The sequence below is a fragment of the Mesoplodon densirostris genome, chromosome 2 (assembly GCF_025265405.1).
Source record: "Mesoplodon densirostris isolate mMesDen1 chromosome 2, mMesDen1 primary haplotype, whole genome shotgun sequence".
Taxonomy (NCBI): domain Eukaryota; kingdom Metazoa; phylum Chordata; class Mammalia; order Artiodactyla; family Ziphiidae; genus Mesoplodon; species Mesoplodon densirostris.
Genome location: NC_082662.1, coordinates 153,003,111 through 153,145,736, shown reverse-complemented (window position 1 = coordinate 153,145,736; position 142,626 = coordinate 153,003,111). Strand labels below are relative to the sequence as shown.

The following is a 142,626-nucleotide window of genomic DNA, read 5'->3' as shown; positions in this document are numbered from 1 at the left end:
TGCAGGGGACACAGGTTCGTGCCCCGGTCCGGGAGGATCCCACATGTCACAGAGCAGCTGGGCCCGTGAGCCATGGCCGCTGAGCCTGTGCATCTGGAGCCTGTGCTCCGCAACGGGAGAGGCCACAACAGTGAGAGGCCCGCATACCACCAAAAAAAAAAAAAAAAAAATTGGATGAAATTTATAAGTCCTCTCTCCATTAAAAAAAATTATATATATAGTTGAATCGTCCCATGCAAAGACTCTAGTTTCCAAAGGATATCCCTGCATCACCCATAACACTTGATATCCCTCAAAAGCACATAAACAAAAGCTTTTTTGTCACTGCGTTCTCCAGAGGAGCAATTCTGAAGAGGACCAAGATTGGGACTAGGGTCTCCTGACTCCTGGCCTAAGATGTCTGAAAGTGGCCCTTGGATGGCCAAAGGATTCCGGGTCACCTTTGGACACAGACCAAGTAAAAAGAGACCCTCGGTGAAAGGGAACAAAATAATCCTAAGTTTGTGACTCAGAAAACTTGAGTTGAGACCCAGGTCTTGCCCCTTACTAGCTGTAGTATCGTAGCCGTAACAGATCTCTCTGGGCCTTGGTTTTCTCATGTGAATTAAGAGGTGTGGCCTAGACCCAACATCCCATAATATAATAACTTGTAAACCAGGCCAGTGAAGCAGCTGGCAGAGTTGCTATGTAGTTCAAACATCTGTCTCATGGCAGGGCTCCCTCACTCTGGGGGGAGCACCGTCTTTGCTGAAGCAGGAGAGATTCTATGTAAGACATTGGGAAGAACTCTAAACTACAGAAAGATTGTGAGACACTGAGTCAGGCATCTGGGTGGTGGTGGAATCTCCCTCTGAAGGTGCATCAGGATGATGGCTGACACTCAGCTCTCCGATGATCTACTCCCAGTACCGCCTGGAAAGGAGTCATCAGTCAGAATGTCTCCAAAATTTACCCAAACTTTTGATTCTTAGAAAAGCCCTAGGCTTACCTTTGCCACAAATAAGATCTTAAGTGCAAAGTTCCTAACAATTTATTCTAATTTTTTGAAACAGAATAGTAGTTCTCTTGGGGTGTTTTTCTTCTGGTCAGTTCTTAAAACAAAGAAGCCTGGTAGAAAGCAACATGGGTTGAGGCCCTACCTGACAGTCCTTTCCATTTCCTATCTTGTTTAATCCTAGAGCAACCCTGCAAGGCACGTTTTTCCATACCAATTTTATAGATAAGAAAACTGAGACTCAGAGAAAGAAAGTAACTTGCTGTTACATAGCGAGGAAGTAGAATTTAAATCCGCGTCTATCTGGCTTGGAAATAGTTTCTACAACACCTGGCTGCCAGTGGGCAGGAGCTAAGTGCTGGTTGGGCAACAGAGGGGTTTCCAGGCCTCAGGTAGTGTTGCATACAAAGCACAGTTTCCTCCTTCTTCCCACTGAGGACCAGTGTGCACTCTGTATCTGCAGTCTTCTCAGTTTAACCTTCTCCTGAGTTACTATCTCTGAGTCTTCTCCTGAAAACAATGGACTTTCAGATCCCAGCACATAGTTGGAATGCAAAAATCTGAGGAAAAAAAAAAGAAAAGGGCTTCCCTGGTGGCGCAGTGGTTGAGAGTATGCCTGCCGATGCAGGGTACACGGGTTCGTGACCCGGTCCGGGAGGATCCCACATGCCGCAGAGTGTCTGGGCCCGTGAGCCATGGCCGCTGAGCCTGCGCGTCCGGAGCCTGTGCTCCGCAACGGGAGAGGCCACAACAGTGAGAGGCCCGCGTACCACAAAAAAAAAAGAAAGAAAAAAGAAAAAAGAAGAAGAGACAGTGAATTTGTGAAAAGATGCTCAACCTCATTAGAAATCAGGGAAATAAATGCAAATTGAAATCACAGTGAGAGGGCACTTCTCACCCACTACAAAGGCAAAAGTTTAAAAGACTGATGATACCCCATGTGCAGTGAGGATACTGAACAAAGGGAACTAATGTATACCAATGGAAGAATAATATTTGTACCATCATGTTGGAAAACAATTAACCTTATTTTGCAATGCTAAACATGCCTATAACCTTTGACTCAGCAATTGTTAACTAGAACATGTTACATATATTCTTCTGTATGTATCAACCATTTAATAATAAAAATATTTTAAAATAAATAAATTAATCGATGATATACATAGACAATGAGGGACTATGGGACTGAGGGGGTTCACAGAAGCCTTGGATGAAGAGGTTCCCAGTAGAAAGGGGTCAGCCATGGAACAGAGCAACACAAAGTGTCCTACAGAGAGACTAAACTCACCAACCTGGTCTCATTCATTATGAATATGGATGCCAGATAAGACAGGATGCCCAGTAAATTTGAATTTCAGATAAACAAAGAATAGTTTTTTAGTGTGAAGCCTGTTCCATGTAATATTTGGGATGTACTTATACTAAAAATATTTAAACTACAAAATTAATGATCTATCAGAAATTCAGGGCTTCCCTGGTGGCCCAGTGGTTAAGAATCCGCCTGACAACACAGGGGAGTTGGGTTTGTGCCCTGGTCCGGGAAGATCCCACATGCTGCAGAGCAACTAAGCCCCTGTGCCACAACTACTGAGCCTGCGTGTTGCAACTACTGAAGCTTGCGTGCCTAGAGCCCGTGCTCCACAACAAGAGAAGCCACCACAATGAGAAGCCCGCATACTGCAGCAAAGAGTAGCCCCACTCACCGCAACTAGAGAAAGCCTGCATGCAGCAACGAAGACCCAACACAGCCATAAATAAATAAATAAATAAATAAAATAGAAAAAGAATTAAAAAAAAAAGAAAATGAAAAACACTTGGCATTCTATATTTTTATTTGCTAAATCTAGCAACCCTAATAATGAACCTCTTTTTACTTGAAGGGAAAGGTCTTTTGACCCATAAATCAAAACCAATTTTTCAGCATATAAAGAGAACCTTTTCATAATGGCAGGACTTCCTTGCCAGTGGGGAATAGAATAGGACTGTTAAGAGTTTGAAGTGTGAATCAGGCATAATTGGGTCTGAGCCCTAGCTCAGCCACTTGCTAACTGTGATCTAGAGTAAGTTATTTACTCTTTCTGTGTGTTGGTCTCTTGATCTGTATAATGAAGTGCCTGCCTCATTAGGGCTGGTGTGAGTATTAAATGAGGTAGGATGCATTGCATGTGCTCAACAGGGTGTCAGACACAACATTATGTGCCCTCGATAATAAGAATCACTCTTATCCATGCACTGTGTCCCTTTAAAACTAAACACTAGGGACTTCCCTGGTGGCACAGTGGTTAAGAATCCGCCTGCCAATGCAGAGGACATGGGTTTGAGCCCTGGTCCAGGAATATCCCACATGCCACGGAGCAGCAAAGCCCGTGCACCACAACTACTGAGCCCGCGTGCTGCAACTACTGAAGCCCGTGTGCCTAGAGCCCGTGCTCCGCAACAAGTGAAGCCACTGCAATGAGAGGCCCACACACCACAACAAAGAGTAGCCCCCGCTTGCTGCAACTAGAGAAAGCCCGCACGCAGCAACAAAGACCCAACACAACCAAAAAATAAATAAATATTTTAAAATATAATAATAAATAAATAAACACTAGAACAGATCGATAGCATCTTGGTGGCCAAGACATCATTCTCATTTCTGGGATATTTAGGACAAAATCAGAGGCAGGAGCTCCCCCCTACCCACCCCCGCTCCTTCCACCAACTGACTCATTGTCTGAGAGCTGGAAGGCAGAAGAAAGGACTAGATGACCTACAGAGTCCTCCCAGCCCTAGCATTTAGTGGTGTCTATGTCCTGAGCAATCTTAGGTTCCTGATGGCCACCTTTCTTTGCAGCTGTAACTGAGGAACATGTCAAGTTGTGTTCTGCCTGGTATGAGTCAGTCCCAACATGGGGATTCACTTTGAGGCTCTAAACCACATATTCATACCCCTACTCTGGAAAATGCACTTTCCCAGGCTTTTTAGTTCTTGTTTATATGTTGTTATTACTTTAGATCCAGAGAAAACAACATATATGATTAGATGAGGACATGGCTGAGAGTTTAGAGACACAAACTTCAACGCCCTCTATCATCTGCAAAACTCTCGTCTCTGTGTCTTTTCCCCTTTCCTTGCTCTTATCGTCCCTACCCCCTCCATCACTTGATCTCTATACTCTACCTTAAAAATGATTTTTACTACTGTAGTCACAGGTATAATTAAAAGTTCCCGTCACTGCATAATTTTTTAAGATTTTTTAAATTAATTAATTAATTAATTTGGCTGCATCGGGTCTTAGTTGCCAGCACATGGGATCTTCATTGTGACATGTGGGATCTTTCATCACGGCACGTGGGCCTCTCTTTAGTTGTGACGCACAGGCTCCAGAGTGCACAGGCTCAGTAGTTGTGGTCCACAGGCCTAGTTGCCCCACAGCATGTGGGATCTTAGTTCCCCAACCAGGGATTGAACCCGCATCCCCTGCATTGGAAGGCGGATTCTTAACCACTGGACCACCAGGGAAGTCCCAGTCTTTGCATGTTAACTTTAAGAATGTGGTTAACAAATAATTGATACTTGATGATATTGCCAATCATAAAAAAGTCTACATTTATCCCACTGTCACAAGAATAAGGAATAAACTATCTAGAACAAACACTGCCATGCTCTTCATCAGTGGTTCCATAGCATCGAATGACATGAAACTATGAGGCCCAGCATTTAAACTCAGCCATCACCTCATGAGAGATGGAGTTACACAGGGGCTTCAAATGATGTTGGAGTCCTGGTGGGTTTTCCTGTGCCTGGGGTATTCCACACCTTGCTCCGTGTCCCTCTTTCTCCATCGCAGATCCCTCAAACATTGTAATTTGGGCAAACTTATTTTGGCAGAGTGCTCAGAAATGCATCAAGCATGTTTTCAATACCTTTAGGTTTTAGGATAAGCAGCCTTTATTTGCAGGCTGGTCATCTCATCCCTATCTCAGCCCACCCTGTCCACCCATGAATATGAACAAGCTGACCAAGTCCTTAGCACGATCCAGAGGATGCTCCAGCTCAAAGTTTCCAAAAAGTGTCATGTCTTGCATGCCATGCTTCAGAGAGAGCTGCAGAACTTGTGACATTGCCTAACAAAGTCTATTCCCACTTCTAGCCTGGAGCAGTAGAAAGGGGCAGTGTTGTGATGAAGAGTCCTGTGCAAGAGCTCACCATTTGGCCTCCATCTTCTTTGATAGGATGGGTCAGGACAATGCCTGAGGTCCCTCCTTATTTTGACATTCTAGGCATCCACTGTGTCATGGAAGAGGAAGCCCTCCCCTTACTCCTACATGCAGATTCTGATGGCTTTCTATTGTTACCTTTCTCAAATGAGCAATATTTTGTTATCCTTTCCTCTTTGAGAGAAAGGGAAGAAGGAAGGAAGGAAAGAAAGGAGGGAGAGAGAGAAGGAGGGAGAGAGGGAAGAGAGAGAAAAGCTCTTGGAAACAAAATAAAAATCACAAAACAGAGCCATGCTTTTTAGTGTTGGTTGGTTGCTGGGGGTAGGGAGTGCAGTGCTCCCCTGCAATTCAGGGGCTGGGTAAGTGGCATTACATCCTATAAGCCATGACTCTTTGACCCCACTTGGTTATCACATCCCACTTGTTTATTCAAAGTGAAATGTGGAACCCAGACAATTTGCCAGGTGGTGTCAGAGGTCTCCAACAGGTTAGGAGACAAGGCACCCCACTCTTCCCCACTCCTGCCCCCAAAAGATTTGGGCCTATCAGCCTCTGCTTCCTAATCTAAAAACACCATCTCCTAGCAGAGTTTCGCTAGGATGACTAATGGAAACATCACCCATCAGCCCCAGATGGGTGCTTTGTTACAAGAATATAATAAGACACTGAGAAGTATTTGATTTAAGAAAAGGCAGAACAATCCTTCCAAACACAGGAACATTTTAGTGTCCTTCCTCTTCCCACCAACAGTCAGAAGTGGAAAGCAGATTTTGCTGAGGAGTTTGGGGAAGGGTTTTCTCCTCGTTTCCATCACCACAGTTAAATAAACTGTCCCCAAACTGCAGTGACTACAGCAATGTTAATCATTACTGGAAAATGAAGACAAAATCACTTAGCCACGGGATCTAGGCAACCAGGGATGCAACATTCAAATCCACTTAGTTCAAAAGGATTTCCAGAGGAAAATTCCACTTGCTGTTCCCTAGGCCAGCACTTTCCTGGCTGCCTATCACTTATGCCCAGAGCTTCCTCCTCCTCCACCCACCCAAACTGCCCCATTAAAAAGCAGCCCCTGTGCCCCACCCAGGCAGCAATTAATGTCATACCTTGGGGCAGCTTCACATCTGGAAGGAAAGAGAACTGAAATGGCCATTCTGGACACTTCCTCTCCTGCCTATCTAGGGATTGAGGCTGGAGGCAGCCTTGTGTGTGTGTGTGTGTGTGTGTGTGTATCAGATTGGTCTTGTATGCCTACATGAAGTTGCCATCACAAACAAAACAAAATTCCTCCCTTTGAAGAAAGAAGGCATTCAAAAGCAGTGCTTCTCTAAGTATGTGCCACAAAGCACGTGTTATAAGCAAAAATGCTCTTTGGTCCTATTTCCAAAGACTGAGTTTAACAATCTTAAGTTGATTTCTTGACCACAAGACTTCTCAGACATGTCCTGTGGATCTCTGAGAAGAGGATATGGCTTTCAGAATCCTCTCATTTCATCTGACTATGGAAGGCTTTTGTCATGGTGCGAGTCTATGGAACAAATATTCTTCAGAATACACTTTGGGAAAAGCTGACTTTGGATGAAGATGAGAATTCCCCCTTTTTCCACTCTTTAACCTTTGGGTTAGATCTTTTGGGATTGTTGGAGGCAGAACTCATTCAGAGCACAAATCACCACTGCAAGTCAAGAATATGACGGGAGTTCAGTTTGGGAGCCTACAAACCATTATTTAGCTCTGCTTGTTCTGGCAGCTGAGGAAGGAAAGATCTGTTTATCCACCATGGCTTCCTCATTGGAAAAGTAGCCTTTTATCTCTGAAGTCCAGGATCTCTGAGTAGAAAGAGACCCAACCATTGTCCTGGAGCCCCTTACCTCTTCCACGGTACCTTTGAGGTCAGCTTGTCTTGATTTCTCCTGTCCCTCAACATGAACTCTCCCCTCCCAGGCTCCTCCTGTGACTGGTCAACAGATACATTTTAATGGGGTACAGATGGGGGTGCGCAGTGTCTCTCAAACTATGGTCCCTGGACCAGCAACATCAGCAGCATTTGGAAACTTGTTGGAAACCCCTCAGCTCATTCAGATGTTCAGAATCAGAAACTTTGGGAGTGAAGGTCAAACAATCTGTGTTAAAAATCCTTTCCATGGACTCCCTTACATGCTGAAGTTTGAGAACCCCTGTCTTGAGGAATCCTCTTTTACATTTTCATTCACTCATTCCTCAAATATTTGCTGAAGGCCTTGGCTAGAGTAATGTTCAAGACAGACAAGGTCCTTAGCTAGAAGGAAAGGACATTAATGGGAGAACCAGCAATAAACAAATAAACCAGATAATTAAACACTGCTGTGAGCATGACAAAGGAAGTAAATAGGCTGGTAGGCAAATAAATGAAGGGGGGTGACTTAGGTCAGCAAGGGCTTCTCTAAGTTGGTAACATCTAAGTTGAGATCTGCAGCATGAGGATGAGCCATCCTTTTAAGGAACCAGAAGAAGAACTATTCAGACAGCAGGGGCAGCAATGTCAAACCACCGAGGAAAGAAAGAGCGCAGGGTTTCAGAGGACAAGAAAGAAGGCAAAGAGGTAGAAATACACTAGGGGCTTGGCAAGGTCAGCTGCAGTCAGATTGCAGTTAGATTTTACTCCGACAGCAGTGGGAGTTCATGAAGGGAGTCATGTAGGCTGGTTTCTGTTCTGGGTGCATTGCAAGAACCAAGGATATGTTCAGCTATTGGTTTTGCTCCTGGGTCTGACCCTTAAAATATACAAAAAGCCCAAAACATAGTATTTAATTTCAGATGGGTTTCTTCTAGGAACAAACTACTTTCCTTAGTTCTTGCTATGATGGGCCAAGGGTAAACAACCTCTTTTAAGAATCACTGAAGCCAAACAGGCAATTTGATCATGAGGACAGTAAATCAGTAGGGGGAAAGCCTTACATGCTGTGTTGCAAAGCCACAAGAGGAAATTTAGATGGCACCCCTTCCCCTTCACCTCTGCCTCTTAAACACACATTTTTTCAGCACATGGCACCCAGCCTGCCTTTGAACTTATATCTTACAAACTTTTCTTTCAGGTAGAGTCCTGGGCTCTTCCTGCACTCTTCTGGTTGCCAGTTACAAACCCTTCTCCCTGCCATATAAGTCAGGTGCACACCTGCACTGTTCTCTGGGTGTGAGCATATGAGAATGCTTCCTAGAGCTGGGAGACCTTTAACATAAAGGAGACTCAGAAGTCCTAGATGTTGTGTGATATCAGAACCAAGCCACTTACACTCCCAGAATTTTTGCAAAATGGCCTGCAGTGTATGAGTTCGTTCATTCATTTGTCCAATTTTTTTTTTTTTTCGGTACACGGGCCTCTCACTGTTGTGGCCTCTCCCATTGTGGAGCACAGGCTCCGGACGCGCAGGCTCAGCGGCCATGGTTCACGGGCCCAGCCGCTCCGCGGCATGTGGGATCTTTCCGGACTGGGGCACGAACCCGTGTCCCCTGCATCGGCAGGCGGACTCTCAACCACTGCGCCACCAAGGAAGCCCTGTTTGTCCAATTTTTATTAAATGACTTTTATGTTCCATGGACTATGATAATCACTGGGAGACAAAACTAATAAGGCACATCCACACCACAGAGGAGCTACATTTCGGTTGGGAGACACTCAGTGACACTTGCTGGAGCTGACTCATGTGGACAAATGCTATACAAATGCTGGTGGTTACATTTTCAGGAATTTTAAGAGCCAGTTGTTAAACACAGCCATTATTTTTAAAATTATATAAACTTACCATTAAGTAAATTATATTACAAACAAAAGTAGTACTCATCACTTCCTAATTACTTATTGCTTCATTTTGGTCTTTTACTATTTACTACATTTCACTGTTATCTATGCTCCTGTGATGACTTACCTGTACTGTGTCTATGTGGTACAAGTATGTATAGTGCTATGCTCCCATGCATCTCTTTCCAACTCTTCATTCAACATCACCCTAAAACCCTGAATTTTCCATGGTGGGAGAATTTACACCATGGAAATTGGCAAACACTACAAATCAGTGCTTGATTTCTTGTTTTGTTGGCTGTCAAACCTGAGTGATGGAGAAAATGTTAAGAATGAAGATAAAAACTCAAAGTGTCTCATGTCTATAGGTACTACATTGTAAATGGCACAGAAAATTGAGGAAATATTCTTCCAGTACTCAAAAGTTAGCATCCAGGGATTCCCTGGTGGTGCAGTGGTTGAGAGTCCGCCTGCCGATGCAGGGGATATGGGTTCGTGCCCCGGTCCGGGAAGATCCCACATGCTGCGGAGCGGCTGGGCCCGTGAGCCATGGCCTCTGGGCCTGCGCGTCCAGAGCCTGTGCTCCACAATGGGAGAGGCCACAACAGTGAGAGGCCCGTGTACCGCAAAAAAAAAAAAAAAAAAAAAAAAAAAAGTTATCATCCATTTCAGCAAAGTCATCAGCAAACGAACAAATGAAGTCCTAATGTCTTTATTATTTTACTTTTTCTTATTAATTAATGTAAGACTGTCTATGCATTCAAGATTCTGCAGACAATAAAAAACATTCTGTGAGAATCAATTTGGCTACATAGAATTCACACAAGGAGACTGAATATTTTATTATTTATAGATTATGTGCTATATATCCTTTATATCAGTAAAATCTGTAATAAATTTGTATGCAGGTAGATAGATGATAAATGGATAGATAGATAGATAGATAATAGATAGGTAGAAAGATAGGTAGCCATGGAAATCCAGTTAGTAACCAGCTACCAGCACACGACTGGCTCAGACATTGACAACATGATGTGACAAGAGCTGTGACAGTGTATGTGCAAGGGAAAGATATGTCTGGACATATAACTTTACTTGGAGCCTTTGGGGAAGGCATCATAGAGGAAGTGACTTAAGTTTTATCTTGAGGAAAGAATGAGAAGTTCTTAAATAAAATAAGGAAGGGAATTCCAGGGAAAGAAACCCCAAAGATTCTAGAACATAAAGTTTTGTCCAAATTTGATAACCTATTCTGTTTGTTCTGTTATTGATCTTTATTTATTTATTTATTTTAAAAGAATCTATTTTATTTATTTATTTATTTTTGGTTGCATTGTGTCTTCGTTGCTGTGTGCGGGCTTTCTTTAGCTGCGGAGAACAGGGGCCACTCTTCTCTGTGGTGCGCGGGCTTCTCATTGTGTTGGTTTCCCTTGTTGCGGAGCATGGGCTCTAGGCACACGAGCCTCAGTAGTTGTGGCATGCGGGCACAGCAGTTGTGGCTCGCGGGATCTAGAGTTCAGGCGCAGTCGTTGTGGTACACGGGCTTAGTTGCTCCGTGGCACATGGGATCTTCCCGGACCAGGGATCAAACCCATGTTCCCTGCATTGGCAGGCGGATTCTTAACCACTTCACCACCAGGGAAGTCCTGTTATTGATCTTTAAATCAGGGGAATCATAATGTAAATTCTTCTGTGACTTGGCTTTTTTCAATCAATACTATACTACTGAATTTAATTTATATTGGTGCACAACTGTAGTTCATTTATTTTCATGGCTATATAGTTTGCCATTGTATGTGCTTAATGGTTTCTTTATTCTACCATTGATGTACGTTTGGGCTGCTTGTTTCAGGTTTTTGCCATATAAAACAGTGCTGCTGTGAGCATTCTTATATGTTTCCTGTATACATGCAAGAATGGAGTAACTCCCTAGAAGTGGGAATGCTGAGTCATAAAACATGAAGACACATTTGCAACTTTGCTTGAGGATGTCTACTCTTCTTCCAAAGTGGTTGACCATCCTCAGTCAACTAGTTTTTATCATACTACACATCCTTGCTGACACTTGCTATTGTCAGACTTTTTACTTTTTGCCCATCTGGTGGTTCTAAAATGGTTTTCCATTTTCAGTTTAATTTGCTCTTTCTTTGCTTCTAATGAGGTTTGTTATTTAGTAAATTTTCCTAATGGCCCAGCTGTTCTGGCCCTGGTGTTTAAGGGGAAGAAAGGGAAATCAGTTACTCCATCCTTTCTCATTACAATAGAAATTGCATGACTCACTTTGTTATGCCCAGTTATTATCTTTGCCTGTCACTGGGTATCAAAAATCTCTTGAAGTCCTGGGGCTTCCCTGGTGGATCAGTGGTTAAGAATCCTCCTGCCAATGCAGGGGACATGGGTTCAAGCCCTGGTCTGGGAAGATCCCACATGCTGCAGAGCAACAAAGCCCATGCGCCACAACTACTGAGCCTGTGCTCTAGAGGCCGTGAGCTACAACTACTGAAGCCCGCGTGCCTGGAGCCCGTGCTCCACAACAAGTGAATCCACCGCAATGAGAAGCCCGTGCATTGCAACGAAGAGTAACCCCTGCTTGCTGCAACTAGAGAAAGCCCGTGCACAGCAACAAAGACCCACCGCAGCCAAAATAAATAAATAAATAAATAAAATAAATTTTAAAAACCTTGAAGTCCTAACCTGATTTTTAAAAATATTTATTTATTTATTATTGATTTATTTACCTGGTTGTGCCAGGTCTTAGTTGCAGCACGCAGGATCCTTAGTTGCGGCATGCAGGGTCTAGTTCCCTGACCAGCAATTGAACCTTGGACCCTTGCATTGGGAGTGCAGAGACTTAGTCACTGGACCACTGGGGAAGTTCCCTGAACTTGCTTTTTAATCACACAATGCTGATCCTATGGGAGTCTATTTAAATCAGGTATTTGGGGAATTAGGGAATTTTGTTAGATATGGTAGGTCTATTTCACTGGGCTTTTAGACATTCTCTCTTTCCCAAGGGAGAGAGAAGTGGGTGGTGTCATTAATTCATTTAGCATTTTCAGTATGGATCAGGCCCTGGGAATAATTAAGAATTATTATTCTTACTTCCCTACTTTTTTGGAACTTACATTCTGGCAGCACAAACGTAATTAACAGCCCACCCCCAAGTGCCCTTCCCATCTCTCTGAGTCTCTGGGCCCTTCATCCATTCAGCCAACATTCGCACACACTCTTGAGCCCCACACCCCGTGAAGCATCGGTGCCATCTGAGAGGAGGCATTGTCACCTCTGCTGCCTGCATAAACCCTGTCAGGCAGCCTGGCTTCAAGGCTCCCTGAGGAACCATTAGTCCTTTAAGGGAGGAGTGAACTGAATTACGTCTTTAAACAGCCATGTTTCCTCAGCTGCAGTTTACCTGCAGTCAGAATCGCTCTTCAGTGCCTGTTAAAAATGAACATTCCTGCACTGCTACTCAGTGAGCTACTGATTTAGCAGGTCCAAGGAGCTGTGCTTCTACAACCTCTTAGAGAATTCTGATGGCCGCTGAAGTTTGAAAACCACTGTCCCTCTAAAGTCACTCAGCTAGAGAATGTTAGCACCAAAGGAACATAAAACTGCAGAGCAGCTTCCACGCTTAGCAGGTGGAGACCCTGGCGTTGTGTGCCTAGAAAGGATGTGAAGCAGCGGCCCTGCTGTGCCACTGTGCTGAGGCTGGCTCACTCAGTCAGTTGGGGAACTTCTCTGCTGGGGTGCCCTGAGGGAGATGCACCGCATGACTCCTCCACATGCCCCTGGATATTTGTCCACAGAGAGAAGACACACGTGGAAACATTCCAGCCCCAAATGGCCCCTCTGGGTGGTAAATGGCATCAGTTCACAATCGCAGCATGCTTGGAGTCCCATGCTTGGGATCTAGCTGGACAGCAAAATAACAAACAAAATGGACAGCAGGCAACTTGGACCCAAACATGGACAGGCTGGGAGAAGGGGCCTCCCACAGGCCTGAGTTCCTGCTTAGAGGAGGGGAGAGTCCCTGTCTCTCAGAAGGTGCTCCATAAATGCCAGCTGAATGTTGCAAGCACGGTGACAGAGAACTGAAGCATTTGGGGACATGAGTCTCTGGGAGGAGAAGGGTCTGCCTACGTAGACTGGATCATCATGTCCTCAAAGAGAGCAGAACTCAGTCCACCCTTCTTTCCACCACACTCTGGGACTGAAATTGTCCTCACACTGCTTTCCAGACACTGGCCAGTGACGCCAACTCCAGGCTGTGATCGAGGAATGCGAGGCAAAGCCACAGAGGATGAAGGCGATTTAACTCCTATTAAACTTGACATCTGCATTGCACTCTACAGTTTGTAGAGCATGTTTACTTTTGTTAGCTCAGAGCTCTGCCTGAAATGCTCTTCCCTGGTGGCAGGGCTGGCCCCTTCTCAGTTTGCAGGTGGAGGAGTCTTTTAAATAAATGTCACATCCTCCCAGTGGCTCTCTATTTCATCATTCTATTTATCTCCCTCAGAGCATTTGTCACAGTCAGTAATTGTCTTATTTACCTATTTCCTTCGTGCCTCCTCACTCTGGAATGCAGGCTCCAGGAGGGCAGCAATCACAGCTATCTTGTTTAGCACCATATCCCAGCACTAGAAGAGCCGGCACACAATTTTTATTAATGAATGAGTAACAGTTCTAAGGTGGGTGTCGCTCAGATGAATCCCTGGGGCACAAAGAGAAAAGGTGTGCTGCCTATAACCCTGAACACCTGATTAGTGGCAAAACCTGTACTAGAATCTGGGGTCTCTGGCTCCTAGTCCAACAGTTAGCAGGATGCCAGCACCTGTCCCTGTCCTAGAAAGGAAAGAAAACTCAATTATATGCCTGCAGAAAAGGGAAATGAGGAAGAACCAGACCCAAGACCAAAATCAGCCAAAGTCTGTCCTCTCTATGATCAATGTTCCCAGTGGATTTCCTCCTTTGTGCTTGGGACCTGGGGCAGAGGAGAGATAGAGTCTGGGGTCCAGGCGAACCGCACCCAAGGGTGCATCCTCCTGCACCAACATTGCTGCCTGCCTGAGCCTTGATAGAACTCAGAGGTGAGGGCTCAAGTCAGTGGGACTGTCTTAGCTCAGGCTGCTGTACCAAAATACCACATACTCTGTGGCTGAAACAAATTAATTTTCTCACAGTTCTGGAGGCTAGAAGTTCAAGATCAGGGTGCCATCAGGGTGGGGTTCTGATGAGGACCCTCTTCCTGGCTCTCAGATGGCCACCTTCTTGCTGTGTCCTCACATGGCTGAGAAAGAGAGGGACTCTCAACCTTCATGACCGCATCTAAACTAATCACCTCCCAAAGGCCCACCTCTTAACACCTCTTAACATTGGGGGGGTTAGGGCTACACCATGCGAATTTTGGAGGGACACAAACATTCAGTTCTTAACAAGGACTCAGAAAGTGGCAGCCTCAGGGCAGAGGGGAACCAAATGTGCAGCTTCTGTGACCCCTCAGCCAAAGGTGAGAGGGGAGGAAACAGGAAGTGGGCAGGGAGCTGGAGAACTCCACCCATGGGTTAGTGTGCTACAGCCCTCAGGTGGTTCCCATAGGTTTCCTGGGCTCAGCAGACACACTGGGAAGGAAGGCTGCAGGGCTGGACCCCATCAGCAGGCCTGTTTTCCACTGCAGCTTGCTAGCGTGCTGCCCCAGGCTGGGAAACAGCAGTGCACCACCCCGTGTTGAGTCACCCAGTTCAGGGACCAGGAAACTTACATAACGAGTCGGATTCTGAGTGTTTGGACATCAGGCTCAAGCTCCAGGGGCAGGAAAGAAAGAGGCAAGGCGCAGGGCAGTGGAGGGCAAGGGAGGTGGACCCTGAGTCTATCTGTGCCAGGAAGTCGCTGGGGACCCAGGAGATCGTGAGAGGATACATGCCATGTCAGGATTGCTAGGGATTACAGACACAGATTAAAGAGAACGACAAGAACAAGGACCTCTAGCTTTAAATCAGTTCGCACGATTTCCTTGAAGCCTGTTCTCCAGGGCTGGGGAATGTTAAGCCAGGCCAAAAAGAACACAGGTGGCAAATGAGAAACTTCATAAAAATGTGAACTCCTGAACTGTCTAAGATATGTCTTCAGCGCCACAGACAGCAGTGCAGTGACACAGGACGATGTTTGTTGGGCAGGGAAACAGCCTGTGGGCTAGAAAAATGTGGGTGGGTGGCTGTTTGAACTTCACTGCAAAAGCAAAGCTCCTTTCAGTCAGGCCCCTTTATAGATGAAAATAGAAGACTGGCTAGGGTAGGAGACATTCCTGAGAACTGGTAGAAAGGACATATTTTCCTTTGTAAGAATATTTTTTCCACCCCAGCCCTTCAATCACTTTTGCTGATGCCATTCCTATTCTCTTCTTTCTTATTTGTTAATGGTTATATTAAATTTACGGTGTCAGAGCATATAGCTATTACATTCACTATGCCCTACGCCTTTTAACTCTCATTTAATCTAATTCTACAAGTAACTATATATTTAATACTCACCAACAGTCCTTATATTAATTATTCCTAAGTCACTGTGGTTGTCTGGAGCACATTTTTTAGAAAATTCTTTAGGAAGGGCTCATGGGAACAATATTCCTTGAGCTCTTGCATGTTGATAGATTTGTCAGGGCCCTTTCTATTTTAAGGTAAATTTTGCTGGATTTAAAATCCTCAATTCATATTTACTTTCCTTGAGTACCTTAAAAATGGTACTCCATTTGCTTCTGGCATAATGCATTGCTGTGAAAAAGTCTGATGATAAATGAATTTTCTTTCCCTTATAAGTAACATGCTCATTTCACTTTCTTCACAATCTAAAAATTTTACTAAGATATGTTTATTCTCCAGCACATTATATGCTCTTCCAATATGTAGTTTTAAATCTTTTTTCTTTTTCTTTTTTTTTTTGCAATTTAGGCAAATGTTCTTAGGTTATAGTGTTTAGGATTTAGTTTCCTTGCTTTGGTTTTCTTCTTCAGGACTCCCATTACCTTTATTTTGTATCTTTTTGCCAATCTGAAATATTTGTCACATTCTCTCAAATCCTTATCTTCTTCATTACTTCTTTTTTTTAATATATAAATTTATTTATTTATTTATTTTTGGCTGCTTTGGGTCTCCGTTGCCGTGCGCAGTCTTTCTCTAGTTGCAGCGAGTGGGGGCAACTCCTTGTTGCGGTGCGTGGGCTTCTCATTGCGGTGGCTTTTCTTGTTGCAGAGCACAGGCTCTAGGTGCGTGGGCTTCAGTAGTTGTGGCTCATGGGCTCAGCAGTTGTGGCTCATGGGCTCTAGAGTGCAGGCTCAGTAGTTGTGGCACACGGGCTTAGTTGCTCCGAGGCATGTGGGATCTTCCCAGACCAGGGCACGAACCCGTGTCCCCTGCATTGGCAGACGGATTCTTAACCACTGCGCCACAGGGAAGCCCCATTACTTTTTGATATTTAAAAATGTTCTGCCTTTTTACTTTCTATTTCTGTTAAGGTTTTTTTTTTTTAATTTGCTTTCATGGTCTTTCTATTATGATATTTATTTCATTTGTTTTTCTTTTTATTTCTGATTAGTTCTTGAGTTTTGTCACATCATTTCTCAGCTTATGTAATTTTGATTTCCATTTCTCTAATTCAAATATAAGACATTTTATTAGCATCTTTTATTTCATTTTGAAAAAAAATATACTACTGCTTTGATTTTTTGCTTTTTGTGCATGCCTTTCTGGCATGATTTCATGATCCATATTCTGTTTTTCTTATAACAGTTTTGTATGGACTTAAATTTGATACTTTTCTGTTGCTCATTTTTATGTGAATTAAATTTTCTAAAACTGTTAGAAGGAGCCTTGGTTCAGATAGCTTCTCTAATTTCAAAGAACCTCCTCCTCTGTTGTTTTGGGTAATATTGAAAACCAAACAAAACAAAATGAGCCATGGTGGCTTTTTTCCTGAGATTTCCTGGTTCTGTTTTCCTCTACCACTTTGCTTCTCTTTATGCATCTCTGTTGTGCTATTTTGTTGTATTTTGAATCCACTCCCAGCAGTTTCTCCTCAGATAGGACTGTGTCCAGGAAGGGAGCCTGGAATGGGCAGTTTCAAAAGTTCAAAAGGACTGGTGTGCTCCAGCCCTGACCTTAACCCAGGCCCTGAAGTCACCCACCAGCAGAATGCTCTTCTCAGACTGGCCTCCTGTGTCTTCCAGTGAATAACTGTTGGCTATTTTGTGATTCTCCTGTCCTCAGGTCCATCAAATCCCTTCCTTTCCTCTGCAGAGAAGCTGATACTATGCAGGTCTTGTGGCTTTTGGTGATTTGTTCTGTCCATTTCTTTTCTGGGGAGTTGTGAAAACACCTTGTCACCTAGTTTTTTTTGTTTTTTTTTAATTGGAGTATAGTTGCTTTACAATGTTGTGTTAGTTTCTGCTGTACAATGAAGTGAATCAGCTATATGCATACGTATATCCCTTCCCTCTTGGGCCTCCCTCCCACCCCACCTCCACCCCCCAATGCCACCCATCTAGGTCATCAGAGAGCACCAAACTGATTGTCACCTAGTTTTGAGCTAAATGATGTCTAAGGCTTTTAGTTTTCATTCTAGTTTCTCTGTCTGTTTCTATGTGGAGATTCAGAAACATCCAAAAAGTATGCCACCACTGCTGCAGCCGTCTTACCAGAATGATCCTTTTGAATCATGTCAGATCATGCCACTTCTCAAAAATCCTGAAATGACTTCCCATTTCACTTAAAGTGAAAGCCAAGGTCTTTACAATGGCTTACAAGACCCTGTAAGGTCAGTGCCTCCCCCCATACTCCTCACTTCTTTGAACCCTTCTTTGCTGTCTCCCCTCCAGCTACGCTGGTTTCCTTGCTGTTCATTGAACAGTCCAGACATCCTCCATCTCTGCACCTTTGCTCTAGAAGTTAACTCTACTTTGATCACTCTTCCCTCAGATATAACCTAAGTTAACCACTTCCTTCAAGTCTCTGAAGGAAGACTTTCCCAATGACATCTAATCTGACCACCCTGGCTAATAGTGCAACCTCCCCACTGGCACTCCTGATCTCCTTTGTTCTGCTCTTTCTTTTTTCCGTAGCATTTAACATCTTCTAACATTAAACATTTTACTTATTTATGATACTTATTCTTTCTTATCTATATTCCCCTTGCTAGAATATAAAAGCCATGAAAGCAGGAATGTTCCGTCTGATCTTTTCTCTTATGCCTGTCAAGTTCCCAAAACAATGTCTGACAAGTGTAGTTGCTTAATAAATGCACAAATGAATAAATAAATGAAGCAGCCAAGGGTGTGGCTTGCTCTGAGCCAGCCACGAGAGAGCAGCTTTGGTGTGTGCTGGGTCACCACCTCCATCACCCTTCTGCCCTGGCCCCTCTGGATGCCATGGTCCACAAGCTTATTGTCTGAATGAGTATCAGGAACAGCCAGGCAGAGCATCATGAATTCTCAGAAGGCAAGTAGTGTCAGAAACATTCTTTCTAGGACTTATGAGTTCAGCCCAAGCCAGAAATAGCATCGCGGCGCTCCATGTGCCTTCCAGCATTTCAGCACATCTGCTCCTCGTCCCACTGGAAGGGCAGAGGAGGCTGGAGGGCTGAAAACAGAGACACAGCCCCAGGCCTTGAGAAGGAGCTCGAGATGAGAATTCATGACAATCTCCCAGCCCCTGGCTGCCAGCCCAGGCCCGCTGTGTTTTGTTCGAAGCCCAGTAAGCGGAGTCAGTTGTGTCCTTGTCTCTTTGAATGGAATTCGTGGCCATTATTTACGTAGTGTTCTCAGCTTACACTCAGGGAACAGATGTCATGTGGCCCATCTTGTAGCTGTTCCAGCAAAACTGATGAAGTCAGGACCGACCAAGCAAGCATGGGACTCAACAGTCTTCCCTTCTAAGCAAAACTAGTAGGTCTCAGGCAAGCAAGGCCTCCCTCTCTCCTCCCCTCAGGACAAGGAAGCCTAAGGTGGAGGCCATTTTAACAGGAAAAGTCTCTCCGAAACTCTAATTAGTCTTGGAAAATGCTCCCTGAGCTTGGATGCCTGAGGGATCATTGTCCAGTCAGGAAACTGCAAGCCTATTTGTCAGGGCCAAGAAAACAGGTAAAAGGCCAAAACTGAGGTCGTTTCCAGCCTAAGCTTAGGATCTCAGCTCTTTCCTTCACTTCCTATTTATTCAGTTCCTATTTGTACAGAAACTGCAAACACAGCAACCAAGATGAACTCTCATACTCTCTCCACGTTGTCATGGGTGGGATCATGTCAGAGTCTCCTCGGACCCTTCTCTGCCCTATCTCCAGGGCAGTACAAAACGCACGTTTTTTTTTTTGTTTGTTTGTTTGTTTGTTTGTTAATAAATTTATTTATTTTATTATTTTATTTTATTTATTTATTGTTTCTGGCTGCGTTGGGTCTTTGTCGCTGCTTCGTTGCTTTTCTCTAGTTGCAGTGCGCGGGCTTCTCATTGTGGTGGCTCCTCTTGTTGTGGAGCATGGGCTCTAGGCGTGCGAGCTTCAGTAGTTGTGGCACGTGGGCTCAGTAGTTGTGGCGCACGGGCCTAGCTGCTCCGCAGCATGTGGGATCCTCCCAGACCAGGGCTCGAACCCGTGTCCCCTGCATTGGCAGGCAGACTCCCAACCACTGCGCCACCAGGGAAGCCCAAAACGCACATTTTTGAAGCTCTTTTTTCTTTTCTTTTTTTCCTTTCTTATTCCCAGCTGGTGGATGAATATTCTTTAACCAGTAAAAATGAGTGGGCCCCACTTTCATTAACTAAGGGTGGGCCAAGAATCCTCAGATCACAGGAACGTGAAACTCAGACCATCTCTCAAGATTTCCAGAGATCCCCTGACCTTGGACCAAATATTCAGGGGTCCCCACCATCACCCCACAGCCACAAGGGTTCCCAACTCAGCTGAGAAAGGGATTACTATGCAGATAGTATCTATGATATCTTACTTATTCCATGTAGGCCCCCCTGAGATAAATACCATTATGCCCTTATATACATGAGGAAACTGAGTTCAGTGAAGTTGAGTGGCTTATCCAAGGTCATGTAGTTTGGAAAAGGCCCCGTCAATTTTTACTGCCTTATGACATTTCCTATCTAGCCTATACAAATGTGTTCTCTGTGTTCAAGGGTGTCAGGGACATTCACCTCTGAAAGGTTTCTGAAATGTTATGGAAATAGGACTTCAGAAATAGAGAGACCAGGGAATTCTGTGGTGGTCCAGTGGTTAGGACTCAGCGCTTTCAATGCTGTGGCCTAGGTTCCATCCTTGGTCAGGAAACTAAGATCCCACATGCCACTCAGTGCAGCCAAAAAAATTTAAAAATTACAAACTAAATAGAGAGACCATGCATCCTGGTTTCCCTAGGAGGTTCTGAAATCCCAGCGTTATTATTTATATTGTCCTCTTCTCAAAATTGTCTTAGTTTGGACAATGTTACATAGTCACCCTATCCAAGATAGACTAGGAGCAAAGGAATAGAAAAAACTACAAAAAGAATTGCTCAAGAGGTCACTGAGCAGTAGGCATGGAAAAGGTCTCATTAGGACTTTGATGTTCTCAGGGTCTGCCCCACCCCTGCTACTCCCGCAGGCTTTGCCTCAGATGCTCTCTTCCAAAATGCTCATACCCCTCCTTGCACAGTGCCAGAGCTGTGACCTACAGGACAGGAGGAAATAAGGTTGGAACATGCCGGAGGATTCTTATGACCCCAGATGACCCTTCCAGTGGATCCCTGCCTTACTGTGAGCAAACTCATTCTCCAGGCAGAAGACCCACGTCCTTCTAACCCTAACAGATAAAGGACTCTCTCCTGTGGAGGAGAAATCTAAGAGACCACCAAGGTTTTGAATGTCCTGTTTGAACAAAGTTTTTACCCCACATGGGATCTCCCCCAGAGAGTCTCCTTGATCACATAGTGAAATGACATATGGAAAGAACAAATATTTAGAGATCAGACATTTGAGTTTGTATTCTAACTTGTCCACTTATGAGTTGGGTGACCTTGGGTATGTTTCTCAACTTTTCTGAGCTTCAGCTTTCTTTTTTTTTTTTTTTTTTTTTTTTTTTTGGCTGCATTGGGTCTTTGCTGAGTGTGGGCTTTCTTTAGTTGTGGTGAGCAGGGGCTACATTTCGTTGCGGTACACAGACGTCTCATTGTGGTGGTTTCTCTTGCTGTGGAACACTGGCTCTAGGCCAGTAGGCTTCAGTAGTTGCAGCACGTGAGACTTACAGCGCGTGGGCTTCAGTAGTTGTGGCACTTGGGCTTAGTTGCTCCGTGGCATGTGGGATCTTCCCAGCCCAGGGCTCAAACCCATGTCCCCGGCATTGGCAGGCAAATTCTTAACCACTGTGCTACCAGGGAAGTCCCAGCTTCTGCTTTCTAATACATCTGAAAAATGGGTATAAGAATGCCTACTTTGCAACGTAATTACAAAATATCAGATGAGATTATGTGTAAAATATCTGGCACATAAGAGACTCTTATTAATAGTAATGATGATGATGATAATGATAATGAATATCATCTTTCACTGATAGCAACACAGCAACGCTGGTCACTGGGCATAGAAGGAATATCCCAAAGACATAAACTCCAAAAGGAATAAGCAATAAATGCTCCTCAAGCAGTCAGAAGATTTGAGGGGAAAGGGTTCAATTACTTAACTAATTCAAACTAAACTGAGATTTACTTGGCAATCAGTGTGTGCCAAGTAAGATAACAGATACTGGGCATTTCAGGGATACATATAAATGAGTTCATGCCCTTAAGCTGCTCACAATCAAATGGAGGAGGTGACAGGTTAAGAGGGGACATGTGGAGAGTTCCCTGGTGGTCTAGTGGATAAGATTAGGTGCTTTCACTGCTGTGGCCCGGGTTCAATCCCTGGTCAGGGAACTGAGATCCTGCAAGCCGTGCAGCATGGCCAAAATATAAATAAGTAAATTAATAAAGTCGCACAGTTTCATTAAAAACAAAAACAAAACAAAACAAAAACGGGACATGTGTCCACACCTCACCATGATGTCAGGCAGAGTTTTAAAACACTGTCAGAGCAAAGAGGATGAGACTGGCCAGTGTGGCTTAGCAGGTGCAGGAACTCACAGAAAAGTAGGAAAGTGAACTGACCCTGGCTAGCTAGGCAGGATTTCTAGGCATCTGACAACATGTTTATAGTCTAGGCTGAGAAAATTTGGTTACATTCTTCCCTCTGCAAAGAAGACAAGTTGTTTTTCAAAAAGGAGAATAAAGGAGACTCCATACTCCTCTTCCATTTTCTCATCTGAAGTCAGTATCCAATTCTAAAACTGAATACACATCTTGAGAGCCACCTAGACCACAACACAGAACTTTTGATGCAGAAATTAATCAAGACTTATATATAAATTCACATATAAAAAATGTTTCAACTTCATAGAGTTCACTTTGAGGCATTCAATGGAAAACACAGCATTAACTCACAAAATAAATATACAAAATATGACTTATCAGAGGTAAAAAGATAAACAGTACTTGAGACATATCACTGCTAAGAAATATTAACCAAGGTCACTGGCTGGAAAGAGGAATTAGAAAATTCATTCATTAGCCTTCTGCTTCTAATAATATTCTCAAACCTTGTTTAAACTAGTTAAGTTAGAACTTTTTGATTAAATAAACAAAGAAGTAATTAGCTCGGAATGGAAAATGAAACAGAAGCATAATTCAGTTTACTTGTTTTTGTTTGGATATCAGCTAGTAGAGCATGAAGTGTTTCTATGTCGGCTACTGGCCATCTTATCCAATTTTCCTCCATTTGCTCTAAGTCTGAAGCAATAGTTCTCAAGGTCGGGAAATTGCTCCCCAGGGGACATTTGGCAGTGTCTGGGACATTTGATTGTTAAAATGGAGGGGGGTGGGAAGTGATATTGGCATGTAGTGGGTAGAGACCAGGGATGATGCTAATCATCCTGCAATTCACAGAACAATTGGATAAGCAAAAAAGTTATCCAATATGTCAGTAGTGCTGAGGTTGAGAAACTGGACAAAGTCTGGGTAAGCTAAGAAAGGCCTTGAAAAGAAAAGAAAATTCAGGAAATCCATAGCTTTCTTAATCATGAAATTGCAAGAAGAGTGTTAATATGATTTTAATACTTAAAACCAAAGATCCTACAGCATTTTGAGAAGAGCAGATTAGAAACTCCATAGTTGCTGTTCAGGTCTGCAGTGATTCTATTTTATGAACTCCAAATTGAAACCATGGTTTGATAAAAATTTTCCTTTTCTGAGTAGTGAATTTATGTGAACATTTTAAACAGTAAAAAATATACTACATGTGTATGTATGTGTTTATCTATATCTGTATTTTTATATATATATATATATATATATATATATATATATATATATATATATATATACACACACACACATATATACATATGTAGATATAATCCCATTTATTTAAAAAAATTATACTATGGAAACAAATATCCATCAGTGAAGGACTGCTAAAATAAATTATGGTACATATCTTTATATCAGAGTATTTATGTATCCATTAAAAATAATAAAGATGAAAATAGAAATATGATATACTTTAGGATCCTACAACAAAAATTTTAAAAGAAGAGTAGATTTTAAAATTGGCAAATTATCAATAATTGTTGAGGCTGCATGGAGGTTATATGAAAGGTTAAATTTTCTATATACTAAGTTTTAAATTTTCTATTAATAGAAAAAGTCAAAAGTAATCATTGGGAAGCACTCTGTTTTCATATGGAAATACCTTCAAGATATAATGTGAATAGAAAGAAGTGAGGAGCAGGATGGGGGGACACAGTGGGGAAACATACATCTGTAAGGACTTAAATAAGGAAATTATGGAATGCTATCCAAAAATGAATTAAAGTGGTTACGTGGGGGGCATGGAGACAGAAGTCAGGAACTAAAAGGATGGGGGGTAAAGATGGCAGCAAGACTTTTCAATGTATACCCTTTTGTACTTTTGAATTTCTGAGCCCTGTGAATGTATTACATATTCAAAATTTTAAACGTATGAAATAAGAGTTCATCAGATAGAAACGAATCTGTCCTCAAAAATTGGGGACATGTTGTTGCCATAGTTACATTCCAGCCTTGAAGAGAACTCAGACTACTTTCACAAAGATTATCTCATTTATCTTCACAAAAACCCTGAAAAATTAAAAATGGGCATGGGGGAGGGGGAAGCAGGAATCTTCAGTCTGATACAGGCTGGGCACGTCACATGAAACAGGAATAAGGTTTGTTCTCCCTGGATCTTAGGGATAGGAAAGAACCAAAGTATAATGGTAAAGAGAGAGAGGGGAATTCCCTGGCGGTCCAGCCGTTAGGACTCCATGCTTTCACTGCCAAGGACCCAGGTTCAATCCCTGGTTGGGGAAGTAAGATCCCACAAAAATAAATAAATAAATAAAAGAGAGAGAGAGAGAGAGAGAGAGAGAGAGAGTGAGAGAGAGAGAGAGAACATAAGACTCAACAGAATGTACTTTTAACAGAGAAAGCAGTCTAAGGGAGCCCTCAGAAGTAGCTAATTGCCTGCGTAATCCCCATATAAAATCTTGGTGGAGCATGCAATTTAACAGACATTTATTGAGCTTAGACCGTGCTAGACCCAAAGGTAGAACGGAGTTAAAGATGAACAAACCGAATTCTTAGATATGGCTATCTCTGCAGGAGAGGAGAGGGTTACTTGACAGTATCTGTAAAGACTTAAAATGCCTGGGACTTCCCTGGTGGTGCAGTGGATAAGACTCCACACTCCCAGTGCAGGGGGCCCGGGTTCAATCCCTGGTTCAATCCCTGGTTCGATCCCACATGCATGCTGTAACTAAGAGTTTGCATACCACAACTAACACCCAGTGCAACCAAATAAATATATTTTTTTAAATGCCTGCATCCTAAAACCCAGAAATTTCATTTTATGGTAACTACATGTACAAAAGAGGCATATGTATAAGGATAATCTTTGCATCATTGTTCTGCAGTATCCTAAGTTGGAAATGACCTATATATCAATTAATAGGGGATTGACTGACTAAAGAAACTAGAGTATTATATATTCATAGTAGGAAATACCAGGAAGCAGTTTGGAAAAAGAAAATAAAAGACAACTTGAGAAAGCTACATGTAATAAAAGAATAGATTGCCAAAATTTATGGTTGAGTTGGAAAGAAAAAAAAGTTGAAGGATTATCCATACAATATGATACAAGTAAAATTGTTTTAAAACTTTGTATTTTCCACGTGCACATATACGTGTATGCAATATGCAGGAAAAGGTCTGAAGGAAAACCAAAAAGTGATAACAATATTCACTCCCAGGGACTGGGAAAAGGAATGGTGAAGGGATGCCTTTAGCCTTCTCTGTAATTTTCTAAATTTTTACAAGGCCAGTGAATTTATGGATCACTCATTTAGTTAAAATAGTTGCTTTCATACTTAAAAGCAGAGAAAAGGAGAAGATAGCGTCCTTTCTCAATAATGCTGGGAGATGCAAAAGCCATCTTTAGACCACGAGTAGAGCCACTTACTAAGGATGGTGGAGCAAAAACATCTAAGGATGACAAGTGTTGTCTAACAAACACACAGGACTCTGGAGAGGTTCATTTTGGGGAAAGAATAGAGGTGCCTGAAAGGCATTAGCCTAGCATGGCTTTGAAAATGTAAAAGAATTGCTGCTCCACTCCAAGGTTCCCTGGGACCACCAGGCCCAGAGCATGTGCCAGACACACCGGGCATCAGATAGAGCCACAGCCCTCAAAGCCCCGGGGAAACATGGAATGAAGGGGGCGGGGGGTGCATGGGCTTCAGATCCCCCTAAGCAAAACCACAGGGCAGAAGGACAGGCTGCTAGAGAGCTGAGTACCTGCAATTTGACTCCAGCGTTTAGGGCCATAGATCCCACTCTACATATAGCAGCAAGTGTGGGGGAAGAGCTGGTGCTTAGGCAGCTGTTTGTTTTGAACCTGCCTGGGCAGCTCCCTGAACATTTATTTCAAAAGCAGGCAAGGAAAGGGGACATTTCAGGGGTGGAAAAAAAGAGCGTAGGAGAAGAGAAAAGAATGGCACACACCCTTGAAATGGATTATATTCCCCAAGGCAATCTTGGTCTTTTCAAATCTCCCCTGATGGGATTTCCCGGAACCTGACCACACCCTAGACCTGGGCTCAGCCAAGGGTCAGCCAGACTAGAGCTAGACTAGACTGGAGGCTGTTTGAATGTCAAAAGGAGACCAAAGTGTCAGTCACTGACATGAAAGGGGAGGAGCCTTTTGAGAAGGAGTCAACTGGGTGGAGCTACTCAGAAAGGCCTGGGAAGATGGTGGTGTGGCCAGTGGGCCCAGCCATGTAGGCAGGTGGGGTTGGCCATTGTTTCCTGAAGTCTGGCAGTGAGGAAGGAAACAAATACGGAAGCAGCTTTAACAACACGGTGGAGTTGAGGACGGAAGGGAGGGCCAGGCAAGAGAGGTAGGCGGCAGGACCAAAGGGGCACACAGAGTGGGCATTTTATTTATTTATTTGTTTGTTTGTTTCAGATTATTTATTTATTTATTTATTTATTTATTTATTTATTTATTTATGGCTGTGTTGGGTCTTCGTTTCTGTGCGAGGGCTTTCTCTAGTTGCGGCAAGCGGGGGCCACTCTTCATCGCAGTGCACTGGCCCCTCACTGTCGCGGCCTCTCCTGTTGCGGAGCACAGGCTCCAGACGCTCAGGCTCAGTAGTTGTGGCTCACGGGCCCACCTGCTCCGCGGCACGTGGGATCCTCCCAGACCAGGGCTCGAACCCGTGTCCCCTGCATTGGCAGGCAGATTCTCAACCACTGCGCCACCATGGAAGCCCCCAGAGTGGGAATTTTAGATCGTGGCAGGCTGCAGCCATGCCTGCACTGCCACCCCATCTCCTAGGGCGCCTCCTATCCTTTTGTTTGCTCTCAGGGTCCTTTAATCTTTTTTGCTTTTAGGATCTCCCAGAGAATTTGAACTTCAGCTAGACAATTTTAAAAATGAAACATTTTTTATGTCCAAAGACATGTTATAATGGTAAATGCCAAGTGACAAGGGTACTGTGATCATTTAAAGGATGAAACACAGAGCCAGCTCTCAATAGAAACTTGAGAATATTTCCTAATGACTAAAGAGAGGTCAGCAGCCTAAAACTTGAAAGTGAGAAAGGAATTTGGACCACGTAATCCAACCCCTTTACTTTATAAATGAGAAAACTGAAGGTCGGAGAGAGGAAGTGAGTAGCCCAAGTCACACAACTAGTTTGGGTATTATAAACGCAAACACAGAGCACATATACCAGGAACTTTACACTTTCTATCCACTAAGTCATTTAATTTTTACACCAGCCCTATCAAGTGGATATTCGGAGGCAAAGTAATTCATCTGACGTCACACAGAGACAGTAAGCTGCAGAGCTGGGATTTGAACCCACATAATCTGCCTCCAGAGAGTCTGTGCTCTCTTAACCGCTTTTTATTCCCTTGCTTCCTCAGTAGCTTTTTCTCCACTCTCCCAAGCTACCTCCACCACTCCCCATCCCTCTACTTCCTCGCCACTACTATCCCTACCACCCACCCCTCACCCCGGCCTGCCATCTCCTTTCAATGTCAATAGGATGTCCTTGCCTTTCTCCTGTGTTCGTGTTCGGATAGAGGCAGGAGAGAAGGCTGGTTTCCTGTGGTGTGAAGTAAATGGCAGAGGAAGAGTAAAGGGCAGATGGCCACCACGGAGGCCAGGCAGGGGCTGAGGCATGAGCCAACAAGGATCAGGGCCTAAGCCTCTGCTGAGCTCCCGGGGTGAACTGGCCTCGTCTCCCTCTCTTGTTTGGAACAGAAAGTTGGAATGTGGGGTTCCTAGAGACTTGGTGAGGTGGGGACGATGAGCCCCAGGAAATGGTATGCAAAACTTTGATCATATGCATTTTTTCACATTACACCTCCTCCAGTACAAAAGCTGCTGTAGAATGAACCAGACTCTACGTATTGCCCTCTCCCACATCTCCTGGGATCCCAGGAAAGACAGCCATGATAGAGGCAAGAGCACTGGGGCTGGAGTTAGGAAATTAGGGTTCAGATCCTGGCTCTGCCGCTTAACTAACTGTGTGGCCTTAAGGAAATCACATCATTTCTTGGAACCTCAGTTTCTTTTCTTTTTTTTCTTTTTGGCTGGGTTGAGTCCAGTTGCTGAGCAGACTCTCTAGTTGCGGCGAGCAGGGGCTACTCTTAGTTGCAGTTCGCGGGCTTCTCATTGCGGTGGCTTCTCTTGTGGTGGAGCACGGGCTCTAGGCTAGCAGGCTTCAGGAGTTGCAGCATGCGGGCTCAGTAGTTGTGGCTCATGGGCTTAGTTGTTCCACGGCATGTGGGATCTTCCTGGACCAGGGCTCAAACCCGTGTCTCCTGCATTGGCAGGTGGGTTCTTAACCACTGTGCAACCAGGGAAGTCCTGGAACCTCAGTTTCTTCATCTGTTGAGAATAACTTACCTCTCACCTAGAGGAGTTGTGAGAATCAGATGAACACTTGCAGTGAGCAAGTGCACCCAGATCAAGCTTGGCATGTAGTTGGCCTTCATAGACTGTTGGTCACATCTGAATCTTGGGAGACGAGCAGCCCCAGCTCTCAGGGAAAACCTGAGCAAGATTCCTAGCTACAGGGTCTTAGTGGCAGCATGGTTGAAAGAGAGCTCTGGGCTATTTGATTTGAAGCTCTATTTGCTTAGCAAGCATACCCTTTTTTGTTTTGTTTTACTTAAAAATTCTATCTTGTCATAACATAAACCTCCCTATTAAGAAATTAATTTTAAACATTTTCATTATAAAGTCCTACATTCTCCTTACTAAACATTTTAAAATGTAGGAAAATCAGCCATAGTTCTACCATTTAATTTTAACATTTAACATATTTTTTCCAGTTTTTTTCAATGTGTGCTTTTTTTTGGTTTTGACTTTGGTAAGATGCTGATAAAAACTAATTAGGTTTTATTTTCTTCTAGGACAAAATTGTAAATACAAATATATATATGTACACCTATAATAAATATAATATAAATATATAAAATATATATATGAGAGTGAGAGACAGAGACAGGGAGAGAGAGGGAGGGAGAGAGAGAGATTTGTTTTCAGGAACTGGCTCACAGGATCATGGAGGCTTGGCAAATCCAAAGGGAGTGGAGCTTGAGGGAAGAGTTGCAGTTTGAGTCACAGCAGAGTCCCTTCTTGCTCTGGGGAAGTTACTCTTTGTCCCACTTCAACAGATTAGAGGAGGCCCACCCACATTACTAAGGGTAAACTGCTTTACTCAAAGTCCACCAATTTAAATGTTAATCTCATCCAAAAACACCTTCACAGAAACCCCGGGCAGGCACCATGGCCCAGGCTAGTTGATATATAAAGCTAACACTTTGGTACTTCCATGGCCGTCCAGTGGTTTAAGACTCTGTGCCTCCACTGCAGGGGGCGTGGATTCGATCCCTGGTCGGGGAACTGAGATCCCACATGCCACATAATGTGGTCAAAAATTAAAAAAAAAAAAAAATTAACACTTTGTAAAAGTTTTTTATAAATAAAAGTTCTGAGGGTCGAATGGAGCTCTGTGTAAGCTGCTTCTTGTACCATAACAGTATTTGTGGAAATCATGCCAGGTGCTGAACCCTGGGCAAGTTTACTTAATTCTAGGAAGAGTTTTCTAGTAGGTGTGGTAGTATGCGTGGAGTGCTTTACTCTCTGGAATGAGCAAGCTCACTGCTTTTGTTTAGATTGTATGATGAGGATAGGAGTTCGCAGTAGAGTTGATGGAAATTGTGGGTGGAGGTGGTTAAATCACATGACTTTCCTTAGTGAGGTCACTTGGCTTGAAGGAACCAGGTGGGACAATGACATCCTGACAGCACCTCTTAAGGAGACAATGAAATGTTCTTGGGTGTTTCTCTAGATCGTGGCCTCTGGAAAGCATGCAAGCCCAACCTACTGCTTTGACAAAGCTCCATCACCCTCAGGAGAGGGCTTGGGGTGGCCAAGGCAATAAAGGGAATTAAAACTCTGGCAAAAGTGAAAAAAGACTTCAGGCCAAAGTCCCCTTCCCAAAGAATGGGAGGTGGAGCCATGAACCTTGCTATTTCTATCTTCCCAGAGATTACCAGTCTGGCTGGCAGGCATCTCTGTCAAGAGAAATTTGCAGAGCACGAGAGCCAGTAGGTCAGAAGCGTCTGAGGAAAGAATGGCCCCACCCCTGCCCCACCTCCTAACACACCCACCGTCAGCAGCCTCCATCATCAGCAACTTTAGTCATCCCCAGTCTAAGATAGAGGCTGTCCTGCAGCCTTAGCAGGAAAGGTCAGTTGATTTAAATAGCTGTGTCATCCGCAGCAACTTTCCTGGCCTAAGAAAGGAAACCCAAGCCACAAGAGATGATGTGCCCACGGCTCTACCTAGTGTGGCAAGGACAGAAGGGGAGGCTAACGAGCATTTGTTAGACATCGGCTGTGTTCCCTACTAGTGTGCTTTGGCGCATCCACAGAGTGACCTTACTTAATCCCAAGGGCTGTATATCATTATAAACATGTTGTAGGTGATGTAAAATCTCAGCAAGATTAAATGACTTGCCCAAAGGTAAGAGGATCAGACATCGCTCCTTCACTGACTCAGTGCTGTAGACTTATGGCCATGGGGCTGAAAAGTGTAGACTTTTTCTTCTGAAAAGATGATAAATGCATGATTTTTTTAAAACTCCAAACTGTAGAGAAAAGCAACCACAAACAATTCGCTCTTATCCCTGTCTCAAGGAAGTCACCATCAGTACTTGAAAACTTTACCAAGAATAGTTTATGAATATAAGCATATAATTGTGCCTGGGAGTGTGTGTGTCTGCTTTTGGTGTGCTCCCACCTTTGCTTTTTCACTTAACAATATAGGTCCAATTTCCCTATCAGTACACATAGACCTCCTTCATTCTTCTTAACAGCTGCATAATACCTATGAATGGGCCTTACTTATCTAACCACTTGGTTTCAATAGTTTGCTAATATAAACAATAGGGCAATGATCTTTCCTTACACGTAATTTATGCATATATGCAAGCATATATATTTCTAGAAGGATATTTGCTGTGTCAAAAGGATATGTGCATATTATTGGAAATAATAATTTTTTTTAGTTTTTTTTTAAAATATCTTTATTGGAGTATAATTGCTTTACAATGTTGTGCTAGTTTCTATTGTACAACAAAGTGAATCAGCTATATGTATACATATATCCCCATATCCCCTCCCTCTTGAGCCTCCCTCCCACCCTCCCTATCCCACCCCTCTAGGTGGTCACATGCACCGACCTGATCTCCCTGTGCTATGCAGCTGCTTCCCACTACCTATCTGTTTTACATTTGGTAGTGTGTATATGTCCATGCTACTCTCTCACTTCATCCCAGCTTCCCCTTCCCCCACCGTGTCCTCAAGTCCATTCTCTATGTCTGCGTCTTTATTCCTGCCCTGCCTCTGGGTTCATCAGTACTGTTTTTTTAGATTCCATATATGTGTGTTAGCATACGGTATTTGTTTTTCTCTTTCTGACTTACTTCACTCTGTATGACAGACTCTAGGTCCATCCACCTCATTACAGGTAACCCAATTTCATTCCTTTTAATGGCTGAGTAATATTCCATTGTATATATGTGCCACATCTTTATCCATTCATCTGTTGATGGACGTTTAGGTTGCTTCCATGTCCTGGATATTATAAATAGTGCTACAATGAATGTTGTGGTACATGTATGGGAAATAGTAATTTAAATTGCCAGATTGCCCTCCCAAAAGGATGTCCCAACTTCCACCTCCACTAAGAAGTCTGAGAGACTGCTGGTGACCCCAACCTGCCATAAGACCCAGAACCTTTCCACATTGTATCTGACAGAACCAGTGCCCAGGCCCAGGATTTCTGTTTTTAATTCTAGTATTTGTTTATTTTTCCTTTTATGCAAAATTACCTTCAACATAGACATAGTCTAAAGGAGGTGGGAGAAAGTCAGAATTTAAATGAAACAGAAGGGATAGTGTCTCTACCTTTGGAGCTTAGCTCCTAGGAGTAAAGAAATCAATACAAACTTTTGAACAAATCACTAAACAACTGAAGGTCCAATGGCCAGCCCTTTTCTGAGCCTCAGAAGTCCAGCGCTTGCATGGATCTACTTTATAGTACTACCTTGTCTCCACTGAATCTCTTTAAGGCCTTCCCTGGGCCTCACTGGGCTTGTCTGGCTCTGAAGTTTTTACTGTGTGGGTGCATAAAGCTTTGCCTTCTTTCCCTAGTGTCTGTTCTCCAAGAGTGAGGGCCCTTGTGTCCATTCTACTGGTTTGCAAGATACAGGTGCCCAGAGCATTCCCTGATTCATACCATAAAAATGGGAGGTGAACTACAGAAAAAAACTTTAAAGACTTCTTAAGTAATTCTTTTTTTGCGGTACGCAGGCCTCTCACTGTTGTGGCCTCTCCCGTTGCCAAGCACAGGCTCCGGACGTGCAGGCTCAGCGGCCATGGCTCACAGGCCCAGCCGCTCCACGGCATGTGGGATCTTCCCAGACCGGGGCACGAACCCGTGTCCCTTAGTATCGGCAGGCGGACTCTCAACCACTGTGCCACCAGGGAAGCCCTTAAGTAATTCTTAAAATGATCTTACTTAGGATGTAATTTTGTGAAAGTGAAGGTCTTTAAAAATGCCACGTCCAGTGCATAGTAGCAGGAAAAACTTTGCTTAGCACTTCATGGATGTTAGCTCATTAATTGTAATGACTTTATATTGCTATGTTAATCCCATTCTACTAATGAGAAAAATAAGACGGAGAGAAAGTAAAATGCCAAGATCATATAGTAGGTAAGTAATAAGACCTAAAATTAACCTAGGCCTTCCATTGAATTCCGTATCCCAAGCTCTTTCTATTATTTCATATTGAAAATAATAATTATCGGGCTTCCCTGGTGGCGCAGTGGTTGAGAGTCCACCTGCCGATGCAGAGGACACGGGTTCGTGCCCCGGTCCGGGAAGATCCCACATGCCGCAGAGCGGCTAGGCCCGTGAGCCATGGCCGCTGAGCCTGCGTGTCCGGAGCCTGTGCTCCTCAACGGGAGAGGCCACAACAGTGAGAGGCTGCGTACTGCAAAAAAAAAAAAAAAAAAAAAGAAGAAGAAGAAAATAATAATTATCATTATAAGGAATACAGATAATCAACACACAAATAAATAGATTAGCGTGATAATGTTATGCTAATTATGATACTTGTGATGAAAGAAATGTTAACATGAATGTACTAGAGTAAAGCAGAGGACAGAGTAGAGGGTTTAGAGAGTATGGTTAGGGAAGGCTTTTTTGAGAAGGTGGCAGTTGAGCTGAGACGAAAACAGACAGCTCTGCTTGGAATTTGAGGAAGAACCTCTTCTGACTGAAGAAACAGCACACCCAGAGGTCACCATCTTGGTGTGTTCACAGAACAGAAAGCAGAACAGAGAGACTGAGCAGAGGGAGTGAGGGTGGACTGGTCTAAGATGAAGCTGGAGAAGCAGGAAGGGTCCAGATCAAAGCAAAACCTAAGAGACAACAGAATGGAGCTTGAATTCCATAACAATAATGGGAAACCATTAAAAAGTGTTAGAAGAGATGAGACATAATCCAGGTTAGGTTTTTGAAAGATTTCCCTGGTTGCTGTTGGGAAATACATTCATCAGAGCTTAGAGTTGAAGGAGAAAGACCATTTGCAAGGCTTGAGTGGAAGGACAAGTGAGAGATGATGGTGACTTGGACTAGGAATGTAATGGTGGAGATAGATAAAAATGGGAGGATTCACAATACATTTGTAGATAAAACAGACAGGATTTGCTGATAGACAAGATGGGGAAAGAGCATGCCGTAAATGAAAAGGAAGAAGCAAGATCAATTGCTAGGTTTGGGGCAACAATGACTGGTACCAGAGAGGAGAGGAGGAAGAGTCTTAGAAATGGTGCTCTGAAATAAAGAGCTCTTTATTGGACATACTTGAGTTTTAGATTCTTATTGATAACCAAGTGAGGTTCTCAAGTATGTAGTTGCATATAGAAGTCAAGAGCTCAAGGGAGGGCTTCCCTGGTGGCACAGTGGTTGAGAGTCCGCCTGCCGATGCAGGGGACATGGGTTTGTGCCCCAGTCTGGGAAGATCCCACATGCCGTGGAGCAGCTGGGCCCGTGAGCCATGGCCATTGAGCCTGCGCGTCCGGAGCCTCCGGGAGAGGCCACAGCAGTGAGAGCCCCGCGCACTGCAAAAAAAAAAAAAAAAAAAAAAAAAAAAAAGAGCTCAAGGGAAAGATCTAGGAAAGATCTAGGCTGGAGGTAAAAGTTGGGACACATAGTCTGAGGGTTACCAGGGGAGGGACATACATAAAAAAAAAAGAGTCTAGGATAGAGCCCTAGAAACTCTCCAAAATGTAGAGATTGGAGCCAGTCAAGGGAGGAGGAGGAACAAGTAAAAGAGATTGAAAGGGAAAGGCCAGGTGAGATGTAGGGGATGAGAAAGGGCTAAGAACTCACAGAAACATCTGGGAATCCAAGAGCCCCAGACTCATATCCAACTGGTCCTGAAGGGGAGCCTTGGTCAAGGCAATGAGATGGAAGGAATAAGTTAGGACTATATGTATAGAAAGTCTGCTGATCACAAGCCAGGCATTCTAGCGAGCACAGTGGAGGGGTCAGATGTGGGGAAGGGAGGAATAAATTGGTCCACATTAGGGAATGTGTGGAACAGCATGGATATGAGAGACCCTGTGATAAAGGCTGAGGTTTGGAGCTCTGGCTGGAACGGGAAAAATAGGGATGGGGGCTTGATGGAATTCGTATTGGGTAATCAATTCAAAGTACTGTCCAGAATATTCCTAATGTCTGAGTGAGGAGATTAGGCTTTGTAGCAACAGGCTCCCTTGTGCAGCTTGGGGTATTATGAGTCCCACTTTACAAGTATAGAAAATTACACTTGATGAGTTTGAGAAAATTGATGCCAGATGGAGAGTGAACTAGGTCCTTTGAGTCCAAAATCTGGGCTTGGCCCGGCACTCCAAAGCTCAGCGGTATTTCCTAAACTTGACTGAGAAGAGTCATCTGGAATGGTTCTTAAAAATATGTACTCCCTCTCTCCCTCCTCTGGAGATTATTATGTAGTTAGGTCTACGGTGGGGTCCCTGATTCTGAAAGTTTATAATTTGCCCCATTACTGCAGTTGTGGATAGAAGATGCTGCTGGGAACACAGAACTCTTTGGTTAGTTTGGAATTTTACAGGACCATCTTTTATATGATTGTGATGTTTGAGGAAAAGGTAGAGGGGAAGTGAAAGGTTGGCTCTAGTTTAATCTAATGTATCCCCACCAATTAAAAACAAACAATACACGAATAAGTCCTTTGCCTTTTGAAAGCAAGAATTATATGGTCAAGGAATACACTAGCTGTATAGCAATTGTAGATCTATTAATCATTTTTCTGAGGGACCTCAGGGACATCACACTTAGTTTCCTTGCTCCTTTCTTTACTTGAACCTCCTGTCCACCTGCCTTTTAGGGATGTCCTGAAGGTTGCCCGTTAGCTCCTAGTATGTCCTTAGGTGTGAAGAGCTCAGGAAACTATGAGAATCATAGTGGAAAATTCAAGCTGTTTGTTTTTCTTCTTCATCCATCTGGTCATTTTAACCCTTGTTGCAGTTCTTTAAGAATACAATAGAGGGACTTCCCTGGCAGTCCAGTGGTTAAGACTCCCCTTCCAATGCAAGGGGCGCGGGTTCGATCCCTGGCCTGGGAGCTAAGATCCCGCATGCTGTGAGGCACAGCCAAAAAAAAAAAAAAAAAACTATAGAGCTATTATCATTACACTTAGTCTTTTCATATCACAAAGGAAAAGTTAAATGGATTTGACATACAGGTATCCCCCACTTTTCAAAAGTTCACTTTAGGGACTTCCCTGGTGGTGCAGTGGTTAAGAATCCGCCTGCTAATGCAGGGGACAAGAGTGCGATCCCTGGTCCGGGAAGATCTCACATGTCGCAGAGCAACTAAGCCCGTGTGCCACAAATACCAAGCCTGTGCTCTAGAGCCCGTGAGCCACAACTACTGAGCCTGTGTGCTGCAGCTACTGAAGCCCGTGCGCCTAGAGCCCCGTGCTCCGCAACAAGAGAAACCACAGCAATAAGAAGCCCACGGGGCTTTCCCTGGTGGCGCAGTGGTTGAGAGTCCTCCTGCCGATGCAGGGGACACGGGTTCGTGCCCCGGTCCGGGAGGATCCCACATGCCGTGGAGCGGCTGGGCCCGCGAGCCATGGCCGCTGAGCCTGCACGTCTGGAGCCTGTGCTCGGCAACGGGAGAGGCCACAACAGTGAGAGGCCCGCAAAAAAAAAAAAAAAAAAAAAAAAAGCCCACGAACCTCAACGAAGAGTAGCCCCCTCTCGCCGCAACCAGAGAAAGCCCACGCACAGCAACAAAGACCCAATGCAGCCAAAAATGAATCAATCAATAAAATTTCTAAAAAAGTTCACTTTATTCCAGGTTCCTTTACACCGCTCCGATTTTAGGAAAGACCTACGATAGTACCTGTTTTTGCTAACTGAAAGAAATCCGAAGAGGATTTTTGCTTTTACAAAAGAAGTCGAAAAGTGAAAGTAGGGTTCAGTGTTTGTTTTGCCGGAGCCTCCTTTGTAGAACAGCACACACCCTACCCAAGCAGTGAGAGTGGCCCCAGCAAGCTCCTTCCTGGGAACTACACTCAGCATCTCAGCATCAAACCGCCATGACTTTGAACTGTATCTGTAAGCGCCTGTGCTTGATCTCAATTTAGATGCATCCTAAGGTGACTGCTTCTGTGAGTTACACCATCTCGACTTCTTAGGAAAGGTTTCAGAGGAACACACTGAGGCAACCAAGAAGTCAAACTTAACCTGAGTTAGAAATGTTCCCTTTCGCGGTACGCGGGCCTCTCACTGTTGTGGCCTCTCCCGTTGCGGAGCACAGGCTCCGGACGCGCAGGCTCAACGGCCATGGCTCACGGCCCAGCCGCTCCGCAGCATGTGGGATCCTCCCGGACCGGGGCACGAACCCGTGTCTCCAGCATCGGCAGGCAGACTCTCAGCCACTGCGCCACCAGAGAAGCCCAAAAATGTTCCCTTTCTGAGACACGAAGGCAATGGAGCAGGAGCCAAGAAAACAGGCTCTAAAATACAACTGTGACCACATCACAAAAAGTTAAAACAAGAGAAAGGGCTCTGTTACTCTTGTAGCTAAAATTACTGTACGCCAGTGCCATATACTGCAAGTTACAAAGCACTTTCACATTCACTATGTCCGTGCAGCAGTAGTGGTGGGCACAGGACAGCTATCACTGCCATTTTAAGGATGACAGACCAGAGTCCCAGGAAGCTGTGGAACTAGACTGTCTGGGATCAGATCCTAACTATGCCTCTTACTTGTGTGTGGCCTGTAGCCAGTGACTTAATCTTTAGGTGCCTCAACTTTCTTATCTGCAAAATGGGAATAATAATAACAACAGCAGCTCATAGGATTGTTGTGCAGTTAAGTGAGACAACAGCACCTAGCATGCAGTAATTACCAATAGGGAAAGAAAAATCCTTTACTGATAGTCTTTTATTATAGAGATTTTTGTAAAGTTTATATTTTTTTAATTTATTTTTATTTATTTGTTTATTTATTTTTGGCTGTGTTGGGTCTTCGTTGCTGCGCATGGGCTTTCTCTAGTTGTGGCGAGCAGGGGCTACTCTTTGTTGTGGTGTGCAGGCTTCTCATTGCGGTGGCTTCTCTTGTGGCGGAGCACGGATTCTAGGTGCACGGGCTTCAGTAGTTGTGGCATGCAGGCTCAGTAGATGTGGCACACGGGCTTAGTTGCTCCGCAGCATATGGGATCTTCCCAGACCAGGGCTCGAACCCGTGTCCTCTGCATTGGCAGGCAGATTCTTAACCACTGCACCACCAGGGAAGTCCTGAGTTTATACATTTTTTAAAGCACATGCTCAAAAGATAAAGGAATATAAATGAGTAGCTCAGCTCCATTAAGAATTCATCCACATGGGAATTCCCTGGCTGTCCAATGGTTAAGACTCCGAGCTTCCACTGCAGGGGGCACGGCTCGATCCCTGGTCAGGGAACTAAGATCTCACAAGCTGAGCGGCAGGGCCAAAAAGAACAAACAAAAAAAACCCTGAATTTATCCATGCATTCAACAACACTTACTGAGTATCTACTAGGAACTTGGATAGATATCAGAAAGAATGCCAAAGATAAGGTAGAGGGTTCTGAATTTACACCCATAAAATGTTATTTTACTTCATCTGAAGCCAAGAGTAGTGGTATTGAGGTGGCTTCAGCAATCTCATAATCTCCATCAGAATCTCTACTCAGCCATTCCAAATAGATTTACAAGCTATGTAAAAAGTGTCCCTGTTCTCTAAACGCAGGGACAAGTCTCCAGGCTGCCCTGATGACCGAAGAGCTGCCCTGTGCCCCTCCTTTCAATGGAGCCCTCGCTGCACTCCGAGCCTGCATTGCTGGATACCTGGCCCTGCCCAGAGCTGGAAATAAATTCAGGAGACTTACCTGGTGCCCAGAACACAAGGAAAAGGTGGCAAGTGGCTGCTGCTGGCGATGTCACTGCCCACGGTACCCTGGAAGCAGGTGGCCTCCTCGCCACTCTGACCCAGCCTCTTCAGGTGAACCCTGCCCCCTTCCTGTCACCTTCTTGGACCCCCAAAACAATATCAATGTCCCTTGTGTCTTGGGGAGTATTTCCTTTAAGTCTTCTCAGAGGCTCCCTTTCTTGGGGAGCCCTCCGTGCCCTCCCCCAGTAAGATTTAAAGTATTTGAGCTTTCATTTAAGGACTACTGGGGAAGTAGTCTCCCCGGTAGCTTCAGATTTCCACCCAGGTTCGGTTTCCACCCAGCAACCCAATCTTCCCCTGAGGCAAAGAAACAAAAATCCCAGCTAACCGATGGCCAAGCTGTGGGGTCAGCTGGGGGTGGGGGAGGGGAGGACTACCTGATAAAGTGCTCTTGGAACCACCCTCAGTAACCTTAGCACAAGGGTAGACAGAATGCTATACACTGGGTGAATGCTGCCCTAATTTTTTAAAATACAAATTTTGGTAGTGAGACTGGCAAGCTTTTTATTTTTTTTTAATCTTTTTAATTTTTTAAATTTAAATTTATTTATTTATTTATTTTTGGCTGTGTTGGGTCCTTGTTGCTGTGTGCAGGCTTTCTCTAGTTGCGGTGAGCGGGGGCTACCCTTCATTGCGGTGCGCGGGCTTCTCATTGTTGCAGAGTATGGGCTCTAGGCATGGGCTTCAGTAGTTGTGGCATGTGGGCTCAGTAGTCGTGGCTTGTGGGCTCTAGAGCGCAGGCTCAGTAGTTGTGGTGCACGGGCTTAGTTGCTCCATGGCAGGTGGGATCTTCCCGACCAGGGCACAAACCTGTGTCCCCTGCATTGGCAGGTGGATTCTTAACCACTGTGCCCTAGGGAAGTCCAAGACACCTGTTTTAAAATCATATCCATTAGAATTGTCCTAGAGAATCAGCCTTTTAGAACTGGATCAATGATCCAGAGAATATCTGGAGGAGTGAGAACAGGCTGGGGAAGGATCTAGAAGTCATTGCAGGACAGAAGTAACTGTGAATGTTCAATGTGAAAAAGAAACGACTCAATGGAGACGTGAGTCCTGTCTTCAACTCTCTGAAGAATTTTCACCTGAGAAAGATTAGCCTCCTGGGTCTGTGTAATTTCAGAGGGCAGAATGAGGATAAAGATGAAAAGAAAAGAAAAAAGAAAGGAAAAAACAAACAACAACTACAGAGAAGCAACTTTCACCTCATCATAAAGAAAAGCATAAAGCGTTGCATAAATGGAAAGGGCTTACTTATGATATAGTGATCTCCCTGCCCTAGAGAGTTTGAGCATAAAGTGCATGACAGCCTATAATGAATGCTGCAAAAACAGTTTCTAAACCTGGAAGTCTGCACAAAATCAGCCGGTGGGCAGGAGTTTTTAACCTGAATCCCTGGATAGGCTTCAGGCAGACTCTGAACACACTGAAATTATAAATAAAGCTTATTTTAGGGGGGCATCTGTATCTATCCATAACTGCTTCTATTTGTATGTTTTAACCAGAGTGTCCAAGAAAGGAATAACCCAAAATAAAGTTTAGGGTGACTGCCCTAGGCTGACTTCCACTTCTGATTCTAGGATTCAAATTCCTGCACCAACATCTTTGTGTGCCAAAGGTCAGTGAAACTTCCAATGAGCATGCACTGACAAGAAAAGAGGATTCTTTGGATGCCTGGGACATAGATGTGGGCCATCCCTACCTCAGCATCACTACTTTGGCTTCAGACTTTTTTCTTTTTTCTTTTTTTCTTTTTTTTTTTTTTTTTTTGGCCATACCACACCATGGCTTGCAGGATCTTAGTTCCCTAACCAGGGATCGAACCCAGGCCCCCCGCATTGGAAACTTGGAGTCCTAACCACTGAACCACCAGGGAATTCCCTTGGCCTCAGATCTAATCTGTAGTAAGTGAAACAAAGTGACATTTTGTGGGTACAAATTCAAAACCCTTTAGCCTTCTTTGGCACCTGCTCCTGATGTCTACCCAAGCTCCTGTAAGTGGGTGAGAGTAGGCTCTAATCTTCTGAAATACGGCAGAAGAAAAAGGCCTCAGGTCTCCAGGACCCTCTGGGGCTTTCCTACTCACCAGCCCCTGACTCCCGCAGTCAACATGGAATTGTCTTGGAGGCTGCATGAATGGAGACAGTGTCATGCCTGTTTGTCTTCCACTTAGAAGACTGTGCTACACCATGCCAGGCAGCTGCAGCCTCCAATAGGACACCAGTGGGCCCCGGGGTGATGCCTGCAGACAGCTGGCACTCAGCAAGCTTTTCCACAGATTGGGACCTGAAGGAGACCTCCAGCCCAGCTCAAATGAGGGGAGGAGAACTTTTCAGGTAGCATATCCTGTCCGTGGAAACCAAAAACATATGAACAGGCAGGAGAAATAAATAGTCTCCTTATCCCCACTCTCCCTTCCAGTTTTCTCTCTTTTCTGCTCCTCCATTCTTACTCTCTCTCCGTATTCTCTCTCCACTTCTTTGATTGCTCTTCCCTTCCCCTTCTGTGTGACATCTCAGTTGGCTCAGTGTTACTATTCAAAACTTTAGTTACATAACATGGCTTATGAAAGCAAAATAACCCTGCCGCCTGCCATGCCAGGCTGGGTGAAACCCAGATGAAAAAAAAAAAACACCTGGTGCTCGGTGCTTCTGGGTTTTCTTGGATTCTTCACAAGGAGGATCAGCAGAAAAGGGCTTGCATGTTCTGAGGGCACCAGACATCTGAGTCTCTCTTGAGATGAACTCAGTCAGGTCTTGGAGCTTTCCAGCCTGTTAAAAGGCAGAGGAAGAACAGGTCAGAGACAAGGGAGGGTGGGGCTGGAGTGAGCAGTGGCAAAGACACACGCAATGATTAAATAAACGTGAGAACTAGGACAGGAACCTTCCATTCTTTCCATACTCTGTCACCACCTCTGGAATTCTAAGTTGGCATCTCTGCTGAAAACTTTGCACGATACACACTAGTTTAGTAGCCCCTAGACGTATTTCTTGGTTTCTCAATAGATATGAAGACAAAGGGCAGGTCCACATCAATAGTTTCAAGCTCCCAGAAGTGACTTAATTTAACCTCGTCCCCTGGGAGATGTCCTTGGCTCCCAGATCTTGATTATTCAGGCAGAAATATTAATGCAACCCCCCCTCCAGGGGTCTCTCCTGGGAATGCTGTGGTAAGAACCTAGTTTTTTTGCAGTTTCTGGGTTTGTATTCATTCTGCTGAGGACTCGCCTTTTTTTCCTAAGTATGGATCAGGAAAAGGGCTGATCCATAATGTCATTTTTTAGGCTTAGAGAAAGTTTAGCCCAGGCTAAAGGGGAATCCATCACACTGTGTATATATCTTCTCCAAACATTTTAATCCAGGTGAAATGTGGATTACAATGATTATCAAGGGCATCTTTGACAGAAAGGAGATATCTCACAGAGGAGTATGCAGGTTTGGGCTTATAGTGGAGCTAACATGAATGGAGAGGTTGCACCTGGCTTTGGAAGGCCTATAGGACTCCAGTCTGGGAATTTACTTTATATGCACACACCCTTGGGGGCATTTTTGGTCCCTGGAAACATTGCCTCTATTTTCTTGCCTGGTCCATGTTCCCTGTATGGCTCCCAGAGGACCTTCCTGCTGTTTGGGATGGAGAAAGGGAAAGACATATCCAAATTATTCCTCGCTCCCAATTAAGTGCAGGCATTGAACTGGAAATCCTTAATTCCACTCTCCGCCAGACAAGAGAGAATCATTAAAAACAGGAATCAAAGAAATGAAAACAGAAACTGTAAATAAAAGACTTTCTCCCCAGGATAATACTTCAATCTTTACTATTGTCTCAGGGCCAAAGCTGCTCATCGTGATACATTTAAACATTGGCCCAAGCTCAAGAGGTGGAGCTTTTCCTTCCTCTAAGCGTGGACTGAATTTCGTGACTCAGTTCCAGCCTATAGAGCATGGCAAAAGTGATGGGAGGGGCTTCCCTGGTGGCGCAGTGGTTGAGAGTCCACCTGCAGGGGACACGGGTTCGTGCCCCGGTCTGGGAAGATCCCACATGCCGCGGAGTGGCTGGGCCTGTGACCCATGGCTGCTGAGCCTGCGCGTCCGGAGCACCGCAACGGGAGAGGCCACAGGGGTAAGAGGCCCGCGTACCGCAAAAAAAAAAAAAAAGTGATGGGATGTCACTTCTAAGATTAGGTTATAAAAAGACTGTGCCTTCCATCTCTCTCTCTTGCTTTCATTTTCTTTCTTGCTTCACTCATTCTGAAGAAAGATGTGTCCTGAGTGGCACTGTGGAGAGGCCTGTGTGGGAAGGAACAGTAGCCTCCTGCCCAGTCATGTGACTGAGCTTGGGAACAGATCCTGTAGTGCGGTCACATCTTCATAAACTGCAGGTCTGACAGTTTGACTCAACCTCCAAAGAAACTCTGAGGCAGAACCACCCAGCTACGTCACTCCCAGATTCCTGACCCCAGGAAACTGTATCAGATAATAAATATTTGCTGTTTTCAGCTGCTATATTTTTGGAGTAATTTGTTATGCAATGATGGGTAACACACTTCAATGCTTTCAAATTATATATATCCCTCAGGGGTGGAGAGTACTGGGCTAATTTGCCTGGGAAAGATTGTCATCCAGCTTTAAGATTCCTGTACATGAAGGAGGAGTCTTCAAACAGAGAGAAACTGTTTTCTCTAACCTAGAAGAAATGAGTTTTAAATAGGTTAAATATTCCTATTATTACTCATACTAAAATGTTGCCTCATATTTTTCCCCCCAAAGAAACGCTGTGTCAAGGTGTGACTTGTTCATTTCTTTCAGACTTCTCCAACATCCCTGACTTTCTGAATTTAGCTGTGAACCTTGATCACAAATAAATAACTGTAAGTTGAAAGCAGTCATCCTCCAAGAAAGCAAATTTAACCATGAGCTTCTTCATTTCATGGTAGAACATGGTTCACTGCATGGAATTCTAAATCCAGAAGGAATTTCGGGGATGTCCATAGCTTATCTCAGGCTGATTCTATTAGGATGATGTCAATTTCTGTACAAATGAATCATTTAATGCCAGATAGTCTAGGTATCAATGTGTTCCCAACTGTTCCCTCCTTAGGGAAGGGAGGAACCTGCAAGACTCAGCTGTTTTCAGGATAGAGCAGTTGGGGTGATCATCCTTGAAGGCCCTGCATCTGGGACCAGGGAGAGGAGACTATTTCTGGACCAGGTAATTTGGGATGAACTGCAGGAGTAAGGAAGCTCATACACAAATCATAAACATCTAAGATTCATGCTTGTGATAAACTGCCCTCCCACACCCATCCTCCACCCTCTATTCACTTCTTTTAGCCACTGACACTGATAATGACCTTTCCAGTTAATTCGACAAACATTTACCAAAGGCTTACATGGCTACAGTGCCTTAAGTAGGTTAAGCCATAATGTATTTATGTAAAGATGTTAATAGGGTGGCAGTTTCTGGTTCCTAAGCCCACCTAGGAATGAGTCTGGAGGTAGGTTATTTGGGGAGGAGAAACCCAGTACGTTCATTTCATGATCCTCTCTTGTAAACAAAGCCCTGGGGAAGTGGATCCTCCTACTATACTGTCTCTCTTAATATGTCACAAATTCCTTGCCCGAGACCAGACAAGTCACTTCTCTGCCCCCCACCCAATCCTCTTTCCTCCCTTCTACCAGTATGATACTGTACTTCATTATATAGCATTATTTGAGTAGTTATCAAAACAGCTCAAAAAATCATTGGAGGATAAGCTAGTATACATAGCAATATGTCTTGAAGTCTCATACTGTTTCATGATGCCAGTGACACTCTTTTAGCTGTAAGAGGGAGGGGCATGAAGAAGAGGAAGAATTTCTATTCAGTTGACACCCTCATTCCTATGTTTGCACCAAAACACCAAAAAGTAGTGCCTATTTGGTCCACATTATATCTATTAAATTTTGCAGGTATCTTGAATGCCTCTTCCATTTAACGTCAGTAGAGCAGAATAATAGTCACAAAGGAGGAGTTATTCTGAATCCTTATTGAAAAGCAAGTGCAGAAATGCTGTCATGCAGTTTAGATTTGACGAGTGTGCACCCACTGGAGTTAAGCCTATAGATCTGCTGACTCTGCCATAATGTGGAGGAGGAGAGGAAGCTGAGACAGTCACAACCTCGAGACAATGCAAGTAACTTGATCTGAAATCCATGAGAAAGAGGACAACTTGCTGAGGTCCAAGGCCCTGCAAAAGCAAGTCATCAAATAACAATAGGAACTGCATAAACACTTCCTCTGTAACATGGGACTAGGACACCACCCCCTTTATATCAGAGGGGCTCCAGGCAGTGAATCATAGATAAACAATTAGTTGACAGTGCCCAAAAACTTCTTGTCCATTAAGCACAGGAGAGGGTAGAATTAGAAAGGGTTGGCAGTAGAACCATGCTTTGAGAATGATTATAGCATCTATGTCCTGCCTCCCCACTCCTAGTGACAGCTTTTCAGACCAGTGAATCCGCTTGAATATGTACTGCTTCTGGAAGAGATATTCTTAAGTTCCTGTCTCCTTTATAAGGTGCTATAGCTTTTGCAGAAGGTTCGTGTAGGGTACCTGGACTGTGTTCTAATGTGTACATATATGCATATGTCCCAATATGGTATGTGTCTTTATTTTATATATGTGCATATTTCTGCATATTATAAAATCAGGTTGACTTTTTTTTTTTAATGAGTAGCTGGTGATTGAGCTAAAGCCTATAAAATGATAGGGCTCTAATCAAGTCAAACTGGTTACAGTAGTAATCTACCTGAAGCCTTTGGAATGACATGGTAACTTGCCACTACTCATAAAGCAACATGAGGCTCTTGGCAGCCTGACTCCAGCCAGAACCAACCACGCCAGCAGTCATTAAAAATTCAGTAAAACCTAACTTCACCTTAGTGCCATGACCAGAGTTAAAACACAGCCAAACCACCAAGACCTTATGGGTTTAACACCACCCAATAGAGTTGTGGCCTTAAAGCTTGCAAAACTGGTACTTAAAAATAATTCATGAAACAAGCCCTGCAGGCACCATGACAGGTCGGGATACAGCCCTGAGAAAGAAAAACAGGATCCCTGCCTTCATGAAGTTTACAATCAAAAGGTCTAGTGAGTGAAGGGCTTTCTTTGCAATAGCAAGTTACTTTTCAAACTTTGTACTTTTATTGGTGTAAGGGCCAAGGAGTAGCTGGAATTACTTAAGTGCAGCCTTTGGTGAGATATTTGGAGCCCCGGCACCAAGTATTTGTTTAGGAAGTTCTTTTATCCACTAGGGTAACATTCTACCCAGCAGCTCAGATCTGGCTTGTTAAATGATCCCAGTAGTAACCATCCAAGGAACTCCTTGGAACCCTTTATCAGCTCCTCGACGTTCTTCTACTAGCTTGTGTTGTCATTTAGCTCTTGTCCAATAACTGGCAGGATGGAATTAAGGGAACTTGTGTTTAAAATGGAGAAACTCCATTGAAGCTCCAAGAAATTCCATTTTGTGAATACTGGCCTGTCTCTTTAAGGCTGAAGGCTTGGCCGTCATTCTGTTTAATCTATCACTGATAAAGTTATCACGTAACCTAGTGTCTGCTAAATGAGCTATAAAAAACACCTTAGAAATACAAGGGGATTGCACTGTGACCTGTAGGTCAAAGCTAACTCTATGTAAGAGGGTGGAGAAGGAAATACACTAGTTGTTTCCACCTAAATCCTGTTCACGTTGAGAATTCCTTTCTACGGTAATCTGTCAGAGAATTGTTTACAATGAGCACACAAGCAAAGCGCTCAGGTTATCTCCTTAATGTAGTGCTTGCGCTGTGCAGAATACCCCCTCACCAAGAACTGTGCTGGTGACCCAGGGAAGGGAAGCCAACTTCGGCTGGAGAGAGGGAAGCAGAACTTCAGTCGAAATAATTTATCAGCAAAACCTGGAAAACACTGAGAGCAAGTGGGCACTCATAATAATCATGCCAAAACATGGTGCAAACTGCAACCACTCTCAGCAAACCAATAGGTAAGATCATCCTACTTTGAAAATGGGATATAACTTAGAAAAAAAAATGCAGGTATCTAGGATTACCTAAGACTAGAGCAATAAGCACTTGCCCAAAGAAAACTCATCTCTATAAATTTGCTGTAACAGGCACCAGCTACCTCCAAACTGATAGAGAACACTACTTTTTAAAAAGGTAATTACGATTGCCCACAATACCTGGTACCTTACAAGGTCAAAGGATGAATAAGTGCTTTTGCTAGAGGTATGTGCACAGCACCGGAGAGCAGGAGGGAGCTCCTACCCAGCCTGATGTGGAAATGAACTAAGGTAGGAAGAAGCCAGGACGAGGTGGAAGAATTTCCAGTTAAAGGGACAGGGAGCAAAGGCACCAAGGTGTCAACATAGTGCTTTTGGGAGTATCACAAGCAGCTCACTGGTCTGGTGCAAGGAAAAGCGTATCCAAGGCATGTCTGGGGCTGGCTTGCCCTCAGCACAGCCAGCCTCAGAAGGCTTTAACCAGCGTAGCAACGTGGTCAATATTTGCTATTTAGATGAATCACTGGCAGCTGGGCACAGGATGAAATGGAGACCAGTAGGGATAGTAAGACCAGTTGAAAGCACACTAAACACTTTAGGCTGCTATAAAATTAAGCCAGAGGGGTATTCAAAACAATGTGATAGCATGATAGGTCAAAGCCAAGCTCTGGAGCACATGCAGGGGACGGTTGGTGTTTGTACCCTACTGCAAAATTCGAAGGCTGGGATATGCCTTAACCCACATATCCAAATTCCCAAAGCATGGGAAAGATCTGATTGGCAACAAGACTCAGGAAAGATTTTTTTTTAAATTCCAAGAACAGGTAAACCTGAACTTACTTTGCCTCTTTTAAAAAACTCCCCTTTTTTGGTAGTAAAAGGGAATGAAGAGGCACATAGGGATTTAAAAGAATCACAAAGAATCAAGTCAGAAGAGATCTTCTAAATGTTAGGTTGATTTATAAGAGCTGCTCTGGGCAGTTAACACAGTTTGTTTACAGTGAGTAGTTATCTATCTCTGAACATACTGTATGTACATGGCAATTAGAAGTCATGGTAAGAAAAAACCATAGCCCACCTGCTGCAGCCAACACAAAAACAGCCAGAAACAGTAGGGGAGACGTAGGGACAAAGGTGGGGTTTTTTTTAATTATAAAAGAAAAAAGAAAAAACTCCTCAGGAATCTAAATAAAGGAAGGGAATATTTCACACTCAGAGAATAGACATCAGGACACAAAATTACAAGTGTTTTGACTCCAGACCTGCCCTTATCTCCTTCATCAGCAGACATGGGAAGGAGACAGCTGAAGCAAACAAGCAATTCTGTAAAACAAAAGACTTAGAAACCCTACAAATATGATTAAAATCTAAACTTGTTTTGCTTTAAAAAAAAATTTTTTTTAATATATCAAAAGGCCTGCTTTAGTGACATGCTAGTCCCACCAGAAAATAACCCCCAAACCCCCTTGTCAGTAACATGCTCAAGTTGACCAGCCAACTCATATTTCCAAACCCCTGTGTGTACAAGTACGTGTATGTCTTTTGAACCAAAGCCCCAGGGCTCAGGTGACTGCTGCTGCTCCCGCGGGCTGACACAGCCAACCCGTGCCAGCCTCCCCAGAAGGGTGAGCAGGGCAGAGAAGCCCTGAAGCGGTAGTGAGGGGATGAGAGCCCAGTAGCCAACTTGTCAAGCACCCCGCCCCGTCCCCCACCCCCGAAAAGGAGACCAGACTACTCAACTCAAATTTGGCTCCCCGTGACCAGAATGGTTTTTACTTGCTAAGGAGAAAACACACATTTATCTGCACACCCGTATATATAATTTTTTTGTTTTTACATTTAAATATAAAAATACTACTCTGCTTTGTGTTATAAATGGAGGACCAAACAACATGGAACTCTTTCTTTTAAGGTAGGGCTATCCATCCATTTATGCTGAGCTTGTCAGGGCATTTAGCCCCAGGCAAGGGAAGCACCACACTAGGAGATCTAGGGCATTTTCCGACCTGATTTCCCACCCTTCCTTCTCCCCTAATTCTCACTTTTAATAGAAAGTTGGTTATAACCTTATAAGTAATGGAATTTCTCACCAAGAAAGGGAAATCCTAACTTTACCACAGAATCAAGCCCCCTGCCCCCCACTCAGCTACGACGCAGAGAAAGTACTCCCCCTCCCTTCACAAATACTATGCTTTCTGTCCGGATAGCTATGCCTATTGGACAAACACACCTGATTAAATGGAAGCAGTGGTTATGTTTCCCCAACCCCGCCCCGACTAACGCACTAGAAAGCTTCAGTGATAGGAAAAAAAATGGGGGGGGGGTAGGTGGGTGTGAAGAGATTAAGAACTTGACCCCTCTATCCTGGCCAAAGAAAGCAAGAGTGAGGAATAAAAAAAGACCTTGACATCCCGCCCTTTGAGTTAACAGCTATTATGACAGGTGAGAGGGGCGAGAGTGGCAGCAGGATGTAGGATTAGGAGGGGTTTTGACGGCTGCAAGTCTAGTCCACTTAGTTTTTGTACTGGAAGGGCTCGTCGCCAGTTTCGTTGAGAAGACATGTGCGGATGAGGGCTTCTGTCACCGCAAAGGGGTCACAGTTGGCAGAGGGGCGACGGTCTTCAAAGTAACCCTTCTTCTCCTGGCCGACAGTCCGGGGAATGCGGATGCTAGCGCCACGGTTGGCCACACCGGCAGAGAAGTCGTTGATGTTGGAGGTTTCGTGGAATCCAGTTAGGCGCCGGGCGTTGTCCAGGCCCCCCTTGGGATCGTAGGCTCGGATGTGGTACTGGTGTCGCTTGCTTAGTTTCTCGATGGCCTCCTCAATGTACCTGGAGGAGACAGTTAAGATGAGGGTCCAACCTGCCACCAGGAAACCCGCCCTTCAAGGGCAGAGGAGCAGGTGTGGATCCAAGAATGGAGCGACTCATCTACCAAAGACTGTTTTCCAGGGTCTAATTCACCAAAACATGGCCCCAGGAGAACAAATTCTCCACAAGGGCAGCACTTTGCCTTGTAACCTGTGTCTCTTAGTGCTCAGAAGAGTGCTAGACATGCAGTAGAGGGCATTTGTTGAATGAAAAGACCCCAAGCAAGGACTTTCTTTCTCCCACCCACAGGCATTAAATTCATTCATAAGCCTGTACTGTTACTAATTTAGTTCTTACTAAAGACTTTCAAATACATTCATCTGTGTCAACTTTCCCCTATCACCATCCTTGAATCCAACTCCTAGAGTATTTTTTGGGTACTTTTCAAATAGAAACAAAATGACAGGATCAGAAGACAGTTTTTGAAGCCAAGGGGTAAGGTACGAACTGAGAAGACGGCTTACTCATCCCCAGTACATCAAACCCTTGGCAAGTATTCTTGCAAAGAGAGTGAAACAGCCCCAGCAGGAGGCGGCACTCACTTCAGACCATTCTCCTCTCGCATGGCCTTGGTGCTGAAGTTGGTGTGGCAGCCGGCACCATTCCAGTTCCCAGGAATGGGCTTAGGATCAAAGGTGGCAATCACTCCGAAGTCTTCACACACACGATGCAAGATGAAGCGGGCCACCCAGAGATGATCTCCCATGTCGATTCCTTCACACGGCCCTATCTGGAATTCCCACTAGAGAGAACAAGAAGACTGGCCTTTAAAGCAAAAACCCACTGCTCACCCCAACCCAGAAGCTCTGACACATGCACCCTTCTCACCTCTACTCCAAGCCACCTTGGGGACTTTGGGTTAAGGAGTGGGGCCCCATAGCAGCCCTTGCTAGCAAAAGTCCCCACTCGCCTCTAGGTGGGGAAGGTGATGGGCTAGAGCCATTTACCTGGGCAGGCATGACCTCGGCATTCGTGCCCCCGATCTTGATGCCGGCATACAAGCAGGCCCGGTAGTGAGCCTCCACGATATCCCTGCCATAGGCTTTGTCTGCTCCCACACCACAGTAGTAGGGACCTGCAGAGGCGTCAAGATGGAAGGTCAAGAGGCAGGACATCAAGAAAATTCCTATCTATGTGAGATGCACGGTCCAAAGTCAGAAGTCAGAAAGCTCTCAACACTTGCTCTCTGGAATCACCATCCCTGCCTTCACCCGGAGGTGCAGGAGTGGAGTGCAGGGGGCCCTCCTGGCCACATTCTCAGTAAGGCCAAAGGTTTTCCCGCAATGTTAATGTCTCAACATCCACGTCTGGATTTGGGTAGCACGAGGGCTCTCTCTCTTTACAGTATTATTTCAGCCAATCTCAGGGATACTCCCCTAGCTTTTTGATCCACAAGGATTCACTCCCATCTCTGGAGAGAGAGACTTTCCTTGCTAATTAAGCACTTGGGGAGGAGCAAGATTCACCCCTCACCAAGGGGACTTACCTTGGGGCCCAGGGAAGCCATTGGAAGGCCAACCAAAGGGATGCCCATCTGTGCCCATGAGAGTATATTCCTGCTCCATTCCAAACCAGGGGCGCTGGTTGCCCACCATGTCCATTATCCGTTTACAGGTGTGCCTTAAATTGGTCTCTAGGAAAAAGAAAGAGTCAACACACTATTAGAGACATATGGACAAATGTACCAAACCCCTGTGTTGATGGGAAATACTCCTTGGACTCCAGGTACTTGAGATGATTATAAGCTGAATTGACCCAGTGTTAACCTTTCTGTGCCCTGGTCGGTGTAAAAGGGGACGATAAGAGAAGCTATGATTATATATCTGCAGGGAGACTCTCAAAAGGCTTTATTTATAACTAAACTGGGTTACAACAAAGTCACATGGGAGTGGATCCAGAACAGAGCAAGTTTTCACCTTATCTGCAAGCTGGCTCCTTCCCAAATACCAACTGTCAGGCACTTAAACCCTCTATTCACAAAAGAACTGCTTCTAGCTGTCAGACTTATTCCTAGTTTCTCAAGCATTTAGAGCCAAATCTACAATTTTTATTGAGAGAATCATTTGCCTATTAAAAGAGCCTTACATTCCAGGTGAGCAGATAAAGTGCTAAGTTCTATAGCATTGGTTAGTACAAAAAAACAAAAATAAAATAAAATGCGACGAGCTCAACTGGGAACAATTTCTAACCCAGAATAGAACTTTATAGACTCATTATGGCTGTTTCACTATGTCCCAGGAACCATTTTAAGACCTCTACGTTACATCAAAGAAAACCCCCAACTTCGTTTTCCTAACAGCCCTGAGGTGGGTATTACGAGTCTCCATTTTTACAAATGAGAAAATGAGGCTCAGAGATGGTAGGTAGCCTGCCCAGGGTACAGCACAAGCAGCAAGGTCAGGAAACCCTGCTTGTTGACTTCAGAGCTCAGGCCCTTTACCACAATTTGATAATGCCTCTCAAAACAAAGACAAGTAAGGTCCAGAGTCACTAAGTGACTTGCCAAAAAGTCTCACTGGCTGAGTGTGGCAAGAGACTTCATGGAAGTGAGACTCCAGCTGAGCTTAAAAAGGTGAATGGTGGAGAACTGGGAGCAATGGGTATGCCAGACAAAAACCAAAGGTGCAGTTACAGCAAACCTCAAGGCAAACGTATGTTATCAGTGAACCAAGATACTCTTATTTTAGTCAGTGGACAGAGAAAGAAGACAAGCTCTCTGGAACGAAAAGGCAACCAATATTTACCATACAATTCTTCTCAATCATTTGCACATATTAACTCAATTAATCCTCTAAACAACTTTATGAGACGGATTTCATTATTTTCCCCATTTTAAAACCGGGGAAGTGAAAAGTATAGGGGAAAAATCACTTGCCCAAGTTCATACCAAGTAAGTGGCAGATCTAGAACTCAAACCCAACATTCTAACTTCAGAATCCGTGTTCTTAAAATCTACAGGCAGGAGGACTGTGACATGTGGCACTCCCCCGGCAAACAGATTTAGAAGAATCCAATGTCATTTTATGGAACCAACAATGGGAGGATGGACCATACAACCTCTCTGAACAAGGAAGTTCAGGATGGAGAGGTCCATGTCCAATCCTTCAGACTTCTAAGACAGTTCTGAGATAAGCTCGTCTTTCCAATACCGATTTTGGAATATCCTCTCCCGCCCACCTTTACAATTCATGGATTGGGGTGGGGTATCCATACCTATCCTATACACACCTGCAGGCTTTCGGTTATACTTGAAGACTTCACAGAACACCAGCTTGTTGGGGTCCTTGCGGAAAGGGTCCCGAAACATGGCAGCAGGGACGAGATACATGTCACTGTTGGAGCCTTCGGATTGAAAAGTACTAGAGCCATCAAAATTCCACTCCGGCAACTCTGGGGTAAAAAGAGAGGGGGAAATTATAGTTAAAATGCACAGGAACTTTTCAGATCTTCACAAGATCTATACTCTCTTGTCCGGAAAGCCAGTGAGGCATGCATGACTGCCACTATTAACATGCAAACCCTGATGTCTGCAGATAGCCCTACAGTCCTTCCTATCTGAGTTCCAAGTAAGACTATTGCATCACTTTCCTAAAAGAAGTAACAGTCACGAGAACAACCTAAGAATGACGTTTCCTCTGTATGTAAGTCTACTGGACACCAAGGACACAAACTGGATATCACCAGTCAGTCAGTCCTCATTTAAGGTATTGAAATAGGAGAAATAAAGACTCTCTGACAGCCAACTGTGTTGCTTCTTTCTCTAATTCCTCCCCACACTGTGTGATGGACCGTCCTAGTTCAAGTGGTGTCCTTATTTTAACAGATGAGGAAACAGACACTAGCCAGATGACTTATTCAACGGTGCTCCCATGTCACTTATCCACACTATGTTTTAAAGGCCGGTTCCTTCATCACTCCAGTTGACTATGAGTTCTCCGAAGGCAGAGACCAGACTCTCACCTTGTATTCCCAGGGCCTATCTAATACCTGCCACATAGCAGGTGCACAGTATATGCTTTATATTACAGTCATTCATTCATTTGCTCAAATGTGAACATTATCAGAAGAGTAACCTAACCTAAAAGTAGGTAAAAGATGATGGACCACGGTCCCTTTCCAGAAGGAGAGCGGCTATGGTTTGTTCTAGACCAAAAGAATGAAGTTGTCACAACTCCTATAATAGCTCCTGTAGGATAAGCAATCAGCCAGTTTAAGAATTTCCAGAAGTGGCATCAACTAAAAACTAATGATGGCTGGTCCTAGAGACCAGTTTAGCGTGTTTGTTTTGCATGTAGAACCTCAGTGACACATGAGTCTGAAACAGCATTCAAAGAGTTTGTAAAGTAGATGGCATAGTCCGGTTAGAGCGGTGGTTTTCAAACTGGGTTCCTGGCAGTACCTTAGGGCCAATTAAGTAGGACTGCCCAAGTAAACAAAGTTTCCAACCCCTCTCTCCCCCAGACTTAGTCTCTTTTCCTTCAATATACTGGCTTACACGCAAGATTTCATTTAAATGAACGGGTCCATTGCTGTTATGCTTGGAGGCAGTGTAGGAGCTTAATGTTGGTTGAATGAAGTCTGAAAAGTCCCGCCTTCGAAAAGCTTTACAAACAGAGGCCAAATCTAGCGGCTCGGTCTCAGGCTGCCGCCCACCCTCATGCTGCTCCCACCCAGCTCAGTCTCTCACCTTCTATACACTTGGGCTCACAGTCCAGGGTCCGGGTCTTGCAGCGCAGTCCTTCTCCAGTACCATCAATCCAGATATACATAGCTTGGACTTTCTCACCCTGAGGCAGGGACATGTACACCTGCTTGAGGCCTTTGTTCAAGTGGGAGCTCGCTGAGGTGGCCATGGTGGAAGGTGTTCTGGAGAGAGAGAGAATGAAATAAGAACACCAACTCCCAACAGATCCTCTGACGCAATAAGGACAATTAAATCAAGAAGCAGCGCGAGTGGGGGCCCCTCCCTTTGGAAGTCACACACTCAAAAGTACAGTACATTTATTTAACTTGCTTTCAGGGAGATTAAACTGTTATACTAGACAAAAGTCTCCTTATAAGCTTCCTCAAGCCAGAATCTAAACTTGTGAGCACTAAGCTCTACTTTTTGCAGTTTATCAGAGGTAGAGGAATTGTTTCATTCTTCACACTAAGATACTAGAGGGAGAAAAAAACCCCCAAACACAATGAAGATACAAAAGTTCTGAAACAGAAAGTCTGCCGAACAGACATCATCTCCAAGTAAAATCCAGCCACTGAAAGGCTTGGCTACTATGATCTCTAGGTTAAGTCTTCCCTTTTCCTTACACCCCAGAGGATATCTCAGTAAAAAGGCGTTTTGAAGATTCCTCCACCCTTCCAAAAAACAAACACCCCCCCCCCATTTAGTTGGTAGGATGAAACAAGGGGGCTAACTAGATTTAAGAGACTGGTGGCTTCCTAGAAGAACAGCAGTTATTACAATTACCAAGATGTAAAAATAGCCAATCCAAGTTGGATTCTAAGATACACGATGGCATAATTTGCATCAGTCTGAGGCAAAGTTCTCACTTCAGAGAGGAGATTTAAGTTTGACCAGATTCCACCAGAGAACTTTTCAAGTAATTAAGAAATTCCCACTTCTAAATCAAAAAGCTCTGGGGTTTCAAAAGCTGAGGCATGCTAAAAACTGGGAGCCTCCACCGCAAAACCCCTGAAAGAAGAGACACTGAAGCCACAAAACCAAACCTCAACATTAAGAGGAAACGTTCTACCCCGCCCTCTGCTGTCGACAGCCCAGGGTGGCTGGAAAGGGAACACACTGTTCTCCTCCAAAGACTTGGGTAACTTTCTGAAGTACAGTGGCAAAGTTTCTATGGGCAACCGTCCATGTTTGCCCAGCTGAAAACGTAACTGCTTCTCCCTCCAACAGCCTCACCCTTCCCCCCCACCCCCACCCCCCGAAAGCGGAGAAGCTGTCTGTCAAGCAGTGTTAGCAGACAACCACTACCTTTGCCTACTCCCTGTAGAAGACTTGGTCAGTCAAATCCCACCCCCGACGCCCATCCTACCTTTAAAAGCCAGAGGGAGCAATCCCTGACCCTTTCAGCTCCCACTAAAAGCTAAAACCCGGTCTCTGGCTTTCGTCCCCAACCTGTTACACCTCCAATTTCAAACCACGCTGTCTCCCTTTAAGCCTCGGATCCTGCTCTTTTTGGTGATGAGTTGCATGCCAACAGCCTAGTCTACTGTATCAACTGGTGCCGCCGAGGTGCCAAGATTACGTGGTGGGTGCTGGGAGGGATGGGATTCTGCAGTTTTTAGCTGTTGCTGCAGCTGCAGTGGGAGCCGGGGTCCTCATCCCTGCTCCTCACTCACCCCAGCCACATAAGGTCAACGGTATCGATGCCCTCCTCAGCCTTTCTCCTTTTCGAGTGGCGTTCGCGCCTCTCGTGGGTCTCCGGCTCTCGCTGGTCCAGGCACCGGCGCTTTCTAGGCGAGGGAGACGGAGAGGGAGAGGGAGTTGGAGAGCGGTCGGGATCGGACCGGGACGAGCAGGAATGCGAAGGCTGGTGGGTCAACGTCTCGATCTTGACCCGCGGTTTCTCTCTGGCGTTCACTGAGTAGGCGACGAAGCCGAAGCAGTTGGAGGGGGACCCCGAGGACCGAGAATCCAGGTCGTCACTTTTGTTCGTGGTCGTCTTCACGGATTTGCGGCCATGGGAGGATCCCCGCTTCCCGCCCCCGGGGTGGTTGGGATAATCCACTTTGAGAGCAGCCCTTTCCCACAGAAATGTCCCGAAAGTCGGCGCCCCGCCCCTTGGGCCCCCGTCTGGATCTCAGGGCCTAGCCGAGGGGGCCATCCCTCTCCAAGGCCAGGGCTAGGAGGGGCGGGGGATGGGGACATCCGCCAGCGGGACAGCGTGACGCTGCTGCCCCTGTCCGGCCGGCCAGGCCTCTCCACCGCCGCGCCCGCCGGCCATGCCGTATCCCGGGCTCCCCATTGTTCAGTCACAGGGGTAGGCCCCCGGGAGCCCGCGGCGGAAGCGGGCCGCAACACAGACGCTCACTGCCCCTCTCCTCCGCGCAGGCGGCGAACCGCGACGACCGCCCCAGGGCCCGCCTCCGTGGAGGAAGAGAGCGAGGCTCCAGCAGGGGACCACTCCATCCACCACGCACACCACACGGCCGAGCCGGGGGCGCCGGGCCCGGGCAGTGCCTCCACAGCTCGCCCTGCCGAGCTACCTCCAGGGGCGGCGCTTCGGGCTGCAAGCAGCTGAAGGAAGATCAAAACAACTCCCCGCCCTTCTCGAAGGCCTGGCGACTCGCGCGCCCCGCCATCGCCGACCCCGACCCGCCCGTGCGGAAGCAAGCGGGAGGGCCCGCAGGCCAGGGCGCAAGGTAGAGGCAGGAGGTGGGAAGGGGCCGAGCCGAGCTCAGCCGATCGGTCAGAGCGCGGCAGCTCGGGAGGCGGCGGGGGCGGCGCGCGACACTTCCGACCCCCCCGGGCCGGCCAGGCGCTTACCTGGGCGGCGAGCAGGCGGCAGGGTGGGCAGGCCGCGAGAACGAGGTGCGGAGAGGAGAGGCGAGGAGGCCGGAGGAACTGCTTACACAGGCTGCTCTTCTCCCATTCTCTGCTCTGCAGGGCCTTCTCCGATCCCGCACGCTTTATCGGCAGCCGGGGCCGCCCCCGGCGCCCTGATTGGCTCCCAGAGGCCCGGAGCCCGGGCGGATCAGCTGATGCGCGTCTCGGCAACTCGGCCATTGGGCGAGCCGCCGAGCGGGCGCCGCCGGGGTGGGGGCGAGACGACCCGGGAAAGAAAGAAAGGGAAAGGGCGGTGGGGGAAGGGGGTGTGGGGGAGGGGAGCGAGGAAGGGCGGGGCGGCGGCGGCGGCGGACCCAGTGCCTGCCGGGAAGGACCCCGCCGGCCCGGGCGGCTGCGCAGCGCCGCGGCGCCCCCGCCCGCCTGGCCTGGGGTCGGACCCGCAGCCCAGTATTGCATTCAGGTCGTATATTTTGCGGGAGAGTTCTCTCTTTTACTAGGTCACACTGCACGCCCCAGAGCTCCCAGAGGAAATTCTGACCCACGGGCACCCACTTTTGCCTTTTGCTGTTAGAGAACCCCCGGCCCCCTTTCCCGGCCCTCGGGTCAAGTTTGTGAGGGAGCTCGCGGGGCGGGGGAAGCCCTGGGCTCGCTGCAGCCGTGGCCAGGCGTGGGAGGGGGCGGCGCAGACAGGGGGCTGCCGGAGGTAGGCCTGGAAGAGCCCCCTCCCCGGCTCTCTCGGCGGGTTTGGGGATGTGAACAGAAGTCTAGGATCTCACATTGGTACTGAAAGTGCTGTGTTTTGTCTCATTCCATAGAAGGGATCCTGGCGGGCGGAGACACAAGTCGGGAGACCTGATTCTGCCTCTGCCACACCTGAGGCAACTCTCGCAGCCTCTCTAGGCCCAAGTTCCCTCATCTATAAATAAAGTGGGACTTCCCTGGTGGTGCAGTGGTTAAGAATCCGCCTGCCAATGCAGGGGACACGAGTTCGAGCCCTGGTCCGGGAAGATACCACATGCCGCGGAGCAACTAAGCCCGTGCACCACAACTGCCGAGCCTGCGCTCTAGAGACTGTGAACCACAACTACTGAGCCTGCACCCTACAGCCCACGAGCCACAACTACTGAGCCCGTGAGCCACAACTACTGAAGACCACGCGCCTAGAGCCCATGCTCTGCAATAAGAGAAGCCACTGCAGCCCGCGCACCGCAACAAAGAGTAGCCCCTGCTCTCTGCAACTAGAGATAGCCCGTGCGCAGCAACGAAGACCCAACGCAGCCAAAAATAAATAAAATAAATTAATAAAATAAATAGAGCGGTTCAAGAAAGGACCTTAAGAGTCGCCCATCAGATTTGAAATTCTGTGTGCAAACTGTTTCCCGAGGACAGCTGAAAGGAAGGTGAAGTCTTGGCATCTCCTCTTTGAAGCTCAGGGTATGTCAAAACTTTAGAATTCCTGAAACGAATTCTGTCCGTTTTTGTTTGTCAAGTAATTTATTGCACGTTTTTGTAATATGGAAAATGAGAATCAATACCCCTTCCTCCTCTCTCCTCATAGCCTTGCTATGATAGTTGAGAAAACGTGTATTGTGAACACAGTCTTGAAGTGGATGCTTGTCAACAGATACACAATAATTATATATATGTATATATGTATACAACACATACACAACACACACGTGAATATAATGTTTTCATTGCTACCAGTGCTATTACTTGATCATACTATTTTTATTTCCTGAATCCATCTGAAGGTGTCTAGCCTTTATTGCATCTTTCAAGAGCCCCAGTATTTGAGACTTTGAGGTTTTCTGTTTGAAGACTAAGAAGTCATGTTTCCAGGGCCTTTGGAAGAGAAAGGGAAGAAGTTTGCTCTTCTGGTTATTTTTTGTACCACAAATATGGAAAAGAAATGTTGCCTGTGACCACACACACATAACTTGGCTTCTTTGGTCAACATCCCTTCCCTGTGAGAGTGTGTCTAACACTGTAGTGATTTAAAATGAGAGATGCAAGATTCATCTCAAACAGGGGCTTTTGGTATGTTTCAGACAGGTAACACTGTGGACCAGGTAAGTCGCCTTGCGAGTGTAAGGGATTCCATCCTTTATGTGATCCTTCGATATGATGGTTAAAAGCTGGGCTTCAGTTCAGGCAACGCAGGTTCAGATCTGGTCTTTACTTCTTTTTTTTTTTTTTTTTAATGAAGGTGTGCTTTTTCAAATGCCAGTAGAAGGCTGATTTTTTTTTTTTTATTGAGTGCAGTGACTTTATGAGGTAGGCGCTATTGTCCCTGGTCTACAGCTGAGAAGACTATTACTTTTTTTTTTTTAGAAGATGTTGGGGGTAGGAGTTTATTAATTAATTTATTTTTGCTGTGTTGGGTCTTCGTTGCTGTGCGAGGGCTCTAGTTGTGGCAAGCGGGGGCCACTCTTCATTGCGGTGCGCGGGCCTCTCACTATCGTGGCCTCTCTTGTTGCGGAGCACAGACTCCAGATGCGCAGGCTCAGTAGTTGTGGCTCACGGCCCTAGCTGCCCCGCGGCATGTGGGATCCTCCCAGACCAGGGCTCGAACCTGTGTCCCCTGCATTAGCAGGCAGATTCTCAACCACTGCGCCACCAGGGAAGCCCTTGGGCTTTCCTTCTTACCAGCTTTGTGTTGGGGTAGATACTTAGCCCTAGAGCCTCAGATTCCTTGCCTCCAAAATAAGAATAACGGCTACCTTGTATATTGTAAGGATTAACTGTGATGGCACATGCATATAGTAAATTTTTAGAAAAGAGCAATAATAATTATTATAGGCCAAGATAATCTGATGGGATTAGATTATTTCTTTCCCCACCATGACCTGTGAAGTACAACTTCCTAACTTTGCATAATGCTCTACCATTGGTTTTATGAGAGTGGGCTTAGATCTGGTAACAGTGAGCTGTCTTCATTCCATTTCTTTCTGTGATGTCTTGAGTTTAAATTGTTGAGGAGGGGGCGTGAGGGAGGGGAAAAGTCATGTTCTTGTTTTAAAAAATGTTAATTTCCAGGTGCCAAACTGCCAGAAGTGAACCAGAGCTTTTTACTGTACTCATCACCACCAGCACCCGAGGTGGGGATGGCACACAGAATAGAAAATGGAAAAGTAAGAAGCATGTGCAGTTCTTAAAGCTTCTAGTCTGTGAGTGCCTGCTGCCCTTGCTGGTGTCTTAACCTCCCTGAGCAGCTTATTCATCTTAGTGTCCCCCAGTAGTGTCCAGGGTGAGTGGTCAATAACCGATGTTTGTTGACCACACAGAAATGACAGCGGCACCATCAAGAGAACATGTGCTTTGAGCTGCTTTTCCAAGAATGGAAATGGATTTGCTTTGATCCATTCATGTGACGGGGGCATACTTTTTGAGGGTTAGGAAGGTAATACATGACTACTTAGTTTTTCAGGCAGAACAAGAGGCCTTGTCCCCCTTAGTCAGCACCATACTTAACCCAACCGAATTAGGGCCCAAATGAGTCCAATGATTGTTCAGGGAACCTTAAAAGAGTATGAGGGAAGAAAAATCAGAAGAAAGTCCTTAAACTAACTGGTTCGCCCCCAGAAACCCAGACTGTACTTTTAGAGAAGTTAGAAGTAGAATGGACTGTTTGATCCTGTTTGACTTTGCTGTGTCTGCTGCCCTTTGTTCTCTTTCTCCGTCTTCCCTAAATTGCTACCCGCCCCCCATTCTCCACTCGCTGCCTAAAAAGCATTAGAGCACTTGAACGGATGAACTCTTCTGTACACCCAGTATCAAAGCACACAGGGGATTCTGTTACATGTGCTTTGAAGTCAGGTTTTTCTCTCTTAGAATAGAGCAGCTGTGTCCAAGGGGTGGGTGGAGTGGGAGAGAAATATCACAGGTAAAAATTTGGTTCCAAATCTGCAGAAATGACTGACGACTAAAAAAAAGCATTTCTTCAGTGTTGTTCTGCTGCTTGAAATAAAGGCCTTGTCTTGGGTGGGCTTTACCTGTGAGTTCTCTCAATTTCTTTCTCTCTTTTAAAGGACCCATTCTCACTCTGCAGGTCGTAAGCCCTTAATCTAGTGATCTGAGCGTGCTTTCCCAGGGCCTGTGTGGTTGGTTGCCTTGCACTCATTGGAGACAAGATTTGGGGTAAGGCTCAAACGTACTCAAACCTTCAACCAGAACATATAGTTTGGGAAATGGAGTTTTTCCAACATTTGAATGATTTCAGTAGGCATTGAACAAAACCCTTAACTTAGGCTAAAGAGACATAGCTGAGACTCAGGCTTGAGGAACACCCTGGAAACCCAACCCAGAATTATAAATTTTTTTTTTTTAATAAACCAACGCCAGTTCTTTCCAAAAGAATAGACCATTGTATATCTTAAAGCAAAACAAAAATAAAACAAAAGAAAAAGAAACAGCCTTGGAAGTTGATGTCATTACTCTTAAAGCACATTTTGGGGAAAAGCTGCAATTGACCAAGCCTTCAAATTTCACAGTACACAATTAAAGAAGGAAAGACCAGGTTTTGTGTCAATTTGGTATCTAGCACTGAACCCAGAGGAATTGTTCTTTATCTCTTTTCTGATTGTTTGATATTCTTAAGCTCAGGTTAGGAAATTAGAAATTCAAGTCTCAGCTATTTTTTTTTTTTTTTTGTCTGATTTGAGTTTTGTTGAAGGCCCCTGGAAACCATTCAAATATAGAGAACACTTCGTTTCCTAGGCTACACCTTTTGATTGAAGGTTTGGGTCTGAGCCCTACCCCAAATCTTGTCTCTAATAGGAAACTGCTTGGAGAGTTGGGAGGAATTAAGTTCATCTTAGCTAACGACATGGTAAAATAAGTGCTACTGAGAAAATTACAGCTGTATCATTCTAGAATGAACCTTCAAATCATTCTAGCTGACCAGTGAGGAAGCTGAGGACTTGCTCACTTGCAGTAGCTAGCTGGATTCACCTTAGTGCAGTATTTCACAGGCCAATATGCTTCCAAGGTGCAATTCCCTTGAGAGCCTTTTTCTGTTTCCCTTCCTTCAGCCTTCTTGGGCTGTGGATGATGCATTCCTGGGACACCACCTCTAAACTCCGAAATCCCTACTGTACCCACTAAGGAAAGTACCCAGTCCAGGAACCAACTAGTTTACCTCTGAATCCTGCATTGTGGCTTACCCAGTGCCTTACATACAGTGGACGTTCAATATATTCTTTGTGAATAACTAGATTAGCAGGGGAAAAATTGCTGTATGACAGGTTCTTATTTTTTATTTATTTATTTTTTTTTTGCGGTACGCGGGCCTCTCACCGTTGCGGCCCCTCCCGCACAGGCTCCGGACTCGCAGGCTCAGTGGCCATGGCTCATGGGCCCAGCGGCCATGGCTCATGGGCCCAGCCGCTCCGCGGCATGTGGGATCCTCCTGGACCGGGGCACGAACCCGCATCCCCTGCATCGGCAGGCGGACTCTCAACCATTGCGCCATCAGGGAAGCCCCTTCTTTTTTTTTTTAAAGAAGAAGTTGGGGGTAGGAGTTTATTAATTAATTTATTTATTTTTGCTGTGTTGCGTCTTCGTTTCTGTACGAGGGCTTTCTCTAGTTGTGGCAAGCGGGGGCCACTCTTCATTGCAGTGCGCGGGCCTCTCACTATCGCGGCCTCTCTCGTTGCGGAGCACAGGCTCCAGACGCGCAGGCTCAGTACTTGTGGCTCATGGGCCTAGTTGCTCCACAGCATGTGGGATCCTCCCAGACCAGGGCTCGAACCCGTGTTCCCTGCATTAGCAGGCAGATTCTCAACCACTGTGCCACCAGGGAAGCCCCTATGACAGGTTCTTTTTAAAGGAATCTTTGGAGATCATTTTGTGTATTTAATAATCTGTTTCGTTGTTTTGTGAATCTGGGATCTTCATAGATAAATTTTCTTCCTATTCTCAAGGCATGTATGGATTTATCTTTGTTCTCTAGATTGATTGGAACATTATTGAAGCTTATTTAGAAGTTTAGGAAATTTAGCATTGTGGTCAAAAACTGACTAGGATCAGAGTGTGTCCTTTAGTTGGTACTTTTCCCAAAGATATCCTCGACTGGATCCACAGCCCATCCTCCCTCACTCCTATCCCATTAGTTGATTTGAATCCTTGTTTATTGCACATTTCCACGCCAAATTTTAGCGGGAAGCAAACAGCGCTTGGGTACATTTTCTGGATATTTGGACAATACGTAAACTTGGCTCTATATTTTTTCTGACCTCCTTTCCCCTCCCCCCACTTTTTTGGAACCGGTTCTTAGGAGACTTTTTACTGGGTTGGAGAGTGAGAGGCTTGGCTGGGGTGATGTGAATATAGTGCCCTCTGGTGGAACTTTGTGAGAATTGCAAATTTCTCCCCCCCAACCTTAAAGAGTGTTTGAGAAGTCTTTTCTTGGCTGGCCTTCAAGGGGGAGGGCTTCTCTGTTACATCTCAAATACTATAGTACATTAATAGCATGCAAGTTTATTCCTACACTGGATATTTTAGAGATATTGTGTTGGGGATATCAACTGATTACTTGAGGTTTGTTTATCATTATAAAATTAGGCCTCCAGTGACTAGAAATGGGCGGCGGGCAGCACCTGTGCTTTTTCATCATCTGACATCAATGTGTATGAGAGGTAGACAAAAAAGGAGTTCCCCCAACAAAGGTAATTGGAAAGAGTCTAGGAACCAAGAATTAAGGGAAAATAGCAGGGATCAGAAAACTTGGTCACAACAGTTGTTATCCTCAGCCCTCACTAGGATCTGAGCCCAGACATTTAAGACCCAGCTAGAGGTTGAGAGTCTGCCAGACTCTGACTGATCCACTTCCCGCAGCAATTTGTAGAGGGGTCCCACGGTGCTCGTGTAACATGGGGCTTCTCTGGACCCCGTCAGCTTCCAGCTGGGACGGTAACAACCATGCCACAAGGAAGAGACGCCATAGATTCCCAACAGGCACAAAGCATTGATCATCACGTGCCAGCAGAAGAAGGTGGTGACAGACATGATGTCAATGATGTCATCATCCTGCCCCGGGTAGCCGGTGACTGGTTTGTACAGAATGAAGCCGGCCTGTACCAGCCAGGAGCCCATCATCTGAAACAGAAAGGTCTCGATCACTGAGAGTTGAAGCGTGTCGGGAACCCACAGCTGTACGGTCAACGCCAGCATCAGCAACAACACCACCAAGATGAGCAGAGAGTGAACCTGCAGCTCCACCCCTGCTGAGTCCTGAACAGGCGACACCAACAACAGCAGTAACACATAGAAAGTCAGCACCAGGGTCCCTTTTTCTAGGGGCACACAGCACTGAGGCAGCAGGTTCTTGCTTACAACATCCACACAGCCGTTGAGGGTGAGAAGGATGAACGTGGTGACATGCTGCCACTCTTTGGCGTACATAAGTCTCGGGAGCAGCTCCCTGTTCATCAGTATCAGCCCTCTCTTCACGCAGCTGATCTACGCTGTCAAGCCAGAGCCAGCCAGCGTCTTCAGCAAACCTCCGTAGGATATTTTCCACAGCCTGGCTCATCTTCCCTTATTCCTGGGAGGGGATGAAGGATACAGGAAAGAGCCACTGAATATCACAGCTTTGGAGACCACTACTGCTTGATACAGTCCATATGAGAGTAGAAACAGGTTCCCATTGAACTAGAAGTCCCTCTAAGGAAGGTGAGAAGAGTAAAACCAAAGCACGTCCACACCTTCTGGGGCCACTTCAAGATCTGGACTTTGGAAAGAATTGCCTTCCACCAACGTTTATCATTTCGCCCCACCCACTGCTCCCCCATAGAGAGGAAGTGCTTCTTAAAACAAGCCTACGACTTTGGTGGTGTAAAGCCTCATTGTTCCATTCCATTCTGGGACGTTGGGAACTAACTGGCTTCTGCCAAAGAAGAAAGCTGGTGAATGTGCCTTTAGGGGCTCCCCTCTAGGGCCCTTGGGGTGCTTCTGGTCATACTTGTCCCCTTCCCCTATGGCTTCCTTCCCCTGGTACTGCCCAGCACTCAGAGAAGGACACAGAAGCATGGGATGGGGTTAGAGGTTGCCATGGTCTCCAGAGGAAACCTGGGCACTCACAAATCCTCAGGTTTCCTTTGGTATCTCTCAGACATAACTTTGGCCTGATTACAAAGTTTACTTTCTGGATACATATATTTAAAAACATTTGGATATATGAGCATGTTTCGTACCTATCTGGCTTTTCTTCTTTTATAGACACGTTCTGAGGATCACCAAGAAAGGTCCCTTCCTCTCCTCCCCTTATCTTTTCACCTCCCCACCTTTGTCTCCCCAATTCAGCATTTCTACTGGCCAGTAAATGGATCTGAAAAGCTAACTTTTGATACTGATTTTAGAAACAGTGGGTATTTGGTACTGTGTCAACCTAACTAAGCTTGAGCTATGTTTCCTAGAGTTACCTTCCCTATATGATTCCAGATTGAGTTGGCTGCAAGAGAAGTTTACAAGAGAACCTAAAGATGGAAATGAAGCAACCTAAGACACTCTGAAGGTGTAGGGTACCAGGCGCCACTGCAGTTCACGCATTCAGTTACTGATCTTCTGGCTCAACTCCTTGGCATGGACAGCCAGGCCTACAGCTCCCTCAGCTTCTCTTTGTGCAAAGGGTACCAGCTGCTTCTGCAGGCCACCTGCCACTGAAGTATGAGGTGATGAGAGGAAGACAGAGGCTTCAGTCTATCTTCATAAGCTGCAGTTTGTCCTTGCTCTTCCCCAACTTCGTGTAATATACTTCTTCCTGACTGCTGCCAATTTGGGCTGAAATGGCCTCCACCCCATCACACAGAGAGGCAAGAGCCTTCCACAGACTTCCTCACTACAAATGTGTAAGGTCTAATATCCATAAGAAATCCATATTCCCATGATCTATCCCTAACTGATACAAGGGATTAAGGTGTAATCCCTAAAATGTAGAGACCGTTGAGAGGAGTGACTCCAGTGAGCTAGTGTTGGCCATTTGGATTTTAATGTGAATTAGCCCATCAGCTTCATTTATCTATGACTCCGCTAGTGTCTAATGCACCTCAGAAGACAGAGTGCTAGGTATTGGGTAACAGCCAGCTGAGTATAAGGCAGAGAGGATGGTGAAGAACAAAGTACAGATAATGTGAAGCTCATAGGTTCTGGGTTTACTGTGGAAGGTACATGGAATAGGAATTTCTCTGGGGGTGATGATAATGCTGAGGGGAGAGGAAGTTCATTGCTCAACGTGAATGGTACTGACATCACAGTCTTCTGCATAGTCATCTGTGCTTACAGTACAAGTAATGCTGTGGAGCAGAGAGGCAGTACCTGTATGCTGACAGTGCCCCTAGTGAAGAGGAGGAGAACTTACACACAGGTCACAGCACTGCCTCTGAGACCTCACCCCTACCCAACTACCTACACTTGCGCAAGTCCACTTAATTCCAGAAAAAGTTAAATCTCTGCCCTTGAGGATGACAGTAATTCAGATTTCTTCTTGCTATTTAGAGGTTTGGTGGGGCTAGGGATTTGAGTGTGAAGGGAAATTAGAAAAGCAACACTTAATTCAGCTTTCTGTGGGATTTTTCTAACTTTAAATTTTTTTTTTTCTTTTTTTGCGGTATGTGGGCCTCTCACTGTTGTGGCCTCTCCCGTTGCGGAGCACAGGCTCCGGATGCGCAGGCCCAGCGGCCATGGCTCACGGGCCCAGCCGCTCCGCGGCATATGGGATCCTCCCAGACCGGGGCACGAACCCGTATCCCCTGCATCGGCAGGCGGACTCTTAACCACTGCGCCACCAGGGAGGCCCTCTAACTTTAAATTTTAAAGTTAAGTATTTTTTTTCAATTAATATACAATCATTGTAGAAAAGTCAGATAAAATGCATCAGCAAAAAGAAGAACGTTACAAATAATCTAATTTCATAATCTGGAGGTGACCATTGTTACCACTGAGGTGTAGAAACAGTTCTAAGAAAGCAGCACAAAGAATGGAAAATGCATCGACTGGAAGTCAGAAATCTGCCTTCTCACTCCAGGGCCCCTTGATTTGCTGCGTGTCATACACCTCATTTAAAAAAGACTGAGTGTTGAACTTAACTTTCTATTAAAGTGAAAATAAAAGGGCATGAATATGGTTGCACAGAAGTGAACATGTTTATCTTCTGTCTCCTTCTCCCTTCTGGTGAATTATCAAAACACTGGGAGAGCTCTGTAGTGCTCAATGCTCAGAGGTAGGAGATTCAAAGGGAAAATCTGAGTGACGCTTCTGAAGTAGTCAGGAGGAGAGAACCCAAGGGATTCTCTTAGGTTCTTGGATTTGCTCTGGGAGAGGCACAGGGTCCATCGCTCCTCTATGAATCAGCAGGGCCAGGACAGGAAGCATGTGGTTACAGGCCTCAGGAGGAGCCACATTTGGTTGCTTTTAATGTTGCTTCTAGTACTTCGAGGCTGTGGTCCTAGTAAGGTGGGGGCAGCAGAGCTTTCTCCAGCTCCTATCCTCCTCTCCCCAGTTGTTCCTGCAGCTGTGAGTCAGTGGTTAGAAGAGGAGAGAGAACAGCAGCACTGACCCCACAGCAATGTGAGGTTGAAAGTGGAACATATGAGGACAAGGAGCCCCACTTAAGGTCCCGTCTGGGTTGCTCTGGCCCCCACCTTGGCCAGGCACCAGGGCTGCATGTTGTTCATTAAAACATGAACATCCTGACCAAGACTTTGAAGACAGGAATCACCCATCCCAAACCAGACACTCACTGCCCACCAGTCGCTAGAAGGAAGCCAAAGATGGTGAATGATTAGCAGAGCTGGCAGACAGCTCCAGAGTCTTTGGACACCAAGTGCCTCGAAAGAGTTTCCTGAGGAAAATTCAGCTTGACCACAGGAGCCCACGGAAGTCCTTCATGGTCTGGCTGCCCCACGGCGAGACTCCCCCTCAGACCTGTCTCCCCTACCCACCACCCCATGTTCTTGAGGGGCCCCAGGCACAGCCACTGCCACTTGTCTGGCATGAAATGCCAGGATGAGCCAGAATGCCTTCAGGAATTCAATACATATGAATTTACTAAATGTTGTGAGATAATCTTGCCCTCACAAAGCTTACAATAGAGTTAAAGATGTAGTAGACTCAGACATGCACAGGAAATATACAAATTACACACTAATTAGAGAATGTCATGCTGAATGATGAGTGCAGATTACAATAGTTCAATGACAGGAGGTGTTCCTGGGGGAGGTTCAAGGTTGTTCAGAATCATCCCTGGATATGTCTTAGAAAACTGCCAGAAACTCAGGGAAGGTTCTAGCATCAAGTACTTTCTAAAGCCTTTATACCAACTTGAAGGGAATCCGTCAGTTCTTATTGTTGCAGGGCCAACATGGCTAAGAACCCAGTGCTGTACTGGGTGTGTTGTAGAGTGGCAGGGCCAATTAAAGGCCTGCCCCCCCCCCCAGTCTCTAATGCTAAGACAAGGGCTCCCGTGGGGGAAGGCATGGGACCTTGAGATCTGGAATGGGGAAACGGGAGGCTGAGAGGTTTGAACTCCCCAATTCCATAGGACCTCTCTTTCTGATGGAGGAAACCCATCTTCCCACTTGAGAGAAAAAGTCTTCCTCTGCATAAACGCCTTTCAGTGACTGCACCCGGGATGGTCCCATCACCAGGGGATACCAGTCTTTATAGGACCTACTCCCACCACTCTTAATACCTCCATGTCCCTAACAAGGGTAGATCCCAACACAGCCCAGACAAGGGGGTACAAGACCTGGCCTGAGGTGAGAGAGGGAATCGACCCACCAAAAAGGTTACAAGACCTCACCAATCAGCATTGGCAAGAGTATGGGGAATGTGGATGTGAATGAATTCTAAAGGTGTTTGACTATGTAGAATGAAATTGAAGAGTTGATTGAGCCTCATTTATCAATATCAATTGACTCTCCTGAGATTCTAGGTTTAATACGTGGCTTGAGCATCTGGGAATGGTATAAATATCGATAGTTGGCTAGTTTGGCCAATTGAAACCTGGGCTCAATGGCGGCCTACAGTCAGCAAAGTTGACATACTGGAACTTCCCTGGCAAACTCTAGAGAAGCACTGCCAAGCAGAACATTCTGCAAGGATGAGAAGTTCCTAAAATCTGTGCTGTCCACTATGATAACTTCTAGCCACTTGTGGCTATTGAGCACTTGAAATGTGGTCAGTGCAACTAGGGAAGCAAATTTTTCATTGTAATAGATGGAAATTTAACTAGCCACATGTGGACAGTGGTCATTGTAGCAAATGGTGCAGTGCTAGTGTAAAGAGCCTGAAGGCTCAGGAAATGGCAAGGTGACTTCTTTTTGAGCTGAGTCCACTCTCGCTGCATCCCATGGGTTTTGGTTTTTTGTTTGTTTGTTTTTGCGGTACGCAGGCCTCTTACTGTTGTGGCCTCTCCCGTTGTGGAGCACAGGCTCCGGACGCGCAGGCTCAGTGGCCATGACTCACGGGCCCAGCCGCTGTGCGGCATGTGGGATCTTCCCAGACTTGGGCATGAACCCATGTCCCCCGCATCGGCAAGAGGACTCTCAACCACTGCGCCACCAGGGAAGCCCATCCCATGGGTTTTGATACATAGAGCGCTTTCACTGTCATTCACTTCTGAATAATTTTTCCATTTATATTGTCATTATTACTTTATTTATTTTTTATTTAACCCAAAAGTTATCTGGAAAACATTTCTCTTTTTATTTCTATCAGTTTTTATTTTATGGATATAGAGGCCACAGTGTTAATGCATTAAAATTGATAATTGTTATATCTTCTCTGTGAGTTGAAGGTAATAGAAAGGACAAAATATATTTGTCCCTTTTAATGTTAGTGATTCTCATCTTTAGTGTTCTTTTGTCTGATGTTAGTATTATAACATCTATTTTCTTTTATTATTTTTCTAGTCTACTTTAATGCCTAAGTTCTCAGCCTTTCTGTGCCCAGTTGTTTAAGCATATATCTTATAATAAACATATAGCTTGACTTTTTATTTTAACCTGTTCTGAAAATCTATTAATTTGACAGGGGAATTTAAGATACTTACATTTACTGTGATCATTGATATATTTGGACTTATTTGTAGAATTTTATTTTATGCTTGCATTGTTTCTTATTTTAGTCCTGACCCCAGTTCCATTTTAAAAAATTTCCATAGGACTGAGTAACTTACATTGACTGGAATTAAAATTTCTTCTAAAACAAATATATGTCTGTTAGAATTGAAGGCGATGGGAACTTGAGACTGGTGATACTTTACTGTGCTTCTGTGTTCGTCCACTTTCCTCACCCCTCTGGCTCCAGCTTTGTAAAACTTTACAGACCATCCTGTTGAATCCTGAAACCTTGACATTCCATATAGGCATGTCACATAGGCAAAGCTGTCCTTGGCTTCTCATGGCACCAGTTGTTTATGCAACAACCTCTGTTCTTTCATTCCTCAAGTAAATCAATTTTATATGTGAAATTTAACAAAAACCAAGGCCTTACCCCACTCTTCAGAGCAGCACCATCTAAGGCAGCAGTTATTGGTTAGTATCTTTTCTGCCTGCTAAAAAATACATTTTGAGACATCCTAAGAAACAATAGGATGTGGTGGTTAGTCGTCCAGACCCTGGGCCTATTCTGCCATGGCTGGAATCTCAGCTTTTCTGTATTCTGTTCCACAGCAGTGATTTCCAGCATTCTATCTTCCAACTCACTTATCTGTTCTTCAGCCTCAGTTATTTTGCTATTGATTCCTTCTAGTGTATTTTTCATTTCATTTACTGTACTGTTCATCACTGTTTGTTCTTTAGTTCTTCTAGGTCCTTGTTAAACATTTCTTGTATCGTCTCAATCTGTGCCTCCAGTCTATTTCTGAGATCTTGAATCATCTTTACTATCATTACCCTGAATTCTTTCTCAGGTAGATTGCCTATCTCCTCTTCATTTAATTGGTCTTGTAGGTTTTTACCTTGCTCCTTCATCTGCAACATATTCCTCTGTCATATCATTTTGGCTAACTTACTGTATTTGTGGTCTCCTTTCCTTAGGCTGCAGAATCATAGTTCCTGTTGCTTCTGGTGTCTGCCCCCGATGGGTGAGGTTGGTCCAGGGGCTTGCGTATCCTTTCTGGTGGGAGGTACTGGTGCCTGCACTCTGGTGGGTGGAGCTGGGTCTTGTCCCTCTGGTGGGCAGGGCCATGTCAAGGTGTGTTTTGGGGGGTGCCTGTCAGTTTAGTATGACTTTAGGCAACCTGCTTACTGATGCGTGGGACTGTGTTCCTGTCTTGCTGGTTGTTTGGCCTGAGGTGTCCAGCACTGGAGCTTGCAGGCTGTTGGGTGGAGCTGGGTCTTGGTGCCAAGATGGAGACCTCCAGGAGAGCTCATGCCGAGTGATATTCCCTGGGGCCAGGAATTCTCTGTCAGTCCAGTGGCCACGACTTGGTGCTTCTACCACAAGGGTTCAGGTTCAACCACCAGCCAGGAAAGCAAGACCTGCAAGCCACGCAGCGCAGCCAAAAAACGAAAAAAGAGAGAAAGAAAACAAACAAATAGACAAACAAAAAACCAAGACAAACAATAAAAACAAAACTAACAAAAACAAAAAAACAAAAAAACAACAAAAAAGCAAAGAAAACCAAAAATAAACACAAAAATGACAACAAAAAAGAAAACAAAAACAAAAAAAGAGCAAAAACAAAGAAAAATAGAAAAATTAAAAATGTATTTTAAAATTAAATAAATAAATAAGTAAAATTTAAAAATTAAAACAAGACAAAACAAAAAAAATTCCCTGGGGCCTCTGCTATCAGTGTCTTTGCCCCCGTGGTGAGCCACAGCCAACCCCTGCCTCCCCAGGAGGCCCTGCAAGACCTCTAGGTAGGTCTCTGGACCTGCTGTGAGCACTGTGGGGGCAGCTCAGACTCTGACCTGGCCCAACTCCCATGTGTACTTGCCCCTAAATTCCACAGCTGCTGACGCTAGACTGGTCTCAGCTGTGGGAGCACTCATCCATTCAGATTTTCTGCAGGCGTTGGATATACCAGGCCTATAGCAGGGGTTTAATCCATGGCTTGTGCAGCTGCATGGAGAGATTTCAGTTCCTCTTCCTTAGTTGCACAACCTCTGGGGCTCAGCTTTGGTTTCAGCCCCACCTCTGATTGTGGGCCATCTTGAGGCATCTGCTTCTCACCCAGATGAGAGGGGGTGAAGACAGCAACTGACTGGGCACACTTGCTTGCTTAGATTGGAGGGACAAGAGGTGGCTACCAACTGGGGCATGCGTGCTTGCTCAGGCAGACGGGCAATAAGGCAGCTATGACTGGTGGTGTGTGCGCGCTCACTCCCATGGGATCCCCCTCTAGGGCCCACGGAGGCACGGGCTGGCAGGAAGCTGTGACAGACTGGGGCATGAACGCTCACTCTGTTGGGAGTCCCACGCAGTGCCTGCAGAGGCAGGTGCTGGTGTGTGAGGAGAGAGGCCCACGATGGTGGCCCTGCCCTTTGCGTGCCACTCAACAATGGTGCCTCACTTCCAAGGCAGTCCACGCTTCCTCCAGCAGGATTCCCGGCTGCAGAGGTCCTCACTCCCGTCCCTTCAGGCCATCTCCGCACAGCCAACAGAAGTCCTTTCCCCAGGTCCACTCTCCTAACCCCACACTTCAGCACCTAGGCCCTACCAGCATTGGCAGACACCCATCTCAGGCTGGGGCGTGCAGGGCTGTGGCCCAGACCATCTGTGCAAGTCTTGCTCTGTCCTGCCTGCCACAGACGGGCCACTGCACTTTCTTCTGATAGCCCCTGAAGCCCCCCCTCTATTTCAGCGTATTTTGCCACTAGCGGGGGACCTCCCTGGGTGCAGCTCCCCAGGCCTACTCCTCTCCTCTCCTTCACCTCCCCACCAGGGGTACAGGTCCCAACCCATTTCCTCTTTTCTTTTTCTTCCCTTTCTCTCTTTTGTTCTACCCAGTTATGCGGGGATCTTTTCTTGTCCTTTTAGGTGTCCAAGGTCCTCTGCTAGTGTTCAGCAGGTGCTCTGTGTGAATTGTTCCACTTGTAGATGTATTCTTGATGTGGGGAGAAGTGGAGAGATGTGGGGACTTGTGGGAAGAAGTGAACCCCAAGTCTTCCTATTCCACCATCTTGACCTCGACTTGGTCTCAGCATTTTTGAGGAACAGAGATAAGGCCAGTGTGGGAGGAGTTGAGCCTTCAAGGTAGGAGAGCAAAGCAATGGGCACGACTGTATAGACACTGTCAGCTCACATAACGCCCTGTGTGTGGTGGGAACAGCTGGGTTTTATCCTAACTGCCATGGAAAGTCACTGAAGGATTTTAATCTGGGAAGTGACCTGACGTGATTTATATTTTTTCAAGATCACTTTGTGGAGAAAAGATTGTTGGGGCATGAGGATGCAAGCACAATAGTCAGTTACAAGGCTCATGCTTCAGTACAAATGAGAAATGATGGTAGTTTGAGCACAGCAGACACAAAAGTTTGTGAACAGATTTAGAATTTATTTTGGTGAGAGAACCAACTGCACTTATTAATAGATTGGATGTAGGGCGTATGGGAAAAAAGAAGCAAACAAGACTGATAATTTGTAGGCAATTATGTGGATAAATTTCAGAACATGGATATCATCTGTCTATTTATGATGATACTCGTCATGGCACTTGAAAAGATCATCCATGGAGAAAAGAGGAAAAGTGAATTGCTTGAGGATTAGTTCGGGGGCACTCAGTGTTTAGGGGTTGAGCAGAGAAGGAGCTGGCAAAGGACACTGTGGAGGAGCAACCACTGGGGAGGAAAAGCAGGTAAGTGTGGTGCTGCAGGTGCTAAAGAAGACAGGTGCAAGAGCAAAAGAGTAGTCAGCTGAATCAACTGTGGTGTGAGGTTGATGAAGACAGAGAAGGACCATTGGATTTGGTTGCTATGAAGGCCGTGGGTAACCTTGACCTCCTAGGCTTTAATAGGAAGGAATGGATGAAAGCCCCGATACACACGCTCACAAAGACCATCCAGCCTACCTGAACTCCCTATCTTTGGCTCTCCAGAAAAACCACACCCTTTGGACTTGCAGACCTGGGTTTGCACCCTGGCTCTTCCACTTACTACCCATATGAACTTGGGCAACTTAGCAATCCTTTCTGAGCGTTAGTTGCCTCTTCTGTAAAATGGGAATAATTACATCTTATGGTGTTGTCATGTTTGTTATGGGATGTCATATATAAAAGCATTAGGCTCTGGAAAGCAGTAGGTGCTCAAGAGGTGGTAACTATTATTCTTACCATAATTTTCTCTCCTATGTTGCTTGTTCAGTGCATTCTAGGCAGGCAAGCTCCCCTCGTCTCTGTGTAACTGGCACTTCTGCTTGACAAGCCCAAGCACAGAATCACTTTGCCTAACACAGTACCTAACGTGAACTACAAGCTCAATTAAATGTTTGTGATAATGGCAACTGAATAAGAAATATTTGCAGCATGTCCACAGAAACCCTTAGAGGATTAAAGCAGAGAGTACAGTGATCAGACCCTTCCTTTTCTACAAGGACCCCCAAGGTGCGTATTGTTCCCGAATTAATGGAGGGCTGAAATTAGGCTCCTTTTCCCATTATTAAAGAGCAGGATGCCTTTCTTAAAACTTACCCAGGAATTAATCACTGAGCATTTTCTATTGTTGATATCACTACTCTCTAAAGTAGAAATGTCACTCAGAGAAAATCAGACATTCAGATAATTCAAAGTTTTATTGAGTATGCTTTACAAATGGGCATTTGATTGTCATATCCAAGTACTCACTACAAATCAGAAAAACAAATCTTACTTTTAAAACTTAAAGCAACCTTGCTGCTCCTAAAACCTTAAAGAAAAGTCTTAAGTTTGTTTCTTCCAGTACTTGTTAATTTCATTCAGTGACACCCTTTTTAGACCACCTCCTTTTTAAATTCTATTTATTTATTTATTTTTGGCCATGCCCTGTGGCATATGGTATCTTAGTCCCCAACCAGGGATCGAACCCGCACCCCCTGCGCTGGAAGTGCAGAGCCTTAACCACAGGACCACCAGGGAAGTCGAGACCATCTCCTTTTCAGAAAGAACCTAAGATACTGTTTTTTCTCCCAGCTCCTCTCATTACAAAGCTTCATCTTCACCACCACAGTGAGGATAACTGGAAAGGACATCAGACTTCATACCAGAAAATCTTTTCAAATTCAGACAGTGACTCTTCCTATGCATTAGAGTAAATCAACACGTCTCTAACCTTGGTTTCCTCATCTGCAAAATGAGGATCACAACACTTATCTTACAGGATTATTTTGAAAACTAAAGAAGTAAAATATGCAGGTATAATTTATAAGTTATAAAACACCATCAAAATGTGTCCTAGCATTATTACTCATGTATGAAGATGGATCATTCATTTTTCAATGAATATTTATTGGCCATTACCATGTGGCAGACATTTTGCTAAGCTGTACGATACACATCAAAAAAATATATATATCATTGGTCCTAAGGAGCCAATTATATATGTATATCATTCCAGTGGGGAAGAATTATGCTCTGGGTGGAGAGAAACATGCTCTGGTGTGGCCATGGGTGCTAGGGAGCCAGAGAGGACACTCAGACAGGGGTGTGGAAAGTGAGGGCATTCAGAGGACTTCCTGAGGGAGTGAAACTGGACCTGTCTCACTGCAGATCCAAAAGCAAGACATCAAACTCGAGTCACGCCTCTGTGAGGTGAGCCACAGAATCCACAGTTCTGGGCTCCCAGCCAGTTCAAAGGTAACACAGCCCACTAAGGCAGAATTTCTCAACCTCAGTGTCACTGATAATTCTGTTCTTCTGGATAATTCTGTGTTTCGGGGGTGCTATCCTGTGCATATCATAGAATGTTCAGCAGCATCCCTGACCTCTATCTACTAGATGCCAGTACAACCCCCTACCCTCAGCGTTGATGGACATTTTAACTGCCAGATGGTCCCTGAAGGGCAAGATTGCCTACAGTTGAGAAATACAGCCTTAACATAATAGAAAACCAACACAGGTGATTCTAGAAGGAATGCATTTCATACCGTCGGTGCTTAGACTTATACTAGTTAGTGCTCAACAAATATTGAATGAATGAATGAGCCACCCAGAGCCCATTTGACCTTTTGGATCTCATGTAGAAGAGCTCTGAGCTAGTAATTAAGTTCTAAGGTGCCGAGTGAGAGGTAACAGTCACACCACGTCCATTTATACTGCGCTCTGTGCAAGTAGTATAATCTGGGGCAAGTAGTTCAATTTCCCTGAGTCTCTCAGGCTCTTCAGTTCCTAAAAGGGGATATTAATCTTATCTTGCAAGGTTGTTGGGAGAATTACATGAGATAATTGATGAAAACATAAAGCATTAGAGGTTTAGGAACTCACTCCTTTGGTGCAGTTGACAAGAGGAATCTTAGCAGGATGCTCTCCCAGCTCCTGCCACTAAGCTTTACCCTTAAAAAGGACTAGAGTAGTTTGAGCATATGCTTTTTTTGTTGTAAACGTGGAGAATGCTGAGCACGGCACCAGGAACTGACACATCAGCTATCCAATTCATTGCTCACAAGCAACCAGGTTAGTCAAGAGGCCCAGGGAATTCCCTGGTGGTCCAGTGGTTAGGACTCCGTGCTTCCACTACAGGGGGCATGGCTTCAGTCCCTGGTCGGGGAACTAAGATCCCACACGCCACATGGTGTGGCCAAAAAAAAAAAAAATGTCAAGAGGCTCAAAGAGTTGTGACTCGCCCAGGATTCCACAGCAAAAAAGTACTTCCCTGAATTCAAAAGGCACTAGGGCTGGCCAGCCTGCTCACCACCACCACCTCCATCACACCTAGGCTTATTTAGATGTGAGGTTTTGGAAAATGCTTTGTGTATTCTGTGTTCTGTAGTTTCCTATAGACATACATGACCAGATCGGGAAATTTCTCCTGAAGATACTGGGAAGGTTCTCCAATTCTTGACTGCATCCTGAAATGAAACATAAATATTTTGATATGCTTGCCCCAAACTCTGCATCCCCCCTTTATAGCATATGGCCCTGGAAATCTTTTTTTGCTCCCCTGGTTTCTATAGCAGAATAAATGAGGACTTTGGAATCTGACAGAGCAAGATTCATCTCCTGACTCTTCAACTAATGGACTAAACTTTGGCAGCTTAAGTTTTATGAACCTCAGTTTTATTATCCATAAAATGTACATAATACAATCCCACAATCCCTTATCTATAATGCTGAAATCCAAAAAAGCCCTCAAAACTGCAAGTTTTTTGTGAGTTTACAGCTAAGAATTTTGGTAGCAAAAGCTAATTGGATTAACATGGGGCTACTCTTCTAATGCTACATTCACTTTACCCAGCCACGCAGTCCCCTGTGTTTCTTCACACAAGAATTGCTAGCCTACTGTTCAAGGGGCCTCAGCAAAAATTGAAAAGGAAGAGGAGAACCTGCAGGGCATGTCCAGTGTTGACTGTAAGACCCTTGTGATGGCCCTTTTCCAAACAGGAGGAATGACTTTCATCAAAATAAATTTTCTTCTTTCCTTCAAATAGCAGATATAAATTTAGAACTGGAATTTTTAAATTATTCTCATCCCATACATGACTTCTCATACATGACTTACTTTTTATTCCTTTTGTCATAAATGTGCTCTCCCAAATTCCGGATGAACCTCAGCAGGTCACCCACAGTGTCCTGATAAACATTGCCATTTTTACAAGACTTATTCATTGTTTTCATCACAAATTTGTCAATCTAAAAAAAAATTACACAAAATAAATCCTGAATGTTAATACAAAAAGGCAGGATACAAATTTGAATATATGTCAAAATTTCCACTAATAAATAAAGCAAATTAATACAAAGAATGGAAGTAAGCACCATACACCACAGCACTAACTGTAGTTGTGTTTGGATGTGGAATTATAAATAACTTTAAATTCGTGTATCTATTTTCCAAGAGAATTGTTTTCATAGAAATTAACTACATTAAAACATGGTTTAGGAAATCGTTGGCTACTATACAAGGAAATTTGCTCACTATACTCTGCAGTAGCACTATCCTTGTGGCCACCCTTCCAAATTCATACTTGATTACATCTCCTTCAAGAGGGTTGTCCTGACTGAAACCAGGCGTTGCAGCCATTGCCATAGTGAGTGTGGTTGTTCTTTGTTTTCTTTTGTTTGTAATTATGTTTCCAAAGGTTACATGTTTCTCCTTGTCCCTAGGGTGTCCCAGGGAAGCTGCTCTCATATTAATAATGCCTTCCTGGGCTTCCCTGGTGGCGCAGTGGTTGAGAGTCCGCCTGCCGATGCAGGGGACATGGGTTCATGCCCCGGTCTGGGAAGATCCCACATGCCGCGGAGCGGCTGGGCCCGTGAGCCGTGGCCACTGAGCCTGCGCGTCCGGAGCCTGTGCTCCGCAACGGGAGAGGCCACAACAGTGAGAGGCCCGCGTACCACAAAAATAAATAAATAAAAATAATAATGCCTTCCTCTTGTAGATGGCTCTGATAGGTAGAAAGAGTCTGGAGTAAGAGAATAAGATGCAACAACCATGAAGCCAGAGGGTCCCTTAGGAAGAGTAACTGGTGACTAGAAGCCTGCCTGGGGGTACTATATGTGGAGCACATGTGAGAAATGCTGAGCATGTATGTGTGCGAGGAGAGGCAGCCATATGAAGAAGGTGGAGTCCACACTGGAAAACTGGTTGCACGCCCAGGAAAATGGGCAAGTCACCAAAATCAACAGGACAACAAAGCTGAAAATGAAAACGAAAAGATAAGACTTGAAGTCAATCAAAATTCAACATATGTCAATGAAGTTTAAGGGAAAGAACCAATGAACTGAGAGACAAAAGAACAGAATTCTCTTCCCAGCTGTGCCAACCTCTGGCTTTCCAGCCCTGAGTATTTGGGGTTCCACCTCTGAGCCTCAACTTCCTTGGCAATTAAATGATTTGGTGGACTTGACGGCATCATAACATTGTGCAGTGAGCCACTTTAGTGCGTGGCCTTTTTTTCCCCCATTTTTTAATTGAAGTATAGTTGATTTACAATGTTGTAATTTCTGGTACAGCAAAGTGATTCAGTTATACATATATATACATATTCTTTTTCACATCCTTTTCCATTATGGTTTATTAGAGGGTATTGAATATAGTTCCCTGTGCTATGCAGTAGGATCTTGTTGATTAAATACGTTTTTATATTTTTATTTTTAACCACTTTTAAATGTTTCTCTAGGGGAATTGGCACATTTAATATTTGGTCTCATTTGTATTATCTTTTTTTCTGTATCTCTATTTTCCTATTCGCTTTTCAATTCTGTACCTTCTATTACAGTAGATTGGGTATCCTTTTTGTCATTTGAAGTACAATCAGAATAAAATCTTACGTAAATTATCTGAGGATAAAAAAGTAGTTCTACCATTATTTTTCATGTTTATAAATAAAACTGAGGCTCCTTTCTCTGAATGATAGAGTCTTGCGTCTTTGGGTTCAGCCCCATTTTCTCCAACCCCCTTGTCTCCCAGGTTCCTCGTTGTTGTATCTTGTTCTCTGGAAACACTTTTTAAAATTACATTTTTGCACCTTAGAACCTGCCTGTATCATCACATCTGATGACTGATAATGTTCCATCACCTCCATAACCTTTATCTCTCTAGTGATATTTAGCACTTTTCTTTATTTGTACTTTCCTCTTCATTTCAATTCTGTCCTTCCTTCTTATGCCTCTGGACCTTTGGGCTTTGATTGATAATTTACCCAACACCACTGCATTTTCTCAAACCTTGCTTCTGCTTGCAAACAGAAAGTAAAGGCCAGATAATTAACCTTCAAGAGAACGACTTTCCTATATGGTCTGAAAATAATGCTCCATTTAACACTGAGTGGAGAGTGAGAAAAGAAGGGAAACAATAGCTTTCATCACCTGCTTCTTCTGTGCTTTGTGCTCTATTCTCTTATTTCTACTTTTGCAACCACTTTTATTAGCACTTCAGTCTTGAGGTTGGATTTCTCCTTTCTGTTGCCTGTAGTACTGTTTCTCTGTCTCAGACATTAAAAAGAAAAAGAAAAAGAAAATGACAATCTCTATCAGCTACAGGTTAGCACATGGCCTTTAAGCCAGAGTGCCCAGCTTCAAATCCTGCTGCACCCTTTACTGATTCTGTGCCTTTGAAACAAATCACTTGTCTGTGCCTCAGTTTGCCCACCTGCAAGATGGAGCTAATTGCCTCAGAGGCTGTTGTAAAGATTAACTGTGGTTACTCATGGAAAGTCCTGAGAACTACAGCTGCCATATAGTTAGCACTATGTGATCGTTAGCTATTACTATCATCTGCTCTTGTTTCAAATGTCTTTGTTTCTACAAGTTTAATTTTTAGCTGAACTTTTATAGACATTCATTTAGCAAAGAGTCATGGCACACCTACTCCATGCCAAGAATACAATGACAGACAAGACAACAGATGGTCTCTGCCTTCGTGGAACTTACCGTGTAGCAAGAAAGAGAGACGTTAAGCCAGCAATTATGAGTGTGATATGTGGTCTAGAGGCAAGCAAGGGAAGGAAAGCAAAATGAGACGCAGAAATGAAGAGGTTTGGAAGAAGCAAGAGTCCTACATCAGGCTTAAGATACAGAAGCTGCTGGTCTCACTCAAAGACTTGAGAGTTATGGATTTTCCCATAATGCTTTGCCCATGTCTCTGGGGTACCCAGCATGTATCCCACAGCCATCATTCTGTGGGTCTCTCCGCCCCACATGGATGCTGTACTCTGTTTTGTATATCTCTGACCTTGCACGGGCCTAACACATACTGGTACTTGATAGATGTCTGCTCATTAATAATAACGAAAGTTCTGATAATACTGACTAGACTGAAATGGTGATTAATTTTTATGTTCCACTATATTGAGCGGACCTTCTCTGGAAGAGGAGGAATTTGAAAGATCATCTTTTTTTTTTTTTTTTTTTTCATTTTCTGTTCTCTCATACAGAAAATAGGTGCGTATATGGATGCTCAGGCTGGGCTATTCATGGACAGCAGAGGCAGCCAGTCTCCCTGGATGGAAATGCCCCATGGGGGAGTACCTCCTTTGGGCTAAACTCTATTTAATCAGCTGCTCTTGTCACAGTGGAAATAGAATTATTAGTCAAACCTCGCTCAGAAAACAAGGCTTGAGAGAAAGAGTCACAGAAAAGAAAAAGGCTCTTGGGCTGTGACAAGGCCATCCTAAAGAGGAGCCTGGATGAGTCTCTCAGGAGGGTCTGGCCTGGTGCAGAGACTCAAAAGGGCAGAGGGGACCTGGGATGGGAGGAGGGAAAGGAAAATCCCCTTTCTCACCACTTGGTTGGGCCAGGCCCATAGTATAAAAAAGTTAGGGGGCCTCCCTGGTGGCGCAAGTGGTTGAGAGTCCGCCTGCCGATGCAGGGGATACGGGTTCGTGCCCCGGTCTGGGAGGATCCCATATGCCGCGGAGCGGCTGGGCCCGTGGGCCATGGCCGCTGAGCCTGCGCGTCCGGAGCCTGCGCGTCCGGAGCCTGTGCTCCGCAACGGGGGAGGCCACAACAGTGAGAGGCCCGCATACCGCAAAAAAAAAAAAAAAAAAAAAAAAAAAAAAAAAAGTTAGGGAAACCAACGTAACACATGACACAGATTCTTATTCCTGGAATAACTCCCAGACCGTAGGAGTTGTTCACACCTTAGTTGTCCACTGGGCAAAACTTGTGGAAAGTTCAGATGTTTGGGGTTGCAGACGCTGGAGGATCCTGCCATTAGCATTTCTCGTTTTGATGTCAGATTCATTTCCCACGTTCCTAAGGGTCCTGTAGCGGCTGAGAATGATAGAATCATCACGGTTGTTCCATCCTTCCCACTCTTTACAGAACTATTAGATTTTGGCTTTTGATAAGAGTAGTAAAAGCATGTCTCTAAAATCTGCATAAGGGGAGAGCTCTCTCTCTGTTTTCCCTCATCCTTTTTCTATTTTTCAATGAAGAAAACCAGATCCAGAGACGTTAAGTCACTGCTCCAATGACAGCCAGCCAGGAAATGCCAAGCTGAGAGAAAAGCCTGGGTCTGCTGATTCCCAGCCTGTCTCCTGCCCACCTCACCATGATGGTTAATTTTATGTGTTAATTTCACTGACCACACAGGGCCCAGATTAAATATTATTCTGGGTGTGTCTGTGAGGATGTTTCCGAGGAGATTAGCATTTGAACCAGTGGACTCAGTAAAGTAGACGGCCCTCCCCAATGTAAGTGGGCATCATCGAATCTATGGAGGGCCTGAATAGAACGAAAGGGGAAATTCGCCCCTCTCTGCCTGGTTGCTTCAGCTGGGACATGGCTCTTCTCTTGCCCTCAGCTCTCCTAGTTCTCAGGCCTTCAGACCCTTACTGGAATCTACATCTTCAGCTCCCCTGGTTCCCAGACCTTTGGATTCAGATTAAATTACACCATTGGCTTTCCTGGGTCACCAGCTTGAAGATGGCAAATAGTGGAACTTCTCAGCCCCAATATTGCATGAGGCATTTCCTTATTTTGTATATATATAAAGAGCCCTGACTAATACACTCACTGTCTCTGTCCTGGAGGCCTGTAATATACACTCAGTTTTCCTTACCTCGCCCAACTCCAAAAGAAAGGATGACCCAGCAGGCCACTCAGATGGGCCTTCACATTGTCCCCAGGGAAGAACAGGTGATGAATGAGGTCCCGAGTTTCCTCATCTGGAGAACGTTGAATCAACTCTTCAGTTCTTAGATCCTTCAGCCTCTCAAAAGGAATGTCTCCCTGCTTTACCACATACAGGACCAGCCGTCCCAGGGCCTACACAAAAGCCATAAATCAAGCCAAAAGTGCTTATGAATTATCACTCTATTTGGGGAACTTTGGAGGGTGTGGCGCAGGCTATGAGCAAATGGAAAACGGGTAGAATCTCTAGGAGATTCCACAGCCTGGTCAGGGAGAGAAGGCATGGGCTTGTGCATAGAGAACTCTTCAAGGTAGTATAGTTTAGTATACTACCTCTTCAAGGTAGTATAGTTTATAGGTTTAGGTTTATAAGGAACAAAAGATAATCCCAGGCCAGAGTTGTCAGGGTAGACTGCTTAGAGGAAGAGGAATTTGAGCTAGACTTCAAAGTACGGATAGAATTTAGATAAACAGGGGAAAGGGAGAAGGTTTTAAACAAGGGGGATGCTCAGAGTCTGGCTGGGAACTGGGACTTTGGGTCAGGCCTATGTCAGGCCACAGATAAAGGAGCCAGACCAGGTCCCGCAGAATAGAGTGAAGGCCCCAGGAGTCAGAGCACAGCAGGGAGGAAGGACCAGGAAGGAGGCCAGCATAGAAACTGCACTGGGAAGGACACCAGTCAGGGAAGGAGCTAAAATCTGGAGCCACTGAACCAGAAAGGCCAGGCGTGGATGGAGAGTTCTTGTCTATTGGGTTGGAAGTTCAGCACCCTGGAGAACTCCAGGCGAGAGCTGCCCTGACAAGCTCAGAATCTATCTGGGAGCTGTGGTCTGCAGAGGCTACGTCTCTGTTCTGTCTCCTCTCTGGAGAAACAGTTCTTTCAGGATCTTAACCTTTGGGGCTAAATTTAGTCTCTTTCGAGTTGCGGATCGATCCCATCCCTCCGCTGTGCTTCAGAGGGCCTTAGTCGCTGGCCCTCCTAGGAGTTTGGCACACGTGTTTGAATAGAGTGGGAAAAGAAATCTTTTGATGGTTAATTTTATGTGTTAATTACTTTGTCTTTAGGCAGAAAATACCTCCTACAGGAATTGTGGAATTATTTTGGAGAAAATCTCCTGGCGGTAATTCTGGAAGAAGTGTGGCATGCTCAGTGTATTTACTATTCAGCCTGTGGGGTCAGAGAGAGATCTAAAGAGATAGAGAAAGGGGCCACGGCGATGGCCAACCCCACACCCACTTGGCTGTCTGCAAGGGAGTAAAGGCAATGAGTACCAGGGAAATGCCTTGAAATGTCTTTCCTTCTGGTTGAAATAGGAACATCCTCTAACTGGCCACAGGGAGTAAGGTAATGAACAAAGAAGGAAGCAGAAAGATGGAAAAATAAATTGTTTGTAGAAATTACCTCTAGATCTCTCTCAATTTCCTGTGGATCTCCAGTCCACTTGATGCATTTATCGAAATCTGCCAGCCAAGCACCATTCTTGGAATCTAAGGGATAGTTTGTAGAGATGCATTGAAAATCCTCATTCTCCATGCTGTAATTAATTGAAATAAGTCTGGAACACAATGTACAATCTATCATCTCTGAGGAAGACAATGATAAGCTCATATCTGCTTTGTTGTTTGCTTCTCAAAACACCGTCATGTGCACTGTGTCGTTTGATCTCTTAGGTATCTGCCAAGAGCTGGACTTACATTTTATTTGTTCCAAGCCAAGGGGTAGGGAAGCATGAGGATAAGAATAACCAGCTCCCCAGTCATGCAACTCCTGGGGTCAAAAAGCACAGATTTGTAAAGAAGCTGCTGGCAGGAGTTAAGGTTACATCCTATAGCTAAAGAACAACTAAACAACAAGGATGCAAATCCAAGACCACCTTAAGCATAGCATTCCACCAAATCAAGCCCACTAGTTACTGCCCACTAAGACGTTGTAATCTGTTACCACGAATAAGCCATGTGCTTGTAATGAGTCACTGCCTCCTTGCCCCCTTGAGAATCTTCCTCCCTTAAAGGAAGCCACTAAGTCTTCAGAAAGAGGGCTGCATGGATGAGAGAGGTCAGGAACAAAATGAAAGGTGGGTGAGTCAGTAATTTGTCCTCGAAGAGGTGCCTTAAAGGAGTCTGAGAGGAAGGCTGGGTAACCCCACATAGGATGATGGCCAGTACAAGTGTGCTTCTCAAACTCCTTTCATTATGAACTTAGACATCAGAGTTGTGAGGAAACTCAGAGTCTAACAAAAAGGAACCCATTAAATCATTCAACAAATGTTTAGTGAGGGGAAAAAAAATGATGGTGAGGAAGGAGAACACAGTCCTGGCCCTACAGAGTTTAGAGTCTCTGGGCAAGGAGACCAATACTAAAGGAGGGTAAACATTAAATTAATTGCAATTTTGACAATGCTAGCCCAAAGTGCAGGATGCCCTAAAAGTGTATCACAAGAAGAGCTACATGGCTGGGCGGGGGTGGGGGTGGGGTGCAGGGACGGTGGAGAAGTTTTCCTTAAGGAAGAGATGCCTAGGGAATCCCCTGCTGGTTCAGTGGTTAGGACTCCGAACTTCCACTGCAGGGGGCATGGGATCAATCTCTAGTTGAGGAAATAAGATCCCACATGCTGCATGGTGCAGCCAAAAAAAAAAAAAAAAAAAAAAAAAGGAAGAGACGCCTAGACAGAAGAGATCAGAAAGTAGAATTTGGGTAGGTGAGTGGAATGGGGAACAGAAGGAAGAGAGAATTCCAGATAGGAATGCGTGGAGAATTCCACTCTGGCAGAAGGAAGGCCCAAGTGTGCACTTGGGGAGGAGGGACAGAGTCAGAAAGTTGCTTGTGATGAGGTTGAAGGGGCAGATGGGGTGCAGATCATAACCACAGACCCCTTTCAATTATTTGAAGTGATAAATTCCCTTCACTTATTTAAGCCACTTGGAGTCGAGTTTTCTGCTACTGAAATTTGAAAGTACCTAATGGAATACCTCACATCTCTTCTAACATTTGATTTGTTTATTACACGCCCCAATTTTTTATTTTTAGTTTCAACAGACATTGTTCAAGTGCTATAAAAAGTTTTAATGCAGGCTTCCCTGGTGGCGCAGTGGTTGAGAGTCCGCCTGCCGACGCAGGGGACACAGGTTCGTGCCCCGGTCCGGGAAGATCCCACATGCCGCGGCGCGGCTGGGCCCGTGAGCCATGACCGCTGAGCCTGCGCGTCTGGAGCCTGTGCTCCGCAACGGGAGAGGCCACAACAGTGAGAGGCCCGCGTACCGCAAAAAAAAAAAAAAAAAAAAGTTTTAATACTTACGCTCAGTTTCTGTACTACAGTGTAGAGAGGGAATTTGGCCCTGCTGACACCTGATTTGGCGCCAGTGGAACTGGTTTCATACTTCTGGCCTCCAGAACTGCGGGAGATTAAATTCCTGTTGTTTTAAGCCACCAGGTTTGTGACAATTTCTTTTAACAGCCATGGAAACTTACACATTTGGTTAGCTATGTTTCTTTGGGTGTAAGTTCTTCTGTTTCATGCCTCTCTTTCACAGTATTGGCACCTCTCCAATATCTTAAGTGATTTTCGACTGTAAGCCTTACTTTGCGGTTGGGACTCCCTGACGTCCTGCGAGTTGCTTCTGTTAACGCCACCCAATATAGTGGAGGGATGGAAGCAGTCGTCAGAGCTTCTGCTTTGCGTTTTATTCAGTGAAGCTCTGGGATAAACAGGACATGCCACTTAGTAGCTGCTTTGGCAGAAATCTTGCATGTTTGACTGCTCTTTGTTTCTCTTGATATCACCAATGACCCAGTGTCTCAAGCAGTCCCCCTGTCTGCAGAAGAAAGGTCTGTCATAGATGCTTGGTCCCTGGGGAAGAGGGGAAGCCCAGGGTTTGATCTTCCTAGTGTCGACTGATGCAGCAATCTGCCTGCTAGCTGGTCCTTGGTCCTCTCCTGCTTCTGGCTTCCATCACTTTGGAGTGGCACTTTTCTACACTGTTCCTACATTCATGAGTGATGTTTCTCTGTGGCTTCTTGCATTTGTCCTGGGCTCCTGTATTATTCCTCAATCGCATCCTATCTATGTTTAGTCTCTGCATGATTCTTCAAGGATTTTGTCCTCTAGGAATTCTTTTTTTAATGTTGATCTCAGTTATGAATTCATCTAAACATCTTTTCCCATCATTTGAGGGATTTAATACAGGGAAGAGTCTGCAGTATGTGCTAGGTTCGCCACCTTGAGGCAGAAGTATAATCGGTTCTCTACTGTTCAAGCTTAAGAATGGAAGAAGTGGTGCTAGAAATTTCAAAGACTAGGTAGTCACAAATTATTTTTCTTTAGAACGTGATGTGTGACCCTCTTGCATCAAGATCAGCAGGTAAACTTGGGAAGGACCTTACCTTTGGCTGAACCTCAAAGACTCTTCCTTACTGGGTAGAGTTGCACATATTTCTGGCCCTTGTCAGTCTCCCCAGCGAAGCTGCTTAAATCCAGGAAGCAGTGCCACAAGCACCTGTCCTCAAACTAAAACCAGATCTTACATCTACCTATTTCTCTCTTCCAGGACCTTGAGTACTGTTCTCTGACTCTCAGTACCCACATCTTCTTTTTACCCTGGTCCCTTACACCAAGCTTAAATGTCAGTGCATATCTGTAGGTTAGGTATCTGCTTCTGCTTAGCCCTCTAGACAAGTACCTGGCCTTTGTTGGGCACCTACAATGTACAGATGACTTGTCCGTTTGACATACTGCACTTAGACCTCATAACAACCTTATGAAGGAGGTATTATCAGTCTCAAGTGAGGAAACCAATGCTCACAGAATTAAGTGACTTGCTTGAGGTTACAAAGTGGTGGGACAAGGCTGCAAGGCTCCTTAAATATGGCTGAAGCCAAGGCTCTTTTTACTGTATCACCTTGTCCCCTGGGACTTTACACTCAGCTCTGCTTGTTTTTTCTTTTTTTTTTTTTTTAAGTTTTGAATTTTATTTTATTTATTTATTTTTCATACAGCAGGTTCTTATTAGTTATCTATTTTATACATATTAGTGTATATATGTCAATCCCAGTCTCCCAATTCATCTCACCGCCCCTCCCCACTTTCCCCGCCTTGGGGTCCATACATTTGTTCCCTACTCTGCTTCGTTTTTTTTTGTTTTTTTGTTTGTTTATTTGGCTGCGTTGGGTCTTCGTTGCTGTGCAGGTTTTCTCTAGTTGCAGTGAGCAGGGGCTACTCTTCATTGCAGTGTGCAGGCTTCTCATTGCGGTGGCTTCTTTTGTTGTGGAGCATGGGCTCTAGGTGCGTAGTTGTGGCTCGCGGGCTCAGTAGTTGTGGCTCGCGGGCTCAGTAGTTGTGGCACACAGGATTAGTTACTCTGCGGCATGTGGGATCTTCCCAGACCAGGGCTCGAACCCGTGTCCCCTGCATTGGCAGGCGGATTCTTAACCACTGCGCCACCAGGGAAGCCCTCAGCTCTGCTTGTATCCTTGAACGTTGCTTTAGTTTATTTGGTTTTGGCTTGCAGCAGTGGACACTGACTTGTTCGGCCTGCTTGCAGTATGTTTCACTGTGTCACATCTTAACCTGGATCCCAATTTTAACCTCAGTTTTGCAATTAAGTTTCACTGTAACTGCCACCTTCTCTGAAGGAACACCCTTTCTAGGTTCCCTGACTTGCAGACTACTCCAAGAATTCAAACTTCTGGAGCTGGCTCCATCCAAGACCTACCTTCATATTTGTATTTGCCAAGGGCAATATAAGGTTAGCCTGCTATTCCATTGGCATCCTCGACCTCCACGTGGAATACGAGTTATACCTGGTAGCAGGAGAGGTTGCACTGTAACTGTGGATTTGTTACATTAATCCTCAAACTGAACAACCCACACTGACTCTAGTTATTCCCTGTTCTGCCATGAAAATCCTTTCCTCTCGTAACTAAAGACCCCACGTTTCTAAGAGAACACTGGGGACTTACCTATTAACATGTTTTGTGGCTGCAGATCCTGGTGAGTGTATCCAGACAGGTGTAGTTCCTCAACAGCCTTAAATAGAGATGAGAGGACATTTCGAGCAAACTCATCTTCCTTGTTTTGCACAGCCTCCCCTCTGTGGTCGGCCAAGTGCTTCTCCAGTGTGTGTTCACACAGGGCGAGGCACACGTACAGAGAGCCCTTGTAGTTCTCACTGCCATAGAATGTCACCACATTACTGTTGGTTCGGTTGCTCTGCAACAAGGAGACTTCATTTTGTCCACGTGTGCTGCCTTCATAGAATAGCTTCACAGCTACCTCTTGGTCTTCATAGAACCCCAGGTAGATGCCCCCTTCAGAAGTGTCAGCAATTTTATATTCTTCATCCATAAAGATCTTAAGTTTACCAATCATAGGGCGGTATATCCTGTGGAGATGTTTCAGGGCTTCCCCCCAACGTGAGCTCTGCGGCTTCCAGTCTTGAGCAGGAGGGTGAAAATCTTCTATGGCTCCATGCTGGCAAAGAAACTTTGCCAGGTCATGGTCATAATTGCGCCTTGCTATGGCAAGAAGGTCTCCACAATCTGTTCTGGCTCCTTTGTGGCACAGCAACTGGGCGATTTCCTTCAGCTTGAGTTCGACAGCAAGATACAGTGCTGTTTTGCCCTCATTGTCTGTGTCATTGATCTCTATATGTTTTTGTTCCAGAAGCATCTGCACCAAACCCAGGTTCTTCTTTTCCACTGCCAGGATCAGGGGCGTCTTCCTTCCTTGCCCCCTCACACTGACATCAACCTTACAGTCCAGCAGAAGGCGAGTAATGGCCTTCACCTTCTCATCATCAGAGTTCATAAGAGCATAGGTCAAAGCATTTCTGCCCATATTGTCTCGGGCATTGACATCTGCCCCCATCTCGTGAAGGAGGATCCTCACGACATCTACATGCCCTTCTTCAGCAGCATCCATGAGAGCAGTGGCCCCTCCTTTCCTAATCTTCTCTTGATCCTGCTTTGTCTTTCGATGCAAATTCACCTTTGCTCCATTGTTATACAGGAACCTTAAGGCTTCGACTCTACCATACACAGAGGCTTCCATGAAAGCTGTGAAGCCATGAACATCACACTCGTTGACATCTGCTACTTTCGGAAGTAAAAGTTGGAGCACCTTCACATTTCCAGCGATGCCAGCAAGTATGAAGGGAGTGGCTCCATTCCTCTTCCGCAGACAAGGCTCAGCACCATGATTAAGCAGAAGATTCACAATGTCCTCGTTGCCACTTTGCACTGCATTATGCAAAGGTGACCAGCCCCATTCTTCATCCTGGAAATTGACATCAGCCCCTTTTTTTAGCAATTGCTGGATCCACTCAATGTCTTCCTTTTTAGTAGCTTTAATCAACAATTTATTGTCTTCCACTGAAGCCCTCCCATTAGTAGCGGGTGTGGGTCTTTCCTGAGGATTGTTAGGGCTCTTGGTCTCCATGATGGTAAATACCACTGGTTACAAATTTTTTGCCTTTTTTTCAAGAAAATGAAAAACTTATCTCCTTGGGATTTGATCAAAGAAACGTGGAACTCTTAGAAAATCCTGTCAGGGTCAATCAGAATTATCTGGCTACAGACCACCAGTAACAGGAAGGACAATACTCTTGAAGTCTTCTGACTTTCCACCTGGAGATGAGAGAGGAACTTTATAATTTTATAATAGTGAGAAAACATTTAGACTTCCCTGGTGGTGCAGTGGTTAAGAATCTGCCTGCCAATGCAGGGGACACGGGTTTGAGCCCTGGTCTGGGAAGATCCCACATGCCGTGGAGCAACTAAGCTCGTGAGCCACAACTACTGAGCCCATGTGCCACAACTACTGAAGCCCACGCACCTAGAGCCCATACTCCACAACAAGAGAAGCCACCACAATGAGAAGACTGTGCACCGCAACAAAAAGTAGCCCCTGCTCGCAGCAACTAGAGAAAGCCTGAACGCAGCAACGAAGACCCAATGCAGCCAAAAATAAATAAATTTATTAAAAAAAGAAAACATTTGAATTCGAGAAATTAATTTTACTAGCAACTTTTTCAAAATACATCTATTATAGAAATTTTAATTATAGAATATTAAAACATATATAAATTTTAAACAAGAAAATTATTACTTTATTCTCCCACTGCCCAGGAACAGGTATTGTTAATATTTTAGTATAGTTCTATAGATTTTTAAAAAAATATTTGGGCTCATGCTCTGTAAGTAACTTTGTATCCTGCCTCCTTTCATTTAATGCCTTATTATAAATAATGTCCTATGTTATTACAAGGGTTTTAAAACATTTTGATGGCTGTGCAATATGCCATCAGAGAGGTTTTTCAGTTCTCTACTATGGAGCAAATTTTTAAAATAACTTTTAAAACAGAGTTTCAAAATGATTATTTTTTTCACAATTCTAAATAATGTTGGAGCAAATTTAGCTTATTTTAGCTTGTTTTCTTATGATAGATCTTATAATAGGTTTCTTATGATAGATTTCAAAGAACTGAATGCCGAGACAAAGGCTATGATTGTTTTTAGGATTCTCAACCTATATTAATACATTTTTTTCCAATGCCATATAAACATACTCTTACTAGAAATAGATGGCCTTTTTAAAAAACCAGAACCCTCATTTAATAAGCAAATATGTGTTTTTCATCAGTTTGTGTTTCTGGTTGAACATGCTCAGCACAGTCCTGGTTCTTTGCACGTGTGCAGTCCTATTCAAACTAGTGTAGAGTATGGTTAAGAACTCAGACTCCCAACTCAGCAAGATCTAAGTTTGAGCCCCTGATCGTGTAATTCTAGACTCTTACTTCTTAATCGTGTAACCTTAGATTATTGAGTCTCAATTTTCTGTTCCCTCAAATGGGGGCAACAATAAATACAGTCCCCCATAAAAAGTGCATTGAAGTAGGGAGAGGGGGAAATATTAAGCCTTCAATAAATGGTAGAGCTAATTACGTTCGTTTATGAAAACAAAAGTTAACAAGTCCCAGTCTCCTCACCCATGTGCATATACACACTATACAAATAGGGAACCTGGGGGGTCAGTTTAATCCAACTGCCCTTGATCAGCTCTGAGCAATTTAGACCCAATTCAAATAGCAGATGGCAGCAAACTGTTACCTGAATATCTGCATAACTACGTCTGCTGCAAAATTCACAGAGCAACCATTTTTCAGCAATCTCACCCCTCCGACAGTGTCAAAGCCCCTACCTCAGAGGTCTAATCAAATGTGCAGCGGAAGCACAATCACCCGGTAATGAACTCTCTGGACCCAATGTTTGTGTAAACACTTCCGGTGACAGTGAGTGTGAGGCGTGCTGGAATAAAGGACCAGGGAAGGAAAGAAGCTCGAAGAAACCTGGAAGACTCGGGGTTTCTTCGAACTTCTTTCCTCCTCTGGTCTTTTATTTATTCCAGCCCACCTCCAACTGCTAACTTCAGTGTAATACAATCGTTTAAGAATACCACATCTTGGGGGCTTCCCTGGTGGCGCAGTGGTTGAGAGTCCGCCTGCAGATGCAAGGGACACGGGTTCGTGCCCCGGTCCGGGAGGATCCCGCGTGCCGCGGAGCGGCTGGGCCCGTGAGCCATGGCCATTGGGCCTGCACGTCCGGAGCCTGTGCTCCGCAATGGGAGAGGCCACAGCAGTGAGAGGCCCGTGTACAGCAAAAAAAAAAAAAAAAAAAAAAAAAAAAAAAAAAAGAATACCACATCTTGGACTCCTTTTGAGGAAATGCAAATAAAAATGACGATAATGATAATAAGAGAAACCTCAAGTAAAATATCAGAGTAGAAAATAAAAATAACCCGTCAAAAACACTTTAAGGGAAGAGTCCTGCTTTCAGTTTCATTTTCTCCACCTGACAAGACGCGCCTGATAAACGGAGATGACTTGCATAAATAATGTGTGGATTGTGACAGAACCCTGGGAATCTCAGGTGGGCTCAGGTCCAAAGGGCCCCCTGGGGCTGGCCAGCTGGCTCTGTGTGCTCTTTCCTCTCCTCCAGTTCTACACCCACTGTCATCTCCAGTCCCCAAAGCCCAAGGAATCCTTCAAAGAAAACAACTTCTCAAGCTTTCCCAGCTCTCCTCCTTCTGCCCACCTTACCTTCTAAACACAGACGCCTCCTCCTTGGTGATTTCTCTGGCAGCACTTAACCCTCAAACACTGTAACCAGCAAGAAAACAGTTCCGCCTGGGTCTGGAGCGTCTGGAGCGTCCCGCCCAGCTGGGCGGAGCCTAGAAAGGAGAGTGAAAGGAGGAGGGAGGGGACACTGACCACGCCTACGCTCGGCAGAGGTAGCCTGAGCTAGTAGCGCCTTTAAACCTCCTAGAGGAAAGTGGTGGCTCTTTTGGTTTTTAACCTTTTATTTTCTATTGGAGTATAGTTGATTAACAATGTGTTAATTTCAGGTGTACAGCAAAGGGATTCAGTTATACATATACATGTTTTTATTCGGTGGCTCTTAACTGATTGCTGAGGGCTGATTTGATGTCCAAGATCGTGCTGCTCAGCCTTCAGCCTTTCAGGTCACAGCTCCAACCTGACCACGTTGTTCCAAACCCCCTATCTTCTTGAGGGAAATGAATGGTAAATAAACATTTATTGAGCACCGACAGGGAGCCCGGCACTATGTTCATTGCTTCACAAGAGACTCGGACCCAGTCAACCCCTAACAATCCTGATGATGATGAAACTGAGGCTCCAGGAAGCTAGATCAGCCCCAGAGCCCAAGCTCCTTCACTCACCTGGGTGCTCTCAACTCACCGCCCTGAGGCAATGTGGCCTCCTGGAAAGGGCACAAGGCTGGCAGTCTTAAGACCTGGTCCTGCAGCCAGAGCTGTGGCTGTTTTGCTGAGTGACCACAGGCAAGTGGTTGAACAATGTTGGGCCTCATTCTCTCATGTTAATATGATTTTTAAGATTCCTTTCTGCTCTAGAAGTTCTGTTCCTGACCATTTTCCTAGCACTGAAGGCACGCTGTATACTGAAGGCTACAATGGGAAGTATTCCTGTCCTCAAAGAACAGCCAGTCTTGCTGGGAGGCAAACTTCCTAGAGGGTCATGAACAGCGAGCAAGGTGTGGTAACATGTTGGTCACCAGTGGCACGCCATCCAGACTCTCAACCTCTGTTACCCCTTACACCCCAGTGACTCCCAAGCCTCTCTCTCTAGCCCCAGCCTCTCTGCTGAACTTCAGACCCACAAATCTAGAACATGTCCCAAACAGAGATTCTCATCTCTCCCTAAATCTGCTCCTTTCCTTTTTCTCCATCCCCATGAATGGCACCACCTCCTGAATGCCACTCCTCATTCTCATCCCAATCCCAAGTCTCCTACTTTCATCTTCAAGGGGATGACTACCTCAGCCCTTACTATCGCTTACTGGAAGAAACTGATGGCTTGCTTCTCAGCCTCTAATCTAGTATTACCTGCTTCACTGACTTGCCATAATGTTCAGGACAAAGTTCAAAATCCTTAACCCATCATTCGTTCAATTAATATTTATTGAGCACTGACAATGTTGCCAGTGACTATTCTAAATGCCTGGCATACAGTGATTTATCACACAAGTGCCTCATGGGGGTCTTCCTGGAGCTTGCATCTTAGTAGGCAGAAATAGATCATAAGTAATTGAGAAATGCAATATGTAACATGATTTGAGGTCCTGATATGGTCCCTGACTGTCCTGATTCCTCATGGGCATCATCACTACTACCACCCAGTTCCCCATCACATCACACTGCTTCCCACCACCATGTCTCTGCACATGCTGCTTTTGCTACCTGAACTAATAATAATAATAATAAGAAGAATGATGATGGCAGCAAGCATTTATGTAGCTCTTTAGTATGCTCTAGGAACTGTTCTGAGCCCTTTATATATATATATATTAAATCATATAATCTAATCTTTATGAGGTAGGTACTGTTTTTTTAATATTTATTTATTTATTTTATTTATTTGGCTGCGCCAGGTCTTAGTTGCGGCATGTGGGATCTTCGTTGCCCCAAGTGGGCTCCTTTAGTTGCAGCATGTGAGATCTAGTTCCCTGCCAGGGATCGAACCTGTGTCCCCTTCATTGGGAGCTCGGAGTCTTAACCACTGGACCGCCAGGGAATTCCCTCTAGGTTTATTGAGAAATAATTGACATACATCGCTCTAGAAGTTTAAGTTATATAGTATGATGGCTTGATTCACATATACTCTGAAATGATTACCACAATAGGTTTAGTTAACATCCATTATCTCATATAGCTACAATAAAAACAAAAACAGAACAAGTAGAATTGCTGGATCATATAGCAGTTCTATTTTTAATTTTTTGAGGAAGCTCCATACTGTTTTCCATCCTGGCTGCACCAATTTACAATCCCACCAACTGTGCACAAAGTCTCCCTTCTCTCTACATCCACACCAAGAGCTTCAGTTTTTTGTTTTGTTTTGTTTTTTTTGGTTTTTTTTGGTTTTTTTGCGGTACGCGGGACTCTCACTGTTGCGGCCTCTCCCGTTGCGGAGCACAGGCTCCGGACGCGCAGGCTCAGCGGCCACGGCTCACGGGCCCAGCTGCTCCGCGGCATGTGGGATACTCCCAGACCGGGCCACGAACCCGTGTTCCCTGCATCGGCAGGCGGACTCTCAACCACTGCACCACCAGGGAAGCCCAAGAGCTTCAGTTTTTAAAGGGGATGTCAGCCCTGTTGGCTAAACAAATCTAATTTTAACCCCTGTACCCCCTGGGCTACCTTAGCAATTATGCTAATAATTTTCATTTCTACTGAAATTTCACATCTTTATTAAACTGCATTAATAAACAAAACTAAAAGTTATACCTCTTGGATATAATTCCAAAGGAAGGAGCCAACTTAAAATGAGAGCAAAGTTAAGCAATTCCAAGGGAAAAGTTTGTATAGCCTGACCTGACATGGCCACAAGGAGGCAGCAAAGGGTGAGGGATAGGCCAGAGCCCTCCAGTCAACACGGAAGCAACAGCACTGATGCGGAAATACACGAGCCTGGGTTGAGTGAGTACCGTCTGGATTTAATGGCTCAGTCCTTGATCTCCTCATCTGGAATTCTGGAATGCTCTTCATATCAGATAAAATACAGTACGGAAACAGCTGTACTATACTTGGGAAAATAGACTTGGAATCCTGGCTTTGAACTGTGACTCTTCCTTTCTTTTCAAAAAGTCAATAAATAGTTATTGACTGTGTACAAGGTACTGTGCTGAGTACCTGGAATCAGATAATAATAATAGTTAATATTCGTGGGATATCAGCATTGTGCCACTTTTCTTTCATTCCATGTTCCCTCTGAGGGGTGCACTCTTACTGCACTCGTTTACAGATGAGCAAAGTAAGCCTTGGAGAGGCTTAGTAGCTTCCCAAGGTCATACAGCGAAGGGGCCAGTTCCAGCCCCAACATTCCAACCCCACGAGCTGGGCTGTGTATCGCTCAGCCGTGGTCTGTTCTGCCCCATCTTATCAAATAATGTGGCTCCCCATCTTGAAGAGAGTGGTTTAGTGAAAGAAAAAGAGCTGTGAAGAGGCAAGTGACAGTGCCATGTCACACAGGAGGCGATCAAGGTTAGGACAGGGTGTCCTAGAATCACGGAAGTGGCAGAGATGAACTCTGGGCAGTGGACGTCTGGGAAGGAAGGCTTCACTTGAGGAGGTGATGTTTTTGCTAGATTTTCAGGAGGCCTTTTGAGGAGGGCATTCTCCTCCTCAGCCCCCAACCCCTAATTAAAAGAAAGACAAAGAGGGCATTACAAGCAGAGAGAACAGCATGTGTGTAAGGGCCATCTGGGCAGGGGCGAAGTCAGGAGAGGGACTTGGGTCAGATCAGCGCGAACCTCGTATGTCATCGTAAGAGCTGGACTTTCTCTCGTAGTCAAAGGGGAGCCACTGAAGGGCTTGAATGCAGCCATGGAGTGCTCAGATCTGTGCTTTATGGATAAAGACTGACACGGCGTGGAAAATGAACTGGACGGGGAGAGCACTGGGTAGGGGCACCAGGTGGGAAGTCGTTTTTATAGCCTAGGTTGAAGAGGATGAAAGTTTCCTCTAAGAAATCTCAGTGAGGGTTTCCCTGGTGGCGTGGTGGTTAAGAATCCGCCTGCCAATGCAGGGGACACAGGTTCGAGCCCTGGTTCGGGAAGATCCCACATGCCGCGGAGCAACTAAGCCCATGCGCCACAACTACTGAGCCTGCGCTCTAGAGCCTGTGAGCCACAACTACTGAGCCCATGTGCCACAACTACTGAAGCCCACGTGCCTAGAGCCCGTGCTCCACAACAAGAGAAGCCACCGCAATGAGAAGTCCGTGCATCGCAATGAAGAGTAGGCCCCGCTCACTGCAGCTAGAGAAAGCCCGTGTCCAGCAGCAAAGACCCAACACAGCCAAAAATATAAATAAATAAATAAATAAAACTATTAAGACGTCTCGGTGAGCCGGGAGGAGAAGCAGCATCTCTCCCTATCAGGGTTATGGCACCAGAAGGCAGTGGATATCTGAGGGGGACGATGAGGACCTTGGCTTTGAATGCGCTCCATACCATGAGCCTGTGGGAAGTCCAGGGAGAGGAGTCTGGTAGGAAGTTGGAAATGGTCATCTAAACGTTTCTCCTGCTGGATTTAAAATTAATCATTAACGCCATCTGCTAAACATGTATATGCTAGGCCCTGGGTGTAGAAAATTGGAGAGGGGGACATGCCTAAACCCCAGGAGTTTGCTGTCTGGTCAAGGGAGACAGAAAGGAGGAATGTAAGTGCTCTGATGAGGGTTAGCAGCGGTGGGGGCACATGAAGCACAGGCTTCAGGGATCAGACCCAAAGGCTCAGGGAAGGCGCCCCAGAAAGACCCTTGAGCCTGCTTTTGAAAGATGCGTCCCCAGGCTGATGAAAGAGTGATGAGAGTAGGGGACACAACAGGGAGGTGGTCCAGGAGGCAAAAGCAAGGAGGCTTGAACAGTAGGGTGAATCTGGGAACCGTGAAAGGTTTGTTTTCAAGGGGCAGGTGAGCGATTGGGAGCAGAGGCCGGAAAGGCATAAGCAGGCCGCTCAGGAAGTGCTTTGCCTACTAAGCCAAAGCCTGAAGTGCTCTGGGGGAGGACCAGAGCCAGTGAGTTTAAAGATATTGGAGACCTCTTGCTGGCTGCGTGATTTTCAGGAAATCACTTAAACACTCTGAGAACCAATACAGTAGAGGTCCTGTGTTGGTTTGAGCCTGACACCTGGGAGATGTATAGGTCAGCCAAGAGTCGTTCTTCTTTATCTCTAATGCGTATCTACCACCTTCAGGCCACGCCATGGGCTCCAAGACCACCCTGTATGTGAGAAGAAGGGCTAGGGGAGGGGAACAAGCCTTGAGGATGGTCTTGCTGGATTGAGGAGCCTGCCAGCACCCACCCCAGTCAGTGGATGTCCGTCACCCCCATTCACTTCTCCATTACTAGCCGATTACACCCACGTTTTCCTACTGGCACCCATACTGTTTCAGAAAATACACATTTGTGCCCTTGTCTAAACTTATCCAGAATCCCCACCCACCATTAAATGAGGCTACCTGCAGTTCATGGTACGGCTACTATTTTGGTCTTCTGCCAGGCACATAGAACGCACTAGATGCAATAAATGCATGTAAAAAAGGCAAAAAGATGGAAGGAAAGTAATGAGAAGAGGAAAGGTTCCTACCTCCCCACCTGTCTGGGTACCATCTTTCTTCTTCCCTCATCCATCGTATCCCTCAACCATCCCTCACAGACTGGACTCCCCCAACCACGGTGTCACTGGGTTCCAATCTCATCTCTGCCACTCTCTCGAGCCAGCTGCCCTGGGCATGTTCCCCTCTCACTCCCGATGCCCTCAGGAGCTTCAGTTTCCTCATCTGTATTGTAGGGTTATCATACCTACCTCACAGAGCTGTCGTAAGGACTCAGTGAGATCAGGGCCTGCCACGGTGTGTGTCCCCATCTTCCTTCCCAGGCCCTTAACCTCAGAATCCCTCCTGGCATCACGCATAGAATCACCTCTTAGATCTGGGCTTAGAATGTGATTCCATGGGGTTTTCTACTCGATGTACCTGAAGTCTGGTCACTTTACTCAGTTATCTTTATATAAACAGATAATTCAACACAGAGAAGAATTTAGGGAGAACGAGTAGGTAATCGGCAGAGGGAAAGCAGATTGGAAGCCTACCTTGCAAGCCTACCCCAAAGTTCTTTCTAGCCCAGTGCAAACCTCTCATTCCCTCTGCCCCAGGAATGGAACAGTCCCATGTACCAAGTGGCTTCCCAAAGCTCATCTCAGAGACGTCTATGAAATTATAAGGAATACTAACTCCCTGAATTTACATGACATCTTAAAAGGATACTAATGCAAATTGGAAATGGGCAAAGGTGAAAATGGCACAGAAGTCCCCCCCAACTGATAATGTGTGGCTACTTGGCCAGGGGCAACCACCCCGTGCTCTGTTCTAAGAACTGGGAATGGCTGTGCTGGGCCGGGTGGAGAGAGGAGATGGGCTCTGAAATGACAGCTGAGCCAGGTCCAATCAACATGACACAATGGCTTGACACAAGTTGGGCTGTCACCAGCTGAATGAAGTTACCCATCCTGATGACCACCGTTCGAACAGGTCACCAGGCAAACTTGAGCCTTTGAGTTGTGCCTCTGCCCATAACTCAAAAGCTCCCCATGCATCTTGTGGCATCTCCGGACGCCAGCTCTCCCACAAGACTCCCGCCGGCACTTCCCTTTCCCTCTTCCCCTGACCACACAGCCCTTGGAGACAGGATCTCATATTTGGGTTTTATTTTATTTCACAATAAAATAACATGCTGAAACAGGAAAATGGGGATCGAGTACATCATTCACATTCAACTAGAAAACCAGTTCCAGTTGTCAACAATAAATAAATATTTAAACAGGGAGGAGTTCCTGACAGGCGCTAAGAGGTTCCCAGCAAGTTCAAGAGGTAGAGTCCAGTGGAGAGGGAGACAGTCAGGCCGTCAGCTCCTGTTGAGATTCTCCAGTAGAGGCAAACTTAAATAACAATAAATAACAATAGCAACAACACGACAACAGCAGTGAAAATAATGTGCCATGACCACTGTCACAAAACCAACAATATGATAGACTTAAATAATTGTCTCCTGGAGGAGCTCATAGCGTAGAGAGAACAGTATGGATTTTCCTGGGGCACAGGGGAGCTGCCCGGTTAATTCACCTCCCCAGCCTGGGCCTGGGGAAGAAGTCCCACCACGGATGTGTGCTCAGTGATGCCCTGAGGTGACAAGCGGGTTCTGATTGCCCCCAGTCCTGCTCTTCCCAGCTTCACTCCCAGCTTCTACGGTCTGGCCAAGTTCACTGAGGCCCCTGCCTCATTTCTCCCGACACCCCAGTGAGTGTACCTCACATTCACAGGAAAAAAACACGAGGCTCCCCTGCCATCCTGGGGAATCTCTTTTTCGCTGTTCTCATACCCACAAAAATAAAAGATGAGCTTAATTTAAAGAGGATTTTCTGGAACTGCCAAGAGATTTGTTTCTCAGGATCCTTTTCTCCCTCCTTCCACCCTGCCCGGCAAAAGAGCTGGACTAGCCGCTCACCAAGAGGCCCCATGCCCTTCTCCTGATGGGCCCCACGTTCAACAGCAGCACGGAGCTAAGAGAGGGTACAGCCCAGCAAAAGGTCCTCAGCGGGCCCTACTCACATGTGGACCCTACTGCACACACAGGGTCGGGGCACCCACAAGAGGCCACCAAGCGCACCAAGGTTCATTTCACATGGGCAAGATGGCCTCTTTTCAGGGCTCTCTACTCATCTGGAAAGGGGCTTGAAGGCCAGTATTTGAGGTAAAAATCTCATCTGGGGCAAGCATCACATTGGTTCTCTGGCCTTGACAAGACTGCCAGGCTGGACACTGGAGTGTTGAGAAATGCAAGCTAGGGAACCCCCGGGCAGCCCAGAGGCAGGTGAAGAGGACGGGACGGGAAGGCTCCACATCCATGGTTCCCTGTGTGCCCAGGACAGGCTTGGAATTAGGAAAGCAGGATGTGTCCACCGATGGACAGGCAGAACGGCTAACCTGGTTGTCCTTGCCTCACTCATTTTCAAGTTTCCCTTTATCCACAAGTTTCCCAAAGCACCCTGGAATATCCCTTGCCCCGCTGAGAACGGCCAGAGCCGATGCTGACTCCTGCACCATCCTACTTTTCCCCCCCGAGAGAGCCACACACAACCCTCCTCTTCAGCCCTTGGGCGCAGGTCCTAGAAGTGGGGGAACCCTCTCGCGCACGCAATTCAGTCCCAGTCCCGCAGTGTCTGGAGGAGAGGGTGTCACCGGGTGGGCGTTTCCCTTCGCTGTCCTCTCTGGCTTTGCAGAACCCGCCCCCTCCCGCACGGGGGCGGAGCCTCAGCTATGGGTGACCCAACCTCTCTGCCCGGCTGGCCCCCTCCCAGCCCGGAGGCTCAGGTATGCGAGGGCTCGGACACGGAGGCGGAGGCGGAGGCGGCCGTGGCTTGGGCAGCTAGGTCCAGATAAGCTGGGGACTTCAGGAAGCGCGGGTACGAGTCCTTCTCCATCAGGGTGCGCGTCTTCCCCTGAGCCACGTTGAAGCACATGGCCGTGGGCGTCCGCAGGTTCGTCCTGGTCAGCTCCCTGGTCTCGTGGTCTATGTTCACCTGTGGGAAGGAGGGCAAGCAGGTGGGTGCGTGGGCGTCAGGGCACGGGGTGGCAGAGGCAGGAGGCCAGCAGGCACGGGAGGACTGGCACGTGGGGCAGTGGAAGGAGCACTGGATTCCGAACACGGAACCGGGTGTCTCCAGAGTTGACCATCAACGCACTTTTCAACTCTGGGCCTGTCCCCACCTCTGATCCAGTGTCTGTCCTCCAGTCTCAGAATCACCTAGGATATGTTGAGAATGGGTACAAATCCAACCTCTTTTCACCCATTCCACTGTAACAACCCGGGTTCAAGTCACCATCACCTCTCTCCTAGACTAGTGCCAGCGCCTGCTACCTGGTGTCTCTCTCTTCTCCCCTTAACCCCGGGCTCTATTCTCCACCCAGCAGCAGAGCAAGCCTTTTAAAACCCAAGTCAGTTTGCTAGCAGCTCTGTTGTTATCCTGTCACTCAGAGGAAAAGCCCAAGTGTGCAATGAGCCCACACGGCCACACCTGGCCATCTGCCACCTGTGTGACATCATCTCCCACTCTCTCTCCCTCACTCTCTGCTCCACATGGGCCCACTTGCTGGTCTGTGATCACAACAGGCGCTCTCTGGGCTTTGCACTTTCCGTTTCCTGTGTTAAAATGTCCTTTCCTCCTTTTCAGGTCTCTGTTCACATGTCACCTTATCAAACAACCCACCCCTCACTTCCCTTTATAAATCGGAAAGACCTCACATCCTCCCACCCCGTACTCTGGTATTCCCTTCCATATCCTGCTTTGTTTTTATCAGAGCACAGATCATTCCCTGACAATATTTACTTAACTGGTTATTGTCATTTTCTCCCACTGGGGTAGAGACTTTTTGTTCACTGCCATATCCTCAATGTCTATACTAGTGCCTTGCATGTAATTGATGCTCAACAAATCTTTATGGAATAAATAAAAGTGCTCAGAAAATAGAATATTGTACAGATACAAAAGCAAGGCATTACTACTCTCTCTCCACGAGGTGGCGCCATATTCTCTAGCAAACAGTGGAGGCCTGGGGGAAGGTTAAAAGGTTCACAGACCACAGACCTGAGGCAGGTCAACCAGGGGACTGAGCCAGGTTATCCTATGATGACCTGTCTCCCCAGTTGTGTAAGTGTTTTGAGCTCTAAAAAGGGCTTAGTTTACAGAAGTGCATATGGACAGAAGCCCAAAAACCCCTGCCAACCCCTCCGGTCCCACTGGTGAGTATGAGGGTAACAGCAGGCAGGGGTGGCCCAGAGCCTGGCTTTATAGTCTCCAGCCTCCTGTGCCAAATGAGGCCACTCTATTTCTAAACTTGGCCCTTTCCTTGCTGGCCCCCCACCATCCCCAATCCTCAGTAGGGAAGGAGCAGGCAGGGTCTGCAAGATCCCTGGAATATGTCACGGCTCTGACCTCTTTGGGGGCTTCACTGCAGATGAATTCCTCAAAGATCCTGTGAGCCCGGGAGCCCAGCTTGGTAGCTGACCGGAGCTTCTTGAACTCCTCACAGGCCAGCCAGAACTCCAGGTTCTCCTCGCTGAACTCTGTCTTCAGGAAGGCGTGGAAGGCGGCCACTCCATCTGGGGTTGCAGGGAGAGAGGAAGAGACTGGTCAGACAGCGGGACAGCCAGCCGGGAATAAAAGAAGAAAAGACAGCGATTGTAGTTAATGGTCTATTTTTAGGATGTAATTTTCTCGAACAAGGACCTGCCTTTGTATTCTGAATAGAGGCTGGCACACTAGGGGATCTTTATTATTGTTACTACTACTACTATTTTGCTCACGCTTTCAGCATCCTCAGGCTGGCTCCATGGCACATGGGTACACATGTGCCATCCACAGACAGACACAACAGGGTCCCACTCACTTTTACTGCTCAGCAGCAAGTCAAATGACTCTTTCCACCCCAGCACGTCTTCTGAGAAGTTTTTGCTAAAAAAACAGGATTTTAATTAAAAAAAAAATCAACAAACTACTGCACAGCACAAATCCTAGCCAGAACGCTGATGGAAGTTGTATAATTCACACAATTGTATAATTGGATAATTATTGGAGCTGAGGCCTCAAACTCTTAGTTGGGGTTCAGGGAAATAGTTGTGTTTTCTAGAGGACAGCTCAGTAACCAGAAACCAAAGCAGGGAACTTCTGGCCCTCATTAAATACCTAAGACTGTGTCTTCACTGTCCAAAATTCTTTCTATTCCCCTGACTCTCAGAGCTTGTTTTGTATACTTTCTCAAGGAAATAAGGGTCTTATGAATAGAGATTATGTCTACCCATAACCCCAGAGCCTAACACAGCGCCTGGCACAGTTGATGGTCAGTATAAAAGGGCTTCCAGGTAAAGTGCATGTCAGTGGAAGTAGTCACTAATTTAAAACCCACCAGTGGCCTTGGACCCTGCCCTTGCCCTGGTTGCACGTGCAATGACATCTCCAGGTGCGAGAGTCTGGTAACTAGACATTCAGGTCCTGGGTATCCTCATTTGTTGGTGGAATTAGAAGCCTGGAGCCATCCACCCAGTCACCCATGAGCCAGGCAGCCATAGCAGACCAGCTATGACCAGCTCCATTACAATCTCTAGGAAGAGGTCACCAACGTCCACGCTGGCATGTCCTAATTTCTCCTGGTATTTTCCTTCTCAGGACTCCTTTCCTGAATCTGGCTCCCTCCCACTAGGGGCCCCAGGCTGTTCAGCAGGACTTACCCCTCTTTGCTGTGTTTACTGTCCCACTCGAACTTGCCAACACTCCCAGTACCGGAGCCCAGTTCTGACTTGTGAAGAAAGATCCCCAGCCGTGTCTTGAACTCTTTGGCTCTGGAAGACAAAGCACGAGCTTGTGAGGATTCTCCATTCGCTCAGCCAGGGCAGAGAGATTTATGAGGTCCCAGAAGAGCTCAGGTTAGTGTCACTCAAATTCCAGCCTTGAGGTTCCTGGGAACCCGTAACTGTTCCCAGGGCCTAAACGTTGCCTCTCTCAGTGGTATCATGAACCCAGAAACAATGAAAGCAATATTTAAGCTGTGCCTCGGTAGGTCTTATACTTTCTGGGTCTACAGTACAGCATACATGGGCTCTTTCCCACTTCAGTCACACTGATCCATCTTTCTGCCTGTTGATTAGCAGAAGGCAGCTCAGCACTCTCTTAGACTTGTCACAAATATTTCTGGAGCTATGTGGAAGCTGATTTCTGCCTTCATCTTTACTTTTTCCTTCCCAGCTCCACGAAAGATTGGAGTGGGTGAGTAGCTCCCTGGGAAGCGGGCACATCCCTCACTGGGGGGGCTGCTGAAAAACACTTCCCTGCCTTTCCAGGGCCAGAGGAGGCCATGCCCCTAGACCTATGACTTAGAATGAAAACCAAGTGCTTAAGAAACCGGGGAAGGCTCAGTTCTGCCTGGTGATGCCACCGTGGTTTTCCTGAAACTGGGCCACCTGAGTAGAACTGCCACTTGTCGGAGGGTGGGGAATGGCAGTAAGCAGTGGTCCCTCTGCTTCCCTTTGCTTTGCCTTCTCCGTTCTCGTCGCCCATCCTTCTCTAAGACTCTAAGGGAGGCATCTGAGAACGTGGAACCAAGTTGATCTCTGCCTCTCGTCACTTGCGTCCCATTCTCCAGCCCACCCAGGTCTGCAAACCTGCCGCCGCTGCACACCCTAAGGTTGGTGGGACTTCTTCTTCCTCCAGGCAGCTGGACAAGCTGCTCTTACCTCTCCAGGCAGGTGGTGGGGAAGGCGGACAGGGTCCGGCACATGGCTGCGGGTGCAGGGCAGCACGTCGTGTGGAGGATGGTGACGGGCTCCAGCGGGCACCGCAGGGTTCGAGGAAGCAGAGCAGCTGCGGTCAGCGCCTGTCTGCACAGATTGAGTTTACTCAACAGCTTGCGCCGAGCCAACGGCTTTTATTGCCTTGGAGGGGGCGGGGCGGGGCTGCGTGCCGCCGACCAATCGGAGAGCGGTACTGAGCGCGGGCGAAGGCGCAGGAGGGGTCTGGAGCTCGACGGGGCGGGGCGCCCTGCCCGGGATGCGCCGCTACCCTCGTGCAACCTTCACACCGCGGGGGTGCTCACGGGGCTAACCCCCTCCTCCTGGCGGACACCGGCGTGGGGAGGGAGAAGCGGCAGAGAAGTCACACGGAGATGAGAAGCGCACACCCAGTTTAGTAGGAGGGAGAAAAAAAACAACAACAACACCTTCTGCCGCTAGTAAAAGCAGGAAACCAACTCATCGGTGCCAGGAGGATTGGTGTTGGGGTGCCTCCTCGGGAGGCACGCACGGTGCCGAGCACAGCCTGAGCCTGAGTCTGTTGGGTCCTGCAGGACCGGAGCACAGGATGCAAGCCAGGCAAGAGAGCATCATGGTTATACTGATAACTTCCATTTACTGTGCTCCTACCCAAATGGCCACGGGTCAACTAAGTAAGCCCTTTGTCATCATCACCTCCATTTTATAGATGAAGAAACTGAGTCAGAACGTTAGAGAGACTTGCCCAAGATCAGAGTTAGAAATAGCAGACAAGGGGTGGGGGTGGTGGCTGGCTTTATTGAGCATCTACTATGTACTTTTTTACTAACTCGGGTTAAATAACTTGCTCAAAGTCACACAGTAAGTGTTTTGCCAGATGTCAAATATGAATTTACCATGCTTTTTCACTGCCCCGTCCGCAGATTACAATCCCACCACCTCCGGAACTAATGAATGATCCTGCCTTTAAGCAGTTGCTAGCTAGTTCGGCGTCCTCATCTCTGAGATAAAGGTAATAAATGCTCTACCTCTCTCCTCACTTTCCCATCACAGCCTCCCCATTGCCCCTCACTTCCCTTTGGGATTGCTATTAAGAGGCTGCCCCTGAGGTTAAGAGTGTGCCATCTAGGGATAGATTTCTCAGTTTCAAATCTGGGCTCCACCATTTACTGATGGGAGACATTAGACGAGTTTCTCAACCTTTCCATGCCTCCGTTTCCTTGTCTCTAAAACGAAAACATGATGCGCTTATTTCATAAAGTTGTTGTGAGGACTAAAGAGATTTAATTCTTAGTTTTAATTCACCAGGAGACGGGAAACTCAGTTCCTCAGAGGCAGAGACTTGCTGGGGAGAGTTCTGGGAACTAAGAGGGTGTGAGGGAAGCAGGGTTGGGCAGAGGGAGGAAACGAATGCCCGAAGCTGGTCCCAGGGGATGCTCTGGAGTGGGATGACGCTTCTGAGCAGACCTGCAGTGAAGCAACGGGCCGGGCCTTTGTATCCCACATCAACGGTTCATTGGACGGCCTAATTTTAACTCTTTTTTTTTTTTTTTTTTTTTTTTTGCGGTACGCGGGCCTCTCACTGCTGCGGCCCCTCCCGCCGCGGAGCACAGGCTCCGGACGCGCGGCCATGGCTCATGGGCCCAGCCGCTCCGCGGCATGTGGGATCCTCCCGGACCGGGGCACAAACCCGTGTCCCCTGCATCGGCAGGCGGACTTCCAACCACTGCGCCACCAGGGAAGCCCCACGGCCTAATTTTAAATGAGGCAATTCCCTCCGTCAAGGGCAACTCCCAGCGAGAGATGGCTGTGAGCCTACAGCTGCCAGCACCCTGGGGGATGAGGGCCTGGTCCCAAACGCAGATCTGGGAGACACACCACAGCACCTGTAGCCACACCTGGAAGGTGCTTGGGACAGTACTCAGCTCGTAGTCAGCACTCAGCCAACCTTCGCTCTCAGGTTTACTTAGTAGGGTTATGGGGGTTGCTAGACAACAAGGAAAAGTAGCAAGTTTTTTTTTGTGACTCTCGGAGTTTAGGTGTTTATTTCATGAGGGGCATTTAAGAGTTGCTATTCCTCAGCGGGACCTGGAAGTAAGGGTCGGAAACCAGAGGCGAACAGGTTCCACCTGACAGAGCCCAGTGAGAAGTCCCAGGAAAGCTGGTCAGGGAAGGAAAGGGGAAAACCAGAGAGGGGAAGACGGGAGGAAGGCCTGTGAGAGAGCCGTTGAGGCACCGCTATAGGAAAAGAGGCCCAAATCAGAACAATATGGGGGGTCTTTTGTCAGAGCAGATGCCCTTGTTAAGCCAGGGCCTGCAGAAGATGATCCAGTTAGTCAAAACCTAATACCCTCTGAAGCCAGAGCTGAACCCTCCCCAGCCTCCCGGGTGGTTAGTGGAACACAGGGACACACGTGGCGGCAGCTCACACATTGGTAGCACCATCTTAGATGCCGCTTCCCACCTGCACCCCGTCTCGCCCACCTTGGCTCTTGTTCTACTTTTCTCACAAGTCCAGGGCTGGATTGGTGTGGGGCAGGGCGATGGGCAAGGGTTGGGAGGGGGGCAACGGAAGGATGCCTTTTTGAACGTTTGCTTCTCAGCACAGCCCTTGGTCCACACGATGACTCAGCCTACCCGGCAGCATTAGCAGGCCCTTCTGCTGGAGGGGTTCGTCAGCTGGGATGAGGGTTGTTTTGTCACCTGCTGCTGCTCCTGCCCCAGTGCATATGCTTTTATTATGCAGCTGCCGAATGGGGACGTGGGTGGTGTCCGAGACAGCTTTTCTCCAAGCAATAAAGGCAAGTTTATGGACAGATTGAACCCCCGGTCTTACCCTCAGTAGTACCACATTGGAATCAGCCTGTACGTGGCCACATGACAACAATAATAGTGATTAGGCAGAAAACCTCCTCAAACCTTCCTGTCCTTTCTGCATTCCCTGTGAATAGGCCAGAGGAGCTTTTAAATTTCCATTCTGCAGACAACAAAACGGCAGTGCTAAAGGCACTTAGTTAAGTGCAATGGAGCTGAAAACAGCTGAACCCTGGGCTGAATCTCCAGATTCCTGAGCTAGTACTTTTTCATTTGACAAAGAAAGCGAAAGAGACAAAGGAATTGATGCATGGTGCGCAGATGGGCAAATCCAAGAGCACAAAGCTCCCTGCTCAAGATGAAGAGCCCTCTCCGAGTTCAACCTGCCTCCCGGTTGCCATGGTTACCTCTTCAGTTTCCAGGCAGAAACTTTTTGAAGTTCACGGTTTACCCCAAATTCTCTTCCCAGCAGGTAAATCGGTTCATGTCTACAATTGCAGTAATGACTCAACAGTTGCTGTCAATCCAGCAAGCTGAGCTCGCCTGTGAATCGTACTGGCTTTGACAGAACCTGACCTCATTTTTGCCCAGCGCTCCCAGTGCAGCTGTGCTCTCTTTAGTGGAGAGTATGGGGACACAGCTCTGCAGGCTGGGTCATCTGGGGTCAGGATTCAACATCCCACAATAACCCAGCCACGTTGCCTTCCATCTCCTTCAGCCCCTCTGACCCCCCAGGACCACTCTTTCCACAGAGACTGAGGTCTAGACAGGACCTTTGTCTACTGAAAACAGTTAGAGGAAATGAAAATACTTACTCGACTTTGGCACAGACGATCCCCACAGTGGTCTGGACCTTCCAAAGTCAGTCATCAATCTACTAATAAATATTTATTAAGAATTTACTATGGGGCTTCCCTGGTGGTGCAGTGGTTAAGAATCCACCTGCCAATGCAGGGGACATGGGTTCGATCTCTGGTCCGGGAAGATCCCACATGCCACGGAGCAAGAAAGCCCCTGCACCACAGCTACTGAGACTGCGCTCTGGAGCCCGCGAGCCACAACTACTGAAGCCTGCACGCCTAGAGCCTATGCTCCGCAACAAAAGAAGCTACCGCAATGAGAAACCCGTGCACCACAACCAAGAGTAGCCCCGCTCTTCGCAACTAGAGAAAGCCCACGTGCAGCAACGAAGACCCAACACAAACATAGATAAATAAGTAAGTAAGTAAATAAATAAATAAATAAAAGAAACATGACCCCAAAAAAGAGAATTAAAAAAAAAAAAAAAGAATGTACTATGTTCCCAAGTTGATGGGGAAACCACAGCTTTTAAGGCTCTTCTCTGACTGTAATGGCCTTATATTTCCTTCCAGCTGAGGAAACAAAACTACCAGAGGGGAGAGGGAGAGGTGATAGGAAATTATTTCCTGGTGTTGCAACAAGTGTCCAGGAAAAGGAGAGATCAGAGAACGTTGGCAGTGTTTTAAAAAAAACAAAAAACAAAAAACAGGAGTGAGAGAGGTTCGAGCACCATGGAAGGTCAGAATATGCAGGGCATGTGGGAGGAAGCATGCCTCGGTGGGACAAACAACTAGGAAATGCCTGTTGTAGTTTGGGGGTACAGCAAAGATGCACAAAGATTTAGGAATTCCTTACATACAGGCAGCGGCGCTTAAGCTGGCAGTGTGCGCATTTGGATTCCACTTTTAGGTTTAGAAGCACAAAAACAGCAGGGGCAGCACATATCCTAAGACGTCTACATGAGAAGGGAGAGATCACCTCCAGCAGACGTGGAATAGACAGTCTCTGGGGGTCAGTTCCCTGCTGCATCATGACAGGAACTGTGGGTATTCTCCCTTCCTGGGCAGGGGAAGTTGACAGAGTTCAGCCTGGGTGCAAGAAACAACTGTTTTCCCCTGATTATCCTTTAGGGCATTGGGTGCAGCTCACTTTGATGGCTGTACTACTCAGCTCTGATTTCTCCTCTTCCCTCCCCTCCTTCCCTCTGAGCAGAGTTTTGAGGGGATGGGAGCCCTGCTTCTCTCTACCCAACTGGACCAATGGACCCCTAGCCTCCAAGGAGGGCAGTCCCAGCCACCTGGGAGAGGCTGAAACTCTTCAGCAGCACCTATGGCTAGTAGGATCATGTCTAGTCTCCTCTACATGGCACCTAATGCACTAATCAACTGATCTCACATCCTTCACCTCACACCCTAACACCCAGCCAACCTCAGCAGCTGCAGGTTACCCCAGGCACCAAGCTGCCTGCACCAACAAGCCCTGAGCATGAGGTTCTCTAGGCTTGAAGGACCCTCCAATCCCAGTTCTACTCATTTTATTTTTATTTTTTTATTTTATTTTATTTTATTTTTGCGGTATGCGGGCCTCTCACTGTTGTGGCCTCTCCCATTGCGGAGCACAGGCTCCGGACGCTCAGGCTCAGCGGCCATGGCTCACGGGCCCAGCCGCTCCGCGGCATGTGGGATCCTCCCGGACTGGGGCACGAACCCGTGTCCCCTGCGTCGGCAGGTGGACTCTCAACCACTGCGCCACCTTGGAAGCCCCGAGTTCTACTCATTTTTAAAGATATTTTCAATAAACTGATTTATATATATTGAGATATAGTTTGCATATAATGAATGCACAGATCTTAAGTATACAGCTCGATGAGTTTTGATAAATGTAGACATCCATGTAACCATGGCATACACCATGCCAGCTTGCTGGGTGGCATTTTAATCAAGAGCCAATCAAGCTACGGAATACTTCTGTCACCCTAGAAAACTTCATGCTCCCTCCAGCCAGCCTCCCTGCCACTCCCCATCAGAGGCAACCACTAGTCTGAGTCCTAGAACCATAGGACTCACATTGAATCCTGAGTTTGTTTTCTACATATTTTTGAGGCCTGGCGCAAGTGCTCTCTCATCCCTGGAACTTGTTCCTGCCTATGTTACCCTGAACTCAGAATTGATTCCCAATCTGTTTGCTCTGTGAGCTCCTGCAGGGCAGGGACCATTGCCTTGGTCCTCTTTTTATCTTCAGCCCCTAGCACCATGCCCAGTTTGGTGTGTATTCTATAAATGTTGGCTGGCAGGCTGGCTTCTGTTTCAACACAAATCTTAATAGCTATGAACACTAACTGTGTGCCAGGCTCTGTTCTGTGTGCTGTTTTCCCCTGAATTATCTTTCAGTTCTCACAATTACCCCATAAGGCGGGTTCTATCTTGTCCTCGTTTTACATTTGAGTAAACTCTGGCAGAGATTGGTTAAGTAACTTGCCTGTGATCACACAGCTAGTGAGTGGTCAAGCTGGGTTTTGATCTCAGTCCAATTCCAGAGCCTGTGTTGCTAATATACACCATGCCAGTTTGCTGTATGGTGTTTTCTAGAACTCAGAGTTTGCTCACTATGAGAAGGACGAAGCATAAGCTTGGGAAGGACGTTACACCTCATCGTCTGTTTTCTGTAGTTTTCCTTCCTGTATCCCCCCGACCCCGACCCCTCTTCTTTGCTCACCCCATCCCTCTGCGGCCATTCACGTTTCCCACTTTCTGTCTTTGCCCTCAGCTGTGTGTCGTCACTGGCTCTGGACTTGTCTGCTTCTTCTGTCTCTTGTGTATGCAATTCCCACACGTGGCTGCCGAGAGCTCCTTTCTCTGCTAAAATCCCTTGGTTAACATCTGGGCTTTTATTATCTTTTCAGGAAAACTCAATTCAGCTGCTTTGCCACGCCCCCTTTCCCAGCTGTGCTTCCCAAGCCCTCTTTGCTCATAGAGGATCCTGGTTCCCACCTTGGAAAGAGCCCAGGGGCAGCTTTCAAGGGAGGCGGAGCTCCAGTTCCCAAAGCGTTTGGGATGTGTGGGCCCTGGAAACATTTGTTCCTCTTCATCCTCTTGCTGGTAGATGGAGCCTCTGGGGTTAATGCTTTCTCCGCTGCATGCGGGCCGTGGCCCTTCACAGGCCCTGTGCTTGGTGTTTGTGGTCTCCCCCATGCAGGTGGGCTTGCCTGCCTGGCTGTGATGGTCTGCTTTACCCCACACCCCAACCAGACTGTCTGCCTGCCTTGAATCCTGAATTCTCCCAGTGTCCGGGGTCCCCCTGCAGCGTGCTACCTCAGCTTTCACTTGCATGTGCTCGCATATTGATTCATTCCCTAAAGTATCAACGAAATCAGTGGCAATAAATGAGCCCCCCCCACCCTAATACTGCCAATTCCAAAAGAGGAGGGTTACCTAAGCGCCCTGGGTTTCTGTCTTCCTCTTTTTCACCCTCCCTCCCCATCCCCTTTTTCACTTTTGTCACGAATGTCATTTTTCTGAGAGCATCTCACTTCTACTCACTGAGTCTTGGAAACAAAGTTTATAAAAGTCTGGATTGTTCTCATTTAATAATCTTCCAAGGCCCTGAGAAGCCCCTGTAGAATGAAAGATTAGAGGGGGCAAAAAAGTGAGGCCTGGGATTTGCAAATGACTGAAAGGTGAAACTTACATTTCCAATTCCCTGTTCTTTCCTGGACTGAGGAGTGAAGACTTTTGGATTCCAGATCTGGGACGTGAGGCAGGTATTGCCTGCCGGCTTGTGTCTCATTCCAGGCAGGAAACAGGCACTGGGGGAATCTAACAGATACCACCCCCTGGTTGGGGAGGAGAGGGGGCTTCTGACCAACTCACTCGCTCTACCATATTCACCGGCCGGGGCAGCCACCAACACTGATAGGCAATGCTCTGGGCAAGGAGAAGGCCCCCTGCTCTCTGGGAAGCAAATGGCCTAACTGAAATATTGTTTTGCTCTCAAACCACGTGCGGGGGGAGGGGGGTGGCAGACAGGGGACTGAAAGACCCTCAGAGACGGAAACCTCTGCAAGCAGCAGTTTAAATCCCAGCCCGCCCACCTTCATTTCTTAGGAAAGCTCAGCACACCAGTCCATCCCTGGTTCTAGAGACACTTCATGTGCTCTCCTCGGTTGGAAAGCTACCTTTGAGATGTAGGTGCTCACCTGGGCGGGTCTGAAATGGCCTCAGGGTGGCCTGGAACCTGGCATTTGTACCTAGCTCAGTGTCGGGCATAATATAGATAGTCATGAAATATTGGATGAGGAAAGAAGGAGTGCGTCCCACTGGACATGGTGGATGTCATTGGAGAGCCATTGTCAGCTCAGCCTCTCCAGGCTCCTTGGGATCGCAGACACTCTTGGCTGAACTTCAACCTGATGACTTTCTGGAATTGGGTCACAGACAGGCTGTCTTATGCAATGAAATTTATTATTATGCACCTCCCTCACATGGCCCCCACTGGGGCTGGTGGAGTCCCCCAGTGCAGGCAAACCGGCACAAAGCCAGGGAAAGTCTGAATCACATCCATCATTCCAGAGCCCAGCTCGAGTTGGAAACAGGGCACCAAACACACACAGAACTGTGTCACTTCGTCCCATCTCTCTGAAGGTCTTCAGTAAGGAGAGGTCCTGGCACACCTCGCCGCCTTTCCCCCTCTCCTAGGTATTCCAGAGAGGCAGGTGCTAGGGAGATGCTGTGTTTGGTAGTAAGAACAGATTTCAGCTGCTTGCAGCTGGCTAACACCTGGCCCTGCTCTAGACCTTGTCTTGGAGGAAGGGACATGCCATTTGCAGGGCCCCCATGACCCAACACTGAGCTCAGTGCTTTCCAGATGGAGAAACCGACAGCGTGGATAAGTAATCTACCCACAGTGACACACTCAGTGAACAGAGGTGCCAGGATTGAAACCCAGTTCTGTCCAGCAGATCCGGACGCAGGGCTGCTCAATGCCCCGTCCTCTTGACTCTGAGCAGCATTCCCCCTGGCCCCTGGCTGCTACTTCAGGCCATTTCTCCCCGCTGCCCTAGATAGGGATATATGTAGGTGCTTACACAGGCCACAGATGACACACGAGGACTGCTCACACAGCAAGCCCCGGCATGTGAACGTCTCACACACGTGCAGAGATGTCAAGTCACAGCCACAGGAATTGTTTGCCATCTCCTGGGAGTTTGGGACCTGCCGTGTTTTGAGTCACAGTCCATGAACCCCCATTTCAATAGGGAGAGAATAGGGGCGGGTGGGGAGGGTTGAAGGAGGGGCACAGAGGAAAAGCAATCTTGTAGGAAAGCAGGAGGCTTGACAAAGCATCAACCCTAGCTGTTCCTCCGTGACAAGTTGGGAGGAAACGTGTCTCCTTACGCTGTGCCCGCAGCTCCCCGAGCGAAGGGAGGAACGTGGCCGGCTGTCTGAGCCACGGGAGGCTGGGGCCGACAGAGCTGGGGTGGGAGGAAAGGGGCGGGGGGAGCCATGGGAACAGGTGATCCTTTCACAAGCTCCCCGGCCATCAGCTCCTGACATAGCAGATGTCCTAGAAACAGGCCCAGGTGGACAGAGGGAAGAGCGCAGCGGGAGGCTGCGTGATGTTTTGCCGAGAAAGAAATTAGCTCTGCCTAATGGGCCCCGGATATCTGGACAGGGGAGACACGCGCTGGGCTGTGTGGCTGAGCCCCGGCGAGCCACTCCCTCTCCACTCACCACGTGGCTGTGCTGCTCCAGTGTGGGCTACAGGAGAACCTGTTGGATCCGAATCCCCAGGCTTCCCGAACCCCCGGGCGGCAGCAATGGTGATGACAATTGCTACGTGAAGCGAGCGTTCTCTGTGCTCCACATTTATGGTTCTTCTCATCTCATCTCATCCTCACGCTAACCTCTGCGGAAGGTATGCCTACTATTGTGGCTTTACAGATGGGGAAACCGAGGCATAGAGAGGCTAATTGAAGAAGGGACAAGAGGGCAGAGCCCTGGTTTGATACCGGGTCGTCTGATGCCAGCACCCACGCAGTGAGCCACTTACTGTGTAGACAGCCCCCTCCTCGCCCCCTCCAGAGTTGCAGAAAGCTCTTTCCTGCCCTGGGTTCCAAACACTCACAGCCGCACCTCTAAGAGGATTTGAGAGATGAAGGTTTACCTTCCTTCTCTTTTAATTCAGTCTGGTCTTCCCTTCTTGGGAACAGGAACAGGGCTTTCTGCTTCCAAGGCTCAGTTCAGGAGGAGCCAGCCCTTCAATCCCGGCAGCTTTTGACCCTGGAGCCACACTCATCACCTAGAACATCCATCCACTCTAAAAATGGTACTTTCGGGACTTCCCCGACAGTCCGGTGGTTAAGACTTTGCCTTCTGTGCTTCCCTGGTGGCGCAGTGGTTGAGAGTCCGCCTGCCGATGGGGGGGACACGGGTTCGTGCCCCGGTCCGGGAGGATCCCACATGCCGCGGAGCGGCTGGGCCCGTGAGCGATGGCCGCTGAGCCTGCGCGTCCGGAGCCTGTGCTCTGCAACGGGAGAGGCCACAACGGTGAGAGGCCTGCGTACCGCAAAAAAAAAAAAAAAAAAAAAAAAAAATTGGGAGACAAGGGCCTACTTTATAGCACAGGCAACTATAGTCAATATCTTGTAATAACCTATCATGGTAAAAAATCTGAAAAAAATGTAGATATATTCTTTATGTATATATAACCGAATCACTTTGCTGTACACCTGAAACTAACACAACATTGTAAATCAACTACACTTCAACAAAAACATTTTTTTAAGTTGCGGGAAAAACCACCTCATCTGTGATTTGTCCTCATTGGCCCCAACAAAGTGTTTGTTTGTTTGTTTATTGGCTGCACAGCTTGTGGGATCTTAGTTTCCTGAACAGGGATTAAACCCTCGCCCTCAGCAGTGAAAGCGTGGAGTCCTAACCACGGGGGTGCCAGGGAATTCCCCCCAACAAAGTGAATTACCCCTTTCATTGTGTTCCCTAAACATTCTGTGTTTGCCAACAACACAGCACTTTACTACATTTTATTCTAATTTTGCATTTAACAACTTTCTCTTCTGCAAATTGTGAACCTGCAAAAGCACAGTAGTTGCACACAGCAGGCACACAATAACTGTTCATTTGCATGAATGAATGTCCTCTCCTGTGAGGTTGAGAAGCAATAAGCCATAGGAACAGGAAGTCTTGGGAATTACCATAGACCAGCCCCCGGGCTACGTTCTCTATCACATGGATGCTGACAAGCACGGGAAGGCACCTTGGCATGGGGAAAGATAATAAATGGCTGTTTACTGAATGGTAGAAAACAGTTTAAAACTCAGGAGATCTAGCCTCTGTGACCAGTTCCGTGACTAATCAGCTGTGTGACCGTGGGCAATGACCAAACTCTCTGTGCCTCTGTTTGGGAAAGTGTGTGACTGTGCTCTGAGAAGTCTAAGATTTACACAAATAATGCGGTACTCTCCTCATTTCTGTTATTAAAATGCACAAGACTTTTTTGTCATGGCCAGGACCAGTGAAGAATTCTGAGTCACTCTGTCTGGGGCTGGAGGGCGGTGCTTCGCTTCACTGAAGGATGGGAATTTCCACCCAGCTGGAAGGAATGAGCCACTGTGGCTTGGGCCTCATCTTTTCCCACCCCCGCTTTCCCTTTCCTCTGACCAACTGACAACTTCTGGGAAACAGACAGAACTAGGAATCTTAAAATAGAGCAGCAAACATCTGGGCTCGTAGCCCCAGGCTCGGTTGCACCATCAGGGGACTTTGGCAGCAGACACCGAGAAATGGATGGCTCACGTGGCATCCAGCCCTCTGCGCTGGAAGAGCCAAGACCGTGGAAAAAGTAACACACTAAAAAAAAAAAAAAAAAGTAACACACTGGTTCTGGAGAGAAGCAGTCATCCAGGAATGTGATGTTTCAGTTGGCTGCCCTGCCACAGCCTGTCTGGGTGAAAGGCTCTGCCCCGATGTTCCTGTATCATCCAAGGCCTGGGGATCCCAAAAGGAGCAGCTCTTCCTAGAAGCAGTGGCTGTCCCACTAGCCCCAGCAGGCTGGGGAAGGACAGTGAGAGGCCTCTGAGGAAGGAGACAGCGGGCCATGACTCAATGGTTCAGAGAAGCTTGGCTTCCCAGGCTCTGAGCACCCAGGTTTGGGATGCTTATGTAACAAAACAGGGGCAGCATGAAATACTCAAAAGATGAGAGCACGTCGAAGACTGGGCCCTTGGTTCTGGACCCCAAATTTCAATCTGATAAACTCAGCCTAACCCTAGGAAAGGGGTTCTCCACTGAGAGTGAAGGTTAAAGCAGTGGGAAAAAGATCATCAAATCCTGAAAAGCAGCTGCCTTCTTATTTGGATTTCTCCTAAGTTCATCCATGAACACTGTGTGCCGGGCACTCTTCTCATATGTGCCCTCATTTAATCCTCACAACAACTGTACACAGGAACTGTTATTATCCCTGCTTTACTGTTAGGGAAGCCAAGACACATGGAGGTCTGAAATCTCACAGTGGCAATGTCATGGTTCAGACCCAGGCAGGCTGGCCCCGGCGTCTGTGAGCATAGCCAGGATGCTATGCCAAGCAGCTTCCAGGAGCCTGGCTGTGGATGGACCCCAGATGACGGCAGATGAAGCCCTCAGGCAGCTTACATCTGGAAGGGGAAGAGAAATAAGGAACAAGCATCAAATTGGTAAAATAATGATGAACAGTGACAAAAGCAATAAAGGAAACAGTGAGCAAAGGGGGACCTACTTTAAGTAAGGTGGTCGGAAAGATGTCCTGGTCAAGTTTCTGTTGCTAAGGATGGAAATGGACTGCCTCTGACTTAAAGAGAAAAAATTATTGAAGGGAGTTTGGGGTAGCCTACAGAATTTTCAGGGGGTCTCCGAACACAGACAAGAACAAAGGGAGGCTCGGTGGCCAAATATCCCTCCACAGAACCACTCTGATGAGCACCAACAAGGTGCCACGGCTGAAGGCTAGATGTCTCAACCCGCTCCACAGCCAGCACTGGAACTCCCCAGAACCCCCCTGCTGGCTCTGCTGCCCCTGAAAGCCAGAGGCTACGGCCACCACTGACCTCAAAGTGGAGTCTCCCCCACCCCATTTCTTTGCATCACCAGCTCCTGACTCAAGAGTCCCAGATGAGGGTACCTAACTGGCACCCTGCTGCTTCTGATGCAAAATTCCAAGCTGTGCTGAGCAGATACAGGCAGCTTCTGGCACCGGTCCAATTGCTGCTGAGTATGCAGACCTGAGCTTAGGGCTGACTATCCATCCACTCTTTATTGAAGTCCCCTCCCCTCCAAACACACTTTGGCTGATGGTAGCCTTTCTCTTTCCTCTTGATGGGATTTCAGCCTCTCTTCCAATAAAAATAATAGCTACTAATTTGGAGTGCCTATTATATGCAAATCCTTTACAGACATCATCTCTCGGGCTTACTACCTCTTTGCAAGGTAAAATAGATAGCTGGTGGGAAGCAGCCGCATAGCACAGGGAGATCAGCTCGGTGCTTTGTGACCATCTAGAGGGGTGGGATATAAAGGGTGGGAGGGAGACGCAAGAGGGAGGGGATATGGGGAATATGTATATGTATAGCTGATTCACTTTGTTATACGGCAGAAACTAACACAACATTGTAAAGCATTTATAGTCCAATAAAGATGTTAAAAATAATAATAATAAAAATAAATAAATGTACCAGCGAAGCTCACCATGAATGAACTCCCAAGGGAAATCATCTTATAAAGTGAAAAAAAAATGCTTTTGGTTAAGAAAGATCATCCCCGAAGACATTTGTATTGTGAACCGGATTTTTTCTTCTTGGTTTTTATTCATCAGATTGCATGTATATACTTAGAGGTGTGGTAATAAATCAGTACTTTTAAAATGGGTAATTTGGTTAAATTAATTAATCTGGAGAGAGAAAGAGAGAGGCAATGACAGTGAAATGAATTTCTTGCTCTTTTTGTTACTGGTTACTCGTGGGCCACCCAGCTGGCCATTCAGGACTCAGTTTCTCTCTTTGAAATACAGAGCACGGAGTTTTTTGTATATTTCATGAGGCTCTCATGAGATTTTAATGAAGCTCTCTGGTTAAGGCCCTTTGAGATGAGCACAAAGTACTATTCTAACGCAACTGCATACATCTAAGAGAGCAGCATCTCACCTATGGGTATGATGAACAGGTTGCTGCCACTCCTAGCTAAGTGCTCTCCCCTGGGCCAGGTTTCTATTTTCCCAAAGTGCTGAGTCATCCCTAGCAAGGAGGGCCAGCATTGCATCATCGACACTCTTCCCCAAGGCCCAACAAGACAGGCAAAACAGCTGTAAAGTTGAAGACCCAATCTCAGTCTGCTGCTAGAAATCTGCACAGCAGTACTTCCCCTGGCCGTAGACAGCGGCCGTGTTAGGTGTGAATCAAACACGCAAACCTCTGGAGATTTGTCTTTCACTTCCCCAAGACACAACTTAGCAGAATAAATGAAAATATGGTGACACATTTTCTCAGCCCTGGGGCTCTCAGGGAAGTGGGGGAGGGGAGGGGAGGGGAGGGAGGGAGGGTTGTTTCTCACCAATGCTCAGGAGGGAGCCCAGTCCCCATCACCGCCCTCTTGTGTGCCTCCATGCCCTGCCACCATCTCTCTTCTCCACCCTGTCTTTCTGGAACTGTCAGACTCTAAGAAGTCGGGCTGGCCCCCAGCTGCACCTGACACCTGTTTGGGACTGCGATTACATCTCCAGAGGCACTGAGGCTCTGTCTGGAGAGTTCTGGGCAGGAATTGGACTGGAAATGAGCCCAATGGTTCCCTCGTCTCTCCCCCGATCACTTGAGTTAGGAACCCAGTCCGTATGTGTTTGCATGTGTACATGTGTGCACACACATGTGTGATTCCTAAGCTAAAGGATTGAAATTCTCTCCAAATATGTCAGCAGTTTCAGCTGCATTGATCTGACTTTCCCATTGGAGGGTTGGCGATTCCCTGATGATATATGAGTGGGATGGTACAGGGTAGAATCATTCTTTAGCTTCCTCCGATGATGGATTCAGGTTAGACTTACAATGAGAGGCTGAGGGATGCCAGGGAGCCAACAGAAGCCTATCCAGAACTCCTGCATTTGGGGTCTAGGAATTTATTTTATGTCATCATTATGTGGTACACTTGGTGTTGATTTATCTGCAAATGTACACCTACCAGCTGTGAATCCCTGTCCTCAACCTACTATTTTCTTTTTCTTTCTTTCTTTCTTTCTTTCATTTTTTTTTTTACTATTTTCTTTATTTCCTATAGGTTAACCTAATTTCTCAATTTGAGCACCCATTCTGCAAACTGCTAGAGAAGCAAAAACAAAACAAGAAATCAGACCTACCTAGGTACCTCTCCATGAAATGTTACCAGGGTGATAAGGCTTCATACAACACTGAGGCATCAGGTAGTGGGAGTGAGTGGCCCTCTTTTGTCCTTGGTCCTCTGTCCACTCAGGTTTTTGCTCAGACAGCCACAATCCCCATCCACAGTCAGGTCCAGCAGCAGCTGCTGCTTCGTAACTTCTCTTGCTGAACAGCAACCTTTGGAAGTACTGTCTATGGACCCCTTGCCCTCCCGGCCATGACTCTCAGGGTCTTGCTGCCTCCCTGGGGACACCCGTGGAGAACAGGTCCCAGGCCTCCTCTGCTTTGATGACCCAGCAGCTGTTTATTCTTTCCTGGCCCAGCCCCAGGGGAATCACTTTCCAATGGAGAGGTCAGAGTGCTCCAGAGAGGAGACTTACAGATGCTGACATTTGGGGTTTCCCACAGAAAAAGCCCCACTTACGCACGTAGAGCTTTTAGTCACATTCTTAGTGCTTCACTCTTAAATGTGAGGGAAAAACCAAGGATCACCAGACCTTAGAGCAAAGTCTCAAACATGAAAGAGAGAGACTAAAACAAATAATAACATGGAACCTGGGAGAAACAGAAACAATGCAGGGAATGGAAGACAAAGTAAACAAAACAAAACAAAACCCATCATTAATATCCTCAGACAAGTAGGAGAAAATATTGCATCAGGAAGTAAGAACCGAATTTTGCTTTCTGAGGACTAATCAGAGAAAAAAATACAAACTCTTGGCAATCAAAACTACAAGAGTAAAACAAACAAACAAAAACAACCAACAGAAGTGTCCAAAGGCAATGTTGAGGAAATCTCCCAGAAAGTAGAAAAAAAGATAAAGCAAAGGACAATAAAAAAAAGTGAATAAGACCATTAGGGGATAAAGCCAAGGAGTGTCATTTCTAACTAATAGGAGTGCCAGAAAAAAAAAAAAAAACAGAGAAGACAATGGGGAAGAAATCATCAAAGAAATAATATAAGCAAACCATCCCCAAATTGAAGCATGAATCTTCTCCAAATTGGCAAGGCCTACTACATGCTCGCATGAATGGAAAGGCCCCACATCATTGTAAATTCAGAACGCTGAAACAAACAAAAAAGATCCTATAAGTTGAGAAACCAGGGTGAGGGAGACCACAAATGATACACGGGAATCAAAATAATACTTCTTAACAGCAACATTGAAAACGGAAAACAAGAGTAGTGCCTCCAAAGTTCTAAGTGAAAACAATTTTCAACCTGGAATTCTGTACCTCTCAAATCAAAGGTGAGCAGAGATGAGATTTTTAGTAAAAAAAGTTTCCAAAAATTATCTCCCATGCACCCTTTCTTAGAAAGCTACTACCAGAAAGTGTGCTCTATTGAAACAAAAACAAGAAAATAAGAAGAGAGAGGATGGGCTGGGAGACGGGAATTAGGAGACGAGAGAGGTGAAAGGAATTCCCAGGAAGTCAGCAAAGGAAAGGGCCACAACATCTAAATGGCAGACCTAGACAGCAACTGTTCCCTACTAAGGGGGTCAGAGGACTCCAGGAGAGACATCTGGGGTTGTGAAGTGGGGTGTGCGGATTATCTGACAGACTGGACAATGTGGAGGTGTCATTGGGCAGTGTTTTACAGCTGTGGGAGCATGTGGGAAGATGTAACCAGGTGTTGATAGAACACTAAACAGATGAAAATTAGAGGCAATTATTAATCCCAGGGGGAAAAATTGTGCAGTAATGGATATGTAATTAAAATATATTAATTGGCTTAACAGTAAACAATATCTATACAACCATGATAACAAAAGCATTGTTAACCAGAAACTGGGGAGACCTAGAAGAAGACAAGAGGGGAAAGTACATGAGTTTAGAATCCTCACTACCATCATGAGAAGTCTAGAACTGACGTCTAAAGTTGATGAATCAAGAAGGAGTGGCATGAGTTAGAAGTATAGGGGAAATCACCAGATAAAGAACTTAACGCTGCATTGACAGTGGTTTTCTCTGTGGAAAGGGAGCTGGGGCAGGGGGGAGGGGAATAGAAGACAGTTTTTATTATGTTTTTTCTTTTTTTTTTTTTTGTAATGATGTTTGCCTATTTACTTAGTTATTTGTGTATTTATTTATTCATTTATTTATTTATTTTTGGCCATGTCACATGGCTTGTGGGATCCTAGTTCCCTGACCAGGGATTGATCCCAGGCCCTTGACAGTGAGAGCACGGAGTCCTAACCCCTGGACCGCCAGGGAATTCCCTATTGTGTTTTTTCTACATCTATAACTTACAACTCATTTCCCAGCAATATTTTTATTTAAAATAAAAGTATGTTAAGTGAATATTAAAAATGTGCCCCACTGGTCATATATGTGAAACAGACACATAAACAGATCAGTACAGGAAAAAGTTACGGGTGCTACATGTGTACAGGTAAGACATGGGCATAAAAGAGAGTAGCCAATTCTACCTAAGAAGGGAGGGCCAAGAAATTCCTGACTTCTACCCCCCTGCCCCCCTTACCCAGGTCACTGCTGCCAGTGTGTGTATTCAGATGTGGCTCACTTGAGAAACCTGAGAAGCAAGGCAGGAACTCACCAAACACTCGAAGATGTTGGTAGGATCTGCTGGTTAGGATCCCGAACCTGAGCGTCACTCTAACTGAGTTTGAATCCTAACTCAGCCACCGACTAACTATGTCATTTTGGACATGCAACTTACCCCCTCGGTCTCCTCAAATGTTCCTACCTCGTAGGGTTATTTCAAGGATTAAATAAGTTAGTGTGTACAGGGCTCAGAACAATTCTTGGTACATGTAAGTATTATATTCTCTCAGCAACCACTAGGGACATCTGCCAAGTGCAGGCACTGGATAGGCAGAGGGGCGGGGGGGGCTGCCACTAAGCCTGTCCCTGCCCTCCAGGAGCTTAAGGAGGGGGTAGGGAGTGGGCCAGAAGATGCACCCATAAATAAGCATATTACCAGCACCAGTGTCCAGGTGGCTGGATGCGGAATTGTAGGGGACTAGTTTCCTAGAGGGAGAACCTGTCAGTACGTGCTCCATGAGAGGGTCTGGGGGACACCTTCTGGATTGTGGCTCCAGTACCCCCTTCTCTAAAAACTTCCCTTTCCCCTCCTGTTTCCACACAGTTGCAGCAGAAGCTGTGTTCTGGTAAAGTGAGCTTGCCTCCTTGGCCCAAGGGAGCACATCCAAATCAATTTGGGCCAGTCAGTCTGGGAGTTTTTTGACCTGAGACTGAGAGACAGAATTGGCTCCTTTCCATGTCTTTGTGTTAGGACTGATATGTAAACATGGAGCTACCAGCCATTTTTTGCCATGTGAACTGGGAAACAGAGGAAAACAGTCTGCAAGAAGAGAAAAGGCTGCGGCAGGTGCACAGAGAGAGACAGAGGGGAGGAGAAACAGGGCTTCCGGGTTCCCTACAGCTCTGCTTACTGTTTCTGATGCCAGCTGGGCTGCATCCCTGTCTAGATTCCATGGGATGCCCCATACTCTGACCAAGTCCCCCTTTTATTCATGCTGGTTTGAGTTGAATTTATGTTGCCAACCAAAATTTCTTTTGTAATGGAGGCGGCCCTCCCGTCTTCCTCGCTCCTGTATACACAGCAGGAAAAAAAGGAAGATCTGATCATATTCCCTGGTCTGGTGAGACACTGGGTGAGTTTAAACTTGGAAAAACCCAAAGGAGTCCCTAGGGTTGCATTGAGATGTAATCTGGCTCTGGGCCCAAGACAGAGCTGCTCTGGCTTCCTGGGACGGTCTTGGACTGTGGGATGGGATGAGAGCATGGACAGAAAAGGCTGAAGTCCTGGGCTCTGGGGGAAGGCGAGGGCATCTGCGGCTGAATTTATTCAAACTTGAAGTGCAGAGGCTTCAGTGGGAGGATGTGAGGGGAAGGCAGGGACACCCGACAGCCGTGGCAACAGCCAGATGAAGAAGGAGGGGCAGGAGCCACAAAGCAAAAGTGGGTCACACTAGATGCAAGGGTAGGCCAACCAGTAGTAGCCTTTGCCATCACTGACTCTGTCCTTTCCTGCCCATTGTATGCTAGGCAGCAACATTTGGGGACAAGAGAATGAAATACCAGCTTTTCAGGGACTCTGCTATGGAGATGAATCATGGAATTATGGGGTGTTTCCATTGTGTTCCCCTAGATAAGTGTGGCTGAAGAGTCACCAGTCGGCAGGTAGACGCACCATTCAAACCTACAATTCAAAAACTTCCAAGGAGGCAAAGATCAGAGAGCACGGCTCGTTGGGAAACCTGGGAAGGCTTCATAGAAGAAGTGGACCTTAAAGGGTGGATAGGATTTAGACATTTAAAGGCCAAGCTTTACAATGTCCTATAGCCAGATAGTGTTCCTCTTTGTAGCTCCAGCTCCCACAGTCCTAAAAGAGCAGATGCTCAATGTTTATGCTTAATTGAATTGGATTCCAGGCAAAAGGAATAACATAAGTAAAGGCAAGAGATGGGTAAGGGTATGGAGTGCATCTATAGGAGCCCCAAGTAGAAATCCTATTTGTTTTTAACAGGAGGCGCAAAATCGATCAATGGAAGATATACTGAAAAGGAAAGTTGAGGCAGGAGCTATAACTTAGGAATGGCTGGTCAATCTTTGAGCTCCCTGAGGACAGGGATCATGACATTTATCTTAGCCTGCCTAGTCATGGGCTCAAAGGCCTACAGACTAGGTGCACAGAAAGTATTGAAATGAGTGAAAGAATATAGAAAGTTATCCAATTAATTAAAAGTTTACCCCTGGGTTTCTTTAAATCAAAGGTCCCTTAGTCCTTTTAACACAGGACTCAGTGCACAGAAACGATTTTTGCACACAACTCTTAGAATGAAGCCCACTGATGTAATAAATGCTTTGGTGTCTGGACCTGTGTCTGAATTCCACCTGACTGTTGGGGGGAATACTTATTTCTGATTCCTTGTGTTTTCATGTTAAGGGACTCCCTCAAAGTTATACTGTGGCCTCTCTCCCCAACCTGACTCAGTCCTACCCATGGAAGCAGCAGCTTCTGAAGTGGCCTGTCCCCAGGAAGCCTGAAATCCCTACTCTTTGCTAGGTTTAGTGGGGCCTGAGGGAAAGCCTGAAATTTGAAATTTCAAGTCAGGTCAGAAGAACCTATTAGCAGAACCATTTAGCAGCACTTCTCAGCCAAGCCTTCCAAACCAGCTTTTATCAGTAATGAAGTTGATATTTTCGTCATTGTGTGTCTGACTCTTGAGTCAGACAAAGGGTTCAGAACTCAGGAAGTGAGTGGGAAAAGGGGGTGTTAGTTATTGGCTCCCCCAAACCCCAACTGTTGCTGCATTGAGAATTTCTTACCAGTAAGATGGATATGATGGTAATAGCCATCACATAGGGTTTAGTGAAAATTTTTACAGATCACATTTTAGATATTGTCTCAGTCAGTTTGGGCTGCTCTAACAAAGATATCATACACTACGTGACTTAAACAACAGATGTGTATTTCTCACAGTTCTGGAGGCTGTGAAGTCCAAGTTCAAGGCACCGGCAGACCCAGTAGACAGCCGCCTTCTCACTAAGTCCCCACATGGCCCAGAGAGCGAGAGGTCTCTAGTCTCTTTCCCTCTTAATCTCTTAATGGGATTATGGAAACTAATCCCATTATGGGGACTCCACCCTCATGACTTCATCTTTACCTAATCACCTCCCAATGGTCCCACATCCTAATACTGTCCCATTGGGGGTTAGAGTTTCAACATATCAATTTGGGGGAGACTCGAACACGCAGTTCATAACAGATACTCAGTAAATCTTTATTCGCTTGACTCCTTTTTTTGGAAGTCCTCTTCATTTAAGCATTATCCCCAGGAAGTCAGGATGTATATTATTCCGTACGTCTAGAATATTTGTGGATGTTTTATAGAGGTTTAAAAAGTGGAAATGGTAATTGCAGGGCCTCCCAGCAACTGATTCATTTCTGCCCATATTTTTGTAAACAGCTCTATTAAGGAGTAATCAACACACAATAAAGTATACATATTTAAAGTGTAAAATCTGATGTTTTGACATACGTAAACACAGTGCAATCATCACAGTCAAACAGTGAGCACATCCATTACCCCCCAAAGTCTCTCTCATCTCCTTGTCATCTCTGCTTCTCCCTTTGTTGTGCCCTCTCATTCCCCAGGTAACCACTGAGCTGCTCTCTGGCTCTATGGATTAGTTTATATTTTCTAGAATTGTATATAAAGGGAATCACAGCATCTTCTCTTCTTTTGCCTGTTTGCCTGTATTTTTGAAGAGTAGTACACAGTCATCATTGAATAGTGAGAGAATAATCATTTTGGAGCCAAGGGACCAGGGCCGTTGTCCTGAGTAGACAGGTAACAGGTCATGTGACCTTGGACGGCTCATGTAACTCTTCTGTGCCTCAGTTTCCCTTATCAGTTAGATGGGGAATACTAGTATCTTCACTACCTCACAGATTCCCTTATAGAGGAAATACAATATAAGTTATAGTACTCGGAAACAGAGAGTGCAAGTGCACGTGTAAGTAGCTAAAGGATATTTGACAATATTAATCTGGGCTTTTCTTCCCCTACCTAAAACTTCCCCTTTTGGCCTTTCTCACCTTCTGAGATGGCCCACATTCTGTCTGAGGAGTGTGTTTCTCCCAAGGCCTTTGTCACCTTCTGAGGTGGCCCATACTCTGTGGAGTGTGTTTCTCTCTAAATAAATCCACTTCTTACTTATCAAAAAATAAAAATTTCCTCTTTCGCTTCCTCTCTTCAAGCAAATAAGCTACTTTGTACCTTCTTTTGTCAGAGGAGGGTTGTACAGAGCAAGAAAATAGAAATAGACCGCTGATCTTCCTGGCTTTGGGTTTCCCAGACCCTAAACCTTGAGAAGGGTTCAGGATTGCAGAAAAGTAAAAGGAGGAGTTTGTGGGTTCATAGCAATGGTGTCCTAGGGAAGTAGTGGGGAGGCTGTGGCGAACACTTCTCACCAGTCTCTCAAACAGTCCTGCTCCAGCGTCCCCACTCCACACACCCCTGCTGATTCCTCTAGCACCAGAGCCTTTCTGGATTTCTGCAGGCCACTGAACTTGACCCTTGTCAGTCAACCAACATCCCGCTCTTCACCCCTACCCCTCAGGGCTCAGATTTGGCTTCTCTCCTCTCTGCTAAATCACTTGTCATTCCTCCCTCTGCTCTCTGTGTGTTATTGTGGGTTACAGATGCTAACTAGTTTCATTGAGCCTCAGTTTATTCTGCTGTTTGCTGTTTTCCTAGCTGTGAGTTGTTTTTGAGAGAAGAGGGGGTACGAAATGGTCTTTACTCTGCCTTATTGAAATTGGAAAGTAGTGATTTCTTTGCCTCACATTTTTTTTTTTTTTTTTTTTTTGGTGGTTCGCGGGCCTCTTACTGTTGTGGCCTCTCCCGTTGCGGAGCATAGGCTCCGGATGTGCAGGCTCAGTGGCCATGGCTCACGGGCCTAGCCGCTCCGTGGCATGTGGGATCTTCCTGGACCGGGGCACGAACCCATGTCCCCTGCATCGGCAGGTGGACTCTCAAGCACTGCGCCACCAGGGAAGCCCCTCACATTTTTATTGAGATGTAATTTACATACAGCAAAATTTTGGGATGGCCAAAAAGTTTGTTTGGGTTTTCCGTAAGATGGTACGGAAAAAGACGAATAAACTTTTTGGCCAACCCAATACACAGATCTTAACTGTTTTAGTTCAAGGAGTATTGACAAATGCACTCACCTATGTTACCCACATTGCTATTAAGATCTAGAACATTCCCATCACCCCAGATAGTTCCCTTGTGGCCCTTCCCAGTTTCCTGCTACCATCCCACTCCATCCATCCCCAACCAGGCTCTTATTTTTTTTTGATTTTTTAAAAACCATAGATTAGTTTGCCTGTTGTAGAATTTCACGTAAACAGAATCACACAGGATATAGTACTGTGTGTCTGCCTTCTTTAGCTCAGTATGTTTTTGAGTCATCCGTGTTGTTACATGTATCAATAGTACATTCCTTTTAACTGTTGAGTAGTATTTTCCATGTATGACTACACCACGATTTGCTTATCCTGCATTGTCCTGCTTATTTGGGTTGTTTTGAGTTTTTGCCTATTGTGAAGACAGCTGCTATGTACATTTGTGTGCATGTCTTTTTGTGGACATATGTTTTCAGATATGAAAACTCCTTGAGTAGAGTAGCTGGGCCATAGGGTTAGCTTTATAAGAAAGTTATAAGTTATATATAACTTATATATATGTTATATATGTTAGCTTTATAAGAAACTGTCAAACTGCTTTCTGAAGCACTTTGTACCATTTTGCATTCGCACCAGCACTTTATAAGAATTCCAGTTATTCCACATCCTTGTGAACCCTTGTGTGACCAAGATTTTCATTTTACATGTCTGGTGTGCGTATATCACTGTAGGGTTTGCCATAATTTTTCCAAGTGTTCCCTAGTCCCTGGAAGAGCCTCTTAGAGCCCTGGACAGGAGTCTCTTAGCACTCTTTTTGGGTGTCACTTGTAGTTCACAAGTGTAGCAGTTTATGGGCAAGAGAAAATCGTTAAGGTGCTATACTAGTAGTAACACGAGTTTGCATGTTTACAGAGGATGGTGACTGCAGCCCACTGGGAGATCGCTCCCTGGCAAACAGAAATATTAATATGCCATTTCTGAACTTAGAAAAGAGGCCTCGGAGGCCATTAATGAAGGATTACAAAACCATTGACATCTATGGATCATCTAGCTGTATCTTCATGACTTTAGTGCTATGGATAAAAGTAATTTGGAGGCAGAGAACGGATATGAGAAAAAGTTTTATAACTAAAATAAGAAAAAGCACTTGGGAATCCATGGAACTGTTAAGGACACACACAAAGCCATTTCAAATGGTGGCACTGCTATTTAAAAACAAACTGTTGTCAAGCTACTGATTTATACTCCCCGAATGATTGATGGTGTTGACTAGTTTTTTAATTTGGTTTACTGGCCAGTAATGTACTATTCATTTGTGAAGTATATGTGTAAGTCTTTTGACCAATGTTTTATATTGTTTTTTGGTTGTTTTTTATTGAGTTGTGGGAGTTCTTCACATTTTCTGGATACAAATTTACTGTCCGATATAAGTATTGCAAATATGGTCTCCCACTCTGGTTTCCCTATTTATTTTAGCGATGGTCATTTCATGAGCAGAAATTTTAAACTTCGATATACTCTAATTTATCATTTTTTCCTTTTATACTTAGGGCTTTTGGGTCTATCTCCAAGCCAGGAAAGTGTTCTGTTTTCTTCTAGAAGCCTTATGGAAATTATTGCCTTTTGAACTGGCCTCTGAAAAACCCTAGAAGGGCCTCAAGGGGACATGGTGAGGTCTGGCCAACATGACCTCTGACCTTCTACCTCTTTCACCCCTTCCTTCCTCTATCTCCACCTCAATCAAAGCAGCCCAGCCCCTCTTCATGTTACGTATTGAGGTTTTAAATTAAAATTTCATTTAACAATAAGATTCCATGCCCCCTCCCCTTTATTTAGCCAGTCCTGAACTATAAGCTCCTTGAATACAGGAATCATGCATATATTATTCTTTATGTTTTCAGCTATGCACAGTGCCTGGGCACATTGTAAACGCTTAATTTAAAAAAGTTTAGTTGATATAAATCTAACGAAATTTGAACTGGGAAGAGGGGCTCTATCACTTTAGCCAAGTCTTACATAATATGTATTCCTGGGCTTCATATCTGGGTCAGGCTCCAAGGAAGGGAGAGAGGCTCCCAGTGGGAGTGAGATCAGAGACCTCTGCTTGCATCAGTCTCCATAGGAAGCAGTAAGAAAAGCATCACCTTACGCTTATGTAACCTTTTACTATTTATAAAACCCTTTCATATACCTTATCTCCCCCCCAAAAATGTTCCTAAATGTAAAAGCCTGTCCCTACTCACAAAGATAAGCAAATACCCCAGAGTTTCAAATCTATGGGAGGGTGGGGGGAGTGAGGAGACTGGCCACATTTCCAAATAGGACAAAATTCTGCCCTTTGGAGTGAAGGGAAGGGCACCCAAGGGGTCCTTTTAAAACCCTCCCTCCCCCCGAATTCCTACTGATGCTCAGAATCTCACCAAGCTCTATCCCTTCAGGCTAAGTCTTTCATCCCAGTTAAATGCAGATTCTGCTGGGGTGACGGGCCAACATTAGTCACCTCCTTTCTCCACATGGTGTGGCAAGATGGGCTGTGTGGAAAGGTCAGTATTGCCAGGAGATAGTTCCAGCTGGGAAGCTAGGGGCCCCCAGGGCCTCCCTCCCAAGTCTCACAACTGTGCTCTGGTCAGAATCCGCAGACATCACCCCTGTCTCTGAGGTAGACGGGCAGGTGTGACCTAAGATACAGGATGCCCTCACTTCCTGTCTGTGGCAGCCGCCTCCGCCCTGACGCCTGGTTTCTGCCCTCACATTTTCACTACTTATCTCTGGGTAACCCCATCTAATCTAAGAAGTCATCCCAAGTCTAGAAAATGAAGACTTAGAGACATATTGGCTAGATACCGTAAAGATTGCTTTTTGAAGTACATAAAAAGCTTTGCACAGTGCTAGCACATAATGGGAGTTCAATATATCTCTGTTTTGAAAGTAAGTTTCAGAGTTCACCCCAGGCTTCCGGTCTATTTCACAGACCCAGACCTAATCATGGGCTGGGCTGGGCTAAGTCAGTTTTTTGAGGAAAAAGGAGATAGCTTTCTCAGGCCAAGCTTAACAATTTTTAAAAGGCCTATAGGATGTAAATTACCTGTACCCTTAAACCTTCCTCCCGACTTCCACCTCTATTAGGGTTCTCCAGAATCGATATCCAGCAACTTATTTTCCCTCCTAGGACTGCTCTGGTTGTCTCCTTCCCTTGGTTCCATCCGACAGAAAAGTTGAGAAAAGAACCACCAGTACATGTGATTTGTTTTATCTTTTCCAGTCATCCTGCACCAATGGTTAGGGCTCAGGAAGTAAGGAAGGGGGTCAAGGAAGTGCTTCCAACCCCATAATAAATGTCACCCATCAATTCATCAGCACTGAATCTCAAAATGATGCTTTCTTGTCAGATCTGGATTAAGCCATTTTCACTCTAGCTGAAGTGAGTGTCCCAGTGCCCCAGCAGGAAACTTGGGCTCTGGAGAGGATATAGGATTCAGATTCAGCAAGTAGTTTTTGAATGTCCGCTATGTGTCAGGCAGGCATTGTGCTGATTCTGTGTATGTGTCTGTTTAATTTACATTCAACGTGCATTGTATAGATAAGGGAAGCAGGGCTCAGTGATACTGAGCAACTCGCCTACCTACAGCCAATGAGTGGGAAGGTCAGGATTCTAACCTAGGTTTTATAGCTCCAAGTCCAAGTCCGGGGTTCTTTCCATTCAATCACAGATGCCATTACAGGGGCAACGCCTGGCCACCTCCTGCAGCATCCCCCTAGAATATTAGAGATCACATCAGTCTCTCTGCTCCCCAGACATCAACTGCAGGGCCACAGGTCCATTTCACTTACAGAAGCTGCCCAGCTCAAGAGTTGTGTCTTGTTGTTTTCTCTCACTGGTAGAATGCAGGACACATAGGAAAGTGACAGTTTACTGGGGGCACTTAACAATCTCAAAGCCTTCTCCTATATAGTATCCCCATAACTCTGTGACATAGGGTAAATAAGCTTTATTTGCTCTGGGGAGGGAGAGGAGAGTAGGGGGAGGGAGGAAGGAAGTAGAAGAAAATTAGTGAGTGATTTAGGATTCAGCCGTAAAGGATCAAAGCACTGAGAATCCTTACTTATGGGGAGCAAGATAAATCCCTGGGTGGCTGGGAGAATTGAGGGATTAACTTAATTTCTTGAGTACCTACTGGATGCCAGATAGTGGTTGTTATGAATATTATCTCATTTAATGGAATCCTGCAATCATACTTTTTAATGGAATCAGTGTGCAAAATTGAATTAATCTTTACAATTTTTGGATTCATTTCATACTATCCTTATTGATCCATGCTTGTTCCCTACTTATTTATTTTCTAATTCTTTCAATCACTAATTTTAGTGATATGATGAGCACCCTTGAACTCACATCCAACCCGAGAATTAAGACACTGATGCTAAATTACATTTACTCATGTGCTCCTTCCCGTTCCTCTCTGACCTCTCCTTACCTAAGTCAACCACCTCTCCTATCATTCCCTTGCTCGTTTTTAGTTTTATTACATATATATGGAAATTTCAGAATACACTGTTTATTTTGGTTATATTTAAATTTTAATATAATGACCTTCTTTTTTAGCTCAACGTTGTTTTGCTAAATTCATCCGTACGGTAACTACAATATCACTGCCGTCTGTTCACTTTCACAGCTAGATGGTATTCCACTGTGTGACCGTGCCACAATTTATTCATTCTTCTTTCTAAGGCCTGGCGTGTGGTATCCAGCCTTTGGCTATTGCAAACAGTGCTGCTGAGAACACTCTTGTGTCTACTGGTGTCCTCAGATAAGACTGTCTCTGAGATTTATATGCCTAGGGGTGGAAATGCTGGGCCCACTTTACAGATAAGGAATCCGAGGCTTAGCGAGGTTAAGGAAACTGTTCAAGATCACACAACTAGCAAATAACCAGATCCAGGATTTGAATCCGGGACTGCTATGAAGAGTAGAAGGTGAGGAAAAAGTAGGGGAAAGGAGTAATGAGGAGTATTCTCCCACCCCTACCCCATGCTCACACACTACGGGGTGAGGCCACCCACAGAGCCATTTAATCATCCCCGGATTGAGGCCACATCACAGGCGCAGACAACAGGAAGGGAAAACAAGACCTGCAGCTGCCCTGTGATGTCAGCGATTGGGCAGATGGGCATTCAAATAAAAATTAGAATTACCAGGCAAATATGCCCTCGGCAGGCCAGCTGTTCACTGGCTCCAGGCTTACAGGATTCACAGATCTGTGTATGTTTAAGTAATGGCAGGGCCCATAAAACCCCTCCTCACAGGGCCCCCAGGCACAGATACTGTTCCTCTGGACCGAGGCCTCATTCTTTTCCAAGGCTGCAGACCTGTCCTCACTCAGACCTTCACCTTATAATGGAATTTGCTGAAGGTGACTAGGAGAATGAGTGTGGGACACCCAACTGGGAAAACTATCTCATACTGAAGCCCTACAGAGAGAGGGTCAGGGAGATCATCTCACGCAGGAAGGACAGCCAGTGCGATCTTGGATCATCAGAGAGCATTTGGGTGCTCAGTGTGTAGCATCCAAGTGCCCTGGGCAGAGGAGCTGCCTGCCAAGAAGTATCAGATTTAGCTCTTGCTCTTGGAACGCTTATATTCTGGATAAAAAGAGAGAAAATGAACAACAGATGAAAAGTTAAATAAATGGCTTAGCTCTCTCCTAGGAGAGGTGTCTAGAGAGGTTTGGCCTCTCGGAAGGCAGAGCACAGACGCAGGAGGTTGCGAAAGGCCAGGACTAAGAGCACAGGGCCAGAGTCTGCAGTGCCCTCCTGCCAGCCCTACGGAGCCTCATACCCCTCTCTATAAAACAGGAGGATGGGGCTTCCCTGGTGGCGCGGTGGTTGAGAGTCCGCCTGCCGATGCAGGGGACATGGGTTCATGCCCCAGTCCAGGAAGATCCCACATGCCGCGGAGTGGCTGGGCCCGTGAGCCATGGCCGCTGAGCCTGCGCGTCCGGAGCCTGTGCTCCGCAACGGGAGAGGCCATAACAGTGAGAGGCCCGCGTACCGCAAAAAAAAAAAAAAAAAAAAGCCAGGAGGATGATGCCTGCTTCCTAGGGCTGCGGGGAGGATTTAACCGTGTTTGTAAGGCATATAGTAAGTGCTTCGTGAAGAGTGGCGATTTCTACATCTAGTTCTCTGCTCAAACTCTAGGATTACAGGATGTGTTACTTCCTCACCTCTGGGTCTGTTTCTTTCTTTCTTGATTGGTGGTGAATATGTACACATGGCATTTTCTTCTACAGCTTTACAGAACATGTCCCTGCTCCCCTACCCACCAAAACCTCCTCCCTACATAAGCACAGACACCCCATAGGTGGTTGGTTGGCCCTGCTCCGGGGCCTGCACTTGTTCTAGTGGAAGGGCTGGCACCCCTGAATCTCTCTTCCCAGCCGGCTGCCAGCCTGTCTGGCTCTGGGACAGACACCTCCTCTGGGACAGGGACATAGGAGCAGGGGCATGTGGCACTGAGACAAAAAAGCCCGCAGACGGGACAGCTGCCAGCGTCCAGAGGGGACCCTGTGTGGGACCTTAGGTGGAGCCATAGGCCACGTGCCCCACTCACGGCTCACCTCCCGAAGCTAATGGCCAGGGCAGGCGGCAGTGAACGCACCCTTTATTCTAGAGGCCAGCCTCCTTCGCTCCTGCTCAAAAGAGGACTTAACTCAGGCTGCTGAGCAGGTGGCCGACAGCTGCTCCTTCCACAGAGCAAGACTGTCTCTGTGGCTGCAGAGCGGGCCCAGATGCCACCCCTCTGCATGAGAATGTTTCCTCCTGGCCGAGACAAGTCCTCCGCAGAGCTGCCTGCCAAGAGCCATTGGCCAGTGAAAGGGCCCAGGGTCCCACGACTCCCCTGGCTGCCCACAAGCACTAGCTCCCCTCTTCTCTTGCAAAGTCCCCGTATCTTAGCAACTGCCTTGCCCGACCTGAGTCAGGAAAGGAAACCTGTTTGCCCTCTGGCCTGGGTTCAGTCTTCCCCAAGGCCAGGCCACAGTGAGGACTGATATTACGTTTGGGTAATTGCCCCCATTCATCTCCCCAGGAGTCAACTCCCTTTCTCCCCGTGATGCAGGAAGAGGAAGTTGGCCTCAACCCAGCGAGCTACTGAAAACCCAGGGCTTCTGTGATTTGAATGTGACTGTGATGCCTTAGGTTCTAGAAGCCCCCTTCCTAACTCCTCACCCCTTCCTTGCCATTTCCTGGGAGTTGCTGCCAATCTAGGCCCTGCGGGCTTGTCGATTGACATCATCCTTGCTATTGGTTACAAATGACCTGATAAAGCATTTACTGGAAAACCTGACGATTTCACTTTTAAAACACATGATTGAAATGATTTCCCTTAATATCCTAGCAAACCTCCACACAGCTATTCTGTAGTCGAGGCAGGCTCCATTTTAATCTACTCCAGAGCCACTTATATACTCTGCTCCTTGCATGAGAATATCCACATCAGTTTTGTTTCCTGAGTTTCTGCAAAAGCTACAAGTCAAAAATATAATTCTGGTCCCGGGGTTAATTAGAAAACGGTGTACTGGAGGTGCCTGAGCAGTTAAATTGGTTTTGAAAGACACAGGGATTTTTTTTAACTCTGCCAGTTCAAAGTCCAATTAGTTTGTTGCCTCTTGAGTGCCCTTTGAAAAGCCTGTGTGACAAGTGAGTGAGGCCTATTACATTTAGCTCACAGGGCACCCGTGGAGCGGTCCTAACATCTTGGCCAGGGCAGAGTGCCCTCTTGAACGAAAGCCACCTTGTTTTGTTTCTAGCTGACAGAGGTCCTGTTTTCCTGCAAGTACAACTTACATTCGACCCGATAGACTTTCCACTGGCAACAGCTCCATGACAGGTTCTGGCCCCCAGAAGAGGTTAGAGACCTAGCACCAGGATGTCTGCAACCTTGGGCCTGGATCTCTAATACTTATAGCTGCCATTTTTTGAGTCCCTATCTGTACCAGCTCCTGCCTCAGGTGCTTTGCATGTATCACCTCTAATCCTCACAGCCACCCTGCCTGGAAATGTAGGCATGATTACCCCCACTTTTGCTAATAAGAAAACAGAGGTTAGGAGAGGCTAAGTTCCCCAGAGTCACACACACAGAATAAGCAACAGTGTCAGGATTCAGTCTCGGGCTAGTTCATCCACATCTCTTATTCTTTCCCACCCTGTGGCTGGGGGAAGAGCCCCCTGTCCCTTTTGGTGCCTGCAAGGTAGGTCTCACTGCCTGAGAAGATGGGGCTATTTCTCCCTCCTTGGGAGAAATGTGCTTACCCCATGGCAGATGCAGGAGATGGAGCCAAAGGTTTTCTGCAGGCGGTGAGCGGGGCTGTGACTCAGCCTCCCCCAGAAGAGTGGTGGGCTCAGGGGTGATGCCCGAGTGGTGCTGTGGGACAGCAGCGGACTTATCGTACACGTGGAGAGAAAGCACAAAGGTCAGGGCAGCAACAAAACAAACCCGAATAACTGCGCCTGAACGCAGGGCCAGGGGACAGCTCAGGCAGATAATTGGCTAATCCAATTTCCAGCAGGCTCTGCAGTGTGTCTTTCAGACACCACCATTTTCCATCAGGCCTCCAGCCTCTCCAGGAGCCCAGATTTCCACCCATACCCTCACCCTTACCTCACCTGCATTGCTGTGCCTATGCATCCTTCCCATCCCATGAGCATTTAGTTCCAGCCTTCCCTCCCCTCCCCTATACCTCCTCAGGTCCCCACTCCACCCCTATGCCCCCAACCCCACATTCCCTTCTGGTCCACTGGCATAACAGGGGTTAAGAGCATCGGTTCTGGATTTACAGGGTTCTAAATCCTTATTCGCCACCCGCAGGTTGTGTGACCTTTGGTGTGTTACTTAAGCTCTCTTTCCTCATCTGTGGGATGAATTATACCCCCCCTCAAATATTCATATGTTAAAGCCTTACCCCCTAGTACCTTGGAATGTGACTATATTTTGAGATAGGTGGTTAGAGGGGTGATTAACTCAAAATGAGGCTGTTAGGGTGGGACCTAATCCAAGCTGACTAGTGTCCTTATAAGAAGAGAAAAGGACACCAATGATGTAAGCACCGCGGAAAGACCACGTGAGGACACAGTGCGAAGGTCCCATCTACCAGCCAAGGAAAGAGGCCCTGGAAGACATTAATCCTGACTACACCTTGATCTTGGACTTCCAGCCTCCAGAATCATGAGAAATAAATTTCTGTTGTTATAAACCACCCAGCCTGTGGTACCTTGTTATGGCAGCCCTAACAAACCAATACACTACCTCATAGAATTGTTGTGCAGATTCAACTAGATGAGGAATCTAAATTGCTCTGCAAAGTTCTAGGCTCCGAGGTGTTTTCTATAAGTATTGCCACTGTGACTATGCAGCCACGTAACTTCTTTACCACTCATTTGTTAAGTTCTTTGGTATCTGAGATCTGTCTCCCAGGCCTTGGGAAGGGTTAAGCTCCTGTAACAGTGAAATAAGCTCTTTGAGGGCCCAGGTCGTGGATTTCTTGCCTTCACTTCCAAACAATCCCAGTGCCTAACTTATAAGAGGTGCTCAAAAAACATTTGTAGGTACAATATTCTTTCAATAAATATTCAGGGACTAGAGCAGGGAACAAAGCAAACAGTCTCTGCCCTCAGGGAGTTTATGGTTTAGCAGGGAAGGAAGAGACATTGAACCTGTCATATCATTTGCTTTGAGTGGTTTCCTTTTTCGATCAAGAAGGGGGTGCTGGCTTGAGCCCTGGTGATCCTAGTGTGAGAGAAGATGCCAATTAGTACACACTGTGTGCTTACTATGTGCCAGGCATCATAATAAACACTCTTCTATGTTAACGTATATAATGTTCACAACAGCCCCAAGCAGTTGGCTCTGTTTTTGTTTGTTTGTTTGTTTGTTTGTTTTGCAGTATTCGGGCCTCTCACTGTCGTGGCCTCTCCCATTGTGGAGCACAGGCTCCGGACGCGCAGGCTCAGCGGCCATGACTCACAGGCCCAGCCGCTCCGCGGCATGTGGGATCCTCCCGGATCGGGGCACGAACCTGCGTCCTCTGCATCGGCAGGCAGACTCTCAACCACTGCGCCACCAGGGAAGCCCTGGCTCTGTTATTTTAGTTTTGCAGATGAGAAAACTGAGGCACAGCGAAATAACTTTCCTAGGCTCACACAACTTATAAGAGTTAAAGCTGGAATTCAAACTCAGAATCTGCATCAGAGCCCCAAATATGAGGAGGAGTGTGTGATGAAACCCTGATCAAAGACAGTTCTCCCAAGCTTGTGACTTTGTTTCCCTGGCTGGGCACGAGCCACTGTGCCAGGGGCTGGTGGACCTGGACTCCCCTCTATGCTGTAGAATGAGGCCTGAACAGGGGGAAGCACTCCCATGATGGATCCCCACTCTTTCCCTCCTGCCTTCAGGAGGGCTTTGTCCCGCAGCTCCTGGGCAGGGGACCAAGACAGACCCCAGCCAAGAAGTGTATCCACAGGAGAGGGCGTTATCTCAATGACCCCTGCTTTGTCTCCCTCTGGCTGTGGATCTCACTTTGTTGATGTAAACAATGGGACCAGAAGGGACTTTGCTTGTTTTCTTCCACAGTTACTGCATGTTAATGAGATGCCCCTCATAGTGTAAAGTCTGTGTAAGAGGCTTCTGTCAAGGCCTAGGAGATAGATAGGAGATCTGAAGGGTTCCAGATCAAGCAAATACTGCAGGGAGGGAGTGGAGAACCAGGGACGGGCACTCAAAGCCTGTCTCCAAGGGGAAAAGGTCAGGCCTAGAGAATTTGTGAAAGTTTTTGGAGAGAGCTGTTAGAGGACTGTGAGTCCCACCCCACGCACGTGGGGCTGAATGCCTGCCTCTCACCTTGCCCCCAGGGAGAGCAGGGGTGGTGGGTCCCCTTGGAGAGCCTGACATGTGCCTCCTGATGCCTGGGGATCTGACTCCAGCCTGGAAAACTGAAAAGATGAGCAGTGGGCTGGCTGGAGGCTCTGGCTGCAGAAAAAAGGCAGAGCAGCTGCTGCCTGGTAATTCTAGGGCCAAATGAGGCCCCAGTGCTTCCAATGGGCCAGTCATGGGTCTCTGAGAGAAAGAGACTAGCAAAGGGTCATCCAAGCAGCTGTCCAAGAGGGTGTCCTGGAGGGACAAACAAGACTGCAGCAGAGAGATGCCAGGGCACCTCCCAGGAAGAAGCAAGCCACCAGCCAGAGGTGGAAAGCATTCACCCTGATTGAGATTGCTGGTGGGAGGAAGGAATCCCCCAGAGACAGGGCCTCCCATGAGCCCGGAAATGACCCACCAGAGTCCTCCCAGGTTCAGAGAGCCAGAGGCCTATCCCAGGAGGCATGAGCCCAAGGTCTGAGCCCCTTGCGCCCTCACCTCACCTCCTACCCTGCTCTTCTCAGGCCTGGGGGCGGGGTCAGAAAGTCCAGGTGGCAACTGGGGTAGGGAGGAGTAGAAGGGAAAGCTGGGAAGAGAGGAGCCAGTGCCATCCCCTCCCCAGGGCCGGGCCTCCTGTCTGCAGCAGCCTGCTGCCAACTCCCATGACCAGTCCACAAACCTGGGATTGGTGGTGGGGGGGGTTCATCTGCATGGCAAAGCCTTCTTCAATTAACCCAAAGCATTCACCTTTGAAGAAACATCAGCTTTCCTTTAAAGAGAGACCTTCTCTGGTACATTTTAATTATTTTGGATGAATGATATTTTGTATATCTCTGTCTCATCACCAGAACTGAAAAATGAGCTTTTGTGAGCAGTCTCTCCAGCTCATTCTCCTGCGGTCCCCTCCATGGGGCCCATCACCAGAGACTCTGGAAGATTCGATGACTCACGCAGGCCTTTCTGGGGCACGCTGATTGTACAAAGGGGGGTAGGGGCCTAAGCAAGGTCAGCCCACTGCATCTTCAGATTGCTCCAGCTGAACAAATATATAAACCATCCCTCAGCCTTTTCTCTCCCTGCGTTTTCACGCAGAAGGTGGCACTAATAAAAATACCACCTCGTGTGTGTATAGCATTTTACAGTTTCAAAGCCACTCTCACATCCCGAAGTCACTCTCCACCCCCAAAGTCATCCCAAGTCATCCCCATCCCGTTTCCACCCACACTGCTGCTTTTCCTGATGGCCAGCCCCGTGCCATCCTCTGCAAGGGAGAGGCCGCGTGCCCCCTCCCGGGGAGTCCACGTGTTATGGGAAGCGTTTCCTCATAAAGAGTCAGCCGGCCAGAAATGTGGGCAGAGAGCAAAGGGCAGCGTGTTCAGGTTCTGTTTATTATGTCCTCACAGCCTTGTTTATAGTAGAGGTGAGTGACATTATTCCACTTTGCATGGTAATGAAACAACTCAACGAGGACTCCATCAGCCAAGCGGTTTCTACAGCAGATGAGCTGCTACAGATCTGTGCCGCCACGTGACTCGGTGAGTGCTACCACGCCTGGAGGGCACATCAGCCCAGCCACCTTGTCCGTACCTGGCAGAGGGGAGGGAGCAGCGGGGCAGAAGGGAGGAAGAATCGAGAAGAGAACGGTTTATTGAGAAGACCAGGACCCCCCTCCAGGGAAGGCCAGTGGCCCCATCCTGCCGTCTCTCATCTTGGTCCACAGCATCTTGTGAATTCCGAGAGGTCACAGGGACAGGAAGACATCTCTGCTCTTGGCTTCTTCCTTCCCAGTCTCATGCCAAGTGGCACAGGCTCCCCATGCCGGGGGTGACTTTGCCACCTCCTTTGCTTCTAAAACGGAGGATGCCGATTTGAAGAGGGCTGGCACTTGGCAGACTGAAGGCCAGCCTCAGATGGAAAGTCATAATTCCTCTGCCTTGCTTGGACGTGGGCACTGACAGGGTCAGGAGAGCTCTGGGTGCTCTTGTTGATGGGAGACGATCCTGGCTCTGAACTCACCACTCATCACCTCTCCCTTCTGGTTTATGGAGAAGCAGATGCCACGTGAGCTGCGTGTCTTTCCCCCCTGCTCCTTCCTCTTCAGTCTTCCCCATTCCCAGCCCGGCTCTCCGCACAGTGAGTTCATGCCTTTCCCTCACAGCCCAGGGCCTGGAGCACCCGGACACCCGACCCTGCTGAGGACAGGCGCCTGGGGCCTGCACCCAGAGGCTGGGCCTGCAGCCTGAGCAGAGAGCCATTTCACAGCTTTGGTTAATCCAGAGCAGCAAGTTCTGGGGAGAGCACCAGAGGGTAAAATCAACTAGGAACCTTCTAGCTGCCCACCCAGCCTAAGACCAAAGGGAATGGTGAGAGCTTAGAGCAGCAACAAAAACCCCGTGGTGGCCCTGGAAAAGAAAGCCTCAAAGAGCTTGCTATTCTGAGGGTAAAACACCCTCCCTTGAGAAATTTGAAGTTGTTGTGCTACCACTATTATCACTACTACACACCTCTCACCCACTACCTGAGTCCAACTACCATGTCGCGTGGCCTTGGGTACAGAGGCATGGCCTAACACGAAATGACCAAGCACAAGAGCGCATGAAAACAAACAGCGAAGCAGCCTAGGAGGAGAGATTGGAGGAAGCCCTGTGAACAAGACCCGGCAGGCGAGGAAAACCCCAAGGACCCCTTCAGCCCCCACTGTTGGCATACCCACTGCCTGACAATGCATTCAGCTGGGGCAGAAACATTTTTATCTCAAAAGTCAGAGAGGGCATAGAGGCAACCACCCTAAGAGTCAAATTCAGGGCTGGCAGGTTCCTGGTTATTGTGCTTGTTTGTGTCTGGGTGTGCTCCAGCCCTCTCGGCTCACACAGTTGTGTTTTACTCTTAGCTGTGTTCCTCCTCACTCCTCAGGCCCAGCATCCCAACCTCATCTATACATTGGACCCACCTGTGGAGTAGTTTAAAAACTACTGATGCCTCGAGTTCCAACCCCAAGCTGTTCTGGGGTGGGACCCAGACATTCGGGTTTCTTTAACTCCCCAGGTGATTCCATTGAACAACCAAGGGTGAGAGCCTCTGTCTTAGACCATCTTTTTTCAAAGTATGGTCCACAGGCCACTACACACGTGGGAGCTTATTAAAAATGCAGACTTCTGGATCCCAGCCCAGATCTATTAGATCAGCATCTCTGGGTGTGGAACCTGGGAATTAGCACTTATAACAGGCTTTCCGGGTGGTCCCTGCACATCCTCAGCTTTCATAATAAACGCTGCTCAGGGAACATTCCTCACCCCAGAAGTGCCCAGGGCTATGAAGGGTTGTTACTGATTGTGTTCTATTTGGTTTGCCGAGGGCCACAGGAAATCTCACACCAGCCCCCAAACGGGTTAATACTCATGTGGGGCTGAAAGGCCACTCAGGGATGAAGAGCAATGCTGAAAGTCACAGCTCTGCCCGGCCTACTGCATGGCTTGCCTTGAGCCTTTAAAGGTCCCAAGCACAGAGCAATCCTGTGCCCCGGAAGGCAGTCCAGAGCACAAGCCCGGCGTGAGGAACCCAGGAAGACGTGGAGAAGTGGCCACTGTGGGTGCCCACCAAACGAGGCGGAGTACGGCTTGTGGAGAGGCTGAGGGAGAGGGTGGGGCAGGGCGATGTGGAAGGTCAGGGATGAGGTATGCTTGGATATTGCTCTAGATGTTGTAAACATATCTGTTTGTTTCGTCACAGACCAA

General features: G+C 46.3%; 4 protein-coding genes and 1 long non-coding RNA gene across 10 annotated transcripts; 1 reads left to right on the top strand and 4 right to left on the bottom strand.

Annotated features, from left to right (window-relative positions):
- Positions 1–47,874: 47,874 nt before the first annotated feature.
- GLUL (glutamate-ammonia ligase) lies at positions 47,875–57,284 on the bottom strand. 2 transcript variants are annotated; one of them, XM_060091168.1, is made up of 8 exons: positions 57,126–57,284; positions 55,979–56,092; positions 54,309–54,487; positions 52,850–53,011; positions 51,108–51,254; positions 50,569–50,696; positions 50,164–50,363; positions 47,875–49,582 (listed from the first exon to the last, which is right to left on the bottom strand). In XM_060091168.1, exons 2-8 carry the CDS (start codon positions 55,987–55,989, stop codon positions 49,264–49,266), a joined length of 1,146 nt encoding a protein of 381 aa, XP_059947151.1. In that variant the 5' UTR covers positions 55,990–56,092; positions 57,126–57,284; the 3' UTR covers positions 47,875–49,263. The 2 variants fall into 2 exon arrangements, with proteins under 2 accessions (XP_059947151.1, XP_059947152.1); XM_060091169.1 differs by lacking the exon at positions 55,979–56,092.
- A 222-nt stretch (positions 57,285–57,506) lies between these two features.
- Positions 57,507–90,809, top strand: LOC132484534 (uncharacterized). 2 transcript variants are annotated; one of them, XR_009531214.1, is made up of 3 exons: positions 57,507–57,606; positions 57,962–58,580; positions 89,862–90,809. It is a non-coding gene; the product is annotated as an uncharacterized LOC132484534 (long non-coding RNA). The 2 variants fall into 2 exon arrangements; XR_009531215.1 differs by lacking the exon at positions 89,862–90,809 and adding an exon at positions 60,186–60,989.
- On the bottom strand, positions 63,864–72,546 carry TEDDM1 (transmembrane epididymal protein 1). Its single transcript, XM_060089830.1, is given in 2 exon segments — positions 63,864–64,692; positions 72,404–72,546. Coding segments are annotated over 2 exon segments (972 nt in total).
- Positions 74,900–93,040, bottom strand: RNASEL (ribonuclease L). 4 transcript variants are annotated; one of them, XR_009531213.1, is made up of 8 exons: positions 92,950–93,040; positions 88,814–90,478; positions 84,260–84,345; positions 82,787–82,992; positions 81,864–81,996; positions 77,783–77,913; positions 77,607–77,701; positions 77,049–77,132 (listed from the first exon to the last, which is right to left on the bottom strand). XR_009531213.1 is itself a non-coding variant. In XM_060091165.1 (7 exons), exons 2-7 carry the CDS (start codon positions 90,288–90,290, stop codon positions 77,006–77,008), a joined length of 2,160 nt encoding a protein of 719 aa, XP_059947148.1. In that variant the 5' UTR covers positions 90,291–90,478; positions 92,950–93,040; the 3' UTR covers positions 74,900–77,005. The 4 variants fall into 4 exon arrangements, 3 of the variants coding, with proteins under 3 accessions (XP_059947148.1, XP_059947149.1, XP_059947150.1); XM_060091165.1 differs by lacking the exon at positions 77,607–77,701 and having other exon boundaries at positions 74,900–77,132; XM_060091166.1 differs by lacking the exon at positions 77,049–77,132 and having other exon boundaries at positions 77,538–77,701.
- An 8,080-nt stretch (positions 93,041–101,120) lies between these two features.
- RGS16 (regulator of G protein signaling 16) lies at positions 101,121–105,306 on the bottom strand. The gene is made up of 5 exons (XM_060088527.1): positions 105,239–105,306; positions 104,237–104,347; positions 103,399–103,463; positions 102,945–103,111; positions 101,121–101,531 (listed from the first exon to the last, which is right to left on the bottom strand). Exons 1-5 carry the CDS (start codon positions 105,280–105,282, stop codon positions 101,319–101,321), a joined length of 600 nt encoding a protein of 199 aa, XP_059944510.1. The 5' UTR covers positions 105,283–105,306; the 3' UTR covers positions 101,121–101,318.
- Positions 105,307–142,626: the final 37,320 nt, after the last annotated feature.

Coding starts and splice junctions, on each gene's coding strand:
- GLUL (XM_060091168.1), bottom strand. Junction 51,255..52,849: donor GTATAACCGAAAGCCTGCAG/GTGTGTATAGGA, acceptor TCTTTTTCCTAG/AGACCAATTTAAGGCACACC. Junction 50,364..50,568: donor CCGAGGTCATGCCTGCCCAG/GTAAATGGCTCT, acceptor TGTTCTCTCTAG/TGGGAATTCCAGATAGGGCC.
- RNASEL (XM_060091165.1), bottom strand. CDS start 90,290: ATGGAGACCAAGAGCCCTAACAATCCTCAGGAAAGACCCACACCCGCT. Junction 81,997..82,786: donor TTCTTTTGGAGTTGGGCGAG/GTAAGGAAAACT, acceptor TATCATTCTCAG/CCGCTACAGGACCCTTAGGA. Junction 77,914..81,863: donor TTGCCCAGTGGACAACTAAG/GTGTGAACAACT, acceptor ATTTTTTTTTAG/ATTGACAAATTTGTGATGAA.
- RGS16 (XM_060088527.1), bottom strand. CDS start 105,282: ATGTGCCGGACCCTGTCCGCCTTCCCCACCACCTGCCTGGAGAG. Junction 103,112..103,398: donor CTTGCTGCTGAGCAGTAAAA/GTGAGTGGGACC, acceptor CTGCAACCCCAG/ATGGAGTGGCCGCCTTCCAC. Junction 101,532..102,944: donor GCAGTGAAGCCCCCAAAGAG/GTCAGAGCCGTG, acceptor TCCTTCCCACAG/GTGAACATAGACCACGAGAC.